The sequence below is a fragment of the Desmodus rotundus genome, chromosome 8, assembly GCF_022682495.2.
Source record: "Desmodus rotundus isolate HL8 chromosome 8, HLdesRot8A.1, whole genome shotgun sequence".
NCBI classification, from domain to species: Eukaryota; Metazoa; Chordata; class Mammalia; order Chiroptera; family Phyllostomidae; genus Desmodus; species Desmodus rotundus.
In genome coordinates this window covers 128,821,067-128,942,962 of record NC_071394.1, presented here as the reverse complement: position 1 = coordinate 128,942,962, position 121,896 = coordinate 128,821,067, and the positions used below count along the sequence as shown (strand labels likewise).

Genomic DNA, 121,896 nt, shown 5'->3' with positions numbered 1-121,896 from the left:
GCCCTGTGCCAGACGCTGGGGCTGCCCTTGGCTGGCACCTCCCTGGAAGTCTCCCTGGGCCACGCCTGCTGCACATTCTAATCTTAGTGGTTGTGGGGATTCGATGCCCATGGAGGTCAGGTTTCTGCCAGGGGCGTGGGGTGCTACCCTGGCAGGAGGATGGAAATCTTACAAATGGGGAAACCCGGGTTGTGATTAGGAGGGGCGTGTGAGGAGGAGGAAGAGAGGTGTCCAGGGAGACAGAAGCTCTTTGTCTCTGTGGGTTCTTTGTAAATTGGGCAACACTTGGCAACAAACTATGTTAGTTAATAAAGTCACCATTTTCCTGCCTGCCACGCTTCAGCTGAGCTCCATCCTGCGGGCACCCACCCACAGGCACACCCAAAGACTCTCCAGGACCTTTGGCTCTATGCAAGGAGCCCACTCAGGGCCAAGGGGAAGGCCTTGCTCTGGAAATCACGGCCACACCAGTGGCAAAGAGCAGGGTGCTCCCTCTGTCCATCTCTTCCTCGTTCTTTTTCATTCTCTGCTCTCTCTTCAGGGTGCAGCAAAGGAATGATCGGTAACAATAGGGGATCCCCGGGTAGGGGTCAGGGGTCAGGGGTCAGTGGCAAATCTAGAAATCTACAGGTCTGCCATGGACCCCACTGTGTGACTATGGACTAACTGCTTTGTCTTGGCCCCCTCACCTGGGAAGCAGGTGTACTCTGTGGGGTTTCCATGTGAACCAAAGCCACGGCTAATGTGGGGAAAGGTCTGGATGGTGCCTGGTCCGCAGAAGGGGTCCACTACTTGCCGAGATCAAGAGCAAAGGCTACCCAGGGGCCCCAGCCTGCCCTGAGCACTCAGAGAGCGCTGGGCCCTGTGGAAGAGAGCCCAGGCTGGGGGACACTCAGGGCCAGCCGCTTTGTCTCTGCAGCTCACTCACTGTGGGACTATGAGAAGCCTCCCCTTTACCTGGTTTTAGAGCAGAAACAGCGACTTTCTTAAGGCCCAGAGCCGTTAGAGTCACACAAGACGAGAGCACCGATAGCCCTCTCCAGAATGAAAAGTGCTGTCCCAGTGTTGGGGGTCATTACCTTGTCTCTCTCCTGGAAGCCCCCCCATCACCCCACACTAATATAGACACTGCATGCTTCCAAACCACACCAGACACAGGCAGTGGTGTGCTGTCAGCTGGCTCTCCAGAGGCAAAAATGCCCCGATTTATAGCCTCTGCTAATTTCCATGGTGTAAATACTCCCACTGTGAATGATTTTGACTACCAATGGCTTAACAACCCACGACAAAATCTTAAATATAGAACAGGTGGTGCTCTACCCAGCCAGTCACCTCACACCACTGACAGGGGCAGGAAACAGCTCAGGGTCCCCTGTTGGCCAGCCTGGAGCCCTGCGTAAGTGTCTGTCTTGGGAACTCTGTCTGCTTTGTTCCACCGGAAGCCGGTTCTGCCCAGAAGCCTCACTTCCTTCCCAATAGTCCTCTTGGGGTTGGAAGCTAGAAGTCCCCCTAGAAGGCAGGGGATGGGGTTTACTGCCTGTTGGTTGGGAGGGCTTAGCTTGGGACAGTCCTTGAGGTGATAAAGGGTCATTGTGGGACTTTGGGGGTGGAGAGGGACTAGGGGAAGAGAGTTAGCATCCCTCACTTGCCTGTTAACCAGCTCCTGCCAATTACAAGTTTGTTGATACCGTAGCCACCTTCTCCGCACTCCTTATAGTCACGTCATGCCACTGTCTCAGCATTTGGAAACCTGTGTCCTACCTCCCTGCAGGCTGCTCAAGGTCTCGTCCATCTCCTGCATGCACCCAGCTCTGGGTGGCTGGCTCAGCCAGCCCTGGCCTCACTGGTCTTCTGACTTGACTCGCTGTAAGCAGGAGCCTTCGCCCGCCTCCTGGCCCTCCTCCACCTCACTCATTCATTCATTCATTCATTCAACCAATATTGATCATCGAGGGCCTGTCACATGTCCAAGGCTAGCTGGCCAGAGGACTTGAGGATGACTCCAAGGCTCTTCATTTGAGGGTTCGGTGAAAAGGGGTAGGGATATGAGAGACGGGTAGGGATGGAGGAAGTGGGCAAGTTCTGTTTTCGATGCACTGGACTCGGGTGCTGCAGGACCCACAGGAGGAGCTGTGGGTCAAGAGGCAGACAGGCACCTGGTGTGGAGCTCAGGGTAGGGGAGATGATGTCGATCCTTCCAACAGGAGTTCCAGGCTGGAAAGCTCAGAGTGACCTTTTGTTGTCCCGCATGCCAGGATCAGCGGCCAGTCACTGGTCACTGAGTCCATGCTTCTAGGCCTTTGCTTGGCTGTTCCCTCTACCTGAATGGAATGGTCTCCCTGTAGAAACCCTACCCCTTCCTTCAGGTACCCAGGTCAAAGGCTCTTCTTCAAACTTTTCTGGAGCCTCCATGATGGGAACTGGCCTCTCTTTCCTCCTCTGGGTGCCACCTGCCTTGCTTTGCCCAGGTGGCCTGTATGATAGACGTGCTTGACTGTGCCCCCTGCCCCCAGTCCTGTTGTGCCATGAGCTCCTGATGGCCAGGATGGTCCCCTCTTCTCTGTGTCCCTCATGGCACCCACCAGTTCTTGTATGAACGAATGAATGAATGAATGCATGTTGATAATAGGTTGGTTGAACTTCATTTTCTGGGCAGGCCTCCATCAGCTTCCTCTGTAGATGGCCTTGGAGGGCTGTTCTGTGTGTGTCCAGCTAAGCACATGCCTGGCCTGCGGTCTGGTTGTGCCCTGTAGACACAACAGAAAACAGCCACCCTGCTGCTGACCCCAGCCCCGCCTCCAGGGCGCACCTTGAGTTCAGCCCCAGGTTCTCCATGTACCTGCCGATGCTGTGCCAGACACAAGGGGGTCTGGGAGCCTCTGACCTCCCATCCCATCCTTTTTCTGGTTTGCACCTGGAGATAGAGACAGGAGTTGTGATAGTTCTTAATTCTTTTCGAATCATGCAATGGCAACGCTGAGCTGCTCCTTTAGGGATAAAGGCGCTTCAGCACTCCCGAGTATTAGTCAACTTTGTATTTCTTCACTCTTTTTGAAAGAGCTTATTGCAATTATTGATGAAAGCCTCTTTTAATGTTGCGATACTGCATTTCTAAATAGTGAGGGACCCTGGCCCTGTCACCCAGAGCCCAGCTGGTGATGCCAGCACCAAGCCCTGGGTCCCCGGCCTGTGCTCAGACAGCAGGATCCCTGGTCAGACCCCAGCCCGAGCTGTGGCATGCTCCCTGCCCAGGGTGGAGGCCTGGGAGCTTCCATGAGAGCCTCAAAGACTCGGTGGGGTCTGTGTCTCCATGGCCGAGGGCCTGCTGAGTGCCCACCCTCAGCAGCCCTGCTTCTCCAGGGGTCGATGCCCATCTGCTCCAGGAAATGCAGAGCCAGGACCAGTTTTCAGGATCCCGCACTGGCCGGCCGACCGGTCAAGAGGGTGTGTTCAGGTGGCGCGTGATTTCCCTCCCTGTTAGTGCCTATGTCTTTACTTAGCATCTCTTGGAGCTAAGATCACACCAGTACCTCCAGGGTGGCCTGTCCTCGCTGGGGCCTCCAGTGTGTCCCACTGCGTGCACGGCACCACACGCCGTGTGACACCTCCCAGAGATGGACGTTTAGTGTGCTTCCAATTGGTTGACAACATGCAGGGTTGCCCTGGAGACCCTCATGTGTGAGCCGCCCGCCGTGCACCATGGGAGTGCATTTACAAGACGTACCTTGGGAGGCAGAATTCTAACTTTAGAATTTAAAAACAGCTTCCTGAAGTAGGGAAGGAGCTGGTCAGCTCATGTATTGAGGACTAAATAGGACATTTATCAAAATGAGGCTCCATTTCCTACCTCATTCTGTCACAGAACAAACAAAACATGGAGTGGAACATCCTTCTTTTTGGCAAAAAGGGGACAGGGAGACAGCCACTGGGCCCTGGGGGGTGACCCTCCCCTCTGAGACCTGTGACTCTGTTTTCTGGGAGCTGCACTGTGGTCTCAGTAGGGCTGGGAGGGTCCCCATGGGCAGCCTGGGTCAGTCTCTGGGCAGCCGCTGTCGTCTTGTCATCTCTGCAGTGATCCAGGCTGCTGCCGACCTCAGGTGAGGCAGTGGGTTCTCTGTGGAGCTCCGGGCTGGCTGCAGTGCTGGGGGAGGCGGCCCCACCTGCCCTAGCCAGCTCCCAGGCACTTTAGACCCAGACTGCTAAAGGACAGGTCAGGGTCACAGTCAGGATGATTCACACTCACCTTGGGGCCCCTGCTCTGTGTCCCTCCCTGGAGGAGGCGCCAAACTCAGGGCTGCAACTTTCCAGGGGCTTCCAGACTAGTTGGAGGGAAAGAAATGTCCCAAAGGGAGGCAGCCCCAGGGCAGACTTGCCAGGTGGCTGTGGGCTGGGTTTCCTCTGTCTCCAGGGGCTAAGCCCTGCCCAGGCACCTTTCCTTCCCCCACCCCCCATCCAGGGTTTGTTAGCCTCCAGGAACTAGTTGGGAGAAGGGGGGCAACAGGGGTGCCTATTGGGCCACGGGGCGGGGCCACCCCATTGAGGTCAGCAAGCCCTGGATAAAGGGAAGCGGAGCAGGCACAGGTGGCAGAGCCTTTCGCTGGCTGGAGTCTCCTTGGGACCTCAGACATGAAGCTCCTCTTCCTTGCACTACTGTCCCTCCTGGCCCTCGGTGAGTGCAGGTACCTGGGGGTGCACCCCCCTGAGTGGGCATCCTGGTCCCTGCACCCTGAGGGGTGGGGCCATCACTATGACCTGCCAGGTGGGTGATGCTGCCCCTGCTCCCTGCTGGGTTGGCACCGAGTGCCTGCAGTCACCCAGACACGGGGCAGCCCCACCCACCCACCTGGGAGGAGTCGGAGCCCACGCCTCTAAGCTGTTCCAGGTGAGCCTAGAGCTACTCCCAGCTTCCCAAAGGGCCTCAGCAGACCCTGCCCCATTGTGCCCTAGCAGGACCTTTGGCACCCATGGTGCTGTCACATGAGGTTTACGTGGGGGACAATGAGACTCAGAGCAGGGGAGTGACTTGCCCAAGTCCATGGCAGACCTGGGACTCAAGACCCCAGCTGCTGCCAGAGTCCTGCCGGCCTGGGCCTGATGGAGCCTTTCTGAGCCTGTTTCGAATTGAAAAGAATGGTCCAACATCTTCCCACACAGCTGTGTGGGCGGCAGCAGGGCGGCCCCTGCTCAGGGGTAGGCACGGTGCCCTCCCTTGCACCTCCCACCAGAGAGGGGCAGGGGGTGGTGCAGGCCTCCTGGTGAGACCCCTTTCTCAGAGGGGGAGAGAGAGAAATCGATTTCTGGTTTCAGATGGGCCCAGACTAGAAGGGACTCAACAATGGCTAGTTCTGTACCCAATATCTGAAGGAGTTTCTGGGGTGCCCCGCGGCACTCACCAGTGACAGACATTGGTGATGTAAATGCAGGAGCGCAGGGCATCCTCAGGGAAGGGCAGGGTCCCAGGCAGCAGCAGAAAGGGCTGTGACCCACAGCACTTGGGCAGAGAGCCCGGGGGTCAGGGTGAAAGCCTCCCCCCACCCCCTGCCCAGTTCCGCTCCAGCCCAGTACACCCCCTCCTATCTGCTGCAAGGGGTTGTTAGACAGCAGCCCTGAGCTTATGCTCCCAAACCTAGGGGCTACAGTGCCATCCCTGTCTGTCACTGCCTTCTGGTCCCCTTCTCCACATTCCTCTCCACGGGTGTTGGTCATCCCTCTCTTCTCTGAGGCAGCAGCTGGCCAGGCCAGGACTGACTTTCTTCTGCTCCCTGATGTGTGGCCTGCTGGGTGCACAGCACAGGGTGTGTCCACCTGGGAGGGGCTGAGAGGAGAGGATGTGGTCATGGGCCAGGGGCCAGGGCTCTGGCTCAGAGCTGCTTCCGTTTTCACCTGTGTCTGCTGCTGTCTTGGCCCCTGAGCCCTGGGAGCCACAGGTCTCCCCCTAACACCCTCCTGGAGTGCCTCTGACACCTTGGGGTTGACTGAGCAGGGGGTGGCCCATGAGCAGAGGAGACAGAGGGCTGAGTGTGACACCCCAAAGCACACGCCAAGGGGAAGGGGGCTTAGGCGACCGAAGGTTTTCGTGTTTTGTTTGTAACAGCTTTACTGGCGTGCATTTTACATCTCATGAAATTCACCTGTTTCAGTGATTGTTAGCAGTTTTTCCGAGGGGTGCGACGGCCCCCGTAAATCAGGTTTAGCACTTTCCGCCCCCTTGCTGTGATTCCTCACGACCAGGTACACTTCCTCTTCACCCCAGCCTCCGCAACCAGTCCTCTCCTGTCTGTGTCTATAAATTGGCCTCTGTGGACATTTCACACGAGGGGAATCACACCGTACGTGCTCTCCTGTGTCTGGAGCATGAAATATCAGGCTCACTGATATTGTAGAGCACACCAGCCATTCCTTCCTTTTCATGGCCGAAGGCTGTCCCATGGGAAGGACGTGCCGCTGACCAGTCGGGGGACATTCAGGCTGTTTCCGCGTTTTGTCTATTCTGAATAACGCTGCTGTGATTATTCACGCAGGAGTCTTCCTGCGGGCGTCTGCTTTTCTTTCTTTGGGGCAGATGTCTAGAAGTGGGATTGCTGGGCCATGCGGTACCGCTGTGTTTACTGCTTTGCCAGAGTGCAGACCGTTTTACATTCTCAGCAGCGCACGAGGGGTCCCCTCTGTCCACATCGTCACCAGCGTTTGCTTTCCTCTGTTTTAGTGGTGACCATTCCAGCGGGTGTGACTTGATTGGGCTTTTCGTTTGCATTTTCCTACTGACTGAAATGCTGAGCATTTTTTCATGTGCTGGGTAGCCGTTCACGTGTCTGCTCTGGGGAAATGTCCATTCATCTCTTTTGCCCACTTCTGATTGGGTTGTTTGTCTTCCTATCATCGAGTTGTCAAGAGGTCTTTGTAGATATCTTCTCCCAGCCTGTTGGGCATGTTTTTATTTTCTTTGCTGTCTTTTGAAGCACAAAAATTTTGAATTTGGATAGGTCTGATTTATTAATTTTTTAATTGATGGACTGTGCTTTTGGTGCCGTGCTGGTGAATCTTTGCCTAACCCAAGGCTGCAAAGGTTTTCTTTTGTATTTTCTTCTAAAAGTTTGCTTCGTCTCTTATAGTGAATTCTGTGATCCACTTCTGAGTTGGTTTTTGTGGATGGCGTAAGGGGGGACTCTGACTTCATCTTTTTGCATGTGGGCATCTAATTGTGTGAGCACCCTTTGTTAACAGACTACCCATTCTGCTATTTGCCTTAGCACCTTTGGAAAAAATCAATTGACTGTAAGTATAAGAATCTGCTTCTGGACTCTTAAATCTCTTTCATTGAAAGGTGTATGTCTATCTTTATGCTAAAACCAATCTGTTTTGATAGCTGTAGCTTTATAGTATGTTTTGAAATTAGGAAGTAAAATTCCTCCAACTTTGCTGTGTTTCAAAATTGTTTTTTGGCTTTCCTATATCTGTTATATAAATATTAATTATAAATTATATAACTTGGGGGATATTTGCTATAAATTAATTTATTTATTCTATATAAATTTTAGAACCTGCTTATCAATTTCTGCAAAAAAAAAAAAAGAAAAGAAAAAGAAAAAAAGAAAAGCCTGCTGGAATTTTTATAGGGATTGTGTTGAGTGTCTATATCAGTTCAGGAAGAATTACCATCTTAACAATATCAAGTCTTATAAAGCATGAGTATAAATGTCTCCCCATTTATTTAGGTAATTATTTCCTTTAGCCAAGTTTTACAATTTTCCTTGTACAAGCCTTGCATTTTTCTGTTAGATATTTTTCTGAGTATTATTCTTTTTGATGTTATTATGAATAGAATTATATTTTAAATTTTCTTTTTGGATTATGCAATGTGTTTATGCAAAAACATAATTAGTTTTTGTGTATTGACCTTGTACCCCATACCCCTGTTATACTTATTACTTCTAATAGTCTTTTGGGGACTCCTTAGGATTCTCTACACAGAGGATCATGGCATCTGCAAAGAAAGACCATTTACTTCTTTTCCTGCCTGGATTTTTTTTTTCTTGCCTTATTGTTGTGGCGAGGACCTCCAGTACTATGTTGAATAGAAGAAGTAAGAGTGGACACTCTTGCATTGTTCCTGATATTAGGGGGCAGAGCATTTAGTCGTCATAATTTTAATACAATGTCCACTGTAGATTCTTCATAGATACCCTTTACCAGGCACCCATGTGGTTTTTAAGAGCTCTGGGCCAATCTGGTTCGGCCCTCTCCCTAGCTGCGCAGATTCCAGCAACAAAGGCAGGCTTGGCAGGAGAACCCGTGTTTCTGATACAGAGGTGAATGGTGGTGACTCAGGCACTCGGACCCACTTGGTACACACCTTACTGCAGCTCCTGACAAGGAGTCAGATGTATTTTCCTTAGTTCCCTCGGCATCCCCTGGGGAGATGCTTGTAGACACAACCCTCTAGGGGGACCTGGGTTTTAGGTTAGACTTTGCCACTGCTGAGTAGCCAGCCACTCAGCTTCCTCAAGAGCCACTTTCCACATGAGGAGCAAAAATCCCTTTCCTGCCTACCTCCCAAGTTCAAGTGGGACAAGGCAGATGGAAGAACTCCATAAACTGATGCAAGGGATCATCATTTTTCTGGCGGTGGGAAGTGTGTCAGTCCCAGGAAAGAAAAGAACCCAGAGGTTCTGAACGTCTCCTCTAATTTACTGAGAATCATGGTCCTCTGGCCAGGACAGGGTACTTATTATTAGTTCAGCGAGATACCTCCAACTGAGGAGAGAGGCCTGACTTAGCTGCAGGCTGGAGAGGGCAGGGGAGGAGCAGAGAGAGATGGAGGAATGTGGAAAACGCCACCTGAGGGTTAGGTGGTTTCTTCCATGAGCAGCAGCGGTAGAAGCCTTATCCTTGGCTTTTCTCCCAGGGCCGAGTCTGGCTGCCCGCAGGAGAGGTGTTCGATGGTGCACCATATCAAAACCAGAGGCAGCAAAATGCTCTAAACTGCAACAGAATCTAAAACGAGTGCGTGGCCCCTCTCTCTCCTGCATAAGCAGAAAGTCCTACCTGGAATGTATCCAGGCCATCGCGGTAAGTCAGCGCCTTGTGTTGGGTAAGACCGAATAGAATGGAAGGCAAGTGAAGGGAGGGGAAGGGAAAGGCATGGAATAAAATTTTAAAAATCTGCTCTCCCCTCCTCCCTCTGCTTTTCTTCCTGGGTGCTTGTCAGTTGGGGACAGTCCTCTTTCATAAGATAGAAGGCTCTTGGGAATGAAGAAATTAACATTCAAAAGTGGGGAGACCACATGTGGGAGGAAATGAGGACCCCAGTATAAATTGTTGATAACAACTGTGCAACAAGGACACAGCAGCAGTTATACCAGATGAGTATGTAACCCTCAAGGTTACATCAAGGGCAAATGTCAAGGTTACCCTGCAAGGTAGAACCTCCAGAAGGCCATGACCTCTAAGCCCTGAGAGAAGTGAGCTCAGCCGGTCACAGTCACCACATCATGTTGTGGACAGGAGACACGGGCACGGGGCATGCGAAAGACATTTGTCCAAGACATTTTCAGAGAGAGAGAGACAAGAGAATCGTGACTTTTGGATGACTTCAGGTTCCTTTTTTTGGCTGGGATATAAGACCTACTGAAATAATTTTTACTGATTCACCCCACACATATGTCCTCTGTCCCGTGGTTGTACATATGGGGCTCCAGCACAGCTCGGGTAATGTGTGAAAAAGTTTTCAATAAGAACTAGGTTATCGGAACAGTCCTTAGGGGAAAGAATCTAGTTTGAGCAACGTTTTAGGATATAATTTTGTAACTATGGCCTGTGGACACGCAGCACCAGCCTTTCTTGCTGGTTTAAAATGCTGATTCTTGGGCTTTATTCTGACCGGTTCAACCCAAATCCCTGTGAATGAGGCCCAAAATCTGCCTTTTTTGCCAGCATCTGATTTGAAATCAGTTTTATATACCATAGATCAAACTAAAGTTGGGATCGATTAAATAATTAAAAAGAAAACATGCATTATTGAAAAACTAGAGGATTGATTAATTAGCAGCACCAGAGCAGAAAGTGACATCTCTTAGCTTTTAAGCAATAAATGGATGAAGTAAACTGACAGATTTTAAAATATAAAAATGTTAGTGCATAGCCAGTAGAATCATTTTTACAAAGATTTTAGAACGCATCAGCGGGAATATGTGCCCGCTCTAATAAGTGATCACAATTTGCATTCTGCAAAGAACGAATTCGAACAGGTAAGAAATGTAGGATCACGCGAGAAAAATGATATGAATGGAGTATTCCTAAGCGGAATTCATAGTTAATAAAAATACTTACAAAACATTTCCCTCGATAATCAGAGAAAAACAAGCCTTAGCAATTTGTTAGCACTTGCATTTTCTTTCTTTTTTAAAAAAATACTTATTTATTTTTAGAGAGAGGGGAAGGGAGGGAGAAAGAGGGAGAGAAACATCGATGGGGGAGAGGAACATTGCTTGGTTGCTTTTCACACATGCCCTGACTGGGGACCAAACCTGCAACCCGGGCAGGTACCCTGACTGGGAACTGAACCCACGACCCCTCACCCCTCACGATGCCCAACCCACTGAGCCACACCAGTCAGGGCCGCACTTGCGTTTTCTAAAGTAATAACGTACTGAGATGAAAGCCTGTCGTGTCAATGATTCTGCGGCGAAATGATCCTCACGCTTGGTGGCATTCTAAGCTGGCCTCACGAATCTTCTGGAAAGCCCAGGAAGATAAGCAGGCTCCTTGCCAGTGTGACTTCACCCTCAGATGCCTGTCATGTGGTGACAGGTCATCAGAAGGAAGGAAAAGCCAGCTATGAGGACAGAGCTATTCCCGCAGGCACCATTTCAATAGCAAACATGTCAGAAGTAACCCAAGGGGGGAACATTTGGGGGAGTTGTTTAATAAATTATAGAACAACCACATTATAATAAAACAGTACAAAGTCAATAAAATCAATAAAAGTCTTCACAGAGGTAAGAAAATGTATAGTTTTACATAGCTAAAGCAGTTGACAAAATATTACCCATACCAGATTGCAAATACAAGAAATATGGGAACATATGAGAAGTAATCAACCAAAGAGGATACACGTGGTTTGTTAGGCTCTCAAGGTATCTTAACAACTAAATCCCTTCGTCCATAAAAACCAGCTTGAAGGAGATGTGGAGCAAAAGCGGGGGAGAAAGTGTCCAGAGCAAAAACTGGAAATATAAGCCCCTGGGAAGGGCGTAGCAGAATTACACAGGGTGGGGCAAGAGGAGGTTTACAGTTGTTCGTATGGAAAGTAATTCAATAAATAACATAATAATACAAGAATAAATTTGCCTCACACACTCACAAGTATAAACCTGCTTTTGCCCCACCCCGTATAGGTGGGCAGGCACATGAACGAGTAGCATGCCCTCCTCAAGGGTTAAAGCAGCTGCGCTGGTGCTCGTTGTCCCAAAAGAGGGACCCTCGGCTTGTGCCCCCTGTCACGGGATGTGAGCAGATGTGATCCAAAGCTGACCCTTTAGAAGATGCTCCCAGCCACAGAACCTTCCGACGTCCTGAAGGCCACCTGCCTGGGGTAGGAGGGCTTCCTCCTGAAGCCGGTCTGGCCTCTTTGCTTTCAGGCGAAAAGGGCAGATGCCATGAGCCTTGACGCAGGTCTGGTGTACGAGGCAGGACAGGACCCGTACAGACTGCGGCCTGTGGCAGCAGAGGTCTACGGGACCGAGGGGGGTGAGTGCTCCCTGGGCACCCGGAGCTGGGGGGCTGTGGCCTTGGCCCTGGGCTCTGTGGAGTCAGAGCGGATGAGTCGCTGATGTGGGGTCTCAGTGGCATCACACTATGAAGGTACAGAGTCCCTGGTGGGCACTTTGGGGTGGAGGCCGACCCACTGGCAGAACACTGTGTGCCCCCTGGGGAACCAGGGCAGGCCCTGGGCAACTCTGTCCCTGAAGCACACGGGTCCCCTGCCCACCAGGGGCTGTTTTTCTCTCTGGGTTCCAGGCTGAGAGCATTTGCTTCTCTCTGCCCCTGTGCAGCACCGCGGACGCACTATTACGCTGTGGCCCTGGTGAAAAAGGACAGCAACTTGCAACTGAACCAGCTGCAAGGCGTGAGGTCCTGCCACACCGGCCTCAACAGGTCCGCCGGGTGGAAAATCCCTGTGGGCACGCTCCGTCCGTACCTGGGCTGGGCAGGGCCACCTGCACCCCTCCAGGAAGGTGAGCTGGCTGGGAGACTGTGGGCGGTCTCAGGCAGGGGTCTCCACTCCAGTTCACACACAGCCACTTTGGAATCACATAGGTGAATGTCCAGGTGACTCCAAGGGGGGTGGGGCGAGGTTAACCGGGTGGGTTCGCTGCACGAGCTGACCTTGGGAGCTGGTTTCTGAGCTCCGAATGTCACCACAGAGGTCACACATCTGGCAGGGGCGGAGGAAGGGGCTGCCACCTCCACCCCCACCAGGGGGAGTGCACACTGGGAGGCATGGCTGGCTGTGGCCAGGGCCGCCTCATGCTCGGTCCATTTCTCTGTGTCCCGCAGCTGTGGCCAACTTCTTCTCCGCTAGCTGTGTTCCCTGTGCAGATGGCAACCAGTACCCCAACCTGTGTCGCCTGTGTGCGGGGACAGGGGAAGATAAATGTGCCTGCTCCTCCAAGGAACCGTACTTTGGCTACTCCGGTGCCTTCAAGTGAGTGAGACAGTCCTCTTCTCTCCAGTGACCCGGGTACCACATGTCCTCAGGCCAGGAGACCTTTTCTCTGGCCCCCAGTAGCGCTCAGCCTGCTTGCAGGGATCAGAGAGGAGGTCCAGCCCCCACTGATGTGCAGACAGAGACCCAGTGCACCAGGAGGGCACCGACTCTGCCCAGTGCATGTCCCCTCACCTCTACTCTGGTGGCAGGGGCCCCCTCGGTCTCTCCAGAGGAGCCTGAGCCTGGCTTTGCCTTGTGTGCTCCGGGGTTCTGCCTGCTGACTGTCCTCTCCCTAACCACACGGGCGGGCTGAAGGGGCCTTGTCATGAGACAGCCAGTCCCAGGCTCCTGGCTTGGCAGGGTGCCAGGGAGTCTGGGCTGATAATTGTCGGCCCTATCTGGGCCTCCTCCCAGAGCTGGTGACAGTGAGCCCTGCCCAAGTGACAGCCCTGTGCCCTCTCTGCCCCCATGCAAAGGCTGATGCTGCTCCCCTGGCTCCCATTTGCCTCCTGGGCTCAGGCAGTTTTGCAGAGGGGGGCCTCCCTGCCTCTCTGCCGGCCAGGGCACATTTGCCCACCCAGTCCTGGGGGAAGGAACCATGTGGCCAAGGGTACTGAGACTTTGTCTTCTGGAATAGAGGCTCCAAAACTCTCTTTTACGTAGAAGGATAAAGTGTTGCCCTCTCAGCTCTCAAAGCAAAAGGTGGGGGCCTCTGGCCAGCAGCGGAGCCCTTCCTCCTCAGAACTCGCCTGGAGGTGGCCCCTGCCGCCTGCCCAGTAGGGCTGTCCCTAAGCCTCCGGGCCCTGCCCTGTGAGAAGCAGATGCCCACAGAAGACAAGCCCCTGTTCCCCAGGGAGGCTGCTCCAGGCTGACCCCCCTGTGCCTTCATTCACAGGTGTCTGAAAGATGGGGCTGGAGACGTGGCTTTTGTCAAGGACAGTACGGTGTTTGGTAAGAGCAGAGAGTAGAGCTGTGGGACAGCCTCCTTCTATTTTATTTTATCATAATTCTGCATATTGAGCTAATTAGACGGCTGGCACGCTACGTATCCAGGTTCCACACAGGGCGTGGCTCTGCTTTTTCCTCCCCCTGCCCTGCGCAGACACCAGGCCAGGGTTCTGGACACCCGTCCTTGAGCTATGTGTGGTCTTGTCGATGCTCCGTGCCGCCTGGGTTCCTGGGCTTGCGGAAGTTTTGCTGAGTGCTAGGAACCTCGGGACTGAGCATTAGCGACTGTGCCACTGCACGGGTTTCCCACCCAGCGTTTTGTTTCAGAGATTTCTCTGTGCTCTCGTACACTTGTCTAGTTCTGTGGCTCTGGCCACTGAGGGATGCTCCACGGAACGTGTCCACCAGAGTTTACTTACCCACCACCCTCAGGACGGCCTGGGTCACCCTGTCCTTCCCCTCACCACAGACAGCTCCGTGACTCATGCCTTTACGTGTGTCCTCTTACTGTCTGGCTAGAGAACGTCCCTGAAGGCCACACGCGGAAGCACAGTAGCTGGGTCTGCACAGGGACAGGGCTACTGTACTTTATCTATTTTTATTCTTTCTAGAGATGTGGGTAAGGCAGCACCCCCTGGCCACTCCCTGGGTTTGTCTCCATAAGGAGATGCTTTTCTAGGTGGGGTTGCCATGGAAACAGGTGGGGTTCAACATAGCTTCCTTGGCCCACCAGCGCTGGGGCAGCCCGTATAATCCAGTCACAGCATCACTGGGAGGGGCCCCAAGGCTTTCTGAGGCCTGTCTTTACCTTTCTCAGTGTTCTGGAAAAACTGGGGTGTCTTTCTTTCTGACACCCCAGTTTTATCCACTGGGCAAGACATCTCCTTGAGCTCAAGTTCCAAGGAGGAGGGGTCTCCAGCTCATGGCTGCTGCCTGGGGTAGGCTTATCTGGGTCCCCCAACCCCTCCTCTCTCCCTTCCCCAGAGAACCTGCCAAACAAGGCCGAGAGAGACCAGTATGAGCTGCTCTGCCCAGACAACACCCGAAAGCCGGTGGATGAGTTTGAGCAGTGCCATCTGGCCCGGGTCCCTTCTCATGCAGTTGTGGCCCGAAGCGTGGGTGGCAAGGAGGACTCGATCTGGAGGCTTCTCAGCAAGGCACAGGTACCCGCAGCCACAGTCTCCCCACCTGCTCAGGTTGCTGCTGGAGCTTCCTTCCTCCCCCAACTCCCTGCCTCTCTAGGCCTAGAGCTGTAACCACCCCTGCCCCACACAGCAGTGCCCAAATTCAGGAGGGTCCTCTGGACAGCAGACGCTACGAAGCCCTCTGGCGTTACTGACTGACAGCGTCTCGTGGGCTGGAGAGGAGCGAGGAGGACCATACGGCACTCTCGGGACTCTAAGGGGCTCGGACCCCAGCAACACTCTAAAGAGTGAGCCAGCACTGAGCGTGTCACAGAAATGGCCCGAGGCCCTCACAGGGGGAAGGCGGCCAAGGTTCCTGCTCTCAGAATCACCCCTGCGTTCCAGATGCTCTCTTTTAATGTTGCGTGTGTGTGCTTCCTTACTTACCACTGACACCGTCCATCCTCTTTCCCCTTCATTAGGAGAAGTTTGGAAAAGGCACGTCAGGGAGCTTCCAGCTCTTCAGCTCCCCTCCTGGGCAGAAGGACCTGCTTTTCAAAGATGGAGCCCAAGGGTTTTTGAGGATCCCCTCAAGGGTGGACGCTGAGCTGTACCTCGGTCCCAGCTACCTCACCGTCATCAAGAACCTGAAGGAATGTGAGTGAGGGCCCGAGGTGCGGGTGGTGAGGTGGCGAGCTGCCATTGACTCTCCTGGGGAGAGCACGGTCACAGCCCCTGCGGCGTGGGCAGCATGGTCCTGCCCCCTAGTGGTCACTTGCCCAAGTCCCAGCCGCTGGACGTCTTCGGGGTGGTTACATTCGATGCAGGTGCAAGTGCATTCTGGTGGCCAAGTAAAGGCACTTTAACACGTGGGAGCCTCTAAACGAATGTGTCAGCCACATGGTTAACGCTGCCACATGTCCCTGTGAACCTCAGGCTCCCAGCCCTGACCGAAAAAGCAATTTTCCTCCTATGATGTGAGAAATTGGAACAGGAGCCAAGAGAGCCGGGGCCCCTCTTGGGGTGAGGCCAGAGGCCTGGAGGCACACCGCCCTGTGCCTGGGCTGGGGTCTTGGCTCAGGGGACCACAGTGGGCCTGTGCAACCATGGCCCTTCCCCTTACAGGGGGCTTGGGGTGGAGTCTGGCGAACCCAGAGGCTGCACCGCAGCTGCTGGTGGTGACCGCCAGCTCTCAGGGAGGTCGGGGCTGGGCTCGGGGTGCCCTAGACCAACTCTTGGGGGCTGTCGCTGTCTCTGTTCTGGAGTTTTTGTCCTGTGGGACTGAGATATTGTCGTACTGAGGATGGACAGGTGGATTAGAAGCCAGGAGAAGAACAGGGCTGAGAAACAAAGGGGGCGGCCCTACCTGAGGAAGGAAGGAGGGCGGGAGAGAGGGGCGGGTGTGGAAGACTCTTCCATCTGGAAGCAGGGGACGTCAGGCAGGAAGGGCGCTCAGGGTGGAGCCCGGCCCCAGGGAGGTAAGCAGAGCTGGGCGTCCGGGACAGACGGGCAAGGTTCAGCCCCCTGCTGACCGTGGTGTCCCTGTGCAGCGGCAGCAGAGGTGGAGGCCCGGGGGGCCCGGGTTGTGTGGTGCGCGGTGGGCCCAGAGGAGCTGCGCAAGTGCCAGCAGTGGAGTGGCCAGAGCAATGGGACAGTGACGTGCACAACAGCCGCTGACACAGAGGACTGCATCGCCCTGGTCCTGGTAGGGGCCCACCCGTGGGGGAGCCTGCGCCGGGTGCGGGTGGGGCAGCGGGCTCTGAGCAAGACCCCAGGTCGTGGGCATCTGCTTAGAATCGTGGGCTTCTGCTTAGAAGTGACTGGGCTCTAAAGAGGCACTTTGCGGGGGGTTAGGCAGGGTGGGCCCCAGGAAGAGATCCCTGGGGTGGCGCACAGTGTGCCAACAGGCACAGCTTCCTGTTAAAGAGCCATTTCTTGTGGGCTTGCTGCTGCTCTGATGATAAGAACAGCTGACAGTGATTGCAGGTAATTCGGAAACCATAGAAAGGTGCGGCATAAAATAAATAATAGAAGCCAGTTGTGACCTCACACAGAGAGTCACCACAGCGGAAGTCTGGGTAATGTCCCACCCAGGATTTCCGGGGGCATCGGTGCCACATAGGCTGGCCACAGCACCGGTTAGGTGGGTTTTGAGTTCTTTTCACTGAACAGTGTATCCTGGCCATTTCCCCACGTGAATACAGAGTCTTTGAAAACACTTTTGAAACAATGATTTCAGGGTACCTTTCATGAGGGTGTGGCTTGGTTGTGACCCTGTTCCTCTTTGTCCCTTTCATTTGTCATTTTCGATAACCTTGCGATGTGCATCCTTGGCTAGAAATCTTCATGCACGTCTCCAGTTATTTGTTACTTGTACCACCTTTGTAAAAACATATCACTGGGCCCGAGGGGGAGTCTGGGACCCCGATAAGTCCATGCTCCCGTGCTGGAGCGTGGGCTCATTCATCCTGGCCGTGAGCCAGTTCAGTTAGAAATTTCTGCTTTGTCGACCAACTTCTGCATAGCCCTTTGAGTGTAGCCAGCTGGTCCCATCTGTCCCCTGAGCGCGGGAGGCCTGTCCAGGAGGGGGTCCCACGCGCGTGCAGAGTGCAGGAAGGGCTCTGTTCAGGGGACAGAGGGTTCGTGCGGCCTGGGTCTGGCCTTTCCAACGGAAGTGACAGCATCGAAGGCGCGCGGGGCTGGCCGAGGGCTGATAGCGCAGTTGGTGTGTCCTTTGGGTGCTTGAGACAGGTGGGACATGAGACGGCCTCCCCGTGGTGCTGAGACTTGCTCTGTCTTTGCAGAAAGGGGAGGCTGATGCCATGAGTCTGGACGGAGGGTTCATCTACATCGCCGGCAAATGTGGTTTGGCGCCTGTGCTGGCAGAGAGCCAAAGTAAGTGCGGGGAGTGTCCTCCCTGGTTCATTCGCCTGGGCCATGGGGTGGGGGCATGGAGCAGTCGCCCCCCGCAGCGGGGCCAGGGGGAGACACTGAGAAGGATGGACATGCGCAAACGGGAGAGTCAGGAAGAGTAAACAAGAGGGGCTGTGTCACCTGACAAAGCACACAGTGGCTTCCTCTCCTCCACTGTGTTTTATACTTTAATGTATTTTAATAGCAACTGACAGGAATAGCACAGAAGACAGACGACATTAAAAACACGAACTCGCCTGTAGGACAACGCAGAAAAGCATAGTAGTAAATGGATGGAATCTACTGTATGGTACAAATGCTGCAAACGCCATTTAGTTGCCATCAATAAGAAATTTACTTGTTTTTATTTTTTAAAATCCAAATGCTGGCATTGTCCACAAAAATTTTACCGGTTTATTTATAATTGTTACAAAGCCGAAGTGCTGAAAGGTGTTCACTGAGACATTTTGTCTTGCATTAATGCCTCATGTTGCCGCATTTCTATTTAAAAACGTCACACATGAATGAAAATGGAAACACTGCCAGTACCTGATTTCTGCCCCCTATTTTCCACTCGCCATATTAATTAGGTGCCTTAGACCCCATGGGAAGAGAATATCTAGTGTGCAGAGCTACCAGTGACAGGAAGGAGAGAAATTTTTTTTTTAAGAATGAAATGTCTCCCATCTTAGTGGATTCTTAAGCGTGCGCTCCACATATGGGGCCTACTGGCTGGATGTCTTTCGACAGCACAGCGGTTGGAACCTTCAGCAAGGTGCCCCACGTGCCTCCGGCAGGGCACCAGCAGCTGCGCTCTGGAAGCGCAGACCTGTTTTGAAGTCCTGAGCAACTTCTCGCACCAGGTGCTGGGAGGGCAATTTGCGAATCAGACAGTCAGTGGACTTCTGAAAGCGTCCGATTCACGGAGTGCCGCGGCACCAGGCCTGTAATGATGGAATGACGAGGTTTCTTCACCCCTCACGTGGAGGGTGCGGAATTTTAATAATTAGTTTAGGTGTGCCATGAGATGAAAAAGGTGGAAAATCGCTGGTACAGAGCCCTCTTTACGTATGTCCTCTCTCCTTCAGCTGGAGCTTGGTGGCGTGGTGGTGGCTACAAGCCCAGTGGCCCCTCTTCTTAGTTTCTGAAAAGACTTTAGTAAAGTATAACACACATACAGAAAAGGCACGTGAGTGCCTGACTCAATGGCACTCCACAAACTGGCGTGGCCCCAGGCAGTAGTGCCCAAATCAGGACACTGCCAGTTTCCCAAGTCCCCTCATATCCTCGCGTCCCCAGCCCTTGACTCCAGCACGGGTAACAACTCCTGGCTGCCACGGGCACAGATCAGTTCTGCCTGTTTTTGCACTTCATGTGAAGGGGGCTGCACACACGTGCTGTTGTGCGTCTCTTGCTCAGTGTTGTATTTGTGCTATTCCTCTGTGCAGTACGTAGTTGCGGAATATTCAGCCTTGCTGTGTAGCACTTGGCTGTGCGGCTCTACCGCTGTTCTTTACCCCTCTCCTGTGGATGGGCGTCTGAGTGATTTCCGGTGGGTGGCCGTTGTGAATAGTGCTGCGGTGGACATCTGTGTCTGCCGTTAGGTGAGCTGGTAGATGCGTGTCTGCTGCCTGGAACCACTGGGACACTTTCTTTGTGTTTGATTCTGCACTGTTGAGATTTCAAAGTGCGTGATTTCTCAATACATCTGATTGTTCAATGACCTTTTGCTTGTTTTTATACTTTCAGGATCCGAAGGAGGCAGTAACTTGGATTGTGTGAATAGACCACTGGAAGGTGAGTTGGAATCGGTCATGTTCAGGGTCAAGGGTAAGTTCTTGTTGCTGGAGGAAGAGGGGGCAGGAACTTAGTAAACCTCACAGAAAGAGATGCAGCCAAAGTTCTTTCAAAGATGCAAATGATTCATAGGTAATCATCATGGATGTTTACGTTGACCTTCACACTTGGCCACGTCCCGGCCACGTGGGAGGAGAGCTGCCGCATCCCCATCTCTATGGATGCGGGCACAGTGGCTCAGAGTGCCTCCCGACGTGCCCCGGACCAGAGATGATGACGCTGGGGCAGCCTCTGTCTCTCCTGCGAATCCCGCGCTCTGGTCCCAGCCCCACCTGCCCCCCTCCAGAGCTGGGGCTTGCTCGGCTTTGGAAGAGCTCCGCATCGCCCAGAGCGGGAGTCTGTCAGGTGCACTGGCAGGAGGGGGACAGCTGCCACACTGACCCCCCCACAGTGCAGGACTCCGCGCAGGGCGGTCCTGGAGACACACCCCTGCACCCACACAGCCCTTCACCTGGGGGCCACCACGGCTCTGGCCCGGTGCATGTTGCCATTGGGGATCTATGCACTATTGGGGTCACGCTAGATGCTCCGTGTTTGCTGCTTTAGTAGCTCACACCTAAGGGTGAATTTGTTGGTTTCTAACTCAGGGACAGTGTGTGGCTGGTCAAGGACAGTCCACAGAAATCACTTCAAGGATCAGCTTTTCTTACTGTCTCATTTCCCAGCCCAAGTTAATCTCACCTTAACATAGGACAGCAGCGTATGCCTCTGGTCTACCTAACAATGCATTACCTGGGGGCCGTTGCTGATGATGCTTCTTGACCTACTTTGGCCTGAGGTGCAGACAGATGCCCTAGAGCCCATATACCAGGCCCCCTGGAGATTAAGACTTGCTCTTCTGTCATCCAAGGGTATCGTGCTGTGGCGGTTGTCAGGAAATCAAGTGCTGGCCTCACCTGGAATTCCCTGAGGGGCACGAAGTCCTGCCACACCGCTGTGGGCAGGACAGCAGGCTGGAACATCCCCATGGGTCTGCTCTTCAACCAGACACGCTCCTGCAACTTTGGTGAGGAGCCCTGAGGAGGAGGGCGGGCATCCTGGGGGTGGGGGCCTCCTGGAAGGGAGGGCTGCTCTCAGTCCTGAGGCTCAGACTGGCTCTCTGCACAGCCGAGCGTGCCCTGTGCACCCCACTCCGAGGTGAAATGTCCGTTTCTCTGCACCGTAAAAACAGGTGCAGGCTCTGAGCAGTACAAGCGGTACGTTTTACCTCCTGGCGCTCCAGAGCTAAATTCCTCACGGGTGCTGGCTTCCTAATTTGGGAAAAGGCGCTGTCTGCCCCATGTGACTTCTGTTACTGAACAGACCCAGCATCTTAGTCCGCCCTGCAGCGGAAAGAGAATAGGACCTCAAGGCTTCTGGCTCAACTTGCTCAGGGGCCCTTCTCTCCCCACCACACCCCATGCCTAAGCCCCGCCCTAGCTACCGTGGGCCTGGTGACATGGAGGTGTGTGTCACCACTCGGGACAGTGACTGTGTTCTCTGTCTTGGGCAACAGAAGGAACCTGCACTGAGCTGCGTCCCCTGCTAGGTAGAGGCCGCACACGTTAACTCAGGTAGGAAGGGCTGACTTCCCATGCTCCCCCTGTACAGATGAATTCTTCAGTCAAAGCTGCGCCCCTGGAGCAGACCCGAACTCCAACCTCTGCGCCCTGTGTGTCGGCAATGAGCAGGGCCAGGACAAGTGCGCCCCCAACAGCAACGAGAGGTACTTCAGCTACGCTGGGGCTTTCAGGTGAGCTCTCCCGCCAGGCTCCCGCAGGGCAGGGCCTTGTGCCTCTGCGTGTCTGAGGGGCCAGATCTGGCCTGTCACAGTGAGCCAGGGGTTCCCTTGGGGGTCTGCAGCGCCAACGAGGGCTCCTCCTGCTATACTCACCGCCCCAGAAAGTGGAGGTGGGCCCTGGGCTGTCTGATCTTGGCTCTGCTGGGCTCCTCCCTGGCCCCTGGAGGCAAAGCCAACCTCAGTGGGCCGCAAGGTCCTCATCCCCAAATCAAACGGATAGAGCAGGCGGTATCTTAAGTCCTATCTACAACTCAGTCTTATGGGGCAAGAATTTTTCTCTTTTCCGTGGTCAGCATCCTCTCCCCTACTCTGTCACTGAGTTCCACATCCCACCTTTCTCTTTGGTTTTGGCCTTAGAGATGACAGAGAGGATGAGCAGTATTGCAGCGTTATTCTCTACGGGTCAAACGAAAAAGAACCAAAAAATAGGTTGTCAGAATTATTTGCAGTGACTCTCCACCACCCACGTTCTGTAACCCCATTCACTGGCACCTTGCTTCGCAGTGGCACTTACTGCGTTAGGCAGGGGTTTGAAGGACAGAGTCCTCTCCTGTCCCTTTTCTGCATGCTCTAAGAATACATTTCACCACCAGATGGCACCATGTGTCTGAGAGTGACGTGGGTCAGACTGTGGTCTTCCAACTTTCTCGTAGGAATTCAGTAGCCTTCTCTCCAGTGACCAGATGATATAAACGAGCTTTTACAACACCACACTCTCAGTGACTCAAAAAATATTTTGTGAATGTACAAACCTGTCTTTAAGGGACCAAGGATTTGCAAATGGAAACGCTGTGATGTGATTTTACTCAGAAATATCGAATAGACTCATCTCTGATAAAACCCAAAGGAATCATTTAAGGTCCCCCCTGCCCCCAAATCTATGGCAAGGTATTATTTCACTGGAAATACCTAGGCTTCAGTATTCCTGTTTATACTAGGGAAAAATGCTTTGCCTTTTTTTTTTTTTTTTGATTTTACTTTTTTATTATTTGGAAACTTCTCAGGCAGACAGTCTTCCTAATACTATATATTTTTTCACATTCACTAGTGTTTATTATATTATTAACTTAATAGAAAACTGGGGGACACTTCTTTGCCACTGAAATAACTTATGTAAAGTTCTCATTAAACACCATGCTTTGCCTTTGGTTCAAACTGAAAGCTGGAACCAGAAGTCCTGTTTACCTCTATGTTTCTAACGCCCTCATGTTGCCGGGTTTTCATTTTGAACTCTCAGCTGTTGCTGGGGACGTCCTCCTCAGGGAAAAGGAGATCTAGCCTCTCATTCCGTTCCTGCGCTTCTTCTGCCCACAGCCCCAGACTTCGCTCCCTTTTAGCTCCCAGCAAGATTATGGCATAGTCAGTGCTTACATTCTTGTGAATATGTAAATATTAGTTTCATAGTAACATGTGTTCTAATAAGATATTTCCCTTATTGGACAAAGGGTCTGTGTGTTCTGTACAAAGTTAACAGATGCCCCACAGTGAAATGCCACCAATCAGCTGCCCACGAGTGCGGCCCGTTCTTGCCAAGATGTGGCGACTGACGTAGCCCTAACAACGCCGGTGCCTCTCTCTGAACCGTGGACAAGCCCCCGGAGAGCACTGGCTATTGGGAGGAGTATCAGGAGGCACGGAAACCAAAGCAACGAGAGGCAGGGGGATACAGGGACAGTATAGGAGAGAGAATACAACTTTTTCATTTACGCTGCAGTTAACATCATTAAAGAGGCAAAAGGAGGATGCAGCGTTTACGAAACAGGAACGGGAAGATCTAAAAAGGAACAGCCAGACTACCAAAAGAGTTTTTAGGAAGTAAAAAGTAACCATAAAAATTCTTTAAAATGACATCATGATTAGACTGTGAAACTGAGCAAATACTTCAGACACTAAAAGGTAAAGAAGGGCAAATAATACAAAAATATAAATAGTTAGAAAATTATGTGGTGATTTAAGAAGTAAAGTTGAAAGAGAAATCAGAAAAAGACTATGGAAATTATCAAAGACATAATGAAGTAAGGGGTATAATTTGAGCTTCCTGGCTACATATTTTCACTCCGTTCCTCGATTTCGTGTGGGGGCTCTGCCCTCAGCCGTGTCTGCTTCTCTAGTCCACAGTGGTGTCCAGGTTCAGTCTTCCTGTGGACAAACCTCTGGTCCTGCCAGGTCGAGGGGGGCTGCGTGGGGTAGGAGGGCGCCTAAAGTCACCTGTGTAGGCTCCATCCAGTCCTCCTGTTCTCAGTCATTTTCAACAGTCTTCTAGTTACTGAGCTTTTCTGGGGTTCCACAGTGTTACAGCTTTTTATTGCTCTGCCGGGCCAATTACCGCTCATCCATTTGCTCTCTGACTTTGCTCTCATACATTGTTATTATTATCTTTTCTCTTTCTCTGCTTGCGCCGCTCACTCTCATGGGTTTATAGCTTTGAAAAAAAATCCCATAAATATCATTTTATTGGGACTTTAGAAAGAGGGAAGCCACAGACATGTGTTCAGGCTTCTATTTTAAACCCAAAGTTCCCGGAAATATTTGTCTTCATCTTTTCCGTGTTTACTTCAGTGTTGCAGATTTTGGAATGTCTATTGCAAACATTTGTGAAAACTCTCATCGTTTCTCTTCTCTGGCCCTGTGTTTATCTTTTGGAACATTTTAGGTGCCTGGTCGAGAATGCTGGAGACGTGGCCTTTGTGAAAGCTTCCACTGTCTTGGAGAACACGGATGGTAAGTGGGGATGTTTCCCTCCCCCTTCAGCACAGAGTCTTTGGCATCTCGGCCCCTCCCAGTAGTCATGTCCGAGGCGGGAGGAGGGCATACGGCTTTCCAGACCCTTAAGTTAGTCCCGAAATTCTTTACTTTGGTGTGGGACATGGTGATGTCTACAGTGTCACATCGATCCTGAAACAGTCCTCTCTCTCTCTCACACACACACACACACACACACACACACACACACACACACACACGCACACATCAGCAGTGCTCTAAAGCAAATGCCTCCTGGCTTTGTCTAGACAACCACAGAAACACATGTCTTCCTACCCCACCCAGCCCATGGGGGACTGAATGTGGATGATATTGAAAAAAAAGATCAAACTTATGCAAATAAAAATTTCCCTTTTAAAAAGGAAGTAGGGAACCTCCATTCAGTCCCATATGAGTCCCCGTCTGGAAAATCCTTGGGAGTAAATGGGGACAAGAATCACAGGCAGATGCAGATGATGGAAGATGAGCTACCAGCCCATGGTGAATAATCCCTCTCTCGGCATCTCTAGATGAAAACCACACTGACCAAATTCAAGACTCCCAACTGCACTCCTCCCGTTGGTCCCCCTCAGCCTCCCCTGCCCTCCTCCTCAGCAGGGGCCTTGCCATTGTGTCCCCTGAGAAAGAACTTTCTGCCTCCCTCCTTCAAAGATAGGAACAGTTACGGCTGCTCCTTCCTCCTCACGTCTTTAGGGCGAGGGATCGAGGCCAGACATGCAAATTTGGGGTGACCTCAGTATCGAATGGACAAAGCCAACAGAAAGGGTGGGGTGCTTTCTTGAGGGGAGATGGCAGGAGAGAAGCAGGGGCCCGCACAGCGAACCTGCATTTGCACGCACACAGACAAGCACGCAATTCCGTTTAGAATTTATGAACCATTCACCTGAGTGATCTCCTGGGATCAGACATCAAATTTAGTTTTAAACTTCTCTTGGATTTTACACCTGTACTTTATTGGAATTGACTAAATGTATTGGAGAAACCCAGAAAATTTCCTTCTTTTCTCTGGTCCCACTAAGAGCACTTGAATGGGAAAGGAAAGGAAATGATTTCTCCCTGAACATATACCAGCTGTTCTTTTTCTGAAACTCACTGAAAAAAAATATGGCACAGATGGAGGGCTTTCTTTTTAAAAGCTAAAAAATTTAACAGCTTTATCGAGACACAATTCACATACCATAAACCCACCCGTTCAGAGTGTACAACTCGGTGGTCTTCAGTACAACCACCACCACGGCCCAATTCTAGAACGCTTACGTACCTGCATAAAGGAACCCTGTTTCCACACAAGCACTCAGCCTGGCCAGCACCTTGATGTCAGCCTTGTAGATGCTCTGAGCAGAAAACACAGGCAGTCAGGAAGAAAGAAAAAAAAAAAGAAATGAAACCCTGTAGCTGTTGGGAGTCACTTCCCCACGCCCAGAGCCGGCAGCCATTCATCCGCTTTCCGTCTCCCTGGATTAGGCTGCTCTGGACGGTTCACATGAATGGAATCCTGCACTGCCTGGCCTTCTGTGGCTGGCTTGCTTCCCCGAGCATCACGCTTTCAAGGTTCACCCGTGTTGTAGCATGTGTGAGCACTTCACTCCTTTTTATGAATGAGTTCTCGTTCGCTGTGTGGATACAGCGCTAACGTTCAGTGTGTTAGAAGCTTGCACAGCTTGTGCGGAGCAGTGATTTCTTTTCTGTCCTTCACATCACTGAGACCCCAGGGCGGGCATTGCAGGAGACCAGTGGATGGTGGCACCCTTTGCCAGAAGGACCCTTTGCCTGATGCCACCTTCTTCTCTCCCCAGGAAGGGGCACCGAAGCATGGGCTAAGGATCTGAAGCTGGAGGACTTTGAGCTCTTGTGCCTTGATGGCACCCGGAAGCCTGTGTCTGAGTTTGAGACCTGCCACCTGGCCAGGGCCCCGAGTCACGGTGTGGTATCTCGGAAAGATAGGGTACAATACCTGGAGCAGGTGCTGCTGGACCAACAGGTGTGGACCACCAGGGCCTCCTGTCCTTTCTTAACTGCGTGGGTGTCTGTCAGCTGGGGCAGTCACAGAGCTGGGTCAGCCAGCCCATCCCAAGCCTTCCCTTCCAGTCCCTCTGCTTGAAGCTGGGGGTGACGGTATTTGTGTCATACTATGGGAGGATCCAGAGTCTCAGTGGGGACAACAGAGGCTTCTGTCCCAGGATTTCTGGGACTGACCTAACCTCCGCCCAGAGTCTCATGCCCCTGAACTTGTGTTCACTGCCCGGCTCAGACCCGGTTATTCTCCTTGTCATTTTTTTTGTTCTTCAAGCTAGTGAGGGTGACCACTGAGCCTTCCTCCTGCAGCCGGGTAGAGTGGCTTCCACAGCGAGCCCTGAGCTTGGCTGACTGACCAACGTTCTAGACAAGGCAGCCATGTTTGTCCTCCCTAAAGATGCCAAACCCAGAACTTCTGTCGCTTTAAGGCCTCCTATGAGAGGCGGTGTGAAGGAAATCCCACCTCTTCCTTCAAGTCTGTGATTCTCTACCGAAACTTCTAGTTTTGTATCAAAAGATCATGTCTCTGGGTGTGGTCTAAAGGCAGGGGCCCTGGAGTGGCACCGATAGGCACACTAAGTGGCATTTACGGAGCCTCTTGGGGGTGTGTGTGCTGGGGCTGCTGAGAGGTCGGCTGCCATGGAGGTGCTTGGTGTCCCAGCTCAGCCTGCAGGAGCTCTGGGCGTGGAGGAGGACCTGTGGCCAGGGGAGGCTAAGTGACCCGCCCAAGTGGCCTGATTGGTGGCAGAGGTGATTTCCAGTGCAGACTGCCTCTCTGGGAGAGCTGGCCAATTAGAATGCCTCTGGTGACCCACTTTGGGGGCAGGTCTCGAAAATCCTCAGCTGTCCACAGATTAAGAAGGAAGGAGAGATGGCGGGAGGGGAGATCAGAGAGGTTGAGAGCCCAGGTGCTGCCCAGGGTGGGTCTGCCGCCTGGGCCCCTGGGGCAGCAAGAGGACACGGGGCAGGGGACACCCGGCCAAGGGAGTGGGACAACTCCAGAACTCAGCTCTTTCCACCCATGTTTGTCCCAGAGTTGATCCTGGGGGTGGGGGAATGTCCTTGGCCTCTCGAATCCATGAACTTGCCTGCTTTCCCTGTTTCCTCACTTGCTGTCGGCCCCTTTGACACAGGGCAAGTTTGGAAGAAATGGCACCCTCTGCCCAGGCAAGTTCTGCTTGTTCCAGTCTGAAACCAAGAACCTCCTGTTCAATGACAACACCGAGTGTCTGGCCAAACTCCAGGGCAAAACAACGTATGAGAAATATTTGGGACCAGAGTATGTCACAGCGGTTGCTAATCTGAGGCAATGCTCCACCTCCCGTAAGTGCACCATAGGTAGCCTCTCTGAGAAGCCAGCACGGGTGAAGGTCAAGGTGGGAGGGCCAAGCGGTGTTCTAAGGATGAAGATGGGTATTAAAATGTTAAGGCAGTATGCTATCTCGATGCTTCAGGAAGTTGCAATCTCATTGATGAGGTGAAAGAATTAGAGAAAAAAATAAAGCAGCAGATAATATGCTAAATTTTATAATACTGATAGTCACTGTTATGGAGTTTTTAGAAAATGATCATTTTATTCAATAAAATGAAATGTGGGTGTATGCATGTAAACATGCATATACATAGGTATACATGCATATACACACATATACACACATACATGCATATAGACACATATGTATTAAGAAATGACAAATTCTGATTTCTAGACAGTTTCCATAAATACCATCTATAGAGAATACAAGTGCTCAAAAAACACTTTAGCCAGAAAAAATATACTGACAATAATCCAATCCTTCAAAAACATTTGGAAGACTCGGGAGCACTGTCAGGCTCTAGCTAGGCAATGATGCCAGATTCCAGCTGCACAGCCTTCTCTGTGTCAGGCCCCGCCCCTCGCTCCCACCCCACCAATCCAGAGTCAGAGTGCTGGATGGAGGGGGTGGTGGTCCAGGGATGGAGGCAAGGCCAAGAATCTATCAGTGGCTCTCAACTCAGGCGACTTTGCCCTCAAGGGGACACAGGGCAATGCCTGGAGATATTTTTGATTCTTGTATGTTAGGGGGGCTAAAGGAAGCACAGAACAGCTCTCCCAACAAAGATTTCCCGGGTTGCACCTGCGCTGCCAGGGTGGCGAAGCCTGCGCTCCACAGCCGCTGCAGGTGTTTCTAGGAATGCACTTGGAGAATCCCAGCTGTGGGCTGTTCGTGCCAGCAGCCAGCTCCCGTGGGCATGGACTGCGCACCCTGGAGGGCAGCACCTGTCTGTCCCAGCTGAACCCTCAGCTCTTAGCAGAGCAGTGACTCATTTGTGAGTGAAGGAGCCTGTGGACACTACTGCAAACAGATCTGCGTGAAGATGGCACATCAATTGCTCACATTCCAGAAGTTAGGGGACCGTCAGTGTCAGTTAGAGACGAGTTGGGGGCGGGGAGGTTGTCACCCAGGCCAGAGCAGGGAGTCAGCCATGCTGGCGGGGGCCAGAGCAGCCACGTGCTTCCTTGGGCGTGGGCAAGTGTGAGTGGAGCACTAGCCTATGGTGGTGGGGAAAGCGCAGAGGAAAGCCTCTGGTTTATTATCACCCTTGATTGACACATCGATTAAAATAGAAACCAGTTTCTGAAGCTCCTGCTCCGTTCTCTCCCACAGCACTTCTGGAAGCCTGCACCTTCCTGAGGAATTGAAACCAAGAAGGTGGCCCAGCCCCCTGCCACCCCCCACCACCCCAAAGCTGCAGCCGCCACTGCCCTGGCCCCATCCCCAGGCCCGCTGGGGCCTGCTGCTCCCTTCTCGGGGGGCAGCTTACTAGTCACACCTATTTTCACAATTCCCTGCTGTCATCTCAACAAGAAATAAAACCGCAAATGCCATTGATTTTCATTCCTTATCAAGCACCATTCACCTTTTCTAGAATTGCTTACTGAAACCTTGCGTCCGTGCACAGGGACAAAACCAAGTCCCTGCACAGCTGGACCTTTCCTGCCGGGTTTTTCGGTTCTAATGGCCTTCTTTCCCGTGGTCTGGGTGTGATGCTGGGTGGTGTGGGATCCAAGGACAGGCCGGGAACTGTTCTCCCCATGGACGTGTGGCTGGACACTGGCAAAGTCGTGCCCGTGTGTGGAGCTGCGCACGTGCATGCATTGTGTGAGTGTGCGTGTGAGTGTGTTTCCAGGGCAGGGGGAGGGACTAGAGGACAGGAGTCACGGGGTCAGCGAAGGACAATGGATGGCAGGAAGACTGGTGCAGCTGGCACAGTAAGTGCACAAGTATAGGCGTCACAGGAAAACTTCTGTGGAATACTTCTGTCCCTTGGCCTTACTGGCCCTCACCCTCTGGTTAAGCTCCAGTTGTTAGTTGCCCCTCCGCCCTCCTTTTCTCAGCCAAAGTCTGCGAACATGGTCTAAGTGGTCACCTTCGCTTATTCCAGCAGGTAGGGTGGTTGGGTCGCTCTTGCATTCTCCCCTCCCTCCCCCCTCCCTTGACCCTGATAATTTGATTCTAACTGTTCCCTCTGTTGTGTGGTCCTGGAAAAGGACGCCCCGCCCTCCCGAACTGCTAGGCCCAAGAGCCTTTTCAGATCTCTCCCTCTCGAGCGCTTGGCTGTTTCTAATCCTGTTGACCACACACTCCTGCTTGAAACCCTGCCCCCTCAGCTTCCATGCCTCCTCCTTTCTCACCTCCTTTGTCTGCCCTTTGGGGGTCCTTTGAGTGTATCCCCCATGGCTTTCTTCTCCAGAGTGCTGTTTCTGACCCCTGGCTCAGGATGTCATGAAAAGGAATTAAGGGAGAACCAAGTGGCTGGGTTCCAGCTATGAATGCACAGGCTCTGTCACTGAGGGAGTGGGGTCCGGTGCTGAGCAGGCACCTGCTCCCCAGGTGAGTCACCGGGGCAGTGGTCCACAGATAAACACCTGGGGCATGTTCACATGCCAGGGAGGCCTATGGAGAGGGGCTAGCGGCCCCCAGGGAGGAAAAGGAGGTAAAGATCAACGACAGGGGAGCAGCTGGGATGTGGGGGGGGAGACATCCAGCGGGCAGTGAGGCCCCAGAATCCACGCAGTTCTGAGAAAGACCCCGAGCCTTGTGCAGTGCGGGAGGTGGGTGCCAGAGGTTATTATTTGAATTTTAAAGGAGACCCTCACCCTGGAAAGTTGGAGGGTGTGCAGACTCTTGGGCAAGGCAGGTGTAGATGGAGAAAGAGGAAGGAAAAGCACACTTTCTCAGTTTCGGCTTTCCCGGGCGGCCCTCGAAGCTCTCTAGTCTCTGGAAGGAACCCACGTGTGGACTTGGTCTCAGCAAGAGAGGCGCCCCTCTCAAAGGCCGCTGAGAAGTAGGTCTCACAGCCTACGGCGGGGGGGGGGGGGATGAAACCCCAAACCCCATTCACAGGAAGTCCCTCAGACAGCCACGCTCACACCCTCCTGCAAAGGTCAGAAACAGGCGTGTGGAGCCCCTGCAGACACTCGGTGCCTCTCTTTCGGTCTGCTCTGTGGCCAGGCCACGTGCTTCAAACCCTGGACCCACAGCCAGAACTTTGGTCCCTGCAGGCGTTCCTTCTCACGCTGAATCCAGCGCGGGCTGTGCTCTCAGGTCTTCAAACCCCAAGTTCCTTCCCGCCCTCAAGGAGAGCTCGTGCCTCGCATTGCACACAGCCCCCAGTCTCGGAGCGTCCTTCTCTGCTTCTGTACCCCCAGCAGGGCCATAAGGATGTCACATAGTATCCTGTGTCTGTTGCCATGGACTCTGCCTTCCTCCCTGAAACTGCCTCTGCCCCTGAGCCTGGTCCCCGGGGAAGTCTGCCTCCTGCCCTTTGTCTGTTTCTCTTGGCGGAGAACGGCCTCCAGCAGATTCAGGAATGTGATCTGGCCTTCTTGTTGTCAGACCTGTGCCCTCAGAAACCCACAATGAGATGCGCTGTTGGCCTAGGGTTCTGCCCTAGGCCCCTTGTTTAAAAGGCTGCATTTCCTAGAGCTTGGTTGTGCTACTCCAACTGTAAAGTTCAACAACAAACAAAAACGAAATCCAAAAAACAGTCTTACCATTCTGATTCCTCCTCACTGAGTTGGGAGAGAGCCTGAGGGGGTCTTTTCCTGGTCATACCCCAGTATTTCAAATTATTAAACTTAAGATACCTCTTCTCCTCCACCCTCTACTGCCGGAGAAAGGGAGAGAGGAAGACAAGGCAGAGAGAGTATGACCGGCAGGGTGAGAAACTCTTGTCCCAGCAGGCCCGGCTCAAGGGATGAGAAGAAGCAAACACACTTCCCAGGCCGGGGCCAGAGAGATGCAGAGCGGACGAGCCTTTCCCGCCGCTGCCCTTCTTGCCACCTTCTGCCTCGGGGCTCGGCGACTCGGCCCTGCGTTACAGAGCTGAGGTGAAAGGCAAGGATGGTAGAGAGGCATGTCCTGTTTTGCTGAGCCTTGTCAGAGGAAGTCGCACCTTCCTCATGCTCCCTGACGTGGAATTCACCTTCTCTACATGTCAAGAGTCTTCAGCCAAACTGAACCGCGGAGAATCCCACAGGAGAGAACTGGGCACACGTGCGCCCACACAGGACGGGGCCGTGCGGGGCGCGGGGGAATACGTTAGAAGCAGCAGCTGCAAAGCATTTCATGGCGCCTGGTCTGGGAGCGGGCAGAGGATGGACTTGCCGGCCCATTAGGGCCTCTGGGCAAGATCCGAGGAAGGTGGCCCTGTCCTGGGGTATGTCTCTGGCAGAGATGGCACCCTGGTGAGCAGTGTGGGCTGAATTTCAGCCCCTGTGTGCCCGCTTATCTGAATGCCGTAGGAGGGCTTGACCTGCATGGCTGCTCCGGCCCCACAGAGGCAGAACATTGACCAGCGAGGAACCAGGTAGCCCTGAGTGGCCCCCTTCCCTCTCCCAATGACTTCCGCGCTCTCTCACAGTTTTGCTTGCAGTGATGCTACTTCCCCTGCAGGGAACCATAGGGTGGCTTCCAAGGTTGGGGCCCCTGCGGGGGAATCACTGGCGTTTCATCTCACTCCCTGCGGTCAGGCCCCTGCATGACCTTGTTGTGTCCCCAGTGACTCGCCCTGGCCCAGCAGTGACTCCCTTCCCCCGACTCCAGGCCACGTCTTTGGGACTGTTTTGGGTACATGTCTGTATCATTTTTATATCTGACTCGTGGGCACTCTAAATGGAATGGGTGTAGAAATTCTGAAATCTTTCATGTGCGTGTAGGATTGAGAAAATGGGTTAATGTGTTGGTGTTTGGGGACCTAGAGTAGCTGGGAAAGAAGGAAGATGGAAATAGCGGGCAGAACCTGTGGGCTGAACTGGGATGGGAAGTATCAGTGCAGACTGCTAATGTGGCTGCAATTGTTTTTGGGTTTTTTGTGTTTTTCTGTTTTTTTGTAATATGGGTCTACTAATGAGAAGAATGAAGTTCTTTTTGGGGGGATAAAATTTTGCCTCATTGGGGTTCAGAATTAGTATTCTTTATTGTTAAAATCGATTGCAATTGTTCATCGGTTAATACTGGTCTGTGGTGAAATTTTACATTAGTTCATTTTTGAGAATGTCTTTTCTGATAGGTGCTGCCAAATGCTGCTGTCGGTCTGCACGCACACGCTTTTAATTGTGCATGTTTACTGCTTGGAAGGAATGTATTGGTTGTGTTAGGTTCTTCTCTCCATGTTTGCCTTTGAGCGTGGCATGTCATTGAATTGCCCGCCACTTCCAACGGAAGATTGGAGCTTCCACTGCGCAAAGTGACTTTGAAACATGGAAGTCTCTTTTGTTCTTGCACTGAGGTCTGAATGACGCGTGGGCCAGCAGCTTGAGCTCAGAAAGTATGTCTAACACAAATTTGTACAAGAACGGAGATCTCCTTTGTCTGAACTTTTATTGTGCGGGCAATGTGGCTTCTTGTGGTTCAAACATTGGTTGTCATGTCACTTTTCTGCGGTATGTGTTTCATATGTAAGTGTGGTTTTGCCTTGTAATTCTAGGTTGAGTTTATGAAGAAACATAATTAATTTTGCAGAGCTTTTCAGTGTTTATAAGGTACATAGGGCAGCCCTTCTTTTCCAAAAAAAATTCAATCCTGGCCCTGACCTCAAAATACCGTGATAAAATGGCTTATCGTTGCTAAGCCTTCAAACTGCTATACGGTAGGGTGAATCAGGATATTAAACTTTTATTTCTGAAAAAAGAATTCACAGAGCTTGATGATGGTTAAATCCATAAGAGCAAATGAAGTTCACGTTGACACTGCTGGTTTAATCCACACCCTGAGTTAAATTATTTTCCACGAAGGACGACCGATGAGTTATCCCAGACTTGAAACACCTTCCATTCTCAAAAACACTTTGCAAATTTGTCCAACTAAGCCTTTTTTTTTTTTTTTGCTTAACACATATTTTAACCACCATCAGTTATAACACATCTTAGCAGATTTCCCTTCAGATTGTTCTGAATTAGTATTTTCTTTGACAATATTTTTGCCTGTAGTTATTCCACGCAGATTATCTACGGAGGCTAATTCTTCACTCACTTCAAACTCAGCACTGACTCCTCGGAAAACAATGGGCAGCATCTGTAACATCTGCCAACCCATCAAAAACGAAGGAAAACCATTGAAAATCATTTGTTTCATTAAAAAAAAAAAAAGACTATTGGTATTGTTCCCAATGTCCTCAACTGTTCCAGCAACCGTCATCAATGAAAAGCTAAACGACTTAAATGAGTTTATTTTCTCTGGACAATTTTCTTCTTTTTTTTTTTTACTGCTTCAGTCAAACATAATTCAATTAACTCAACATAGTTGAATGGCTTTCCTTGCTTGACTAACCAATGAGCCATTCAGAAACTTACTGTGCTTGCCGCCTGGTGCTGTGCAGAACGAGTTAGTAACAGAAGTACTTACATTATGAAAACGAGACTATTTACATCACCTTTAAAACCATGAAAAACAACACTGTGTTTTGCCTATGGGTACCTATGGTAAAAACAAAATAATGTGGTGGGAAGGGAGGAAGCAGATTCAAGAGGCCCTGGGTAGGTGCTTCTCCTGCTCAGAGATATGACAAGTGGGTCCCTCCGGAAGCAGCTCCTGGGCTAGGCCTCAGCCCTGGTCAGGGAGCGGCTAGCCCTTGGCATCCCCAAGCATTTGGTGGGATCTAAGGTCGAGAGTGCTCTCCCCTGGGGGTGTGTTGCTGGCCTTGCCAGCTGAAAAGAAACAGCTTCTGGTGGTCTTTACTGCTAGGATTAGAGAAAAACATTGTCACCTGCAGACCAGGTGCCAGGGTTGAAATGCTGAGTTGCCCTGGCATTGAAACTACATCTGAAACTGCTCTGCAGATGGAGTCCCCACCTGGTTAAGCTAATAGCGGTCCACGGGCATCCTCCAAGACCCACCTGGCTTCTGCACAGAGCAAGTCAGCCATTCCAATGGCGGCGAGCTCCCTCATCTTTCAGGTTGCTGCAGGAATCCCTCCAGACATGCAGTGTTGTTTCTGGTTAGCACTGTGGCAGGTAGAGGCCGTTCTATGGGCTTCTACTTGGCCTTGCCCATGATGACTGCCCTCGCTCCACGGTCCAGGGGATCCATGCGGGGATTCTGTCTGTGGCCAAGTGTGTCTATTCTGGAACTGGGAAAGTAACTAGTAGATGGGATCAGGGACCCTCTGGGCCCACAGTGGGACAGGCCTGGCTAACACTCCAACGACCCCCTTGATCTCCAGCAGCCCTGTAAAGGGAGAGTATTCCCCCAGTTGTCTAAGGCTCAGGGAGGTGGCCAGCTGGCTTGTGTTAGTTGTCACAGGAAGAGACAGACACCACTTCCCAGTCCCTCAAGAGCAATGGCCCCTGGGGAAGTGTCCCACCCTCCAGCTTATAGCTAAAGGCCAGACCTCAGAGCAACATCAAGGGGTTTAGAGTCTGAAATTGGGATCAAAGATTTTCTTCTGTTTGATGTGTCAGGGATAGCTCTTTGGAGAAGTTTGCTTTTCTCAGTGTCTATAAATGGACAGCCGAGGGAGGGGAGCAGCGATCACAGGACCTGCCTTCTCCCACTCCTTTGGACGGCTGTGAAGAATGCAGTGGGTGATGTACAGGAACCCACCCTGCCCTACAGGCGTGTGAGGAGGTCCTGGACGGAGCCAATGGGCAGGCACGGGAAAGAACATTGATGGCAGTAAGTGACAAGCTGGAATTATGATGTGGCAGCTGGGAGATTTAAACCTTGGTTTCTACTTTCCTAAAAATGAGGCTGACGAGACTCAGTTTTCTCTATAAGACTGTTAATATGGTGCAGAGAAGACATCTGTGGAGGCACTCTCTAAAGGATAAAGGTCTACTGAAGATTGGGCTCGGTGTGGGAGCCTGAGACCTCAGTATGTGAGCAGTTCCTAGGAGCGGAGATGACATGGGCTCACATGACTGCATCGCATTCGAAAAAACGGGAACAGACAAGATTATTTATTGGGCCAGGGAGATCCAAATTTAACTGGGCATCCTGTATTTTGTTTCAACTTCAAGTGTTACTGCCTTTTCATTCACTATATTAATCGTGTTTCCTATTTTCAAATGTGTTTCATTTGTGCCCACCAACAAGCAGAAATGAGGTGAGTAACAAATTGTTCATGGGATTTCAATTGTTCTCTCAAATGTCCCAAATCAGAAAACTTTGACTTGGTAGGAAAATTTTTGCATTAGGAAATAATTAACAGTCAAAGCAGAAACACGGTCAGTTTTTCTTGAATACATTAGCCCTTCTCTTTTCACGGGTTGTTAGTTTTCAAATGCAATCATTTGTAGAGAAGTATGTGTTATTTTTACCCTTAAGATAACTGTCTTCTTATTCTGCCACGGGAGGAAGACCTCGCTGAATTACTAACGTTCTCACTGTTTATGCCTGCGGCTGCTGCGGTGGGATTGTCCATCACGAACCATTCAGTAACCATTTCGCCCTCAGTCACTGTAAGAGTTCACAGATCCTCATTCTCTCTACACTCTATGTTTTCATTCTGAAAACTACAAAAGGATTTGTTCTTTGAGTTCACCGCTGCGTCTATAAACAGCGGCAAATGACGTCATTTCCTCTGAGATTCTGTCCCACGAGGGCTGGGGGAGGGGGACGGAGAGTCCAGACCCCCGTGTGTACATTTCTGAAAAACCTCTGTCCCTTCTCCTTCTCTTCTTGAACAACGAAACCCTCTTTTCACATCTGCTGGGATGCTTTCTCCTGAGGTCTCATTTTTGACATGTCATGGTGTTTTTATTTGCTATTTAATGTCATTCTGGATGGGTCTTGTCTTAGTCTGCTTGGGCTGCCATACAGAATACCATGGGTGGAGTGGCTTAAACCACAGAAATTTATTCCTCACAGTCCTGGAGGCTGGGGTCCGAGGTCAGAGTGCCGGCTATTGGTATTGGTATTGGTATTGGTATAGGGTCGGGTTCTGGGGGGAGCGCTCTTCCTGGCTTGCCGGTAGCCACCTTCTGACAGTGTCCTCGCGTGGTGGACAGAGAGAACGAGGAAGCTCTCTGGTGTCTCTTCCTAGGGGGGCACGAGTCCCACCACGAGGGCCCCATCCTCGCGAACTCCTCTAACCACAGTGCCCTCCCAAAGTCCTTATGCCCCAATAGCATCCCACTGGGGGTTAGGGCTTCCGCATATAAACTGGGGGACACAGTGGATCCTAGCCCCCACCAAGACATGAAGGAGCCAGTGCTTGCTACAGATTGTATTATGGGGTCTCCCCAGGGGTCACCTCCTCTGCCTCCCTCCTCAGTGATGAAGGTGACAGGTTGTGGTCCACGGACATCCTGTATGACCTCTGTCATCTCTACTCAGGACATGCAACAGAAACATGGGTGCTGGATTTCCCCGGGCAAACACTTGTGAGGTTTTATAGTCACAGGCTGCTGAGGCCTGAGGTTTACGTTAACTGACTAGGACAAAACATGTATCATGTCAAATATTTCTTAACCTAATTGCACACCTACTATGGTTAAATGGTGGAAAGAAGTACTAGAAACACGGGAAGCTCACAGGTTGGGGAGGGGCCGGGGGCTTGGGGGGTGTGGGGAACACATCACTTCCCTGTCTCTACCCGCAGCCTCCAGCTAGCCGGTTCTTTCCATGATGTGTAAGAAAATGTGCCTAAAAATTGTTTCTGTGTGGATGGGTCGCTTCTAATTTGAAAGGCGGTCCCATTCGTTTTAAAGGTACATATTAATTTCATGGGTTTTCTCACCCAATATTTGGAAGTCGGGCACGCTGGACACAGCGCAGGCTCCGGAGCGAATTGTCACCAGGCCTGCTGTCCCAGCCCTGCCAGTGTGTGCCATCTTAGACACCTTTCCAAGCCTCGGTTTCCTCCTCAGAGAAACGAGACTAACACCACCCATACCAGGACGAGAAGTGAGGCGTGAAGGGGCTCCGGTTGGACAGAGCCCAGCACAGCGCCCCAGGCAGATCAGTGCTTGGTGAGCATCTGCCTCCCCTCCCCCCTTCCCGTCTGCCTTCATATCCACACGTGTGAAACAATTACACAGAGCAGTGTGGCAAGACCACGCAGCAATGTTTATTGATCCTGCTTTGACGGAGGCTGGCTTACACGCTAGTGGACTGTTCGAGTCCTTCCCGTGGCCTGTCGTGTGCAGGGTCCTCAGGAGGTCTCCGTGCAGTGTCACCACCCAGGCGACAGCAGCAGCACAGGTGTCTCCGGAATGCCTCGTCCAGAAGCACGCAGAGGAGCGGGTTGACACAGCAGTGGGTGCTGGCGATGACTCTCGTCACCTGAACACTTCTGTCCAGGGCGGAGCTGCTCCTGCAGTCGCTCAGGGAGAAGAATTTCTTGAACGTAGACAGGAAAAGCGCAACATTGTAGGGTCCCCACATCAGAAGGAAGACAACCATTATGGCGAAAACAAGCTTGGCCAGGTCATACTTCCTGTCCCCGGACCCTAGCGTTTTTCTCGTTCGCAGGAAGATCACGAAGCAAACTGTAAAAACCAAAAGTGGGACAAGCAGTACCACAATGTTCGTCTTCACGGTCAGAGAATGCTCCCAGGAGGTGTCCTTGCCCGACAGGAAATGCGGCCTGCTCAAGAGGCATGGGTACTGCTGCGTTCCCACCCGAGATTTGTGAAACAGGAGTTCAGGCAAAGTGACCAGAATGGCCACCCCCCAGGCCAGGACACTCGTGATGATGCCACAGGGCACCTTCCTGGCAGCTGAGAAAAAGCTGCTCACGTGGAAAAGCACCAGGGAGCTCTGCAGAATCAGAAGGGCATTGAAAAGCGCCTCGCCGTGTAGGCCCACGGAGGACAGTGTCACGAGAATTATACACATGGGGTGGCCCAGAGTCCCCCCGTGGGAGGTGGCGTGAGCCCAGAATGGTAAGGTAAGCAAGAAACACAAATTAGAAATGGCCAAGTTTAGGAAATAGATGTTCTCCACGTGTCCGAGCCCCTTGTATTTCACCAGGATGAGCACGGCCCAGAAGTTGTCCAGGAGCCCGACCAGGAACACTGTGGTGTAGAGCTGCGGGACCACACGGGCCAGGAGGACTGTGGCGTCGTCGCGGGGGCACTGCTCCGTGCCGCTGTTATCCAGATCGCCCACGATGAGGACGTCATAATCTTCCTCTGGTGCCAGCGTGTGGTTAGCCATCTTCAGGCCGCCCTGCACAGAAACGAAAAATTATTATTATCATTGTTATTATTTAATCCTCACCCAAGGATATATTTATTGATCTTAGAGAGAGATGAAGGGAGAGAGAGAGAGAAATATATATGTGAGAGAGAAACACTGAACGGTTTCCTTCTGCTTGTGTCCTGACCAGGGATCGAACCGGCAACTTTTCAGTACCCAGGATGATGCTCCAACCAAATAAGGCACCCAGCCAGGGCAAAATAAAAAATTATTTGCCTGCATACAGCTGCGTGGTCCTGGAGGGAACAACAAAGAGAGGAGTGCCCACGTAGCCCTGTTTTCCCGCCTCTGGGGCTTCATTGTAGCCAGAGGAGTTCTACGGTTCAAAAGAGTAAAAATATACATCTCTGTAACACGCACCCCCTTCCCCAGGGCAGCTGCTGTACTGGGTCCGGTCACTCCGCACCCGGATGCTCAGGAGTGTGCTAATGCCACAGGCAAACCCAGGTAAGCAGGACACTTGTTCAAAGAACATCATTCTCTTGCTAGGAACAAGACGGCCCACTTGGAGACAATATGTAAGCAACACGCAACAAAAGAGAACCGAGGACCGGTTTCAAACAACTGGTGCCAGTCATAATTTCTACATGCTTAAAAAGTTTGCTCACCCCTGTAACAGCTTCCTGTGACAGGCTGAGAGGTCTGAGTTCTTCTCTCGAAGGGTATGAACAAATGTTTGCAAAAGCGAAACCATCCTAAGGTCCACACAGACATCGCTGGTTAAGGACAGAGGTGACTTACCACTTGACCGAGCTGCTGTGGGAACGGCCTGGGGCAGTGGAAAGACTGGCTTCCTTCCGAACACACTAGCCGGTCCTGACCCTTAGGGGCGAGAGAAACCACTGTTTGTCCCCGATCTCCTGCCCAGCAGTGAAAGGTCTCAGGGGCTAACTGAAATAAAGCCACTCAAAAGCTCCCCCAGACCCCCCGGCGGGTTTCTTAAGCCTCTGAGGGAAACCAGGAAGTTGTTTTCTCCTCCGCCTCCCCCTGTACCCCGCCTCTGATTTCCCGCGGCCTTTGCACGGGCCAGCGTCCTCCTGGCTGCCCAGATAAGGGAACTAAGTTATTCTGCTCCTTGCTGATACGGAGGGAGGACAGGAGGCACCACTTTTGACATGGATCACCGAGCAGGGGACAGCCAGCAGCAGAGAACAGCGTCACCCATCATATCTGCAGACCCCAGCGGCCTGGTGGTCTCCTGCAGCCTCTCATCATCAGCAGAAGCCCCTCCCTGAATCAACACGGGCTTCCAGAACTTGTAGGGAGAACCCCACTGGCCCGGCATGTGCCTGGGTTTTTATTGTCACTTTTGAGAGGCGGGTGTGCTTTGGCTGAGGGACAGGGTATTAAAGAGAGGATTTCACGGCAATGGCAGCCACAGAGTGATGTTGGCTGGGAAGGGCAGGGTGCAGGGAGCACCCTGGGTGCTCTGGGACGGCCAGGAGCCCCGACAGGAGACGCCAGGGAGTGAGTTAGGCGGCTGTTGGGCTAATCCTACTCCTAGAGGGGAAAGCCAGCGCAGGAAAATCCCATGGTGAGGACACAGGGGGCATCTTCAAGTCTTGGCTGCAGAGACTGTGAGGGGAACAAGTTGAACCGCAGGCAAGGCTGGGGTGGGGCGAGGCTGGTGGCCGGGGACAGGAAACTGAGACACGAGTCAGGATTTGGAGGGGTGGGAGAGTTGGGGGCGGGGGTTGGCGGGAGAGGGAGAAGGGGAAGGGACGGGGATGCTTTGGAGGAAAAATGAACTGAGAAGAGGAACTGGAAATAACTGAAGAATCTGGATGAACTCCCAAATCAGGCCTTCCTACCTGTGGCTGACCTGGGAGGGGCGGGGGGCGGAGGGCAGCCTTGCGGATTGGCTTAGCGTTCACATCGCTGGTTAAATGTCCATCTGCTAACGCCGAAGAGGTATTCGAGGGAGCCTTTGATGCAGAACGTGGACCTGTGAAAACAGAAATAGAAATAAGGAAACTAGAAAGAGAAGGGAAAAATAAACAGAGGAAGGGCCCAGACGAACATGGGATTGAGCATTAAATTTAACTCAAAGGGAAACAAATGCACGGCGTTAGGAGTTACTCCGCATGCAGGGGTTGGTGTTGGTGGGAACCGGTGCCGCGACCGATTCCCAGCGAGTCCTCCCCACCCCCACCCCAGGATGGGCTTCTGTGAGTGAGTGAGGGTCACTGTGCCCTGGGACGCTCTGTCCCCTGGTGGCAGCCTCAGCCTTGGGACCAGCAGGGGTGGGTCTTTCCGCCTGGGGCTCTACCTCCCTCAGCCGAGCTGTTTAGAGCCACGCCCCCCCCACCCCTCCCCCAGTCCCCAGCCCTCAGCCCTTCGGACCTGGGTGAGTAGGTGGAGGCTCCTGACGCTCTGTTGCCTGATGGCCACTGGTCAGTCCCAGGCCAGGGGATGAGAGTCAAGTCTAAAGGGGAGACTTGAAAAACCCCAGGAATACCCACCTTGCACAAGATGTGGTTAAGTGGGGGGGAAATACCAGGCAGAAATCACAAGAAATTTGAAGTTTCTCTAAGAAAAACACTGTTTTGTAAATTCAGGACCACCCTAACTTCCGGACATCAGCATGGATTTCACTTTCAGTATTCTCTTATTTTGGCTCGCTCCCCAGCGTTTTGCTTATCCACACACCAGCCACGAGACTCTTTTTTTAAAAACTGATACATAATTGCCATTGGACCGTGTGTATTAAGGTGTATGACCTGTTGGTCTGATACATGTATGTAGTAATATGACGGCCACCGCAGCGCTAGCAGCTCTGTCACTTCACATCCTTATTTGTTCTCGGGGTGGGGACAGCGAACATCTATTCCCTTATCGAGTTTCCTGTTTATAATGTCATTTTGTTGCCTGTGATCACTGCACTGTGTATTAACTCTCCCAGGCCACGGGGTTCTGGAAACTTCTAAAGTGGTAGGAAGGAATGGTTGAAAGGTCTGAAGTTGAGGCAGGAAGAAAGTCTTGTTTAGCATTTGAGCATCTAGGGCCATAAAAGGGTCGTTACTGTCCGTGAAAGGTCACCGCATTCTGTAGCTGTGGCCTGTGGCTCACAAACCTTATCCCGGGGCGCAAGTTCCTCCTCATCACTGTAGATTAATCCCAGTTTCAGTCCGAGAAGCTATTGTGTTACACGTAGGTCTCATTTCCTGGCACACATAGATCCCCATTTATGCGATTCATTTATTTAACAAGTATTTATAGAGTGCCTGGTGTGTGCCCAGCACTGTTCCAGGTACAGACAATATAGGCAAACAGCCAGTCCTTCGTGTGGCTTACATTGTACAGACAAAAGCAAAATAAACCAGTACATCGCAGGGTGGTAGCAGTCCTATGGAGAAAAACAAAGCAGGAAAGGAAGCCAGGGAGGGCCAGGGTGGTCCGGGGTTCGCGCTGCCCACAGGGTAGTCACAGATGCCTGGCTGGTGAGGAGTGCTGAAGCAGCCCATGATCAGGTCCCACGATTAATGCTCATTTTCTCATTCCTTCTTGTTACTAAGCTCTCGTATCAGGGAGGTTGGCTTCTCGTAGTGATATTTTGCTCCCTAGTTAAGGCTCTTGATTCCTTATAAAATATATTTTTTAAGATTTTATTTTTTTATTTTTAGATGCAGGGGAAGGGAAATAGAAAGAGGAAGCGAAACATCAATGTGCGGTTGCCTCTCGCACACCCCCTACCAGGGATCTGGCCCAAAACTTAGGCATGTGCCCTGACTGGGAATCGAACCGGCAACCCTTTGGTTTGTAGGCCGGTGCTCAATCCACTGAACCATGCCAACCAGGGCCCTTATAAAAATGCTAATCAAACCATGAATTAATTAAATCTTTCAGGTTTAATTGTGCTTTGTGAAGCTGCCGACTGTCTCATGGGGATCCATTTCCTGTGTGTTTGTAGTCTCCAGGGGAGTTCCTCTTTATTGGGGATTATTTTCTCTACAGCAGCTTCGTGTGGCCTGAGGGGGGCGCACTCCCTTTCGCGGGGGTTTTGCATTTGTTTCAGCCAGAAGCATGAGGGGCACCGATGGCCTGAGATGAGTTTTCTTGGTCTGGATTTGGGGGTCTCCTATTTTGAGGGTGTTATAAAATGGAACCTCATATTTGCATGAGGCACAGGTTTTGATTTCCAGAGATTTTCCCTCTACCACTTAGAGCCTCGGCAAAAACTTCCTTATTGTCCTCTGCCTGTGGGTGAATTTCTTGCAGTCTACCCTTTCCCCAAGCCAGCTTCTGCTGGGACCACGTACTTCCTGCTCCCCAGCTCACGTAGCCCAAGGCTTTGCTGTCCGCCCCATGTTGGAGTCACACTTAGTGGCCTTTTTATGTGTGTGGCCTTCGATTTGTCTACACCAGACTGTGACCAACATGATAAATATCCATTGAGTAGTGTTTCAGTAAAAAAGAGTCATTTATTTTTCCTTCTGTGTTCACTCTCCTCTACCCTGCTTTATGTCCAGGGAGACTTATCTTATTAATGGCAGATCCTTCCCCTACCCCTCTCACCCCTGCCTCTGATTTCCAGCTGGGTTTGACCAATGGGGAGTTTTAGGAAGGAGACTGGAGAGTGAAGTCAAGGGATTTAGCTCCCTAGTTCCTTCCTGGTGGGGTCTCAGAGATCTCCTTCGAGTCCCTTGACCCAGGGGGGGCTCTTGTCGGGCGGCGCCCTCCCATTGCCCCTAGTGGCGGGAATGGTGGCCCACTCTCACCGGCGCTAGGTGCAGCAGCACTAGGCGCTGAGCTTCCCGTGCCTCGTCTAAACCTTCGTGAAGAGCCCTCTTACCAACAGTTCCTTGTCTGCCCTGCTTGAGGGTGCCACGTGTCTTCTAGCAAAACTGCAAGACATACTCCCAAAGGTCGGGAACTTCACCCTGGGAGAACCAGGTGAGCCAAGGAGCCCCGTTCTCTGCCCTCATGGCATTGACCTTCTAGAGCAGTTGTCCCCAACCTTTTTGGCACCAGAAAAGTTTTCCACAGACTGGGGGTGGGGGGCGTGGGGCAATCAGGAGGCAGAGCGAAGCTTCGCCCACTCTCCCGCTGCTCACCTCCTGCGATGCGGCCCGGTTCCTAACAGGCCAAGGATCGCTGCCCGGGGGTTGGGGACCCCTGTTCTAGACGGAGATGGTCAGGTACGTAACTGATTATAATTCAGGGGGGCACGTGCCATGCCAGGGAAGCACGGGGAGCTAAGGGGCAGTCAGTAAGGGTACCTGGCCCAGCCCTGAGGACCCAGGTTCCCTCAGGGAAGGTGTCATCCAGGCTGAAAGCCTGATGGGAGTTAGCCTGGTGAGAAGTGCATGGGCCCTTGCTCCTCCCTTTTCCTCCCACTGTCTCCTTTTTTAGGCCCTGGAGGGACCCTTGATTTGTATGCTGGAAATGGGTCAAGGACAGAGAAAGTAACACAATTCAAGGGGAGACATTGTATTGCTTCCTGGCATCTGTGACTGAGTGCTGGTGGAAGAGAAAGTGGGAACCAGGAAGCAGGCTTTAGATTGCAGCCCTGGGAATGTGGAGTTCCCAGGCAGGGGGTTCCAGAGGTCTTGTTGGGGGGGGCTCCCAGGAGGCAGCCTGGAAGGGACCCAACTGACGCAAGCCCCAAGAAAGGGAGAAGCTGACTGCAAGGGAGCTTCAGCTGATCCCGCGAGGAGCCCCAGCACTGGGCTGGCCCTGCTGTGCTGTCCTACCCTGAGGGGAGGGGACCAGGCTTCTCCATCCAACATCAGCCAGTCACTGGCCTCAGCTGTCCCCTGGGAGGGGGCACAGTCTGGCAGGCAGGTCCCAGTAGCTGGGGGCGGTTCCCAGGATGGGGGCAGCCTCCCCATCCCAGCAGCAGGGAGGGTGGGAGCATCGACCCTGAAGAGGGCACCCAAGCAGAGCCCACCGTGCTCACTGCACACACTGAGTGTCCTGGGTTTCCTGCAAATGTCACTTACCCTAAAGACGAGAAATGGAAACTGAAATGCACAAAACCACTATGTCGTAAGACCATGAGTCCGTCGTGTGGTTGTGCAAGACGAGTCACATGAACAGTGCTCGCTCATTCCACGTGAGGGGCCAGTCCCTCAGCTGCCCACCCGTGGTCATCAGGACGTGAAGAGAAGAGTTGATGGAGAAGTGCCCCCCCGCCCCCTGCCACCCTTGGCTCCATCCTCCACTTTCCCCTTTTCCCCTTCCTCCTTCTTCATTGGACGGGCCATATGCCAGCCCTTGTAGGGTTGGGTGTGTTGGACAGTCACTGGCTCCACATTAACCATATTTTAAAGCGGTAAGACCTTTTCTTATGAACAGAGGTGAGAGGTAATAAACTAGGTAGCACCCTCCCTTTGGAGATATTCCCTTTAACAAAATGAAATCACGACAGATTTTAACTTTGCAAGACTGGGTTGGGCCCTGATCCTCAGCCTGGGCAGTAGCTCCGGGCCCTTTAGGGCCCAGGCCTGGGTGAGCCCCACACACGGGGACTGAAGGCTGTGCTCCCTCCCTGCCCTGTGCTCCCCCAGGGAGGGTCCCTGAGGCCCCTCCGAGGCTCTCCAGCCATTCCCATAGACTCCGAGGACTTGATCTGAGCCAGCTGCTCTGTGTGCTCCAGAGTCTGACATACACATCTTTTTCCACAAGAGGATTCGGCCACACCCTCTGGAAAGAGTCCTTGCAAAGGGCCCCTCCCTCTCCCAGCACATCAGGACCTTCAAACCACAAAGACTGGTGCTGTCCCCTCCCGAGAGACCAGAATTTGGGGACCAAATGCTTTCCTCGGGGGAGGGGGAAATAGGATTCTGTGCTCCTCCGCAGTGAGCCAGCACAGGCTGGAGCCAGGAGGTTGGCTTGTTTTTCTGATTGCATCGCAGACCCAGGGTATTTTTTCCGCCCTTATCTTGTTTGGCATGTCTGCAGCATCGGACATCACTGACATTTCCTCTCCCCCCCTGAGCTCTCTTCCCTGCCGTGGCTCCGCCTGTCCCTGCACGCCTTCCCCTCCTCTGGGGCTCCTTCATGTCTGTGTTCCTCAGGGTTCTGTCCTGAGCCTGGGTCCCCAAACAGATGCGGCTACAAATGAGGAAAGGCGTGTTTGGTTGTGACGTGGCTTCATTTGTGCTTTGAGCGGCTGTCCCCGCCCAGAAGCCAGCCTGACGTGCAGCACCGTGCTGGGAGCGGGCCTCACCCCACGCTGTCCCTGTCTGTTTACCTCCAGGTCCTGTCTTGAGACTCTTACATCACCCCTCAAATGCAGAAACAGGGGCCTGTGGCAACCCTAGCAACAACATACTAGCTTCTCAATACGTATCGGGTGTGTAAGTGATTAATTTAAAATGCAGCTCCCCTGAATTAACGACCCTTCCCACTTAATTACTCTGAGTGAAAGACAGGAGAGGAGGCAAAAGATGGGTAGGTGGGGGTGGGGGAGGCAAGAGTGACATTTTTTTTGGTAATTAATATGAGGCAATTTGCAAAAGGATAGGCGAACACCTTGCGGAAGAAAATGCCTGTGTCTTCTTCAGCACGGTCTGCTATAGCTGATTACAATAGTCCGGGTGGCTCAGACAACAGACATACATCCCTCCCAGGCCTGGAGCCTGGAGTCCAAGGTCGGGGTGCCAGCAGATCTTGTGTCTGGCGGGAGCCCCCTCCTGCTTTGCAGATGGCCGTCTTCTCCCAGTGTCCTTCACGGGCAGGGCAGACAGAGCAAGCTCTTGCGTCTCATTCATAAGGGCACTGATCCCACTCGTGAGGGCCCCACCCTCAGACCTAAGCACCTCCCAAAGGCCTCACCTCCTAACGCCATCACTTTGGGGGTCAGCATTTCAACATATGGGTTTTAGGGGTCACAAACATTCAGCCCACAACAGCCAGTGAACAAATAACCTGGACAAAGAAAGGGGCAGTTACAAGTGGAGAGGGGAGAAATGCTTCTCATGGAGTAGGTGGGAGACGTGGGGACTGGGCGCGTGCATTGGCGAAGGTGCTGTGGGTGCAAGTGGCAGTGGTGGACTCCAGCTCACCTGGCCATGAAGGGGGTGCTGTGAGATTCTCGCGGTCCGTCACAGGAGAGGAGGAGGGATGGCTGAGCACCTGGCCACACGAAGGACATGACCCAGGCCGGCTCTGTGTTGCGACATCTCCCCCAGGTGGTCCCGAGTCTTCTCCCCAGGGCACTGGCAGCCACTGTGGGGCCCCGTCCTGGACATGAGTTCTGACTGGCCTAGATTTCACGGTAGGCAGGTGGCCTCTCTGATTTGTGTCCCCGGCAGTGGCCCGTGAATGACCATCAGAGGCTGATGGGGACTCTGTAACTGATCTGACAGCCCCTGAACCTGCTGATCAGTGTTCACATTACAGCAACGGTGAGAGTGCTCCCACCCCCGCCAGGTGAGGTGGAGCAGTGGAAGCTCCCCCCCCAGAGGGGCGTTGCCAAGGAATCACACCTGCAGCCGATGAACATGAGCCACGTGATCAAAGAAAGCGCAGGGCATGGGGTTAGTGTCTGTGAGTTCGCTTCTGTGTTGTTGGTTCGTTTATTCCGAGTTTTGGACTCCACCTATGAGTGAGATCACAGGGCACTTGTCCTTCTCTGTCCCACCTGCTTCACCCAGCTCAACACCCTCTAGGTCCGCCCACGTTGTCACAGCTGTAGGACCCCATTCTTTTCTTACGGCTGAGTGATACTCTATTGCAAGTGTGTGCCTCATCTTCTTCCTCCATTCGGGGGGATCAGAGGGCTAGGTAAAGAGGGCGAAGGGACTCAGAAGTTCCAGTTGACACTTACACACCAGTGAAGGGGATATAAAGTACAACGCAGGGAATATAATCAATAATATTGTCATAACGATGTACGGGGTCAGAGGGCACTAGACTTATCTGGGGCGTCACTTCGGAAGTTATATAAATAAATGTGTAACCCCTACATGGTATACCTGAAAGGAATATAATACTGAATACTAACTGTAATTAAAAAATAAAAATTAACTGCAGAATTGTCGTTGCCTTGTTCAGGGCTGACACACACTTCCAGACTTTTCCAGCTCTTCAGGGAAAATGTTTTACTGGACAGAATCAAAGGGATGGTTTCCCGGAGAAAGGAGAAAGTGGTGGGGAGAGAATCCTTTCACCAACATAAGTGAGATCTGTATTCACTGGAAAAATATCCCCCACAGCACCCCCTCTTCTGCACGAGAGACGCCCTCTGGAATTTGAAGCCACAAGCTCAGCACGGGCGCCAGACACCCCACCTTTATTGACGGTTCACTTGGAATGAACGAGTCAAAGCATAATGCAGACCCAGCAACGAACGTGAAATACGTCGAGGCTCCAATACAGATATTTTATATCAACAATTCAGTCAGTTCATACGCTTTAAAAACCGGCTGGTGGGAAGACAGCGCTCACATTCTGTTGCGAACTTCGGGAGCGGAACCCAGACCCTCGCTGGACCTCACCTGCTTCCAGATGGGTCAGGTCTTCCTGGGACAGCAGGCCTGGCTCCCACATGCTCAGCAGGGAGGGGCTTGAAGCAGGAGTTTTCGGACCTGCTCCACTTAGAACCCCCAGGAACTTCTAAAAGTCAAAACCGCACAGGCCATATTGCAGAGGGATTCAATCAGAATCCCTGGGGTGGGGGGAGTCAGGTGTCACTGTTAGTAACCGCCCCCCCTACCCCGTGACTGCAGTGTGCAGCCTAGATTAAGCATGGCCCCCCCTGAATTCCAGACCTACCTGTCCTATGCAGGGGCTCCCCACTGGCTGCCCACGTGAGGTGGGGAAACAGCATGACCAAAACACAACATGTCACACCTGTTACACCAGCAGCTCTGGGGCTGGTGGGGGTGTGGTGGGGGGTGGGGGGGCCGGGCGGTTGCGGGGGCGGGGCGCTGCTCTTCCTCTGTAGAGTGAGTGGGTTGGGCTGGCTGGTCTTCGCAACTTTTCTGGTTTTAAATTGTATGATTCCGTAAGAGTGATCGAAAGGAGGTGATAACAGTGAGGGAGACAGGAGGGTGTGAATGAAAGCCAGCTACATCCCAATCATACTTGACGGCTTCAAGCACTTGGCACCTGCCAAGAGATACGTGGAAGGGGCTTGTGGCGCTTTAGGGACCATGAAAAAGCTGTCACCAGACTTTTTCTGACCATGTTGCAAGATGGTGAGTTCGGCGGTCTGCAGGGATTGTCGTGGGCAAGCCGGGACCTTTGTTTCACTGCAGGCACCCACTTTTGTCCTCCCCCAGGTTCCTCTGGTTCTTTAGAAACAACAGCAGTGCCCGCTGCAACAAATCTGAAACGGCTGCGCGGGAAAACCGCCCAGTCTTCATTCTCTGCGTCAAGCCCGTGGTGGTTTGCTAAAGCGGCCACAGGGAGGCAGTAGAGCCCTAAGTTCTTCAAGCCTTTGCAGGCCTTTCCATTATGAATCTCGTTTGTAAAAAAGACTTCTACACCTATACTTAAAAAAACTGGTTACCGCTCTCAGAAAAAGAAACAAAAATGAATTCCTGAAACACGACCAAATGACAATGACACGGAACTTAGAATCACATTAAAGTAGTAACAATACGGAGTCAAACAGAAGTTAAGACTTGTAAAAATGCTCCCTGGGGGAGAATTTGGCACAATTATGACATATATATAATCTAAAACATTAAAGTTTGACGATGTTTTGGAAAAATACAAGCAAGATTTTTTCGAAAGCAAATTTTAAAAGTGAATTTTACTTGAAAGCAAAGGAGCTGTGGACATGCAGTCCTGTTTCGGCCTTTTCTGTCCATCCTCACCCGATGGACGCTCCCCACTGGGCCTGTGAGAGGTTAGGTCAAACCAGTCGGGAGGGCAGTTAGAAGGTTCCCGTGTGCTCGGCTCTCATCCTTAGCTCCCGGGGAGCTGGTGAGTCATATGCTTCCTCAGAAAGGTTACCCCTTGAGTTGATGTTTGTGTTTGGGAGTCTGTCCTCCCCTCCGATGTAAAGAAATGACTTGGAAATGTAACCCTAACCACGGAAATGCATTTTAACGAACAGCTGTTTAAACTCAAGAGCCCTTAGAAGACAGTGTCAACGGCGTTCTAATTCATGACTTTGTGCCTTAGCCCCTCCCCGGCAAGGACAGTCACCCTTACTTTGACTTTATCTGTGGCCTGCACACAATGTCCTCCTTGGCAGGGGCCCCTGCGTTGAGAAGCAGGGCACGTTCCATGAGGAGATGGTGAAGGGAGTCAGAACTCCAGAGAGGAGTGGGCAGCAGAGGGTCCAGGCAAACCAGGAGTGAAAAAATGGGGAGGGTAGCTGGGGGTGGGGGGGTGGGCCTGGGTAGCTATTTCTTCATGTTAATTTGGGAGTCACTTATTATCAGCCCTAAAAATGGACACCTTCCAACCTCCTTCTGCAGCTGCCCTCGTTGTATGGGGCAGATCTCTCTTCTCCCTCAGCCCTTCCCTCTAACCCCTGCCCCCTCTCTGCTTTCCTTGGCTCATGCATCCTTTTGGCCTAGGAGATGGAAGGCAACCCTTTAATGTTGTTTGGGAGAAGTTATCTTAAGAGCCCACCCCAGCAGTCCTTACCTTCTGCCCATTTCATGGACCTCCAGGTAGGATGGTGGCTGGCTCTTCTGCCACCTGCTGGAAGGGGAGAGCACAGCAGGCTGAAAACCAGTGTGTTCCCAACTATGAATGCTCACAGTCGGTCACCTCCACCTGGAGCACCTGTTTGTCCTCTGTGAGGATAAGAGACGCATGCACAGAAATCCACACGGGAACCCTTGTCATCACTGCAGTGACGGCCAGGTTTGGGGAGGGATTTTAAAGGAAAGAAAAGCAACCTTTCTAGCAACCAGCCCCATCCTGCTGCATCGCATTGAGGCCATGGCACTATATGTTGTCCTCCTTCTCAAACACACACGGCTGCCGCATGCGTGAACCCACGTGGGTTTCCTTTTTCAAAAGCATGTGTCAATTCTTTTCCTGGCATCGTAGAATTAAATTCGAAATGTGAACATTTTTGGGTCAGTTGCTCAGCAACTCCATCCTGGGGCAGCATCTTCAAATACAAATTATTCTGGCCACTTGACCCAGGTACAGGGTCAACTTGTAAAAACATTTAAAAAGAGATACAATTCTCAAGATGTGTGTGACATTTTCCCAAACAGCTACTTACAAAATGCTCTTCTGATTTTATGTGCTATTCTGTAAATGTACACCTGACCGAAAGAACAGGAATACAATAGATTATTTTATTTTATTTTTTAAAAAGATTTTATTTATCTACATTTTTAGAGAGAGGGAAGGGAGGGAGAAAGAGAGGGAGAGAAACATCAATGTGAGAGAGAAAACATTAATTCATTGCCTCTCGCATGCCCCCCAAACTGGGGACCTGGCCCATAATCCAGGGATGTGCCCTGACTGGGAATTGAACCAGCAACCTTTCGGTTCCCAGGCCAGTACTCAGTCCACTGAGCCACACCAGCCAGAGCCAATCAATTATTTTAGAGGGTGGTTTTATTAGATGCACATTTTCTTCTAAGCAATTTGTAACTTCCTATATACATAAGAATGTCATATACACATGTATATATAGACAAAGAGATCAGCTGTCGGAACCCACCCGGAGGCTGGGGTCATATGATATTACGCCCTCTCACCATTCTCCAGAACAAAGGAACAGGCCCTGCCAGTCACTTGCAGTTGACAACCACAGCCCTCAAGGTTCAGCTTGCAGAGTCTGAGAAAGATCAGTAACACCTCCTGTTATTCTGACACCTTGATCTCCTGATTCTCACTCCTTCATGCTTCTTCACCTGATGTTTACTGCCATGGTTCCAGCTGCCCCAGTTTCAAAACATTCTCAGGCTTGTACAGAATAAGAAAAGTAGCAACTGCAGAAAGAAACAAAGCCCATAGCTCTCCCTTGGAACTGAATAGCTCCCTTAGTGTTTGGGTCCTGTTGGTCTGGAGGAGGCATCTGGAAAGAGTATCTAAAGGCCCCACACTCAGCCCGCAACACAGAGGTTGGTAATTGTGCTTTTGTGGTTTAGAAAGCTGGAGACAGCTTGTTTCCAAATGAGTGTGTCTCTTCTCTCTTTTGCCTATTGATATAATTATATCCGGAAGGCGATACTTAAAGTGATGTGTGTGTGTGGCAGGCAGACAATTAGTTATTTGGGTTTCCCTCACCTCTTGGCTCATGCCCATAAAGCTCTGGATTTTCATGAACTATGTCCTACCCGACCTGGAAGTGTTCCTGGACCCCAGGCATGTGCATTCCCAAATGTGTTGTTTCAAAGCTTCCGGGAGATGCCTTATGATCGAACTCGGTTGGAGGGTAGGGGAAGGCATTTCTGAGAGTGAGCCCATTGTGAACGCCTGCCTGTGCAGGGCTGCCTGCGAGCTCACAAAAGCGACCCACCCTCTCCACCTACCCTCCTGATTTCCACCTAAACCTCCCTCCCTTCCATGCATGAAGTCTCTTTTAGGGCATCTCCAATCTGCATGTTTGAAGTCCAGGGTCTCTCCGACTCCTCTGTGCCCCTCACCGCCCACCCAAATGGGCCCAGTTCTGTTGAGTCTTATCTCAAATACTGTGAGTGAACAACCCTCCTCCTCCGCTGCCTTCCCATGCCTCGACCCAAGTGGAGGTCTCCTCACCCTGACCTGCTTGTTGCTGGTCTCCCTGCCCCTCATGCTCACCTTTCCAGGTCATCCTTAGGGCATGGAGCGAGCCTCCTGCAACATCGGCCAAGGCCCCGGCTCTGCTCGCAGACTTGGGGGAGCAGTGCCGTCCATGTTCCTCATAATCCAGCCTACACCGTGCCCCCCCCCAGTCACATGTCTTTGCCGCCTGCAGCCTGAGCTCCGCTTCCCTCTCTTCCACCAACAGCCGAAGCCCCTGCAGTCCCCCCTTGCTGAAGAAGCTCTCCCTGAGCTCGGCGGGCCACAGGGCTCCACCTGGTCCCGAGCAGCTGTGGGACCACTGACCCGCCGGGGAGGGAGATCACATGAGGGACACGGCCTCTCACAACAGATCACGTACATGTCTCTTCTCCCCATGGCAAGGCACGGACCCATTTTAGACACATTTACCACCTGTGCGTTGCCCTGTGCAGGAAAAAACGATACAACATGTTTCTTGATTCTGTTGGTCGCTCCAAGCAGGGTAACTGAACTCAAGAATCAGCAGTTCCCTGGGGATTTTGTTTTCCTAATGAACTTTTGCAGTGAAGGGACGGTCCATCAATGGTTGATGTATGTGGAGGGGAGAGGACCAGGTTGCTGTTTCATCCATGTGCTTTGATTTGGCATTCTAGAATTGATGGGCTTGAAGTATTTACCATCCTTCCAGCAGAAAGATGGACTGATGTCTGACCCCCTGTGTCAGCAACTTCCTTTTTAAAATAACTGCGCCCACCCCCCAGTGTGTGTGTAAAAGCCAAGTTCGGGTCACAGGCCAGTAGAGAGCTCCTGATCCCCCGTGGATCGAGTGTAGACAGAGCTGCCGCGTTCGGGAGCCTCTCGCTGGAGGGTCAGACAGCGTTTGCAGAGGCGTCTGGCGATGTGCTTTCGGAACAAGAATGACAGGTGGTTTCTGAACTTCTCCCCGACGAAGGCGTAGATGATGGGGTTGATGCAGCAGTGCGTCATCCCCAGGGTCTCTGTCACCTGCATGGCTTGGTCCAGCCTATTGGAACTACTGCAAGTGTTCAGGCCAAAGGCGTTCTGGAAGGTGTTCAGAAGCAGGGTGACATTGTAGGGGGTCCAGAAAAGAAAGTAACCGATCATGATCACGAAGATGAGCCTCATCGCCTTGTGCCTCTTCTTCTCGTTTCGGCACCGAAGCAGGGTCTTTAGGATTCCCGAGTAGCAGATGACCATGACGAGCAGCGGCAGGACCAGGCCCAAGATGACCATCTTTAAGGTCTGGAAACTCTTCCAGAAATGATAATTATTGGTTGGGTAGTGAGGGCTGCAGGTAAGACGAGAACCCTCTTTCTGGGATCTGGTGAAGATGATTCCTGGGAGAGAGGCCAGCACAGTGACCACCCACGTGACCCCGCTTGTCACCAGCCCAAACGTGACCGTCCTGGCTTTTATAGCAAACACAGCATGGACGATCGCCAGGTACCTATCAATCGTCAAGAGGATGATGAAGAAGATTCCGGAGAAGAAGCCGATTAAATAGAACCCTGTCAAAAGCTGACACGCTCCGTTCCCGAAGACCCACTGGTCTGCTGCGTAGTAAGCCCAGAACGGGATGGTGAGGAGGAAAAGCAGGTCGGAGACGGCCAGGTTGAGCAGGTAGATATCGGTCATGCTCTTCAGCTTCTTGCAGTTTATCAGGGTGAGGACGACCAGCAGGTTGCCCACGAAACCAAAGATGAACACCAGCGTGTACAGCGGAGGCAGGAGCTTGGCTGCGATGGCCCTCACGTTGGTTTTGTGGCAGGGTGCCGACTGAGCGTAATCAATGTAATCGGCTGTAGTTGACATGACATAATCCATCTTGCTCAACCCTGCAAATAAGGAAACAGTGATCTCGTATGAAGTCCTAGAATGTGCGCAGCGGTCCACCGTGAATGCAGTGTAGACCATCTTACCCACGAATAGGTCCTCAACATTGATAGAGAGACTTCTACACGTAACTGAGCTCCTTTTTTTTTTTTTTTTTTGGCCTAACAATGGATTTTTGTAATAATGGAAAGGCTTGTGGCTAGCTTCCCTCACTCTGCCCGTGAAAGCCACGCAAGCAGCATCTCGCCAAATGAACTCTGGTGTTCCACAGCCTCATAGAGTAAATAAAGCTTGGATAACAATTCAGAGAAACTGAGTCAGGTGCCATCTGCTCAACACTGTCTTACAGCCTGTGCTGGAGCTGGCACACCCCTGGAGCGGGCTCATGTGAGCATCACCGCAGGTGTGCTCTGATAATTAGCAGTTCCCAAGGGCAAGGGGCATGCCAACCACTGTTCTAGGCTTCACATCCAGTTATTCAAGGTCACCCTGTGAGGCAGGTCACATTATTGTCCCCATTTTGCAGATAAGGACCTCAAAGCCCAGGGAGGGACCTACCCAGAAACACACAGCTGGGAAGCAATTGATTTTAAACACAGGCAGCCTACACTCACCCACCACGGCATCCTGGCTCTCACTCCCTGGTGAGAGAACGAAAGAGTGGGCCCAGCATCTGGGTGCCCCCATGTAGTCAGAAAGAAACAGGCAGAAGCCGGGTCCCCAAAGAAGGTCAGAAGAGCCAATAGCCACTTGTAAAAGCCACCCTGTTATCGCCCCTTTTCCTCTGCAGTTTGGGTTTGTAGTTCCTGAGATCTCAACATCCACAAGAAATGTCCAAGTGGAAAGTGTCCCACTGACCCCCACACGTTCTGGGTTAGCTCAGTGCCTCCAGAACCCACTGGCTTGTCCACTGAAGTTCTACTTCTGGACTCAAAATTCCCTCTAGTTAATCCCAGGCAGCTGGGAGAAGCACCCAGAAAATTCCCCCTTTAAATTCTGAACCAGAAAGAGCATCATGTGTTACCATGTGCTGTGGAACTCGTATAGTAAAGGGAGACTTGATTTCATATTTGTGATGATATTAATTTGGACAGTTTTTAGCCTTCCTCTTTTCTGGGAGACAAAACACCCGAAAGAACCAGAGTTGACACAACTTCGGGTCGGGGGCATATTCAAAGGGCATCCTGCCCGGAGGTTTTAGTTCTCCTTATCCAAAGACAATCTCTACTAAGATTGTGGCCAAGAATCACTTCTCTGGAAAATCTTTCTTCTGAAAGGTGAGGGCTTTTAAAGAGATGATATTGTTCCCTTCGATATCTTTCATTCATAATCACATTTTGGATCTTTGATGCTATCGCCATCTGAAACCCATTCTAAATTCTAACCCTTGTTTTAAAGATTACATTCTAAGATAGTTCTGCGAGCGCCTGTTGTTCGTTTAATGTCTCCTACGGGTTTCCTGTAAAGGAATGTGCTCATCACAGATGCTGAGCTAACTAATAATCAGAGTGGCTGGGAGGTGACTTACCGGGCAGTTTCTTGTGGGGAGAGCGGATGTCTCAGGTCCTCTGACCAGCTGAGCTGTGCAAATCGAACATATAGCAGCAGGCAAGTAGGAAATGCACAGTTTCTACTAAAAGAGGGGTGGAGTTTTAATGCCTACGTATGTTGCAGGGCAAAAAAAAAAAGTCATTAAATAGTTCTCCTTTTCTTTTTCTTTTTTTTTTACAATGTAGCTTTAAATAGACTGGAGAATAGTTCTCTGGTTGGGAAGCTTATTTGTGGGCTTCCCTGGTTACACTGTTTTCCTTTGGTTCTCTGTTGATTCAATGAGGCAGAATCTGTTAGGAAATAGAATTAAAGGAGATTAATTCACATGTATCTAGTCAAAAGACCCCATTTTACCAAAAACCCAAAAACCCAGAAGGCCCTGCTGTCCGAGAGGAAGATGATTTGTGGAAGACCACAGGGCTTATCGGTAGCGAGGCCAAAAGGGCGAGAGATTCTGATTCTCTTGCTATTTGTCATCAAAGAAAGCCACTGGAACAACTTCAACTCGAAAGGGGAGCACTGCCTATTCACCCCATGAATACCTTTCACCCCTTTTACCCACCCTTCTCCTGTCCCCCTTGCCTACACACCTCACACATTTGCTCACCACCCAGTGTGGTTTACAGAGGTAAACTAATACAACTGCTTGTCTAAGGCATTGTAACATTATAGTTCACCCGTGAGCTAACCACGCTGCCCACTTTTCTCTCAGATATCTGGTGGGACACATCATTACGAATTTTTTCTCCACCTAGTCGCTGTTTTGCAGCCCTCCAAACCAGCAGGCATTGATGGGTGCCTATATCGTACCAGGTATACAGACGGCAGAATTCTCACTCCAAGGTCTATCTGGATCTAGGAGAAATTTTCAACATGAAATGGGCAGCAAATGCCAGAAGAATAGGATTGTGTTCGGGATTATATAACAATATCATAGGCGGTTACATCAAGCTGTCTTGGTGGTTGGTGACTTACATAAAAACCTCAGTTGACGACAGAGCTGAGAACACAGCAGAGCCGCACATGAGCCTCAAGAGCATCCTCTATGGGCTTCCCTTCCCTCCGCTCTAGACTAAGAAGCTTGTGATCTGTGGGAAGGCCAGGGAGGCCCCAGGCCTGTGAGGGCACCTGCCACAGGGGCTGGCAGTAGTTGCTTCGTGGTTTTGTGTGGAGGGTTACATGAGGCGTCCATGTCCAGAATTCAGCACGTAATAGACACTCAGTAAACATCAAGCTCTTAGTCACTGAGTGGTCCTTTCTCAGAGAGGTTCGTTTGATGAAATGCTCACGAAACTGGCTCCCTGCGGTCCTTGTGTGCAGCTGCTCAGTATCAGCAAACGAGACGCCGCAAGGGGCGATGAAGCGCATGCCTGGTGCCTGGAGTGTAGGAGCAAACGACTTCGGGGAGGCCCGGAGCGCACAGAACTAGCCCGTGTAGGGACACATGTTTGTGTTACTGCAGAGCCCAACACCTGGTGACCCTCCCCAGGACAGTGACCATAAAGATGTTCAATTCATCCAGCTTGTGGAATTCAAGGGGCCGTGACTGAGAGCTGGACTCCGCGGTCATGCGGCTGGGTTTAAACCCCAGCTTCGCTGTTTGCTGTTTGATCTGGACAAGTGAGTGAAACTCTCCAGGCTTCGGTTTCTGTTTGTCTGTGAAATGGGGCAAAAAAACCAAACACACAAACCTACTTGATAGGTCTGTGGCCAAGATGAAATGATACCCAGACCCGTAGATTAGAGAAGAAGCTGATGGTTGCCAAAGGGGTGGGGGTGGGGGGTGCGAACGAAAAAAGGGAGGGAAAATTCTAGGGGTGGGGGTGGGGGGTGCGAACAAATAAAGGGAGGGAAAATTCTAGGTGGCCTGTAGTGTTTCCACAGAACTTAGAAAAAGAACGTTAACGTCTATCGCTTATATTGTACTTAACTATGTGCCAGGAAAAAAAATCAAATGAGGTAACGAGCGTAGAGCCTTTTGCAGACACCTGTCCCCTGTGGATTATTTAAGCAGTGAAGTGTGAAGTACGCTTTAGAAAGAGTTCACAAAATGGGTAGCAAATCAATTAATATAAAATGTCACGGAAAGTAGGTAACAGTTTTGGTTCTGGGAAGAGCAGGCTTGTGTTTGCTGGTAATACACCTGTGGAGAATGCTCGGATGCTGCCGGACAAAGGTGACTTTTCTGTATGAGACAGTGATTGTTTGCGACTTTCCCGGTGCAGACCTGGGCTTTGCCCAGTATCTCTGCCTGTGCCCATCCTTGGGTGGGCTGAGCGTGTGATGGCGCGCTCACCCCCAGAGGGCAGTGTGGAGCAATGGAGCAGGCTCACCACACTGCTGCCGGCGCCCCCTGTGCTCAGGACAAGATACTTTTCCTCTCTCAGTTCCCATTTCCTCCTCTGCCAAGTGATGTCGTAGGCCTGGGGGGTCCCGAAGGCAGCTCCCCCCTTAAATAGTAAACGACTCCATGGCCACCTTGGTTTGGAAAACACATACTGGGGGTGGGGGCCGATAGGACAAAGATGCACAGAGAGAAACAAGGAGTCACAGCTTTGCAGCGTGCCTGACCTCCCTCAGGTTTCGGGGTCCAGAGGAGAGCTGAGATCACCTCTTGGGGTAGGGATTCATCCCCAGGATGCACAAGGAAGTGGGAACCACGGGAACTTCTTCGGCATTTCATCAGTGAACAACGAAGGACACAACCAGAAAGACAACGCACTGGTGGTTTAGTGTGCTGGGGCTCAGTCCCCTGGTCCCTGCTTCTCTTTTAACTCTGCCCCTCCCTCTCCTCTGGGCTCTCGTTCTCAATTGTGTGGCATTCAGATGCTCCCCACCCCCACCCAGAAATGATCTTTTGACTGGTTCGTCATTCTCGACTTGATGTCTGTATTGGAGGATGTCTTATGCCAGCCCTTCTTTGGGGCGCTGGCCAGTTTTTAAACAGCTGCTGTCCTTGGGGTTATAGCCCCCAAGTTCCTCATCCATGCCAGCTCTGGACCATGCGCTCAGAGCAGCAGGGGGTGGGGGGAGAATATCCAGTCTTCTCCTCGGGTCCAAACAGCACCTGCATGAGCCCAGCCACCCAGCAGCTCCCACGGGCATCCCTGGGGCTCGAGCTGACTCTAGGTCGGTGCAGTCAGCAGTGACATAGGCTGTAAAAATCGCAAATGCCTCCTTTAGTTCTTAAGACAAATGTTGAATTATAAAACCAACACATGCTCATTGCGTGAAGTTAGGAAGAACAGGAAAATAGAAAGTGGGGGAAAAAATTAGGCATATTCTTACAGTCACAAAACAATCTCTCTTAACATAGGTGTGTTTTAACCCAGACCTTATCTGCTTTTTGATTCATTGCTCTCCTATGTATACCAGCTCTGTGCTGATCTTTTTCTTTTTATACCAAAGATTATATCCTAGGCATTTCTTCACATTACTAAGCATTTTCTCTGTTATTTTTACTGCGCTATAAATCACCTGTGGCAGAGCACACTAATCCTAGGGGGACAGCGTGGTGAGGTTTTGCCAAGCGTGTACCATGTCACCACCACGCAGGTCACGAGGATAGGGACTTGCCCTGTCACCCTGGAAGATGCCCTTGTGCCCACCCAGCGGCCAGGGCCACTCTGACTTCCATCGTTGTGGGTTCAATGTGCCTGTCCTTTAACTTCATGTAAGTAGTATCACAGGCCAGACTCTGCCTCCTTCGTGTCTGGCTTCTTCTGTTCAACAGAATGCTGTGATGCGTGCGAAAGAGCCCTGTTAGACAGCTGGGCTTCTTCCAGGGCGCGCTCACGAGGACACCGCATGCTGATGTGGACGCCGTGTGCTCACGTGGACAGCATGTTTTGAATCTGTCAGTGTTCTGATAACACCATCAAGGAAGAAGCTCCCAGTGTCCCCAAAGCCACCGTCACCAGGAGAGCCAGAGTCCCCAAGGTCCTTGAAGAAAAAGGAAGGAAACCTCCCCCTACTTCCCAACCAGGGCCACACTTTGTCACCCATGTGCCAGCAATGACGCTGGGGCCCTATGTCTCCCATCACCCTTCACCTTCTGCCTCAGACGCCTGTCATGATGAGCAGAGTTGGGAGGTCACTGTGCTGTCCTCTCTATTCCTGATGTCCTCTAGGCCCTTCCCAGGACAGCCCCTCTCCCCAGCCCACGCGCCAGGTCCCCATTGCCTGTTAAATCGTCAACCAAGCAGACACCTGCAGATCGTCCACCCCATACCTTGGTGGGAACTCCTTAACTCCCTGGAAAGTCTGCTCTCTGCCTTTTGCGTATTTCCCCCCCAAAATCACTGCCAGACATGGGGGCCGATACAACCCGCGGCTCGGTAACAGAAGTCTACTGGACCGATTAAAGCACACAGTAGGCTCGCGGTGCTCCTCGGTGGGTCAGATCACACCCGCCGCTCTACAGCCAACTCTGTGCATAACAGGATATTATGTGGGACTTTTCCTGTTGCCCCACAACTGGCGACCATAACCTGAGGCTGAGGGCAAAGAGGTGTTAAGTGCCTTGTGTTTCTACAGGAAACCACTGACACCGGGGGCAACACACCGTCCCCAGGGCTTACCGAGAGTGGCAGAATCAGCCCTGTGCCTCCATCTGTACTCAGCTCCTCCCACCCCTGTCTGCCCTGGGAAAGCTGTGTGGCCCTGTCTGGTTAGGAGATAATTGGGGGCAGAAAAGGTTGTAGGAGTGGGTGGGATTGATGGGGAGGAGTGTGGGGTGCCAAGGAAGGGGCTCAGCGAGACGTGTGTGAGGGATGGGGGCTTGCCAGAGGGGAGGCCAGTGCTATGACCCTGGGTGGGGCATCCACTAGGCAGCAGACCGGAGAGCAGGGGAAGAGGGCATTAGAGCAAGGAGACGGTGAAGACAGGGTGTGGCACCAAGGAGCAACCATGTCCCAAGGAGGTGAGAACACCCGGGGTCAAGGTCAAACATGCTGCCAAAGCAGCAAAGTCTGAAGAAGTTTCCAACCTCAGTCACTCACCACACCCAGGGCCGGGCCTCCCCTAAATTCACTCGCTGCCCTGCAGCGGTCAGCTTGCCTACCCAGGTGACTCTTCTCTCACAGCGCGTCTCCCCTTGGTGGCCCTAGACGACCTTTGCCTCTGGTTAATCACACCTGAGGCCATTGCAATTTGTGAGGGGAATTTTAATAGTGGGGTCCCTTCTGCTCACTTCCCATTGGCCCAGCCACCTGTGGATGGGGCGGGGGTGTCCCTCCTTTAGGTCACATGACAGTCACAGAGCGAGGACAGGCATGTGGAATCACACAGGGGAAGGAGTGAGAAGGTGTGATAGTCTATCACACCTCCGTGTAACAAAACGGGCAGCTTTTTCCAACTTTATTGTGGTCAGAACACAACAGGAGGGCTACACTCTAACAGATTTTGGAGCATACAACACAGCGCTGTATGTACAGGCACCACGTGGTACAGCAGAGATTTGGAGCTCGTGCATCTTGTCTGAGATCCTATGCGTGTTGACAAATGGATAAGGAGGATGTGATATAAACAGCGATGGAGTAGTATTTAGCCTCAGAGAAGAAGAAATCCTGTAACATGTGACAACATGGATGGACCTGGCAGACATCGTACTAAGTGAACACGTCAGTCACGGAGAGACCGGTACATCCTGATTCCACTGACGTGAGATATTGAAAACAGTCAGATGCACAGGTGAAGAGGACAGAAAGGTGGTTGCCAGAGTTGGGGGAGGGGGAAATGGGGAGTTTTTTATTAACAGGTTAAAAAAAATACAGTTAGGGAGCACTGATTCATTTTCCAAGTCACAGCGATCATTAGAACAAAACCTGATGCATTTGTTGGCATAACACGACTACCAGAGGTGAAGCGTGCCCTCCTCTGCTCCCAACTCTGTGCTTCTTCATGAACCTTCTGTGGCCACGCAGCAAGAATGTACAACCATGGTAACGTCCCCCTCCCGAGTGCCAGGTGCCAAAAGCCCCGTGTTTCTCACTTGCGTCAGATCCCACACGCACTGGGGAACATGAGTGAACATTCTTGACGAGGTGGAAGTCTTGGCTTAGTGAGGTCGACCAGATCCCACTCTTTACAACAGGATCTAAAAGCTTTGATTAGGGGTCAGCTTGGTTTAGGTATTCCCACGGGCTGAATGGGACAACTCAGCATCAATAAGGGTATCTACAAAGCAATGAAGTATTCAAATTGACTATATCCATGAGTTCATAGATTTAAAGATGCGAAAAAAAAAAAAGATTTCTGGCAGCAAGTCTGAGAGAATAAAGACAAATTGAGATGACAGGTGTGTGCTGTGACCCAAATGATATTATTTAGATGCTGTGTCACCCTAAGCTTGCAAGCCCAGAGATGGCAGACCTCCAGCTCCCTGGTCAACGAGTATTTGTGTTGAGCTGGCTGTCTCCCAAACATGCTCCAAAATTTTAAGCTCAGAACCAGAATTGTCTTTATGACTGATATAGCACTTTTAGGCTTGGCACAGGGATAACTCTAAAAATGATACATTAGCATGCTCACGTGATACAGTTTTTAGCTTTAACATTATTTTTAGGGTTTTTTTTCCTTTTTAAAATTTTAATATCTGAATTCTACCTCTGTATCCAAACATGAAGCTCCGGAAAGTAGTTGGGAAAACAGTTTTATCCAACCCACCCCTAGTCTTCTTCGTCTAGGCCCACCCTGCCTGGCGACTTGGAGACATAGACTCACCGGCTGAGGTAGGAGGTGCAGTGCAGGCCTCTGTCCGGGGCCCAGGCCCCTTCTCTGTCCCAAGGACACCCCCCCAGGGCCCCCACCCATTGTATTCCCACTTCCAGGCCCACTGAGGGGTTCTTGCTGTACAGTTTCCGTCACGTCCTCCCCAGGTTTACCGTCCTGGACCTCCACAAACTGGACGTGGAAGTCGGTTAATCCCACGGGCAGGAGTTATGGGATAAAGGCTTTGGGGCAACAGGTGGGTGAGGGCAGCGGGAAGGCGGCCAGGAAGCCATGCCATCAGACCTGAGACCTGGCTTGTCCCTTAGCTGATTCTGGCAACATTCCTGGGGCCTGGGGTGGTCTCACTCTTTTTTTAAAAAAGATTTTATTTATTTATTTTTAGAGAGAGGGGATGGGAGGGAGACAGAGAGGGAGAGAAACATTGATGTGCGAGAGAAACATCGATTAGTTGCCCCTTGCAAGCCCCCAGCCAGGGACCTGGCTCGCAGCCCAGGCGTGTGCCCTGATTGGGAACCACAGCCTTTCCCTTGGAGGAACAACACCCAACCCGCCGAGCCAGGGCTGCTCTCACTCCTGCTACGGCCCTGAACCCCTGATGGGGGGACTCACCATCTCCACCCCTTCTCCTAATCACTACCTCCAACCCTCCCCTTTCCCTGGAAAAACAACACAAGGGATTTTTTTCCCCTCTCATTACAGATTATGCCTATTTTATAAACAAACATTTGTGCACATTTTTGTACGGGGGTTGGCTGGAGAAACATGGGAACAGTGGGAATCTCCTGGTTTGCAACGGTAGGGTGTGTGGTTGGCATAGATAAAGCAGAATAAACCGAAAATGAAGGTACGGAGAAGAGGATCATGGGCCTCAAGCAAAGCTGTCAGAAAGTGATTACAGTTCCCCTCCTCGCCCCCCCCAGCTCTCCAGGGCCTGGGGCAGCCTCAGTCAATACGGGGCGGGAGATGGGGCCAAGTACCGGTGCTTGCCAGGCTGAACGAGCAAACCCCTGACTTTCACACTCATCCAGGCTCAGCCATGCTCATGCCCTCCTCCTCTCTGCACGCGCTGGCCCCATTCACCCTCATTCCCTTCACCCACCGCTGTCTCACTGGGCACTTGGTTAAAGAGACTACTGGAATCAGAGAGTGAGCAAAGACACGGTGAAGACTGGGGGAAGAGCATAAACACAGGCTATTGAGGCATTGTCCGGGAACCTGACGAGCTTGCTGCAGAGTCCAAGTCTCTGCCCACAGTCGTTCTGGAATATTCTCTGAGGATGCATTGGCTGTACAAGGGGTGACGTGAGTCTGTCTCGGTACATGCCATGCTGAGGTTCCTGGGTACTTGCTTTAGAGACTTGCAGACCCGTGTACTTCAACAAACCCTTGAGGCATACTATCATATAGAGATTGCTAGGTCCCTTTAAAAATAACAAGCCAATTGCCGCTCATCTACAAACCAACAGAGACCTCCTGCTCTCCAGTGGAAGGGGTGTGTCCTGAGCTCACTCGATCAACTGTCTCCCGATAGAAAACTGGGCATTGTTTGCAGAGGTGTTTGGCGATGTGCTTTCGGACAAACACGGAGACGTACCGCCTGAACTTCTCACCGACGAAGGCGTAGATGATGGGGTTGATACAGCAGTGCGTCATCCCCAGGGTCTCCGTCACATGGATGGCCTTGTCCAGCTGGCTGGCGGTCTCACAGCTACTCACGGCAAAGAACACCTGGAAGGTGTCCAGGATGAGAGTGACGTTGTAGGGGGTCCAGAAAAGAAAGTAACCGATCATGATCACGAAGATGAGCCTCACTGCCTTGTGCCTCTTCTTCTCATTTCGACACCGAAGCAGGGTCTTTAGGATTCCCGAGTAGCAGATGACCATGACGAGCAGCGGCAGGACCAGGCCCAAGACGGTCCTCATTATCGAATAAAAATTCTTCCATTCTACTGGAAAATAAGGGCCGCAGAAGTAAGCACCCTCTTCAAGTTTGGCTTCGGTGAAGATGATTCCTGGGAGAGAGGCAAACACGGCCACCACCCACGTGACCCCACTTGTCATCACCCCAAATGTGACCGTCCTGGCTTTTAAAGCAAACACAGCATGGACAATCGCCAGGTACCTATCAATCGTCAAGAGGATGATGAAGAAGATTCCTCCAAAATAGCCAATCTGATATATCCCTGTGATTACTTTACACATGACACCCCCCAAGACCCACTCATTGGTGACAGAATGAATCCACACTGGCAAAGTCAGAAGGAGAAGCAGGTCGGAGACGGCCAGGTTGAGCAGGTAGATATCGGTCATGCTCTTCAGCTTCTTGCAGTTTATCAGGGTGAGGACGACCAGCAGGTTGCCCACGAAGCCAACGATGAACACCAGCGTGTACAGCAGAGGCAGGAGCCAGGCGGAGATACGTTTCACGTCAACTTTTTTGCAGGGCTCACTTTCCCCGTAGTCAAAAGCGGAGGTGGTGTCCTCGTCATACCCCTTGACATTCGTCATAAGCAGAGAATGAGCCGTGTACAGCATGTTGGGGCTGAACTGGGTCAACGTGTCTTTATTATCATCAGCCATCTCCCTGCGTCCTGCAAACAGAAAACAAGATGCAAACGTACAATGTAACTGCTGCAGTGCCAGGTCTTAAAAATATTCTTGTCCCCCTTAAGTAGTGCCCGGTCTTTGTCTTTGCCTCGCAGTCACCCCCTTGAAAACACGCGTGCTAGTTCATCACTTCCCTTTATTCCTACTAGCAGAAGTCCGTCATCTCCCCATCCGCCATTTGCCAACACCCTTGACCTTCCCACAGAGCCCAGCTCTCATTACAGGTGAACATGCTGAACACTTGCTTTCTCTACCTCTCTGCAGATGACCCGTTCCTGGATGGTAATCAGAAGGAGACTCTGGCCGGGGGCTTCTGGGAGCACTCCTCTCTGATAAGAGAGATGCAAGACCCTTTCTCTCTTGCGGCTTGTGTTGTGAGGACTTGGTGCCTGGGACCGTGACTGAGGGACCCGGAGAAGTGGAGCAAATCTAAGCAGAGTCCAAATATCCCTCAGTCCCACGCCCACCCTCGTGCTCTGAGAAAAGTCACCCTTGTGGTTAAGCCAAGATGAGGTGTGTTTTCTGTGATTTGCAGCCAAAAGCCTTCTGACACTCTTCTCGACTTTCTGCCTTCATCATTTTGCCAAAATTCTCTTGCCCAGGTTGCAATGACAACCCAATTTTTATTTAAAAAAAAAGATTTTATGTATTTTTTAGAGAGAGAAGAAGGGAGGAAGAAAGAGAGGGAGAGAAACATTGATGTGTAACATTGATCACCCAACCAGGGACCCAGCCTGCAACCCAGGCATGTGCCCTGAGTGGGAATCAAACCAGTGACCTTTCAGTTCCCAGGCCAGCAGTCAACCCACTGAGCCACAGCATCCAGGGCCACAACCCCGTTTATAAATGCCCTGGCTTCACTTCAGATACATCCTTATTGAGCCTTTGAGCCTTCTGATAACTTCTTCCATATAAAACTCTTGGTTTCCAGGAGGTTAGTTCCTGCCTTACCACTTCCTATGAATTTTCTTCATTGGTCCCTTCTTCCCTTGCCCAGGCACCATCCTTGGCTCCCATCTCTTTACCTTTTTCCTTTTTATTCTTGCTCCAGAGTTCTTCCTGGGACATATCAACTAATCTCAGGGTTGTAAGTCCCCTGAATACTAATGCTTTCCGAAGCTCTGTCTTCTGGTCCCATCTTTCGACTTCTACACCTCAGAGTGGAATTCTCCATTGCCTACTGCATATCTCCCCTTGGATTTACTCATTTAATCAATATTTATTGAGCACCTACTAGGAGCCATGCTCTGTTTTAGGCACTAGCGCTACAACAGTGAACAAAGTGGGTGTTATACAGGTACTTTGTATTTTGTCCAATTCAACTTATCCTGTCGGAACAGCCCCGGAAACTTGCTTCAACCTGTGGATTCCCAATCTTGGCTGTTGTCTTTTACTCCATCACCCAAGAAGCAGAATTTAGCATTATCCTGATTCCCTCCTCTTTAGATTAGAAACCAGGTCATGGGAGCCAAACAGATCTAGATTTGAATCCTGCTTCCAATTTATAAGTTGCGTCATTTGGGGCCAATTACTTCTTCATCTATCAGTTTCTTTATGTATAAGAGATTAACTATGCTGAGCTGCCATGAAGATTACTGGAGCCAAAGACTTACTCCAGCACCTGGTGTGGAGATGCTCTGCATTGTTATTATGATGTCATCCAAATTCTAATTCACAAACACCTCTGAGATTGATCCCCTCTGAAAGTCTTTCAACTGCTACTTCCTTGCCATGTCTGCCTTTCACTTCTGGCTTTGTTGTGGTCTCTCCTTTGCTTAAAGCCTATTCCTGGCCATGCTCCCTTTCACCCCGCCCTCTTTACAGCTGAAATCGGAGCGTGCACTTCTTGGCCAAAACCCTCCAGGAGCTCCGTGATGTGTATGCAATGGGACTTCAAAGGCAAAGCCCGGATGACTCATCATGCCTTTTCTAAGCTCTCATCTCATCAGCTGCACGTCTGACCAGTTCTCAAGTCCCAGACCCTGGGCTCCAGACACAGCCATCTCCCCTCTATTCCCCCCAAACTCACCATTTACCTTGTGCATCGATGGCTTTGCGTGTGTTTGCCCCTCTGCCTGGAATGGCCGGTGAGCTCCTCCTCCTCCCGCTACCTCAGGGTCAAATTCCCCTTCTCTGCTGAGCCTCCTCTATCTAGTCACTCGTATCATCTCATGACACGGGCAAACCCCTTAATCAGCACTTATCACCGTATCTGCTACTCTGTGTGCTCCTTGAAGTCAAGAACTAGGTTGCAATTCTGTCTTCAGCTCTTACAGTGTCACCTGGCTAACATGGGCACCAATGAAAATATGACATCTAACATCATTCGGTTTGATTCTCAAGAATATTCATTTTTCTCTGGTAGTGGCTATGAGTTTGTTTTTATCTACGTATACATCTTATCTTTTTATATATGTATACATTCTTCAGTTTCTCCTGTGATTGATATATTTCCCAGAGCTCGCATTTCATGTCACTGAGCCAGATTTCTTGAGATCTGTAGTTCTAAACAAGACCTCTGATCAGGCTTGGAAAACAAATGTATCCACCTGAAGAATTACAACTATAATTATTAAATGACCTCTTCTTAGGTTCCAGGTGCTATGCTGCATACTTTGCATGCATTAAATCATTTAATCATTGCAATAAATGTGTGAGATAACTATGCATTTTACAAGTGAAGAAATGCAAGCATGAATGGATTAAATGACTCCCAGATGCACAAAGCAAGTAATGGCTGAGCTGGAATGGAAACCTGGGCTATTCAATTTTTGAAAGCCCCCAGGAGCTCCCATCTCCAGGATCTGAGAGCAGAGATAGGTGCAGAAGAACAGTAATGGATTTTCTAGGTATTCTTCCGTGCCTAAGAATCCACACTCATCCACATGAGCATGCTCCACCCATGCATGTACAAGGGCACGTGTGTGCATGTGCAAGTGCGTGCACACACACAACACTTCCACGAGAACATAAGCTCCGTGGGGGCAGAGATCTTTGGCTTTGCAATGAGGCATCACAGTGCCCCAGAACTCAACCCAGCACATGGTGGCTACTAAATAAACATCCGCCGAGTAACTGGACAACAGAGAACTAGCAGGCTGCAAGTGGCTGGGAAACAGAATGCCCCGCTGTGGGCTAGACTCGCAGGTAACCCAGTGGGATGCACACATGAATGTACTGGGGATCCTAGCACACAGCCCCTTAACTGCAGCAAGCTCTTGGGCCGTGTTTAGTCAGGGTTTAGTCTCCTTTGTACGGGAGAGAGTGGACTGCAGTGGTGGCACTCGATGCTGGGTTTCAGTACCACCCAGGAAGTCTGTGAGAAACACACAGCCCTGCACCTCGCTCTGATGATTCAGGTGGGAGCTGACGGGTACGACGGGGCAAAGTGCCCCAGAGCCTCCCACCATGTGTTCTCTGTGCTCTATCACTGACCTGCTCCGGCCTCTGAGATGCCAGCCACCTCCTCTTTACTACCTCTGTCGCTCCAGCCCACGCGGCTCCTGCCACAGCAGGCACTTAGCAAGGGGGCTGAAATGCATCAGTCTAGGGGTTGCTTTCAGGTTTCAGGACACATCATCAAGAATCAATTAAATGCTGCCTCTCAGAAAAATAAGTCCCTCCCTTTAGCCTCTGTGGATCTCCTGAATCGAGGCAAGAGGCACATTTTGGTTGGGAGCATGGACTGTCACACATAAGGACTAGAGGGGGAGAAAATTCTGGGGAGAAAGTTCCAGCCCTTTAAAGCCCTTGGGGGCTGGGAGGGACAGAGTGAGAGGAGCAGTTGTTGAAATACCTGGTTGTCCTCACTTTCTTGATTCTTCCATTTCAGCAGGCTCTCTGCTATCATCTGAGCCCCGAAGGTGGTCTCACCCTGCTTTGCACTTCCTCATTCTCATCAGGGTCCCTCTTAACAATTCTGCTGAAGACACCATCCTCCAGCCCTTTCTCCCCAAGTTCCTGGGCTATACAGACTCCCAGAGTTCTCCCAGTCTCTGCATCCCCAGAGTTGAGATGCTTTGAGCCTATGATTCCTAAAGTGATGGAAAAAGCACCCACAACTCACCAGGGGATGGCTTCTTCCTAGTGGCACTGGTTTGTCAGGCTTCTCAGCAACAGAACCAAGCAGATCTGGAGGTAGGAACTGGGTGTGCAGAAATAGGAAATAAAGTTTCCTGCAGAAGGAGAAGGCGGGGATACAAGAGTAAGGGTAAAGGTTTGAAAAAAAAACAAAAAAGAATGATACAGTTCTTCTTTTCCAGCCAGGAACTTTGTACACTAGGTCGAGGTCTCCAGAGTAGGATTAATTTTGAAATCTTGCTTATGCAACCTTCAGAGTCAGCCAGGCACACCCTGTAATCTGCCCCTGAGTCTAACGGCTCTGGGCTTCTTTACCTTGTGGGTCTCTATATCTAGAAATCTACTCTCCTCTGCTCGTGATAATTTGCATGAAAGTAGCGCAAGAGAACTTCATTTCCTAGAGGATACATGCTAAGGGAGGCTGTTGGTGACAGCAGGGGGAACGTGATAAAGTTTTTATGTGACCATGTGCCCTGGTCTCAGTGGCATCATGGATTTCGGATCGGGTTAGAAATTTCACTAAAGTGAGCATTTTAATGAAAGGGAATGCTAAATGGTCTTTTGGGTCACAGGTGTCCTTGGTAAGAAGGGCGTCAGTCATTATAGATCCTACTTCTCAGAAAGATGTTTTCTTAAAACACCACTGAGAACATGGTGGTGTAGGAGTTACCAGGAATCTCTCTCCCTGCCTAAACCAACAATTTTACTGGGAGAATCAGTCCGATTTAACTATTTTGGAATTCTTGAGTCTATTGAAGGCTTATACCTTTCAGGGGTAGGCTTGCATAATTAACTGCAGTTAACTTTGGTCAATTCAGCTTTTAATACAATATCAGTGGCCCATTTCCCACACCCCACCCTTAGGCAACCTGGCACAGGTGCCTGGAGCAGCTGGCCCACAGCTTGCAGGAGCCAGGGTGGGCAAATGCCAGGGTGTGCTCTGATCACTGGGTCCTGCCTCTGATCTCAGAGGTGCAGACAAAGAGGCAGACAGCCATGCTGTTGCATTTCCCCCCATTGCTGCCAGCCCCTCCCCCTCTGGCTGAAGTGACTTTCAGGAGACTTAAAGGGCCAGTGCCCTTTCTTTTTCTCTCCATTTTCTCTTTTCCCCCCTTTTGGCAGCCAGACCTTAAAGACTAGGGCATTTAAAAGCAACTGCATTTCTGGGGAAACTTAGAAAGTGACCACACATACCCAGGGAAAGGCACAGGCTCAGAAAAGACCCAAGATGACCTTAATTTCACACCTGAGGCTGATCCTTTTTTTTTAAATATATTTATTGATTATGCTATTACAGTTGTCCCATTTCCCCCCCCACTCCACTCCATCCTGCCCACCCCCCTCCCTCCCACATTCCCCCCCCATAGTTCATGTCCATGGGTCATACTTATAAGTTCTTTGGCTTCTACATTTCCTACACTATTTTTGCCCTCCCCCTGTCTACACTATTTTTGCCCTCCCCCTGTTGATCCTTGACATAGACATAACTTATAACAATAAAAAATGTGACAGAACCCATCCAACCCTGGAGAAGAGGGAGCATCCAATTTCCAGAATTATCACATTATTGGATTCAAATATCCAGTTTTCAATAACAACAACATAATCACAAGGTGTACAAAGAAACAGGAAAGTATGGCCCATTCAAAGGAAAAGAAATAAATTAACAGAAACCATTCCTGAAAAAGATGTGATGGCAAATTTCCTAGACACAGACTTCAAAAGAAATGTCCTAAAGATGTTCGAAGAACTAAAGGAAGATGTGGAGTAAGTCAAGAAAACTGCGTGGAAAAATGGAAATATCAGTAAAGAGGTAGAAAACTTAACAAGAAACCAGAAAGAAATTCTAGAGCTGAAAAAATAGTAACAAATAAAAATTTACTGCAGGGACTCAAAAGCACATTTGAGCAGGTAGAAGAATCAACCAACTTCTACATAGGACAATGGAAATTATTGTGTTTGAGGAACAGATAAAAAGGTTGAAGAAAAGTGATCAGAGCTTGAGGAACCTGTGAGAGTCCCAGGAGAAAAGAGAGAGAGAAAAGGGCAAAGAGAATATTTGGAGGAATAATGGCTGAATACTTTTCAAACTGGAAGAAAGACATAAATATAAATATTCAAGAAGTTTAATGAGCCCTGGCTGGTGTAGCTCAGTGGACTGAGCATGGGCCTGTGAATCAAAGGGTCACTGGTTCAATTCCCAGTCAGGGCACATGACTGGGTTGCGGGTCAGGTCCCCAAGTAGGGGGCGTGTGAGAGGCAACCACACATTGATGTTTCTCTCCCTCTCTCCCTTCCTTGCCCTCTCTCTAAAAATAAACAAATAAAAATTAAAAAAAAGAAGTTTAATGAACTCCAAATGAGATAAATTTAAAGAGACTCATACCAAAACACATCGTAATCAAACATGTGAGAGACGAAGACACACAGATAACCTCGAAGATGCAATGGAGAAACAACTCATCACATACAGGGGATCCTCATCACCATCAGCGGCAGATTTCTCATCAGGACCTTTGGTTGCCTGAAGACAATAGGCTGGTATATGTAAAGTGCTAAAAGAAACAAACTGTCAGCTGAGAATCCTAAATCTGGCAGACCTGTCCAAGAGTGTGGGAGAAATTAAGACATTCCCAGGGAAACAAAGGCTGGGGAAATTTCTCACCACTAAGCCTGCCCAGAAAAACATTCTCAAGGTAGTGAGGTGCCCAGCGAGTAGCAGAAGTGGGAGCTTTTAGCCCTATGCTTGAAGGGTTATAGAATCCACAATACCACCTGAGCCCTGAGAGCTGCAGTTGAGAGGTGAAGGCCACAGGATGCAGCCGCTCCTAGAACATTAGCGATGAAAGAGCAGAGCAGGAGCAGACAGTCCCAACTTTCAGCTCCCACTCTGATCTCCTGCCTGCAAGTGACTGAACTCAACGGGCAGAGGAGCAGCGTGGAGTCTAGGTGATGTATCCCATTGATGTCACTTCCCGGGGCTCAGAGTGGATCTCGGGGAGAAGGGCAAATAACCACACAGCTATTGGGCGAGCCTTTTTTTTTTTTTTTTAATTTGTTCTCATGTGGTCCATGTAGATAGTCAGAAAATTGGGAACCAGGGTAAAGACACCTAAGGATCCTTTATACAGATCGAAAGAGTTACGAAAGAAGCTTTTCCTGAAGCTTGAGACTCCCACATCCACCTGTGGCACTGGGTTCATGGTTTCTGAAAATCTCAGTCTGCAAGAGGAGGATAGCCCTTGGCGCAGACTTGGGGGAGAGCGTGTCCCCAGCCCCCTATCTCTGGTGTGCCCGCTGGCCAAGCAGGATCACATAAACCTCGCGGCAGCATTCAATTCAAGGTGACCTGGCTCAGTGATGAGGAAACACTGAGTTCTTCCATAGACCAAGGAGTTCACGTGCCGGCCGTGGGAAGATTAAGACTCTCGTCGTTTGTACTTGGACGGCCAGCAGCAGAGTTGGGGGTTAGGCCTCGCAGCTGAAAGCTGGGTTTGCTCCAAGGACCTCTTGGTGCCTCCATGGATGGCAACACTCACCCAACTGAAAACATGGGAAAGAGCGTGGCTGGGGAGAATTGCTGCCCAGGCGGGAGCCGGGCATGGTTCACCCACAGCCTGGGGCTGCTTCGATGTCCCTTGTCACTTCTTTACTTTTCTGTGATGGGTTTGTTCAGATGACACTTGAGAAGATAAATTCTTGCTTTTTTTTCAGTACAGACATGTTTGGTGACTGTGGTTTCTACGGCTTGCATGCTTCCTGTGACCTACTAAAATAGATGAGTGAGTTCTAGGATTTTACATCTTCAGGTTACAGACAATGATCTGGACTAAGACGCCCATAGAAAAAGCACAGTTATGGAAAAGCTTGCCTTCCTGATGAAAACAACACAAACTATTACCACTGGTCTTGTTGCATGTCACAATGTAACACAATAGGGCATAAAGTCACAGCAAAAAAGCTTAGAAACTGCAAATAATTTTTTGAAAGGTAAGTGTTAAGTAACGGAGGTCAGGTATCAGTGTCTCCCTCATCCTCCAAGTTCTTGACCATCTCCAAGTGAACAAGAATATGTAATGAAAAACAGAAATAAAAATGTCGTCAACGATGGCAATTTATATCTTTGTTAGAGTGTAGAGGCAGCAGATGGAGAGTTTTTACAACTTCAGGCCTACTAAACTTTGGGGAAATAGAGGTGAAGCCAGGATCTTTAATACATCCTCTCGCCGAAAAGCTCTCTCAAGTGACTTAGGGGATGCCCTTTGAACCCTGTAGTAGGAAGATACTCTTGTGTTCTTTCAACAGCTTAGGTGCTTTAAACTACTCTGGGACTGGACTTCGATTTAGTTTGAATGTCTCAGAGATGGTCTGCTCTGGGACAGAATGCTTGCCTGGGGTAGATCAGGACAGAGTACTTATGAGGCATGTTTAGATACCTCCAGGACATGGCAGCCATGGGCTGGGGCTGTTCTGGGGGCTGAGAAGCTGGAATTCACTACCATGATTACCTGCCAGCCCCTCCCATCCCTCACCGCAGGCGGGGTGAGTAGGAGGAGGAGGGGGTGAGTGCCTGCCGGATGCGGTTTCATATGGGGCACAAGGGACATAAATACTCCTCTCCCACCTCTGACATCACTTACCATTCGAGTGTGGCTTCCGAGGTATCCCAGGGAGGGGCACGATGCTGTAGCCAACAGCAAGCCACCCAAGTCGTGCTCTCTGTTTGGGTACAGGTGGCACGAGAAGAAACCCACAAAGCTGGATGTGGCAGAGATTTTAATTGGAGGACATGCCTGAGTGAGCAGTGGGTGGTGGAAGATAGTGGGAGAGACCTGAGCCAAGTGTGGCTAGTTGGAGACGCACACAACTGCTGTTGGCTTGGCAGAAACCATGAATATTTGGTGGTGAGGGAAGGGCAAGCCAAGGAGAAAGTTTGTAATGCAACTCAGGCTCATATATACATATGTATGCTAAAGCAACAAAATTCTAAGAGAAAATTAGAGGTAAAGTTTTGATTTGAAATGAATTCTTAGATGTGACGCCAAAAGCACAAGAAAAAAAGAGAGAAATTGGGCGTCATCAAAATGAAAAACCTGTGTGCATCCAAAGACATTATCAGTAAAGTGAGAAGAAAAGCTTTTTAGCTCATGTAACTGTTGAGGGTCTAGTGTCCAGACGATGCAAGGAATGCCTATTTCTCAACAGCAAAAAGGCAAACAGCTCAGTTTAAAAAATGGGCAAAGCCCTTGAAGACGGCACATGAATGACCAACCAGCGCCTAAAAAGGTGCTCAACGTCGTTAGTCATTCGGGGAAACACACATCAAAACCACACTGAGGTACCACTTCATACCCACCAGGATGGCTAGAAATTTTTTTTTAAAGGAAGTAATGTGTTGACAAGGATGTGGAGACGTTGGAACTCTCTTATTTAAAAAAATTTTTTTTGTTCAATTACAGTTGTCCCCGTTTTTCCCCCATTACTCTCCCCTGCCCTACCCCGCCCCCCACATTCAAACCTTTGTCTGTGGGTCCTTTATACATGTTCCTTGACGCTTCCCCTTCTTTCCCCCATTATCCCCTCACCCCCCCCGCCCCGTCACTGTCAGTGTGGTCTTCATTTCCACATCTCTGGTTCTATTTTGCTCGCTTGTTTGTTCTGTTGATTAGGGAAATCGGAACTCTCATGTTGCTGCTGGGAATAGATAAGGGCGCATCAGATTTGAAAACCAGTTTGACAGCTCCTTAAAATAAAAGAAACATAGAATCATCCTATGACCTTGTAGGTCCAGTCCCAGATATGTAACCCCCCTGCCCCCACTACCACCACCACCACACACACACACACACACACACACTGAAAGCAGATAATCAAATACTGCTACACTAATGTTTAGAACAACCCTATTGGCAGCAGCCAAAACAACCCACATGTTCATCAGTGGACGAGCGCATAAACAAATTTTGGTCTATGCGTATAATTATTCACAAAAAGAAGTGAAGAACTGATACATACTGCAGCGTGGGTCAGCCTCAACAACGTCACGCTGAGTGAAGGCAAGCAGACGCACAGAGCCGCACATGCTGTGACTCTATGTATGGAATACCCAGGGCGGGTAAACCTACACAGTCAGCAAGCAAACTGGTGGCTGCTGCGGTCGGGGAGGGGTCACGGGGGCGGGGTAGCTCACTGGGGTGGGGTTTTATTGTGGGGCGATGAAAATGTTTTGAAAGTTGATGGAGGTGGTGGTCGCGCAATGTTGTGAAGGTACAGCTCCCCTATTTTCCCTCCATTTGTAGGTTTGTTCTTTGTCGCTACAGTTGATATGGTGTTGAGGTCATAGCGTATGTGTATATATAATTTTGTACCTTTTAGTCTTGCCACCAAACTAGACAATTTTTTCCATGTTGCAAATTCTTCATAAACATAATTTTAATAGCTAGCTGCCTATTGGTTAAATGATAAATGGTTTATGTATTTATTTGTTCATTCTACAGATGAATACCCAGAATCTGTGCCGGTTTACACGGGACAATGGGTATAAAAAGTTAAATAAAACATACCCAGCCTTGGCCCTCAAGAAACTTCCACATTCAAATGTAGTAGAGGAATATTAAACAAATCAAACCACATATTAATATGTAAGTACCAATTTTAATACATGCGTGGACAAAAAATGACAGGATCCTATAACTCTAATTTATATTGAAGAGTCAGGGTAAACTTCTTTGAAATATGAAGGTCAAATAGAAGTTGACTAGACAAAGAGATTTAACAATGACGGCGGTGATAATGGAGATCGTGAAGGTAGAATCAGTGGTCCCCAACCTCCTGGCCACGGACCAGCACCGGTCTGGACCTGTTAGGAACTGGGCTGCATAGCAGGAGGTGAGCTTGAATGCAATGCATTTGAATCATCCCGAAACCGTCCCCGTCCCCCACCCTAGTCCGTGGAAAAATTGTCTTGCATAAAATCGGTCCCTGGTGCCAGAGGCTTCCATCTGGTGAAATGAAACACCAGTCACCTCACGCAGGGTTTCATTGCGTGAATAAGCACCACAATTTAAAAATCTTTCTCCCGAGAATGGGTATATTCATTGACCCCAGCTTTTCGCTGTTTAAACAATGCAACCACAAACTCTCTTTAGATGTGTAGCAGAATTTCTCCAGGCTGTCTGCCTATTAATGCCAGTGGAGCCCCTGGGGATCAGGCAAGAATGCTAGGTTCGCTCATGGAAGTCAAGGGCGACCTTGGGTGCTAAGTTCAGGAGTTGCAGGCAATGTGGAGGAAAAGATTTTTAATCCCAAACCTGCCTTAAGTGAATTGGTGCTTTGATAAGGTAAATCTGATGGATGGGGGAGGGATAGACTGAGGTCAAAGAGACCTACTCGGTGGATGAGCTGCTGGGAGGCCATTAGGAGAGTTACCTGGTGTGAGGTAGCTGAAGGGGAGGCAATGGAGGGCAAAGGAGGGGTGGATGTGGATGAGAGTGCTAAAGGGAAAGTGTGTGTGTGTGTGTGTGTGTGTGTGTGTGTGTGTGTGATTAGTTGGGAGTGGCAGTGAAGACATTAGTTCAGAACTTGGGTTCTTATTCATTTGCCACATCAGCTTGATCAGTTTTCAAAGTAGGGTTGCTTAGAACCTCGCTACTCAAAGTGTGGTCCACAGCCTGACAGCGTTGGCACCCCTTGGGAGTTTGTTGGAAAACCACTGATTTAGAGAGGGGTTTTCTGTAACAGAAAGGGCACTAGATATGCAGTGGAGAACATAGAGTACAGGTCAGTGCTGCCCCCTAATGATCTGGATGACCAAATACAATCTGTGCAGCTTTCCCCAGCAGGCAGGCTCTGGAGATAGGCAGCGCAGGTTCTGATTCCAGCTCTTCCAGGCCCACCTGGTGAGATCCTCCATAAGGCCTCAGAACATGGGAGCTCCTACTATTATTTCCTCATCTGTACAATGACACCCTGGACCTAGCATTCGATGCTTCTAAAAATGCTCTGAAAGGCCGGCCGGGTTGACACCACTTTGTCCAGAAGTGCGAGGTGCTAGGTTTTATCTAGGGGTAACTACGCTGATTTTCAAGGTAGAAGACTCATTTGCAGTTTTGGCCCTTTTCTTTCTAGACCTGCCATTCCAGCAATCGGTTACCTTCCTTGAATCTCATCCTGGAGGCCATAAAATAGGTATATCAATACCTGACTTTCAGAGACCTGGAGAGAACCCCCTCCTTCCCCCACCAATTAAAAAAAATGCAGTTTAAAAGCTTTTTTGTGAATCATGACGTACGTTAACTATTATTCTCCTCTTATAATGAATGAAAAAGATATTACTTCTTGCACTAGTGAATGTCAAACCTTAGTTCATCAGAATATTCTCTGTCGGGCTTGTTAAGACTGGCCTCTACCCCTAGAGTTTCTGATTCCATAGGTCTGGGATGGGGCATCGAATGTGCATTTCTGACAAGTTGCCAGGTGATGCTGATGCCTGGGGACCTCGCTCTGAGAACCACGGACTTAGATGTAAACCCGGTACTAGGGAACCTCAAAGGAGAGATGCCAATTCAATGCAATGAATACATCGTGTTGACATGGAGGTCCACTGCAAAGAGCACAGGACAGAGGTCAGAAAATGATTTTCTAGCCTGGCTCTGCCCCTAGTTACCTCTGCAACCCTGAGAGAGCTCCAGAAGCCTCTCAGCCTCAGTTTTGCTCCTGAGATGGGAGGGATGGTTATTTCTGAGAGAAGTCCCTTCTGCTCTAACATACCTTTACTCAAGAAACTGCCAAACTTTTTAGTTCAGATTGTTAGAATTCTCAACTGCAACAGTGTAGACACTTATTTTTCTCAGAGCTGTTTCCCATCGACTATTGTTTTTCCTGTTTTTTTTTTTTTTTTTTTTTTTTTTTTTTTTTTTTTTTTTTTTTGATGGAGTAGTCAGGGAAGAGGAGGAAGCTTCTGGACTTTCTTTGTAAAAAAAAAAAAATCAATTTCCATTCCTCTTTTTTCCTAACTAAAATTTTATCTTCCTCTTTTTGTTTCTTGGTCCTGAGCCTTGCCTTTTCTGACATGTTTCAGTTCCCTCTCTTGTATTTTTAGACCAATCTTCCATCTTTTAACAAATGTGCAAGGGGACAGTTTTGCATAGCTCTCCGGGGGCAAGGACCCTACAGGAAGACCCTTTCTGGAACAGACATGGAGTGGGTCCCCAAAACCCTCTCTTCATTTCTTTAAGGTTTCTGGTTTTAAGTGTTTTTGTTTGTTTGTTTGTTTGTTCGTTTTGTATTTAGTTTCCACTCAAAGCTGGAGGGCTAGAGTCTCCTGAGAAGTCTTTCATGGGAGTAAAGGCAATATTTTATTCAGTGATGCTCAGTCACTGATTAAGTCTGATTAAGACTGATTAAGACTTTTTGCCTCTCCTATTAACTTACTTCATTTTTCACTCTTTTGTGATCTGTTGAAAACCTATGGAAATATATAAATATATGCAGCATAATACATTATGCTCACCAGATACTTCTCTCTCTCTCTCTCTCTCTCTCCTGAGCTCTCAGTATCATTGCTAATTAAGTTAATAAAATAGACTCTTATTTAGCAATCATCTAAAGTTTGGGGTTTTTTAGAGAAAGGGGAAAAAATTTTGGAATGAGGGGAGAGGGGGGAGAGAAAGAGGGAGAGAAACATCAGTGTGTGAGAGAGATATCAATTGGTTGCTTCCTGCATGCCCCCAATCGGAGTCCTGGCCCACAACCCAGACATGTGCCCTGACCAGGAATTGAACCAACAACCTTTCAGTCCACAGTCTGGCACTCAATCCACTGAGCCACACCAGCCAGTGCACCACCTAAAGTTCTTTAACCCCAAAAATAGATTAAAAAGTATTTCAGACCATGAAAATCTGAAAGCTTTTCCTCTAAGGTTAGGAAAAGATGAGGGTGCCTGATTTCACCACTGTATTCAACATAGTACTGGAAGTGATAGCCAGAGAAATTAAGCAAGAAAAAGAACTAGGACATTAAAACTAGAAAGAAAGAAGTAAAATTATCTCTGTTGCAAATGACTTGATATGGTATGTAGAAAACCCTAAGGATTTCACAAAAAAACCTGTTAGAACTAATAAATAAATTCAGCAAAGTGGCAGGATACAAAGTTAATACACAAAAATTAATTGCATTTCTGTACAGTAAATGAGCAAATCAAAAAAGAAAATTAAAAAAAACCAATTTTATTTATAGTAGCATAAACAAAAGTAAGATACTTAGGAATAAGCTTAACCAAGGAGGTGAGACTTATACACTGTAAGTGCAAAACTCTTAAGGAAGGCAAAAATAAATAGAAAGGCATTCTGTGTTCATGGATTGAAAGACTTAATATTGTATTAAGATGTTAATACTAACTAAAGTGGTTTACAGAGTCAGTTCAATCCTCATCAATAGTCCCAATAAATGTTTTGGGTTTTTTTGCAAAAATAGAAAAATCCACCCTAAAATTTATGTGGACTTTCAAAGGACCCTAAGTGGCCAAAATAATCTTGGAAGAGGACAAAATTGGAGGTCTCACATTTCCTAATTTCCAACTTATACAAAGCTACAAAAACCAAAACCGTGGTCCTAACATAAAGACAGACATATAATCAATGGAACAGAACAGAGAGCTCAGAGATAAACCCTTGCATATGTGGTCAAACAACTTTTGACAAGGGCACCAAGACCACTCGATAGGGAAAGGACAGTATTTTTAACACAGTGTTGGAAAAACTGAATATCCACATGCAAAGGAATAAAATTGAACCATTACCTCATATCATGTAAAAAATTAATTCAAAATGGATTAAAGACCTAAATGCAAGAGCTAATACCATAAAACTCTTAGCAGAAGAAAAGATAGGAGAAAAACTTTATGGTAATTGGATTTGGGCAATGACTTTTTGCATCTGACACTAAGGCAAAGGAAACAAAAGACAAAAATAGACAAATTGGACTTCAGAATTAAAATGTTTGTCCATCAAAGGACACTATCAACAAAATGAGAAGGCAATCCACTGAATGGAAAAAATTATAAATCATATATCTGACAAGACATTAGTATCCAAAATATATAATGAACTCCTACAACTCAGCAACAAAAACCCAAACAACCTGATTTGAAAATGGGCAAATGACTTCAGTAGATAAAGCTCCAAAAAAAGAAAGAAAGAAAATGGCCAGTAAGCCCATGAAAAGCTGTTCTAAATCACCAATCACTCGAGAAATGAAAATCAAAATGCAGATACCACCCCTCTGCCCATTTGAATGATATTATAAATTAAAAAAAAAATAACAAGTATCGATGAAGATTTGAAGACACTGGAAGCTTTGCTTTGCTGGTGGGAATGTAAAACGCTGCAGCCATTGTGGAAAACAGTATGATAGTTCCTCAAAAAGTTAAGTAGAAATTACCGTGTGATCCAGCAATTTCACTTCAAGAATTGAAAGCAGAACACCCCCCCCCCCAACATGTTGTGCATCACATTTGTAGCAGCCTTATTCACAACAGTCAGAGGTAGGAGCCACCCAAGTGTCCATCAACAGGTGAATGGAGAAGCGAAATGTGATCTGGCCACACAATGGAATATTATTCAGCCTTAAAAAGGGAGGAGATTCTGATACAGCCTACAACCTGGATGAGCCTTGGAGACATGCTCAGTGAAACAAGCCAGTCACAAAAGGACACATATGTGATTCCACGTTTACGAGGTTCATGGAGTAGGTCAAGTTCATAGGTAGAGAAAGTAGCGTGAGAGCTGCCAGGGACTGGGGGAGGGGGAAGGGGGAGTTAGTGTTTCACGGGGATGGAGTTTCAGCTGGGGAAGATCAAAAAGTTCTGGAGGTAAATGGTGGTGCTGGCTGCACAGCAAAGCGCATGTACTTATGCCACTGAACTGTACTTAAAAGTGGTCAAAATGATAAACTTTGTGTTATGTATATTTACCATAATTTTTTTTAAAAAGGCTTTTGGACTGAATTTCATCCCATGGGCTTGTGGAGCTGGGACTGACCTATCTGGCTATCAGGGCAACACGTCCCCCCCCACCCCCCACATCACAGTTGAAGAGACGGAGGCCCTGAGACACGGCGTGATTCCATGGAGGCTGCGCAGTCACGACGTGGCCGTGCCACATCACGACGGCCTTCTTTCTGTTGCACTGCACTTGACTCCCAAGGGGCAGCTCCAACTAGCTACCTTGCCCTTGACTCTCCTGCCCCCCGTTCCACCCCCATCTTATCATACATCGCCTGCAAAACCTCCAGGCTGCTCATGTGAGATTAAAGTGCAGATGAGTATTTCCCCTGATTAATATCTTCGATACCGCAACCCTGAGCCCTCTGATGAAATAAGATCAAACCCTCTAGTGGGGCACAGCACTTGTTCTGAGATCTGGCCCTTGGTCTCCCCACCCTCTCTTCCTGCTGCCACCCCTTGCCCCCCATGAACTCCGTCCCCAGCAATCTCATTCTAGTTCTCTGAAGGTATCAACCCGCTTCACACAGTGTCTCCTGCCTGGGTGCCTTTCCTCCTCTCAGCCCCACAAGACACTGTGTCAAGCGACCTCTCCTCCAGGCAGCCCTCCCGGATGCTCTGTTCAGGATCAGAACCACCCATGGCAACACTGTACTGAATAACACTCCGCCCTCCGCCCACTGTCCTTGCCTTCGTAGCCTGCACTGCGGGACCGGGAGTGTGTCCAGAGAACAGGGCTCAGTTCTCTGATCTTGTGAACAAGCAGTTCTCCATGATGGCTGTGCCCCGGCCCCAGTCAGGGAATGTACAACAGTGCAGGTGCTCAGGCCTCTCGCTAGAGCTGCTGCATCAGATTCCAGCAGCAAAGTGAGCGGCACGTTTGGGGGACAGTGAGTGACCAACTGCAGGGGTTGGTAGGTTTATATAGGAAAGTGGGAGGTGGGCCTGAAAAGGAAGAAGGTTGGCACGACGATGGGAGGGGCTGGTCCGAGGAGTGCCACAGGAAATGCGCGCTGGAGGGTGAGTCTGGCGCGGTATGCAGCATGGACTGGCAGGAGAAGAGGCTGTGGGCAGAGGGTGGGGTGAGGGTCATAACCGTTGTTTCGTACTGGTATTTCTGGTGCCGAATGTGGGGCCTGGTCTGAAATAGATGCTCGAGAAGCGAATGAGCGCATCGACGAGGGTCGTGACGGCAGAAACGGAGTGGAAAACCTGGTCCTGGATTTAACCTCCACTGCAGGCAGTGAGCTCGAGAGTCAGTGCAAAATTTTCCTTGGCATCTTTTAGAATTGCGACATTTCCCCCCTAACACTGAACACCGTGCGCATTCCACTCTGGCTCTGCGGTGCTGACAGGAATGAGACACGTGCGTGCCCGTGCACACACACACACACCCCAGTGTGAATAGTGATTGCAGCTGAGCTCAGCACTTTTCTGCTTCACTTCCCCTGCTTGTCTGAGTCAGCTCCAGGGGCCAGGAGACATGCCCTTTCCTGGACATACATACATTTTCTGTAGGTCAGAGGGCAGTTGGAGATTCAAGGTTGGGGGTGTTGAGACCAGTGCTCGGCAGTCTTCAATGTGCCCATGGATCCTCTGTTAGCTGACCCTGCTTCTGTGGCTCTGGGCAGGGCCTGAGATTTGCCTTTGCAAGCAGCTCGTGGTTGAGGCTGTAGGTGCCGGTCCCCAGAATGCCGTGTGAGCATCAAGGTTCTGCAGAGCCTTCCAAGTGGGGTTGCCAGTGCATGACAAGATCGCAGGTGGGCCAAGAGGCTGAGTCCCCGGGCTGTCCGGAGCTTCACTTGTTGACTCCCATGTACTAAGTTAGTATCGTTTTCTATGGTGGTACAACATGAACAAGGTTGAGACGCACTGCACAGAAGCATTGGTTCTCCAGTTTGGGTAGGTATTTGGGGAACATGGTAAATCTACAAAGGCCCACCTACATCAAAGAACCTGGTCTTCGAGATGATTCTGACGCACAGCAAAGTGGGACAACCACTGCATTAGTAGTAACTTTAGATTCCCTAGACGATAAGGTCTAGACGGCAGGAAAAGAGCAAAGCAACTGAGCTGCTGGTCAGAAATAGGGAGACTCACTTTCCCCCCAGCTTTATTGAGGAATGACTGGCAAATAGAAGCTAGGGAGGCTCATTTTAGCTCATTCATTCCGTTATGCATTCGGTCACTCACCAAATGTATTGAGTTAGGCATGGTTTTGAACGTAGGGAACACAGATAAGTCAGACGAATTTTAACCTCAAGAAGTTTACAGATTAGCGGGGAGACAGATCACCCGAATACCATCATCGGTACCTAGAGCTCACACTCTGGAAAAAGTAGAATAAGACATGCATTTATAATTCAACAAATCTTCATGAAACAGCTATTCTGGGCCAGTTGCTAGGTTACAAAGATGAATAAAACAGAGCCCTGTTCCCTAGAAGCTCCTAGGCTGGTGGCAAAAAAGGAATCGGAAAATGTTAGTGTGTTGGAATCCCTTGGAATCCTGGATCGTAACTCAGAGAAGACAAGGGCTGTTCTGTCTCACGGATTCTTGAAATCGATACCTAGTGGGTCACCATGGACACTGATGGGTTCTCATTCAAAGAAGCTAGCTCTCACAAATATTTCCATGTGCCTAACTGATCATATTTTCTCCTTCTCCATCCCAGTTATGCCCCATCCACGATCATAATCCATATCCCGCAGGAAACTGGAGGAGAGTAGCGTTTTGATGTTTAACAGGGTTTCACCCTCTTTTGACACTTCCGTGGCCAACGACAGCACCAGTGTTGTCTGCAACTACCCCAGCTCCAATGCTCGATGTATCAGATCCACGCGGGAGACACAGACTTTACACACCAGAGAACGGAGGTGCGAGTCTTGCTTTTCCCCATTAGCAGCCTGCAACTCCCATCGAGCAGAAATGGGTCACTTCCTCTGGTTTGAAGTGAAGGTCCAGAACTACATGGCCAAAGTCAGGATCTCAAGGAAAGTTCGGCTGGTAGGCTCAGGTGCCTACAGCTGCAACTGCTGTTGTAACCAGCCCAGTAGTGAGGTCGTGCACCTAAAGTAGACTGTGTTTAAATCTCTTTGCATGTTTTCACCAAATATAATTAAGTCAAAAGAGGAAATTGTCATCTCTCAACCTCAGGAATGAGGAACCGGTGTATATTACAACTGCAATAAAGCATTACCACCAAACATTGGGATCGTTGTCATTTTCAAAACAGAATGAAACCATTGCATTTGTCAGTGCCAAGGACACTGTTTCACACTCTTTATTGTCACATTCCTAATTTCCCCTGGCCCTATCTGTGCAAAACACATAAGGACTTCCTCTCTCTTCTCCCATACAAAATCCCCCATTTCTCCTCTTGCTTTTTCTCTCAAATAATTCATGCAATTATCCACTGTTTTGGTGATGGGTCAGCAAGTGCTGAGGACTGAGGGAGGTGCTGTGAGGAGAGAAACATTGATGCTACCTGTCCTCAAGAAGGGTGCTTTCTGATGAAAGAGGCAAGATTTAACAACCAGGCAAGGGCAGCCCAAATGTTGCTTACTTTCTAGAAATGAAGTCCCAGTTTATGCATGGGGTTGAATTGCATTTTATTTATGTTCATGAATGATATTGATCTATTGTTTTCTTATACTGTCTTTGTATGATTTTGGTGTCTGAGTATGATAGAATGAATTGGGAAGTATTCCCTCCTCTCAATTTTATGGAAGAGTTTAAGAGCTTGTATTATTTCTTCTTCAAATGTCTAGTAGAATCGAAGCCATCTGGGTCTAGAGTTTTCTTTGTGGAAGGGTTTCTGTTTCCCTTACAATTTAAATTCCTTTATTAGCTATAGGGCTATTCAGTTTATTTCTTTTGGGGTGAGGTTTGGTTATTTGCATCTTTCGAGTAATTTGTTTTATCTAAGGTGTCTAATTTATTGGTATAAAATTGTTCGTGGTACTTCCATACTATCTGTAGGGTCTGTAGCGATGTTACCTCTCTCATCCTTGATCTTGGTAATTTGTGTCTTTTTTTTTCTGGCTAGAGTTTTATAAATTTAAAAAAAATTTTCTCACAGAACTAGATTTTCCTTGATCTTTCTTTATATTTTTGTTTGTCTTTTTATTGCATTGATTTATGCTTTTATCTTTATTATTTTTGCTCTTCTGTTTACTTTGGGTTTAGTTTGTCCAAACTTTTCTAGTTTCTTAAGGTGTAGACTAATATCGTTGATTCGAGACCTTTTTATTCTAATGCAGGAATTTAGTGTTATCAATTTCTTTCTAAACTGAAAAACAGATCACTTACTAGATTACCAGTTAGTGTGAAAAGATACAGCAGCCAGATGAAAGAGATGCACAGGGCAAGGTATGGGGCAGGGGTGTGACAATTCCATGCCCTCTCCGGTTGTGCCACCGTCCCAGCACCTCAGGGCGGTCACCAATCTGTAAGTCCTCTGAACCCCTTTAGGTGAGGGGATTTTTGGAGGCTGATTATGTAGGCACGATTGATTAAATCATTGGCCACTGGCGCACTCAATCTCCAGTCCCCCTCCCTTCCCTAGGGGTGCATGGGGAGGGCAGAAAGGAGATACGTGGAGGGGTGGGACAGAAAGTTCCAACCTTTTAATCCAGGGAACCATGTTGGTTCCTTGATAAACATCACCCCATCCTTAGAGGCCTCCCCAGATCACCCCATCAACACAAACCCAGGTGTGGCTGAAAGGCACATGTTGTAAATAATGAAACATGCTCCTTCCCCCTTTAGTGCTCTTGAGCTATTTCAAGAATTGTAGACCGAAAAAAAAAAACACAAAACTGTAACAAACGATGCTCCCTTTACTCTTATCAGCTGGGAAATTACAAGGGTTTTAGGATCTCTGGCCAGGAGCTGGGAAGAAGACCAAATATATTTGTTCTTATTATATCGCAATATCACAGAAGACCAACAGTCAGATGGAAATCTGTCAGTAAATATAACACAGTCTTTCAGGACCTTGAGAGTATTTGTGTGGCTGGGGTACTTCTGGAGGCTGAGATGCAGCCCGAACTCTCTGCCCGTCAAGCTGAACGCCAGCTGTGGCTCCTTGGAAGGAACACGTTTTTCTAATCTGAGTGAAGGTGCCCTATAGCCGCTCTGCCAGTGTTTCCCCTCACGGTCAGAACAGCCCCCTGCTTTTTAGTTTGGCTTCAGATGAAGTAGTTGGCTTGCTTTGAGGAACTTGTGGGACTAAGTAAAAAGGTATGTTTATGTTGAGGTGCTGTTTTCATGTGATGCCGGGTAGCAATCCTTGGCCTGTTAAGTGTGGTAAATATTTTCTTCTGCTTTGTTGCCTGTCTTTCAACTTGGCTTCTTGTGTCTGATTGTCTTCCTTTGTTGCTATGATTTTGTGTTTTTACTTAGTAAAGCCTTCCTTATTCCAAAGGAATAAAAATATTCTTCTAGTATTTATAGAGTTTTATTTTTTAACATTTATATATTTAACCCATCTGGAATTTAGTTTTTGTATATGGTATGAAGAGTTTAATTTTATTTCTTCCCAAAGTACATCCAGTTCAGAACAAATCTCCAAGAATGGAGTTACTATGTCAAATAGAAAAAAATAGTTTATGACCATTGAAACAATTGCCCAATTACTTGCCAACAATATTGTGACAATTTATAAAATATGAATGGATCATGTTCACTATAAACTTAAAAACATCTGCTATTATCATCATTTAGCATTTTTGAGATATAGTTTTTATGCATCTAAAAGTATGACTTATTATTTATTTCTATTAAATTTTATTTCTCAGTTTTTAAAGTATATTTTATTGATTATGGTATTACAGTTGTCCCAATTTTTTCCCCTTTATCCCAGCTCCACCCTGCACCCCTCAACCCTCCAGCATTCCCCTTTCCTTAGTTCATGTCCATGGGTTGTACATATAAGTTCTTTGACTTCTCTGTTTCCTATACCATTCTTTATCTCTACTCATCTATTTTACGCCTGCCAATTATGCTTTTCTTCCCTGTACCTTTCCCCTCCGTTCTTCCCCTCCCTCTCCCCACTGAAAACCCTCCATGTGATCTCCATTTCTCTGATTCTGTTCCTGTTCTAGTTGTTTGCTCAGTTTTTGTTTTCATTATTTTAGGTTCAGTTGTTGATAATTGCGAGTTTGTTGTCATTTTACTGTTCATGGTTTCAATCTTCTTCTTTTTCTTAGATAAGTTCCTTTAACATTTCATATAATAAGGGCTTGGTAATGATGAATTCCTTTAACTTGACCTTATTTGGGAAGCACTTTATCTGCCCTTCCATTCTAAATGGTAGTTTTGCTGGATAGAGGAATTGTGGAATGTACATCCTTGCCGTTCATGACTTCGAATACTTCTTTTCAGCCCCTTCTTGCCTGTAAGGTTTCTTTGGAGAAATTAGCTGACAGTCTTATGGGAACTCCTTTGTAGGTAACTGTCTCTTTTTATCTTGCTGCTTTTAAGATTCTCTCTTTATCTTTAATCTTGGGTAACTTAATGATGATGTGCCTTGGTGTGTTCCTCCTTGGGTCCAATTTCTTTGGGACTTTCTGAGCTTCCTGGACTTCCTGTAAGTCTATTTCCTTGGCCAGATTGGGGAAGTTTTCCTTCATTATTTGTTCAAATAAGTTTTCAACTTCCTACTCTTGTTCTTCTCCTTCTGGCACTCCTATAATTCTGATGTTAGAGCATTTAAAGTTGTCCTGGAGGTTCCTAAAGCCTCTCCTCATTTTTCTGAATTCTTGTTTCTTCATTCTGTTCCAGTTGGATGTTTATTTATTCCTTTTGTTCCAATCGTTAATATGAGTCCTGTTTTCCTTCCCTTCACTGTTGGTTCCCTGTATATTTTGCTTCATTTCACTCTGGGTAGCCTGCATTTGTTCCTTTATTTTGCAACCACACTCATTGAGTTCTGCGAGCATCCTGATGACCAGCGTTTCGTACCCTGTATCACATCGATTGGCTGTCTCCTCATTGCTTGGCTCTTTTTCTGGAGTTTTGATCTGTTCTTTCATTTGGGCCATATTTCTTTGTCTCGGTGGACCTGTTATGTTGTAAGGGGGAGGGGCTTTAGGTATTCGCCAGGGTGGGGCAACCCACATTGCTGTGTTGGGGTGCTGTCTGTGGGGGAGAGGTCAGAGAGGGAACAATGCAGCTCACTTGCTCCAGTCTATCCCCACTTTCCCAAGAACTCTCTTGTGAGATACTGGGAGTTTCTCCTCAGTAACCCCCACAGTAGTTCACAGCTAGCTTTGAGTCTTTAGTTTCCTGTTCAGCCAGCCCCACCTTACCGTGGGGTCTGCCTCCTTGTCAGGTGTCCTTTCCCCTCAGCTGCCCATCTCTGTCCCACCTCCCGGTCTTGGTGAATGTTTAACTCCTTGGTTGTAGGAGTTCCATGCAGTTTGATTTTCTGGCACTTCTGGTTGTTTATTGTTTTTAGATTGATTGTTATCCTTCTTTTAGTTGTGCGAGGAAGCAAAGCATTTCTACCTACGCCTCCATCTTGGCTGGAACCTAGATTCCTATTTCTTAGTTTTAACTAGTTATTTTAGGGTGTCCAGATGTTTTTGAAGTCTGATTCTGTTATTTAACTCATTAGCTGTCGCTCTCAAATTTGCACTAATGCACATTCTGATAAGTCATAGCTTAGTGTCCCCATTCAAATAACTGACAAACCACTGACTGGAAAGGGTTCAATGTGGTGCATTTTAGCATTCCCTAATACGAACCCATTAATCAGTCATTGCTAGATACCATTGCTGAAACTGTCTTCATTTCTCCTTTAACTAAATGTCCCATGGATCTCCATTCAATCCGATCCAATCCAAACTGATCCAATTACATTTATTTGAGTTCCAAATGCTAAGATATGTACTGGGCAGCAGAGAGGGTGCCGAATTTCTTGTTTTTAATGAGCTTCCTCAGGCATCCCTGGATTTACCGATTGAGTAACTTTGTTAAAAAAGGGAAATGTGCTCGGTATGGCCCAAATTGTTGAGTGGACTTATGTCTTCCTATAGTGGAAGGCTTGGCGGCTCTGTCAGGGGATTGGGTGGCACAAGGCCAAGGGATTAAGCAACAACAAAACTAGGAGTGGGCAAGTGAGGTGGAACTGAGAAGTCATTGCTTAAGCAACGTGAAGGGGGATTAACCAGAAGTTCTGAGCGTACTGAACTAATTGCAGGGAAATTTAGGTCAGAGATGGGGGTTGGAAATAAAAGAGTGACATTCAAGAAGTTCATGAACTTTGGACATTGAGTTTACCAGAGTTAGTGTGTAAGTATTTGTTTCGTAAATCCCCCACGTGTCTGGGGCCCACCTGCCCACCTGCCCCTTGGCAGGGCTCGTCCCTCATGATTATGCCTTTTAACATTCATACACTAGCATTTCGTTATTCTGTCCAGCATTGTGAAGGTTCAGCAACAATTTCACTAAGCTACTTCTCCAGAATTTCTCTTTTTATGTGACTGAAGCGAGAATACTTCCTCAATTCCAATCTTCTCCAAATATCATGGGCAACAATTTTCCCATCACACCTGCAAATCCTTCCATGACCTCTAATGCGATTTGTTTGAGTCTGAAGAATAAAGCTCTTTCGGAAACAATAGCTGCTTTCAATATAGTTTCATCTTTCCTGGGCTGTCATTGCTTCTATTAAAAAGTTTGTTTCTTTCATTATAAAGGTGATACATACTCATTTTGGAAAGTTGATTAATATATAGAGGAGGGAGGGAAAATCTATAATTCTACCATCAAAAACCTATCTGCACCGTAGAGATTTAGTTGTATTTCCTTTCAGTGTTTTTCTCTTCGTGCAGTTATTACTGAATGGCCTCAGTCAGCTGGGCACTGTACCAGTTCCTGGAGTTGCTCTGGGAAGCATAACAGACATGGCTCTTATGCTCTAGCTGTGGGGGAGGGACATGAAAGCAGACGAAGAGAAACTCCCAGGAAGATGGAGTAAACGTACTTTTTTTATTCCTCCCGTTAGTATGATCAAACCCCCTGATCATCACATGTAAAACAAACGCCAGACAACTGTGGAAGGTGGAGAGAACAGGGCAAACCAGCTAGAGACCTCGGGAGCTGAGGGACAGCAGGGTAGTAAGTCACCTGGAGTTTCTTTGTGTCTCCCACACCCCAGACTGGGTGCTGGAGAAGCCAAGAACCTGGAAATGACAACAGGCACAGACAACAAATAGCTCCAACAAAAGCCTGTTCTCCCCAGCTGAAGGATGAGAAGGACAGAAAACTTTCAGACGTGAAATGCTCTACTCCAGTGAAACCCCTCAGGGAGAACTGTGGCCCCAACCCTCCCCACCCCCACCCTGGGGCTATCAAAGTGGGAAGCACAGAGTTTCACCCTCAATGATCTGTAAGAGAGGGCCCACCCTTCTCCCCTCCCTCCCTGGTAGTAAGGTTTCTGAGAAGCCCAGGTAGAGAGCCAGGGCCTTCATCCCACCAGGTGGTGATGAGGTTTGTCCCCACCTCCCTGTGGTGTCAGTAGAGACAATGAGAAGAGCCTGGACTTCACCTGTCACCCAGTAGTAAAAAATTAACCCTCTCACTCCCCACTGGGGTGGGGTGAGAAGAAAGCTGGTGGTAATGGAGTACTTTCAGTACTGCCTGTGAGAACCAGGTTCAGCGGTAATGCGGTATCAGTGGAAGCCACATAGCGGAACGGTAATGAGGCACTTCCATCCCCCCTAGCCAGGATGGTATTAGCAGAAACCTAGTGAGGATGCCCACTTTCACCCGGCAGTAACAAGAGCCCCTGCTCCACCCTGGGTGTCCACAGAGACCAAGTAGAAAAATCTGGACTTCTACCCCTACGTGGATTTAACAAGGCGAACCAGCTAAAACAGAGGGTATCAATAAAATCCAGGTTTTTTATCATGCTCCTCAAAATGTCCAGGTTTCAGTAGAAAGTCACGTGTCATATGAAGAACCTGTAACATCTTAACGTGAATGAAGACCATCGATAGCTTCTAACGCCGAGATGACAGAGATGTTATAATTACAAATAGTTTTAAAGCAGCCAAAGTACAAAGGCTTTCGCGAGCAATTACGAGCACACTTGAAACATACGAGTGAATTGAACAGCTCAGCAAAGAAATAGTTGCAGCAAGGAAATAGAAGATATAAAGAAGAACCATGTGAAAATTATAGAACTGAAAAATACAAAAACAAAAAAATTGCTAGATGGGCTCAGTTGTGGAATGGACAGAGAAAAAAAAATCAGTGAGCTTGAAGAATGAAAATGGAAATGACCTATACTTAGCAGCAGAGAGAAAAAACTGGAAAAAAAAAAAAAGAGAGAACCTCTGGGACTAACCAAAAAAATCTAACATTCACACTGTGAATGTTTTCCAGAAGGAAAGGAGGAAGAGAATGAGGCTTAAAAAATTACTCAATAATAGGGAAAAGCTTTATAAACTTGGCAAAAGATATAAACCTACGGATTAAAGAAACTGAGAAAATTCCCATAAAGATAAACTCAAAGAAATCCACACCAAGACACATTATTGTCAAGCTTCTGAAAACTAAAGACAAAAAAAAAAAACAACAACCCTTTGTTTTGAAACACATTATCTATTGGGGGCAGTTAGCATGACAGTGAATTTCTTATCAGGAACCTCAAGGACCCAAAGTCAGCAGCACAACATTTTCAAGTGCTGAAAAAAAGAACTATTAGTCCAGGGTCCTGTATCCACTGTATTCAAAGAGAGAGAATTTGTCACCAGCAGACCACCAGAAGAGAACAGGTAAAGGCTATTCCCTAAACAAACAAACAAAAAGACAAAATAAGAAATCGGAGAACAATAGGAAAGAGGAAAAATATGGGCAAGAACAATCCACTTTCTTTTTTATCTTGAGTTTCCTCAATGATGTTTGCTGCTTGAAGCAGAAATTATAACACTGATGCGGTTTAAAATAAAGTAGAGGAAATATTTAATACAACTAAAATACAAATGGGGAAGGATAAAGAGAAGTAAAAGGAGGTAAGGTTTCTATATGTCATTTGAACTGGTGACATGTCAACACAGTCACGCGCCACATAACGATGTTTTGGTCAGTGACAGAAGGTGGTTGCAGAAGATCATCATGGAGCTGAAAAATTCCCAGCCCCTAGTGAATCGTAGCCATCCTAAAGTCAAGTGCGTCGCTCACAGGTTGGTGGCGAGGCTGGTGTAAGCAAACCTTCCGCTCTGCCAGTCATATAAAACTATAGCAATCCACTGTGTACGGCGCCTAACACTTGGTAATGATAAGAAACGACTGGGTGTTGGGTTGCATATTTGCTATGCTATAATGTTTAACGTTGTTTTAGAGTGTGCTTGCCCCCTGTAAAAGAGGTGCGCTGCAAAGCAGTGAGCCGTGGGATGAAGGGCCCGGCCTCATGCATCTCATGCACTTTAACTGCATCCTCTGCCCGCATCGCTCTCTGCTGTGCTCGATTTAGTCCCCTGTTGTTTTGGTCCTCACGGCCCCGAAGTGTACAAAACCCACTGCTCGTGTTGCCGGTAAGAGGCCTGGAAATAGAATTAAAAGTGGCTAAGAACCATGAGTTTGGAAAATCAGTGATGGCTATTGCCCGCCAGCCAGGCAACAAATTTAAGAGTCGAAAATACAGAGTGTGTTTGCAGACCACAGTGGAATCAAAATAGAAAATGATTATGTGAAGATAACAGGAAAATTTTTTAAAAATTGGAAATTAAGCAAGAAGCAATATACCACTAAGTCCATATATCAAAAATTAAGTCTCAAGGGAGATAAAAAATACATTGAACTCAATGAAAAAGAAAATGCAATGTATCAAAGTCTACAGGCACAGAGAGAAATTTATAGCACTCAATGCTTACATTAGAAAAGAGGAAGATCTCATATCTAAGCTGATCTAAGCTCTTGCTGCAGGAAGGTAGAAAAAAAAACACCTAAATAAACCCAAAGGAAGAAGATATAAGAAAATAATGATAATAAAAGAAAACAAGAGCAGAAATCAATGAAACTGAAAAGAGAAAGACAAGCAAACAAAATCCTTGACACAAAAGCTAGTTCTCCTAAAAGATCAAAAGCATTATTTACTGAGACTAACAAAGAGGAAAAGTAGTTCAGACAATAGGACAAACATACATTTCACAACTTAGGTAAAATGGACTGATTTCTTCAAAAGCACAAACTACTACAACTCATCCAATACAGGGTGGGGCCAAAGTAGGTTTGCAGTTGTGAATTTAATAGGCTGATGCATCAAAATGAGCATATGGGGAATTTGGAATTATCCTTTGGTCTGCTTTACCATTTTACTTTCATCTTGGGCCTGGCTGGCGCTAATGGGGCTTTTGTTATTTGTTCCCCTGACTGCTCTGTCCTTGGGTTTAGCTGGCACAAATGGCATTAATTGGGTCTCTATTCTCTATCTCGGCAGACCAGGGAGATTTAAGCTACATATTATCTGGTTAGGAGCAGAGGTGTAAACCATTTGCTCCTGTGTTCCTAGCCGGCTGTAGGTTGTTCAAAATGTTGGTTCTTGTTTAATTTTCTTGTCTCGGTTTCCCCATTTCACTTGCCCAGGACTTTTCCTAGCTTCTTGCTGTCCTGTCACAATGGAATTAAAAAAAAAAAAAAAGCTGTGAGCATAAAAACGGATAAAATGACTCGGTAAATTTAACTGCTGATGGAAGAAAACTTTGCTGTTGTTGCTGAAAATGTAAAAACAAAACCAAAACAAACCACAAGGCAGTAATGACTGGATGTAGGGAGGTGATATTTGATAGGTAAAGTGTGCAAAAATCCAGTCGTGTTTAGGAGGAAAATACAAATAGTTAATAACTTCAGAATCTGTTAGAAAAATGTGTTTTTCAATATGCATGCTAAAAGAGAAAGAGTAACTGCCAAGAGAATTGACTGTGATTTATAGCTTCCAAAATAGTGGCTGGGTGGGGGTGGGGGAGAGGGTGGGGGGCAGAACTAAAGACAGGGAAAGACATGTAAGGAGGAAAAAAGATGGCAAATAGAAAAAGCAGGATGGCTCAAGTCAGTCTGATTGTATCACCAATCACAAAAAAGGTAAAATGTAGATGGATCGATGCCGTTTGTTAAAAGACAAAGCACTGTGTGCTGCTTACGCAAGAACTTCTATACGAAAGCCACATGGATTGAAAACAGAGAGACGGAAAAACAGGCATTCTGGGAAAAAAGCTCACTGAGCGAATACTGAGGTATAATATCAAAGTAGACTTTAAGGCAAAAAAACCGTTAACTTGGGAATGAGAAAAACTATATAATATTAAAGGAATCATCTATTAAGAAAGTAACTTTCATTTTGCTGATATTATAGTTATAATAAGAAAGGTAAAATTGGCAATGTTATAAATATCACATACTGACTTTTTAATGCATTTTACAAATAAAGTATTTTCCCATTTTTAAAGGAGAAATGAGGTTGCAACCATGGATATCAACTTTTATCATATGTAATGCTGGAAATTGCTGGGCACATTTCAGATCAAGATTTTCATGGGAATCATTTCAAATTCTTGATAATCAGCACCAATAAGAAACTTTAGTCACATACGTAGGTGGTAAAAATTAAAGCAAAATGTATACAGCCACACAAAACCTTGCAACAGTTGGAATTATATTTGAAGAATCTAGTAGCTCTTCTTTCTCTTTCATTAACAAATATAATATTGACATTTCTTGTCATATCAAAACACAAAGGGATATCAAAGGCAATCAAATGTTTTATTTTAAGTTTAAAAAATGACATAGCTCTACAAATCACACACACGTTGTTAGAACAGTTGCCCCTGAAGCTGGTGCAGATGCCACCAGAAGGCCGCATCAGCCACAAATGGACAGAAGGGACCAAACTATGTAAAGCAGAGAGCAGCTGAGCCTCCCTGGCCCCCAACCTCTACCAGAGCCCTTGGCCGGGCTCCATTCTGTGGGCACCTGGAACCTGAACAAACTCTTTCTGCAGTGCCACAGACCCCTTGGCCTGAGGGGCAGCCGGGATATCTGCAGCTGGCTGGTGATGTCGGCGTTCAAGAGGCACCTCCGCAGCTATGCGTGGGGCATTAGCACAGACACAGGGCTGGATGTAAGCCACGTGACCGCTGCCCACAGGGGCTGCAAGGTGTGCTATCTGAGTGAGCGGCTGCCCTCTAGAAAGTTCGTGAGGTTCCCCCTGATATGGCCCTGCACAGCTGTCCTGGGGGCTGAGCAGATCAATATGTTACAACACACCCAAGCCCGTTTGGGGCTGGGTCACCCGCTGAGAAGTTCTAAAACCGAGACTAGAGAGGGAACTTTGAGAAAAGCTGAGAACCGGGGAGGGGGGTAGGGCAGGGGAGAGCAACGGGAAAAAGGTGGGGCAATTGTAACTGAACAACAATAAAAATAAAATGAAATGAAAATGAAAAGAAATAAACTACTATATTGTATAGTAAAAAAAAAAGCTGACATGTCCAAGTTCATAATAATTAGCAAAATGAAAGAAATGGTATCACACAGACCACATCCTCTGACCATAATTTATCAAATTGAATATGATTTTTATATATATTAGAAAAAACAAAAAAGTTTTTGAAACTGAAATATTGCCAAATGCCTGAGTTAAAAATGAAAGCAGAACAAAAATTACAAAGCAATTAGATCTGGATGAAAACAAAGTAATAAATCCATCACCTAATGTCCAAATTTGGAAATCCAGAAGACTCTGAAAATGAAAAATTTTCTTCATAATTCACTTGGTGGCAAAACCTGGTGAAAGGCTGCTAGTAGTCTTGACTATTTCACCTCTAGTCAGATGGATGAAGGAAAAACTAAAAAGGCACAAATAAACAGGAACAGTAATAGCAACAGGAAAAGACAATAACTAAATAGTACAGAGGATAATTGCACATTTGGAAATTTGAATAAAATGGACAATTTTCTAGAAAATTATACATTACCAAAATTAACTCTTAAAAATGGAAAAACAATAAGGCTTTTAAGAAATTGAATTATTAAAATATCCTCTCCCCCCAGCAGATTTCCAGAATAAGAAATACAAATGGCCAATAAACACAAAATTTGCTAAATTTTCATCACATTCAAGAAAATGTAAACGGAAACAGTATTGGGATAACGTTTCCCACGATCCAATTAGTAAAGATGAAAAAGCCTGGCAACCTCAAGTGTTGCTAAGGAGGCAGGAAACAGCCCCTCTCACAACCGGGGTAGGGACAGAATTCAGCAAACCCATTTGTAGCGTCGTTTGGCAATATCTACAAAATGTACAGATGCTCTGATTTAGCAGTTCTGCTTTCAGGGATCCATGTGGCCTGGAGAAATTTCAATACTTGTGTACAAAGGAACAGCAAGGTGGGTAGAGGCACAGGAACAGAAGGAGTGAGGGGGAGTGAGGTGGGACCCACAGTGGGGGCTAGTGGGGAGCCTTGTCCCGTGGGGCCTGGCAGGCCTTCAGCAGGGCTTTGCCCTTGTACTGGGCACACCCACCAGGGAGCTATTGGAGGGCTCTGGGTAGGCAAGGGACTCATGTTTTAACAGGATCCCTCTGGCAGCTGCACAGAACATAACTGTTAAGACAGATAGAAGCAGAGAAAGAAGGAAGGCAGAAGCCCCGCCCCCGGCAGGGCGTTGGCAGGGACAGCAGCAGGGAGGTGGGGGTGAGCATCAGATCCTGGAAGGAGCCCGGGGCCACCCGGACTGATGCTAAACCACGCGGCATGTTCCTCACTGCCGCAGGCCATCTGGCTGTGCAGGTTAGAAACTTTCCAACAGCCATCAAGTCAACTCCCTTCGGTTTGTCCTCGGTGCTGTTTCCTGTCGACCAGGCAGCACTTCTTTCCTGTTCCTTTGGAAGCGGGGAGGCCGCTGCTGCTTCTGGTGGTGTCACAGCAATGGCCATGTGAAGAGCTGAGGCTTGGGGAGGGCTTCCAAAGTGAAGAGCAGTGACCATTTCTGGCCACCTGGAGCGTGGAGATGTCGTAGGAGGGAGTTGGAAAGCAAATCCCCAAATAAGCATCATCAAAATCCCGAAGATCTTGAGAAAAGTATTTGCAGACACAAACAAAATGAAACTTAAGAAATAATAAGGGGAGTTAGACTGGCCCCAGAGGTAGAATAGGCCTGCACTGTCGTTGGTGCCTCTTCATAAGGGGGCAGAGCGGGGGATTGAGGGGGTCTCCCTACTTAAGCTGTTCTTGCTTTGCTCTGCCCAGACACCAAGGCACTGTCTCTAATCGGCTGGTTGGATCTCCAGAGTCTGGGACTCTATAGAGAAAATAAAGGAGCTATTTGAAAAGAACCCAAGTCATTCTTTGAAATGTGTGGGTTGCCAAGTAGTTATTTTGAATGCACGGACATCCATGGCAACTCTGAAAAGGCAACCCCGCCTGCACGATGCTGTCCTTGGGCTTTGTGAGGTTAGGAAAAGGCGCCACTGGCACACCAGGTGGATTTCAGTCGCCACCTGTCCCGTGGGCAGGAGCAGCGCCCTTGTTTAGGGCACGACCTGCATAGCTGCCCCTGCCCTCTTTGCCTCCAAGGCACATGTTGGTAACACCCAGAGCTAAGCGCCATCAAAGATTTCTTTGTTTTGGTTCACCCTGGTTCCTCTTTTTACAAGTCCTTGCTAACTTTTTTTCGTCTGTTCACCTTTTTCTGCATCCCACACCAACCGCATTTCTCCACCCCAGTTCAGGCTGGACTTGCTGCTTCCTTTTCCTAAGACTGGCACTTTAACTGCCAAGAGCATTTTGCTTTTGGTAGTTACACAAGGTTCAGACCCTACAGTACATCATTTTCGCAACTCCCTGTGCAGTGTTTCAGCTATTTCCCCCTGTTGGACACTTCAGGAATCCATTTAAACATAAAAACTCAGGAGCTATAGTTTTGTTTTGCTGTGACTCTATACAATGTCTCATCTTCGTCCTCTCCTGCTCCCCCTCCCCATTCTTATTAAAGCCTTATAAATATTCTAATTCTCATTAGCAGTGGGTTTAGCCTTGCTTGGTTTGTGGTGCCTGAACAGCTCTAATGACAATGGTGGAATCTGAAGCTTGACAATGAATGTCGGGTTCGATGACTTTGATTGGTGACTCCACAAGAAGACACTGTAGATGCAACCAACCCTCGTGTCGCCTAACTCCGCTAGCTGGTTCTGAGCTGGTCTCAATTCTTCACACGGCTCTCACATGGCTTCATTTTGCACTTCTTTTCTCAGTTACGTTTCTACTTGACCTAGAAAAGTTCCACTTTTTATCATGATAGCTTGAAGGCAGGAGGCCTCAGCTTTGGTCCTGACTCTTTCAATGAATGGGAGACACTGCACATGGCTTGTTACCTGCTCAGGGCCTCAGTTTCCCCAAAGTAAAGAGGGAGGCTGGGGCTCTGTCCCAGCTCTAACAGTTGTGGAATGGGATGTTGTCTCTTGCTGTGTACTCCGTGTTAAAGAAAGAAAAGCAGAGGGGCAGCCACCAGCCACCCTGAGTGTGCTTCTTCCGGTGCCTCTTCTGCCTACCTATTTCATTATGACTCTACGGAAGTGGAGGGCAGGCAGACGAGGTCATGGAAATGATCGTCTCTCTCATTATGTGGGGTTTTGCACTGTCTCTGAGTCCTCCCTGAGGGTGGTTCTCCAACTAGCCCTGGCTAATGCAGATTGATGAGCCCTCCCAGAGAGTTTCTGGTTGAGTAGGTCTGGGTGGGTGAGGGTGGGTGGGGTCGAGTGGGGCCCAAGATGGCTTTTGTATCAACATGTTGCCAGTACTGCTGGCCTAGGGATCACGGTTTGAGAACCACGGCTCCATGGGACTGGCTCAAAGCGTGTAGCTCCTAAATGCCGTACTCTCACTTGACCTCTTTCCCTTGTGCCTGGCTGGCATTCCAAGCCTAGGAGGCCCCGTCGAATCAGCACGTTGCCTCCATGCACTTGGGGCAGGGGGAGGACACCTGTGGTCAGACTAGGAGCCTCAGCCCCCAAAGCACCATTAATTGGTCCCGGTGTGGGCACCTGACTCCAGCTGGGCCGATGAACTGCTTCCCGGAGAACCTGAGACTAAGAGACTTCAGCCTCCGGGTCTGGCAGCTCTCTATGGCAGCAAACTTCCACCTAGAAACAAAGGAAGCTCATTTGCAGCCACAGGAAGAGAAAGGCAGAGAGAAGGAAGACGAGTGAAGGAGAGTGGAGACTCCCATTCCCCCACCCCCACCCTCCTGCACTCATCTCTGTCCGCTGCCCATTTTTCAGGCCCTGCTGCACCTCTGTCTTCAGATTTTCCGAAAAGCCTTTGTATCCTTAAAGCAAATTCCTGGGTTGGCTTAAATGAGCAGTTCTCAAGTTTTAATGGACCTCAGCTTCCCCTGGAGGGCTTGCTAAGGTACATTGCTGGGTGTCATTCAGAATTTCTGATTTGGTAGATCTGGTGTGGGGCCCAGAGAATCTGCATCTTTAACAAGTTCCCAGTTAATTGGGGGCTGCTGGGAGCCTAACTTTGAGAACCACTGGCCAACCCAGCAGCCTCCTCCATGTTTCTGCTTGCGCCCTAACAACTGGAATCTTGGTTCAGCCTCATGCTCTTCCACATGTCTCTGCAGTGGTCTGCATAGTTGCACTCCTTGATCCCTACATGGCCCTTTGGGGAAAGGGATGTGTAATTACTAGTTTATAGAAAAGAAAGCCGTGGTTGTGAGAGGTGAGTAACATGCCTGGTGTCCCTCTCTCAGAGTGGGCACAGCTGGGAGTCGAGCCCAGTCCATCTGATTTGGAAGCACATGGTCTTAACTGGTACTTTAATTTCACTTCCCATTCTGGCCAGACCAATCTGTTGCCCCCCTCTGGCCAGGGCCCACACTCTAGCCTTCTGTGCCTTTGCTTATGCTGGCCCTGTCTGGGGTGCTTCTCTGCCATGGGCTCTGCTCCGTCATCCTCAGAGGCCATTTCAAAGGCTCCCCCTCCCATGAAGCTGCTCTGGATTTCCTGCTGTTGTCTCCCTGTTTCGAGTCTAGACCGTTGATTACGCCTTCCCCTTGGAGCATTCGTTGCACGTTGTATCTTAGTCACTCACTTCCCCATCCCCGTTGCACATCCCCTGTGAACTCCTCGAAGGTTGGGACTGGTGCTTGTCTGTGTTTGTATCACCTGCCCCTCCACCCAGCACGGGCTTGGAGCTCAGGCACACAAGCCTTCAGCAGAAGTCTGTTAGGTTCAACTTGGTGCAGGCTGTGTGCCTCGGAAGTGAGCCCATGGTGTTGTTTGAGAGTGTCTAGGGAGAACGCTGGTGGGACAGATGGACAGCAAGTAGGGGTGGACCAGGAAGAGGGAGGAGCTGGGCTGCTGTGTAATCTCAACAAAGTCCACCGGGAGCTCTGAGCTGGGAAGGCAGATTTCTAAAGAGATGAGACAATGACGAAGGCTGTCCTGGAAAGGGGGTGTGACTTTGGGCAAGGTGACTCTTGTTAGCTAAAGTGATTCCCCAAAAAGGCTGACAGCTGAGGCTTCGTGGGCAGCACTCCCTGCACCAGGTAGAATGGAAACTTCCGCTCTGAAGGGGACCCTAATATGCAGCGCAGTGACTACTGCATCCCCTTAGATGCTTCTGCCCTTCCTCTCAGTCCTGGGGCTCCCCTTCCAGTCCCTGCTGCCCACTTTCTGCATCTTGTACTCAATGCAGGCACTTGGGGTGGTCCTGCCTGCCAGATCCCACCAGCTGACTGCCCACGGCCATCTCCCCTCCTTCCTCGCTAATTGCGATTGTGTTGAGGACAGCCGCTCTTGCAGCTAGAGGAGGCCATGAGGCACCATTCCAGCTGATAAGACCAATGGGAATGTCTGCTGGGGGTTCCTGGGAAATTTTTCTTTCCTCATATTGTTGCTGCCCCTTTCTCCTCTTAGTTGATTTCTCCTTTTTGCTTCCTGTTTAGAAAGAATGGAAGTAAGAAGCTGGCAGTGGACCAGTCATTTGGGGCTCACGTGGCAACCAGGGGGACAAAAGCTTCACCTCAGGATAACAGAGCCGAGAGCCGGATGTAGCAGCTGGGTACTGGTGTGGGCAAGACAAGGCCATAATTAGTCAAGCCACCCCTGTGGCTGAGTTTCTGTTGTGTGCAGGTGGGGGAGACTCAGCTGGAAGACAACGGGACGGCCACCCTGTTACTCTGCTGGCGTCTGTGCGCACTGCTCCGTGCACTGTGGTTGTCTGGAAATACATGGGCTGGAGCCGCGAGTCATAGATTATGGGTCTTGGGCTTGGGGAGCTGATGAAGAGTCTTAGAAAATAGGAAAGGGGCTCTAAAGGGTGGGTCCGGCGGAGGCGAGGCAGCAAGGAACAAGCACAGGGAGAGGGAAAGATTAAGTCAAACCACTGTTGTTTGATAATGGTTGTTTCCTGCCAACCCTCTGTGTCACCCACACCCCCAGGACTTTCATGGGCCTCATACAGGACTAGGGTGGTGGCCTGGGAGAGCCTAGGCCTCAAAGATGGGCAGGAGTGGGTATGAATCTTGGATTCCTCACTGATAAGCTGTGTGACCTTGGGCAAGTCACTTGGCCTCTCTGAGTTTTTCTTTGGGAAAAGATGTATTGTGACTTACCAGTAGAGACATACCAAGAAAGATACCAAATAAATTGATGACGAAACGGAGGGAAACCGGTGGGCACAGTGGGTTGGGCCACAGAGGGTGTGCGCCACCATTCCGCACACTTGCTGGGGGCCCTCCAGCGATTCGGCTCTCAGCCCAGCAGCCAATAAAAAGAGCAAAACACATGTAGCTCTGGATTCTCAGAACTCACAAAATGAAGCAACACAGTTCCCCACCGGACCCACTGCCCTTCTCAGTGGAGAATGGATTCAAGGAGAGACACAGACGTGGTGAAGCCTATTCTGAAGTATTTTGCACAAGACTGCCTTGAAAAAGGGGTTAAGTAAGTTGGAAAGTCCCATCGATCAGACTTCTTCTTGGAGAGTCCCCCATCGATGCCAAGACCCCGTGAGGCTCCCAGTAAACAAACAAGCATCCAGAGCTCCTGGAGCACAGAAGAGTACCTTCAGCTTCTTCCTCCTCTTGTTCCTGTTTCTCTGTGGCAGCTGTTAACCAGCATATCCTGGAGCACACCGACGTCCTCCACAACACCCATGCAGTGGTTACAGCGGTGCACTTGGAAGAGTCATTTTAAGATGAAACACCCCTCCATGTAGGTCTGTGATGATATGCCAAAGCACAATTCAGGAAGGGGTGTTCTCAGTGGGGGGCGGGGGGAATAGAGGGAGTGTCTGCCTCTCACTGGGCATTCGATAAGTGTGCACAGGGTACACCTGAAACTAGTACAAAAAGGTGTTCAAAGCAGACTGTACTCAAAAAGTAAAACTAAAAGAAAATAAGTGTGCATAGATTAACCTTTCCAGATTTCTGGACCTAGAAAACAGTCCCTTGCTGAAGGATTAGGGCCATTCTTAGTGAATGAGTTACTCCTTTCTTTGTGGATTACATGAGTTGAAATTTCCCTTTTATGGGTTTCTAAAAAGCAATAGTAACAGTCCTGGACACCTTAATGGAGAGGAAGTGTGTTACAAGGAACTAAACACGTTTTCCCCAAGAGGAAGATCACGTGGGTAAGGGCAAGAAAGGCCTGGAGTGGCCAGGTCATTCCTGTGGCCTTTGGCAGGAACCCTGGGCTCACTTCTGGAGTAAAGCCAGAGGAATGGTAGTCTGAGCCTTGACCTTGGCTGCCCAGGCCAGTTTCTTTGAACAGGTCAGGGTAGTAACTTCCATAGAACAAAAGGCTGTTTCTGCTCGCTAAACCACTGTCCTTCTGGGCCTGTGATAGATTCTTCTTCAATCTCTGGAGCGTAAGGAGGGGTGGAAGTCACGTGGCTCTCTGGGAGGAGAGAAGTGGGAGGTGGGATGCCCACTCTCATCAAGACCTGGAGCAGTGTTGCCTGAAGGTAGGAAACTCCTGGGGTCCTGGGGAAAAGCCTGGATATCCAGGCTGCACCCCAAACCTCTCTGAATCTGGATTTTCGGGGGCAGAGCCTGGGACCCAGTATTTTAACAAGTCCCTGGTGAGCCTTACGACTGAACAGGCCTGGGGGCTTGAAATCCAGTTCCTCGTCTCTGCTGTGAAGAAGCTCCCCAGGTGGCTTCGTGCCCGCTCGCCAGAGCCATGTCCTGGCTTGGGCCATCTAGGGAAGTTTGCTGGGTAGAGGGCAGGCGGACGGTTGTGTCCTCCTGATTTCCTGTATGGGAAGCATTTGAAATGGGCCTCAGCAGCTTCCGCCTGGTCTTCCATCCCAGCACTTCTCCTAAATTTGCTCAGCATCCATATTCATTTGTCCAAGCCCCAGCGTGTCCGTGAAGCTTTCAGCAGCGACCCAGCTCCACATGGTGGCCACCTTCTGCCCTGTTCCCTTTCACTTTAGTGCCTTTGTCTTGCCTGGGGGTCTTGCTCAAAGGGCAGATCTGGGCTCAGTAGATCTGGCGTGGGGCTTGGTATTTGGCCTTTCCGATAGGCAAGCAGGTGATGTGGACGTTGCTGGCCCACCGACCTCACGTTGCCCAGCGAGGCCCCATGTCAGACCGGTTAGCACTGTTGCTTCCTGCGGAGACTCGGTCTTACATTTCCCCAGGTACATCCCATAATGCTTTCTTCCTCAGTACAGCCTCCATGGGCACTGCTTTCTAAATGTGCGGGGGGCACCATGGGAGCCATCAGAAAGCCACAAAAACCAACCTGATCCTCAGAGGTTCATGGGTCAGAGCCGGGATCATGGGTAATTCGAGGGAAGAACACGCCTTCACCCATCTCACAGGCCCCCACCCCCTCAGTTTCGATTCCCGCGTTGAAATCCCCCCTCCTCACCTGTTCTTTCACCTTTTTGTCAAAGCTGCTGCAGAAGGACTGAAACTAACAACCTTTGAGTTTAAGTCCTTAGAGTAATTCCCTTTTTACAGGTTTTGAATTATCGGCATGAGTCATCTTGCCCCTGCTTTTTGAAAGTCTGCGTTTCCCTGGTCCCTGCCTCACCCTCAAGCCCACTCACTCCTGGGATGTGTCAGAGCTGCTTTGTCAGTGTCCCTGAGAGACTCCCCTGCTCTGTCATATTAACCTCCTTTCTGGGGCAGAGAGACTGGCTGGGGCCTCCCCCGTCCACACCTTCCCAGGCTCTTGTCAGTCATTTCCATGCGTGGCCTCCGCTGTCGCTCCTGAGTTGGGCTTCTTGCTGGAGACCCACACACCCTCCAGGAGAAAGGGGATGACTTGTGGGTCATGGAGGCTACACGTATGTACATGGGCTGGGACCATGACAAAGCTCGGAAACTGGTGGACTCATCATTTTATGCCTGGTCACCTCATCCCACGTCACCAGGTGACGCCCAAGTCATCATAACTAACACATGCAGACCAGCTGGGAACAGGAGAAACTGGGGACTGGCCTGGACTAGGGGCAGGGACGTGGCTGGGCTGCAGAATTACACCTGAAGGGAGTTGGTGTCATATGTAGCATCTTACCCAGGGCCCTGACCCAGGGTCCCAATTCCATTCAAACAGTTCAGTCCATTGAATGGGGCCTGGTGGTACAAGGACAAATGTCATCTGAAATGCAAAATCCAGCTGCTCTGTCCTCTAGGGGCCACACTGCAGGTTGGGGAGGCTGAGGATCCAGGACAAGGGGACAGCCTCTTCTGCAGCTGGGCAGGATGCCAGAGCCCCACATAGGTGAACTAGAATCTGCAGGTCCCTCTCTCCTCCCTAAAGAGGCAGCCTGTTGCGAAGTATGAGCTAGACTCTTGGGATGTGCTCTTTTAGGTGGCAGGGTTTGGAAGGAGGTACCTACGCTTTCCCCGTTATATTTTTACGTTTCAAAGTGCGCTCAAAGCAGTCTTGTAATCTGGCTGTTAATCTAGAACAGCTCGCTTTGCTAGAAACAGCCATTTTGAGGGGAAACCTGCTACTTGTGGTATGAAGCCTGGTTCCTTATCTCATCAAGGTGTGACTTGCAACGTGTTATATTGGGTTTGTTTTTGGTCTATTTTGTTCTGTAAAATTTTGAAAAATCCATGTAAACAAGTATGCTCATCTTTTATAGCTTCTGGATTCTTGGGTCGTGGTTGTTAGTATAAGGAAAAGCTATTGATATTTGTGTGTTCCAGAAGTTGATTTTCCTCTTGGGTTTTCAAGACATATGAACTTGCAAAGTCTTACCAATCTTTTCTGGTTGTGTGCACTGTACTTGTTGGGCCTTAGACCCTTGTTAAGGTGATGTTTAGTTATAATGGTGATGGCGGGCATCTGTATATGGCTCCTGAAATTAATTGGCTTAGTTTTAATATTTTATCATTTGGGGTAATATTTTTAGAGGGGTTTGGCGGCACATTTCATTACAAATTATTCTACAGTTTCCCCTGTTTTAGAAGTAATTGCTGCTATTTTATCAAATAATTTTTCAGTAGCTGATCTGACAAAAAAAAGGTATAATTTTGACTTATTCATACAGGATGTCTATTGTTGTGTTGGCTGTTGTCATTTTTTAAATTTGACTATCTACGGGAAAAGAGGTCCATGTGCCTGACTGAACAGTCAGGTATTGTATGTTTAAAAAAAATTTTGTAGCGCATTGGTTGAAAATCGCTGATGTAACGCATTAAGAGAAAAGAGCTCCTATTGTGGACCGCCTTTTTACGTCCAGATAATGGAACTTGACCATAGTGTATTATTATTGTGAGGTAGTGCTGGATTTTATTTCCTGATGTTTTGACTTCTAGTTATGAATTCATAAGTAAGATTGACTTATACTTCAATTCTATCTTTAAAATAGACTGCCCTCACAAACTTCAATGGGACATTTTCCATCTTTTTCTATGAGCTGCATTGATTGAAATACCATCGAAATTGCCTACTCTTTAAAGGTAAGGTAGAACTTCACGATGAAAACATTTGGTTCTGTATGTTTTTTTAAAGTATTTATTAGTTTAACTTTCTAATTTTTCTCTGTTAATTAGTCTATTCATAGTTCCACTTCTTCTTGGGTGAATTTTGATAATTTAACATTTCCTAGGAGATCTGCCATTTCCACAAGGTTTTCAAATGTGTTGTCCCAGTGCCGTAGAATTCACCTACACTTGTTCACCCTTCTGCAGGTGTGTGTCCCCCGTCTTATCCCTGGCAAATGCACAGTTCACAGGAGAACAAATCTGAATGGTTAAAAAGCACGCAAACGTGCACAAACACGCAAATCCCCTGAGCAGTGAGGTATCACCCGGCGCCTGTGTACGAACCCCAGTGGAAGAGTGAAGAGCTGGTGAAGGGCAGGAGAAGTGAGAATTGTCCTCATCCACCATCTGCGAAAAAGAAATTATTGGTCAGTATTGTTTCAGAGGCCAGCCTGGCAGGGTCTTTCAAACTTAAAGCCTATACTTGTGCCCACTCCTAAGAATCAATGCCATGGAATAAAAGTACCAGTGACTAGCACTGATATTTTTTAAAAAAACCTTGGAAAGGGATTAATCTTAAATACTGGAAAGGTTCGGTAAATTATGACCCATCCACACCCTACAATATTATTTTGCTGTTAAAAAGAAGGAACAAGTGCTAAACCAGCTGATTTGGAAAGTATTGTTGGATGAAAAAGTAAGATGCACAGAACAGTGTATTGTGTGCTTTGAACAATGGCCAAACCCTCCAAAACTCTGCATATGGTGCGTTCAGACAGGGACATAGGTCAGTTGTGACCCTTGGAGGTTATCAGATATAGAGGGCCGAGAAGGAGTGGACCGACTGGTAGAGAAAAAAAAAAGAGAGCAACAAAAACCATACTGAAAAGAAAAATTTACCCTCAGACGTGCATGTATAATTTGACCCCACAAATGCAAAATTACATATGCAAATGTGTATTTTTGCATAAAGAAACAGGGAAGAAAGATGGAGAGTTGAGTATTGAATGGAGGGATGTCTATAATTTACAATAAAGCAAAAAATCGGCAAATTGAAGTGAAATAAGTACCATGCAATGATATATCAGTGACAGTGAGCGAAGAAACCTATGTCTGTGTGGATCTGCTTGGACTTCTTTTTGCATGAGCAGAGGAGGGGGAGGGAAGATGATGACATTTGCTTTTATAAACCTTTATTAAGAGTTTGCTTGCTACAACTCTACATGTATTATTTTTGTAATCAAAAACCATCAAAAAAGGAAAAGGAAACCACAAAGGACAAAGCAAAATGAATCAGTTAATTATTATTAACACGTGAAAATACATGCTTCGGGTCTTTTTTCTGTCAAAGCCTTTCATAAACTAATTGAGAGTAATTGGTTGTCCCTCCTCCTATGACACAGGCAGCCACAGGTGAGTGTCTCAGGGATGCATCACTCCATTAGGGGTTAAAAAGTGACGATATGACCATTCTATCATTTTTTCTTTGTTTATTAGCTGGTGACATCTATGAAAGGAAATTTTCTCTCCTCTATTATTTGATTGCAATAATAACTTTAAGGACTATGCTGGTTAGAAATTCTTGCTGCAGCAAAACTCAACATCTAGTCTTTACACACACACTCACATGTACATGGTGGTAGGTTAGAGATGGCTGTAGATTCTCTGACATTTCGCCCATTGAGAGATGAGATCTATGTCCCCTCCAGTGAATCTGAGTGGGCTCTGTCACTGCTTGGACCACTAGACTGTGGCGGAAGTGACGCTATGCCATTGCCAGGTCCAGGCCTTCAGAGACTGGAGGCTTATCTCTTGGAAGGTTTGCTCTCAAAGCTAAGGGCGGTTAGGTAAGAAGTCTGGCTACCTTGTTGGAGATACAATGTGCAGCAGGCCTGAGACCACCTGGATAGAGAAAGAAGCCCAGCCAGGCCTTGCCTCTCAGCCATCCCCACTCAGGGGATGTGATGCAGGTGTCTGGCCTCCAGACCAGGTGGCCACCAGCTGAAACCCCAGTCAATGCTCATGGAGAAGAATGGCTCAGCCAAGCCCTTTCCAAGTGCATGACCCACAAAATTGTGAGACACAATATGGAGTTTGTCGTCTTAACCCACCGAGTTTGGGGGTCGCTTGCTATGCAGCCCTGAAACGCAACACCCAGACACACACACCATTTAACACTTGTTCCTTAGAGAGGTTTGAATCTTGAACCAACTCTTGTCTGAGCAGCATGCTTGACCAAATCCTCATGACCTATCTCAACATAGTTGTTAACTAGCTTCTCTGAATCTCCTGTCGCAGGTTCAATCCTCTGTGTCCCCTGCTCCCAAATCAAACTTCCTAAAACAGCCCTACTCTTATGTCCGTATCAGTTAAGCTTCTTCAGAAAGATACTAACAATGATGCTAATGCTCTGAATGGGTTTGTGGGAAGGATGCAGAGGAAGCTCCTGGGCTGAAGGATAAGCAGGGCAGCCTGACATTGGGAAGAACAGGGATGTGGAGACTCTGGGGACTTCAGGAGTGGGCTTCATGGACCTGCTAGCTAGAGACCTGCTTTGAGATAACTCAGTTCTACCTACACTTGGTTCCAGATCGTTTTCATTGAAAAGCTCAAAATCATTTTATTTGAAAATTTGAAATCTAATCGTGCAGTGTGGGTCAGGCCCAAGGCCAGGGAGCAGAGTGGGTAAGCGTGGTCCCTGGGGGCATTTCTGTGAGCTGATGGACAGCTCTCTGGGTGTTTATCACAGTCCACCCCTTGGCTACATGTAAACACACACTTGACCTTCTTACCCTGATTATCAAAAGGTGACCCAGGAAAGCAGGATAAATACAGAAGTACTCAGCCCCTCCTTGGGGGTCATGGGGGGACCAGCTTGAAGTCATCACCCACTGCTGCACCTAGAAATAAGTTCTCAAGTTCACTGTTGTCCATCACTCCCAGTAATGGAAATTTAAAAAAAAATTATTGATTTGAGGGAGAGAGGAAGGGAGAAAGAGACATCAATTTGTTGTTTCACTTATTTATGCATTTATTGGTTGATTCTTGTATGTGCCCTGACTGGGGATTGAACCTGCAACTTTGGTGTATTGAGGTGATGCTCTAACCAACTGAGCTACCTGGCCAGGGCCTGATGATGTTTCAGCTCCTGATGATGGAGTTTCACTCCAATGAGCCCATATTGATAATCTGCAACCTATGAACCAATGTTAAATTGAACTATAACCAGCATAACTTAGATATAATAACAGGAGAAGTAAAGATGAAAGAAAATCACACAGAAATAATAATCCTTATTTTGCAACTGGTATTTAAGACCCATCCTCCACTCCTGTTTCATGCTGCCTTTTCTCTTAGCCACCACCTCCATGGGTGGAGTCCTCTGAGTTGACCCGATCTGTCACTCCTCAGTCACCTGAGACAGTCATAGGCCCGTCTGCATAGGAGGGCAGAAGTTTCTGTTCAACTCCTACTTTGGGGTAGAGTAGTGCAAGGAGATGCCTAACAAGTTTTCCTACATTCACACATGTTATATATTCTTGTGAAAAATATATCTTTTCTTTTCTTTTTTTTTTTTTTTTTTGCCATTTCTCGATTTGAGTAAGGAAATAACAGTGTGGTCAGGTGGTACTGTCAGTTTCCAATTAAGGAGAACTTTGGGGGGTACCCTGGGCACTACAACCTCAAGACCAGAGGAGCTTAGAGGTGTGAGGACAGGAAGTAACATTTATGTGAGGAGGGAAGAGCTTAAACTGTGCCACCACCTGCTGCCGCTCTCCACCCACCTCCACCTGTGGCTCCTGCAGCTGAGCGCTTGGGCTCGATCATCTTCAGAGGCTGAATCACCTCAGACTTCCAGAAGTTTGTCTCAGCTGCTAGCTTAGCTAAATGCTTCCATAATTTAAAAAAATCGATTGACTTTCAGGCACAGTAAAAAAAAAAGCAGTACATTGTTGCATCCTTAGGCTTCTTCTAAGACTTCCTGAAAGATCTATAGTTCTTGAAATAACCACACGAATGCTGCTCTCTTCTTTACAGTTTTAAGTCTTATGAGTCATCTGACAAAAATAGCACATAGATTTTTAACAAGTACCCAATAGAGGTAAAATTTATGTAAGAGTTCAATGCTATTTGGAGAATGGGGTTGAGGTCATAGGGGACAGGTAAAAAAAATATATAGTTAAAAGAATCTACCTTGGGCTTCAGCTTTGACTTTAGTCACCAGAAAGGCAAAAAAGCTAGATTCTGGCAACAATGTCATTTCTGGGATTTCTGAACTTATGCATGATGGTCCTGTGATCACATATGTCCCCATCGTTTCAGTGTATGTAACACAAGCACAAGTTTATTGTAAATAACTGAACACTCAGTTATTTACATGTAGATGTAACTTAGAGGGAAAAAAAACCTCCTTATGTGTTTTATGTGTTGAAATTCTATCAACCAATTGAAACATAAATGTACATTAAATATTGTAAGAGTGAAATGCTGCAACTAATGATAGTATCAGCTGTCAATTTTATGTACAAAAATTAAGATGCTTCAAATGGTTAAATAAATAAAAATAGAATGGAGTTAAAACAAGAAATAAGAGAAGGGGGTGTTATTTGGACACTATGGGAAGCACATTATGTCAGAGTTGGGCCAAGAGATGTTTATAAACATATAAATAACATTAAAAGGTAGACTAGAAAGAATAGAGGTTATGGAGATTTAATTGTATTATTTTCATCTTTGTAGTTGTTTGACTTACTAGATTTATTTATAAAATTAAACAAAGTGACCTTTAGGAGCTATAATTAGGACTTCTGGTCAAGATGGCTTCACAGGCAGACATGGCTCACCTCTTCACAAAACCACATCAAAATCACAACTAAATATAGAACAACCATCACTCAGGAACATCAGAAATCAAGCTGAATGGAAGTCTGACAACTGTGGAATTAAAGAAACCACATCCATCCAGACTGGCGAGAGGTACACAGATGCAGAATGGGCTGTTCCCAAATCCGCATGTGGTGGATACAAATTCAGGAGGGATTTCTTGGGATCAAGGAGTCCCAGCCCCACACCAGGTCCCCCAGCCCAGGGTTCCAGTGCCAGGAAGATAAGTTCACGCTTATGGATGTAAAAACCAGTGGGGATTGAGTCAGTGGAAGAAACTTCTGGAGCCCCTTCCTCCTAAAGAATTCACACACAGACTCATTTTCTCAGACTCACTCCCTCTGAGCTCCAGCACCAGGGTGGCAGCTTGAAAAGCACCAGTGGCACACAGGGAGGAAATAAAGTGTCTGGCATCAAGGCAAGCAGATGCCATTGTCCCTTTTCTAAACAGAGCCAGCAAGCTGGTGCCATATCTGAGACTCCATCAACCTGGCTAACACAGTTTGACCCACCTTGGAAATCCCCAGAGACTCTGCCCCACCCAACTTCTTTTCCATATGAATGGCTGCTTTTAGCTGTTGCTTCACAACTTTCTAAATCCTATCAAACAAGGAACAACTGGCCTTTGAGCCCCAGGTATGGCACTAGCAGCAGCCAGCCTAGATTCTCAGCTTGGCTTCGCCTGGGAGTCTCCAAGCCCAGCTCAAGTAGCAGCCTTTATAGCTCAGGAAGGGTGGCCCTGGGCAAAACACAGGTGGGGGCTGACCTTGGCCTGCACCACCCGGAAACTCCAGAGCCAGCACACCCAGTGGACAGCTGCAAGCCACATCAGAGCACCACCACCCTGTCCCTGCACAGCTGATCCTCCATGGAGGGTGGAGGTTGGTGGTCAGTGGTCACAGCCAGTCCTTGCAGCTGAATGCCTGGGTAAATCTCCTTCATTGATCTGCCAACAGCAACCAAGGCTCAACTACAAGTGGAGGGTACACTCAGCCCACACAAAGGTTATTTATCTAAATAGAAATAAATAAATAATTGAATTGAAAATTATAAAAAGCCTTGGCTGGTGTGGCTCAGTGGATTGAACACTGGCTTGTGAACCAAAGGGTCGCCAGTTTGATTCCCAGTCAGGGCACGTGCCTGGGTTGCAGGCCAGGGGATGCTCAAGAAGCAAACCACACATTGATATTTCTCTCCTCTTTTACCATCCCTTCTCCCCTCTAAAAAAAGAATAAATAAAATATTTTTAAAAATTAAAATGAAAGATTTTGTTTCCCTAAAAGTTTGGGTCAAAAACATGGGTGTGCATTATACATGGCAAAATGTGGTATTTAAGAAAAAGAAGAAGGTCAAAACTATGAACAATAAAATGGCAATAAATACAAATCTATAAACAATAAATTCTAAAACACAAACTAAGCAAAGAAGAGGAACAGAGAAAGAGTCATGGGTACAGAGAGCATTTTGATGGTTGCCAGATGGGATGGGGGTGTGGGGAATGGGAGAAGAGGTGAGGGGATTAAGAAGTACAAATAGGTGGTTACGGAATAGCCACGGGGATGTGAAGTACAGCATAGGAAGTGGAGAAGCCAAAGAACTTACATGCATGACCCGTGGACATAAACAGTGGTGGGGGGATTGCCTGAGGGAGTGAGGGGTGCTGAGTGGAGGTGGGAACAAAGGGGGAAAAAATCAGGTTATGCTGTAATAGCATAACCAATAAAATATAATTTAAAGAATCAATTAAAAAAAGAACTGTAATTAATTTTTAGTTTAGTCGATTCAGTTTTAGCCAGGAATCTTTCCAGAAAGTTTTCTATTTGAAAATTCTTCTCACCTAGTGAGAACAAATCAAAAGCAGAATGATAAGAATCCCACCTCAAAATTTCCCAAAAGGACTCCAGAAGAATGTACGAGAATATCCATGATAAACCTCCTTTGATCCAGACATAAGAAAGAATATAAGGCAGAAAGAAGAAAAAAATGTTGAGGAAAAGGGAAACCCCAAACCATATATTATTTCCCTGATCAAACTTTGAAACTATCGACATCACAAGAATATTTTAGAAAGACACAGCCTTCATTTTCAAAAGACAATGAAAACATCGAGGCTAAAATTTAAACAAAAACCTTGTGAAAGCGATTGCTAGAGGTTGCCAACCCTTTCCAGGGGTTGAAGGAATTTGAGATTTGTCCAGGCTGTGAGGTCTAGATGCAAAGATCCTTCGAGAAGCCACTTGACGGCTGCGGTTCCGTGTCTGAGTGCTCCTGCCCGCAGTGCGGCCCTTGAGTCTGGCCCACCTGGTGTTTGGACATGCAGACACGGCCAGCGATCTCTATTTTTAAACCTCTGAGAGCACAGAGGAGTCACACCAAAATATATTAGGCCCTTACTTATTTGCTTGTCAAGATTTCTGGGTCTCAAACAGGTAGCCACGGAGTGAATCTAGAGGAAAACATATGTATTGAACAGAAAATCAATGAAGCAAAAATGTTTGCGACTGTCATTGAAAATGGAAAACACATGTTGAGCGATGACTGATTCGGGGATCACAAGCTTGCAATGTTTTGTTCACACCTTTTGGTGGGGCTTTCAGAAAGCACCTGCCGTGGGGCACAATCGAGCAGAATTGCCGGCCACCAGCAAAGAGGTGGAAGATCACGCGTAGTACTCGGTCTTTAGCTAAAGGGTAGCTGTATGAGACATAAAGCAGATAGTGAAACTGCTTTAATACAATTTTATCCCGAAGGCTGAAATGAAATGATGCGTTTGAAAGGCTGTTTGGTGAAAAGAAGGGGTAACAACACTTTGCAGATAACAGGACAGGTGTAGTAGAACTGGCTAACAACCAATTGTTGTGAAAAAAATAGCTGGTTTACTGGAATCCACTGAAGAAGTCACGTTGAAAGCACCGTCCTGCCAACTCAGTACTGCAGTCCTCCCATCCAGAGCGGGGCCTGCCTGAGAGCTGAGATGTAACCTGAGACCATCTCTAAAAACCTTTATCGCCCCTCACATCGCTCCACAGCACCTTCCTGGATTCAAGGTTTAAGAACAAACTCTTCTCAAGTGCTGGTATGGAAGTCCAAGGGCATGGAAAAATGTGAGAAAGGAGAGCAATGAAAGTAATGGCAATAATCATTACCCCGTGTCCTGCTTGCATTCCTCAGAAGGCAGAGGCCAAGGTCAAGACTCATGTGCCAGACAGAACTTCATGTGGGCATGTGATCTCAGGCAGCAGGTGTGGGGGACAGGGTAGGAAGCAGGGAAGGAGAAAGGACCAGGACAAGGATACAATGTGGCCACTGCCACAGGTGCCAGAAGCTATGAGACCCTTCTCAACACTGTCCATCTGGGGGACAGAGGTGGACACCTTTCTCCATCAGCTCCCTTCTCCCACTGGACATCAAGTCCCCTGTACTTCCGGTTTGCATGTGTGGGTGCTGAGTGTCAAAGCAGGAGTCCTGGGGTGAGTGTGAGGCATGACTCCAGCCCAGACCAGGTGCCATCAGGCTGTGCCTGTGTGAGGGGACCGGGGTCCATGGCGGAAAGGGCTGCGGGGATTGGAAGTGGCTCCTAAGAGGTGTCCACGTAGTCAGCTGCTGAGAACGCTGGTCCTGAGGTGCCTTCTTCGAGCAGCACGCAATGAAATTGCCTTGTCACCAGTGATGATATCTTTAATTCCAGTTGAAGAAGAGATAAATTGTCACCTTCATCGATTGCCAGGAGAGATAAGGAAAGGCAAGCTTAGTGACTCAGTGACAACATCATCACCGCCAGCACTTTCCCATACCGGCGCAGTAAACACAAAACCACTCCTCCACGACCTCGGCTGGAAAAAAGGAACTAGGCAGTAGTGACCACAGGAGCCACCAAATGCTGACAGTGCTGAGAAGTGACTGTCTCTGCACCATGATGTCACACTTTAAGAATTAGAGCACTCACTTTTAATAACCCAGCTGCAATTATAATTACACGTATAAGTAAGATTTCAGATTGTTCTGAAATCCCAGCAATTTTTTTTTTTGTGCTGGTGACCAGTTTTGGCCTAAGATGCGGCCAGGAACCGAGTTTTAGCTGCCACGGGACCATTCAGCGTTTACCTCACACGTGCAGCTGGGTGGCCTCTAATCTGATATTGTTCGACTGACCTACTGACCTGTAGTGACCTATTGGACAGTGTCCTATTGAACAGTGTTTGCTCTTTGTTGGGGTCACTCAGAAGCACACGGTCAAGTTTGTGCTTCCTTCTTTCAATCGCCAGGGCCTCGGAGTATGTGATAAGGAACTCTGTTTATGGTTCAATCTTACTCTCCTGTTCTTATTTTCTTTATGCTCTTTTTTTCTCATCTAATAACATCACATTTTTAAAGTTACTCTCTATGAAAGTTGTAATAGAGCATAGTAAGAAATTAGAAGTAGCGTCTCCTGCCCCACCCCTGCCCACCCCTCTGAGGTGACCACTTTCATTTCTATTGGCCGTTTCTCCTGGGGCTGACCTCTGTGTCGTTAAGTAATACGCTTACCTTGCAACCTCACGGTGTATCCATTTTTGACATTATCTGCTGATTTCCTGCTCTTGGTTTCCTACCTACTCATCTTTACCTTTCAAAGCTTCTGTTAACTTTGCTTTAAAAATTTCTGATCTTATAACAGGGTCCGGCACAAACAATGCCCCTTTTTTATTACAAAACCTTTTATTGCAAAATCATAAGCACATAATTCTGTAACATAACAATATCACACTCAAGCACACTATATGACATTTTAGGTGAAATGTTCAAGTTAAGACTATAAATTATTACCCCCATATTATTACCTTACCAACCACACTCAAGCAGGTGTTACTTCTGCCGGACCCTGTATTTTTAATTTCCAAAAGTGTTTTCCTGCTTTCTGACGGTTCCCATTGCGCCCTGACTGGATCCCTGACCCGGAAATAATACAGGACTGTAATGACTTGCTTCAGCAAGGGAACCCATCATAGAAGAACACACACAATTGAAGTCACTATCTGGTTTAGTTGTAATACCCTACTGTTATTCTCCAAGACCCAGCAGTTTTTTGTGTTGGCCAACTGGAGAATTAGAGGGAACTGCTAGGTCTGCGTCTCTTATCTGTGCAGGGACACTAATTTCTGCTATTTGCCTTGGGGGATAGTGTGTTGGTTTTGATTGGCAGGGCAGATGGCCTCCACTTGGATCTTCCTCCCCCAGTAACCTTCCTGTACTGTCTGAAATCCACCGTGGCAATTGGGAACTCCCCCCACCCCCCATACACCCCTGTCTTTGCTGAGTGTATCTATCCTTTCACTGTGCTTGGGAACTGGTAAAAAAGTCCCAAGGGGGCTCAGCGCCCTATTCAGCCCATAATGACACAAAGTCACATTGAAACTCGCCCTGGCTGGTGTGGCTCAGTGGATTGAGCACTGGCCTGCAAACCAAAGGGTTGACAGTTTGATTCCCCGTCAGGGCACATGCCTGGGTTGCGGGCAAGGTCGCCAGTAGGGGGTGCACAAGAGGCAGCCACACATTGATGTTTCTCTTCCTCTCTTCTCCGTCTCCGTCCCTTCCCCTATCTACAGATAAATAAATAAAACCTTAAGAGAAAAAGAAAGAAACTATCCAGGCTCCCAGGAACACCTACCCTGAGGCCAGCTGACCCCATACTGCCTGGGTTTTTGGAATTATTGTAATTTACAACTGGCACCCAATGACACCTACCGAGTTCGAATGTTGCTTTCCCCAATACATGCTATTCCAGCAAAAGTGGCTGCAGGCCCATTGGGGAACGGCTCGGGTGAAGGCCTCACAAGGGCAATATTGCAAAGCTCTTCCTCAAAGATGGGTGGTTTCCTCATCGCCAAGAGGCCCTGGTTCTGTGAGTTGACTCACTTCTGAGAATTTGGAGAGAGGCTACGTTCTCTTTCAAACAACTCAAGACAGGCCTGGTTTTTGCCATATGAAAAATTTTTTGAGTAAGACATGACCTAACTCCTGGCGTCCCCACGGTGAGTGAACACAGGAGGGGTTCCTGGGCATCGGATCACTCCACGCCGCTGACCACAGTCCTTTTTCGGTTGGTTTTTGTAACCGGCCACACCCGTGGTGTTTCTGGCAGGTAGAACATCCACACTTCAGGATGCTCCCCAACTCACTGAGGCCAGGATGGTACTTCAACTACGGCTCCTCCCACCACTGCTCCAGATGAGCTTCCTCACCGACCGTGTCTTCCTGACAAAGGAGAGGAGGGTCTTCCCCACTCTGGAGAGAAGAGAGTTGGGTGGACTGGTCAGAACCCACACAATAGGGTGATAAGATGCTCCAGTCGTCTTCTAGTTTATCCCAAGGCGTCCCTGGCCTTTCACACTCACCTTGCATGGACCAGTATTTGGTCCACGTCTGAAATAAATAGCCCAATCAGAAAATTCTTAGAAGCTTAGCCTTTGAGTTCAGTATTTCTGATGAGTGCACATGCCAATAAATTCAGCCCCATCCAAAATTCTGTTCTGCCCTCGCATTAAGCACTCTCGAAATCCAAGCTCAGAGTTTTGAAACCACATATGATACCATTTCTGTAATTCCTTATGGAATCTTGCTCCCTACTCTGATTCTGCATTTTACCTTCTGGGCCACATTGAATTCAAATCCTGTTTACTAGGCAAGCAGCCATGAAGAGCGGCAGGTGGGATGAACCATTACCGTTAGCGGGCTAAGGAAGACGGCTCCTTTGGGAATGGAGGTGTAGATGACAGGGTGTCAGAGAGCACAGGAGGGTCAGGCTTTTGCAGGTCCCCTGCATCCTTCCAGATATTCTCATCTGGTTTTCTGCAAACGTGTTAATGCAATTTCTGTGATAACTAAGATATGTGCCAAGTCAGGCTCTGCATTCATTTCCAAAAGTCTTAACCTGGCAGCTTCAAGTAATAAAGAGTTTGTTTGCTTTTTTTTTTTTTTTTCCATCATGGTCACAGAAAGGCTCTAAGTTTCAGTTTAACTTAAAGACGAAACTTGCAGTATTTGAGGTTTCCATTGTTGCTCTTTTGTTTTGATTTAAGTTGCTCAGTGCCTTCAGAAGCAACCACTCTACCTCTGCTTCCAACCTCCCTCACTTTCCTCAGTAGCTCAGAGGACAGCAGCGTCTTCCAGCCACCCCCCACCTCCACGCCCGACCAGGCTTTGTCCTCAGTGGGCACACAGTCCAAGGTGACAACTGGACTGATGGTCTCTGTCACGTGGGCCGCCGTTTTTCCATTCTTGATGTGATGTGAGTCTCACCTCCTGGAAGTCCGGTGTCTGCAAGCTGCTCTCCAGCCCCCTCTCCCCCATGTATAGCCCCCTCCTTGATGTATAAACAGCCCCAGCTGCAGCTTGGAATGACTCTAGGGGCACAGTTAGGACAGTGCGCAATGTGGAAGGAGGAAGGACCAGCACGCCCTGGGGAGGGGGTGGACGTGGAGTCTCTCTCTAGGTCACAGCCACAGGACCAACCCGTTCTACCCATCTCTACGTGTCTTCATTTGAGTTTTCAAATTCCAATTGGCCTTGCTCAGGTGAGGCGAGGATCAGTCACTCGTGGGTCAAACAAGTTGAAGGGGACCTGGGAGGAGCCTGGTGAGGGTCACTGTAGGAATCACTGTGAGCTGAACAACCCCCCCCCCCCCCAGTTTGTGTCTATAGCAGAGTCACCCCTGTTGCCAACAGGATGCGTTCAGACCCTTGGCATTTCAGGTCCTTCACGCAGGTGTCAGTGCCTTTGCTTCCAGGCCTCTCTCTCCTGGCCTGCCGGCGTCTCCCTCCCACGCTGACCTCTAGTCTCTGTGTTCCGAACTTCCTCTGCTCGTCCCCAGCTCTGCATTTCCCTAACCCCTTCCCACAGCTCTCTTGAGAGGTATCGTTTCCTGCTTTTAGGATCCAGGCTAGTGCCTCCTCCTTCAGGAAGTCTTCCTTGAACACTTCCTTGACACTTTCCATATATTTTCTTTTATTGCCAACTTGTTTTCCTGTGCTATATATTGTCTCCTTGTGTTGCTCAGGGTCCAGGCAGGAAATGACACACTCAAATTGGGCCATTCGAGGAGAGTTTAATAAAGGGACTATTTACCTGAGTGACCGCGGGGTGAAGGGAGAATGTTGTCCGCTGAGATAACTAAGAGCCGGATGACCAGCCCTAGGTCTGAAGGGCTGAGGGGTGGAAGACGCTGTGTGGAGAGGTCCCAAGCTAGGCTATGAGACCAGCTGTTGGGGGGTTTGGCCACTCCTCTGCTAGTGCTGCTGCATACAGGTGGAGGCTGGGGGACGAAACACTCTGACCTTCCTGCCCTCCTTTCTTCCCACCTCCTGCAGGTTCCCCCCCAAGGGCCTAATCCAGAGAGCAAAGACAATATGACGTGGTCTGTACAGCGCAGCTTCTCAGGCACACAGCAGAGGAGAGAAAGGCAGAGTGTGCATCTGGGTTGGGAGGGACCACGGCGTATCCCACACAACTCATTCAATATAAATTACAATCCCCAGGGATATAAATGGCATCCCTAGAGTTTTGCAACTCAACTGGACAAGATCAGACATAGGCATTCCTGAGTTTCTTTCTGTAATATCATCCAAACCTCGCCTTCCTCTGAGCAAAGGGGCATCTTCTTCTCGGGACCTGATGACTGCCCAGGGCCTGCCAGGGCTCTGGCAGTGGCGCAGGCCCCCTAGTGTTCGCATTCCCCACTGCAACTGTAACTGAAGCCCAGGTCAGCAAGTAAGGACCATTTGCAGTTTGGGGCCGACTTGCCTGGACCACAAACTCAGCGGGGAAGCCTCTTGTCCCATCTGGAAATTGAGATTTCAAGAGGCAGCCCTTCTTCTGATGGCCTAGGTTCATATCTATATGTGTATTCAATATTACTGCTTTTTTTCTCCTCTGCCTTATTTCTCAGCCAGGATTTGGGTCTCTAACATCTTTTTAAATTCCTGCAGGATATTGTCCTGGAAGTTTATTATGTAAGCTCTACGTGGACCTGACAGGGCTGAAATTTGGGGGCTTTGAATGTGCTAACAGTATGTTGAACCTATGGGGCTCGTGTAGCATAAACAGAAAGAATCTTTATGGTGTGTCTCTCGTCCCTTGAAGTTGAACGAGAGGGTGAGTTCCAGCCTCGGTGAAGACTTGGGCTTTGTCGTCCCACCTAGGTACAGAAAAGTCCCCTTGCCACTTGAGGTCACAAAAGGACAGAGTTTTAATTCAGAGATGGAAGAGTTGGTCCCCACATAAATATCAAATCAAATATCTTGATTTGACATTTAAATCTTACTGCCCCCACCACCCCAGGTTGGCTAAGGAATGAACCACTGGCAGGTAAGCGCCATCCTACTTACCTCTCTCCCTCCCTGGCGTTCCCCTCCCCTGCAGCTCTCTCAGCCTGGTGCCCAGTCCTTCGATGGGGTGGGCACTGGGAAGGAAAAGGAAGTTGGGGTTAGGAAAGTTTCTGGCTCTGTCATAAGATGATGTCACCCCTGGGGACTGGTGGGTGTTCAAAAGTTGATTCTCTCGTGGCTGTTTTCGTCGTCACTGGAGACATGCCTGGGGACACCTAACATAATCTCTGGGACCAGACACAGCGCATTTTCCCTGGCTGACAACTTCCCAGTAGCCTCTGCTATTTGGCAGTGCCCTGTGCACCCATCTGCTCAGGGAGGGGGAGCCCCTCAGACCCCCCCGCCAGTCAGTCTTCTTGGGCGAGATTAGAAACCCTCCGGTCAGTGCTCTCTCATCTGGTCCATGGAAAGAAGCCCACAAAATCAACTCTGAAAGTGTAGATGAACCCCCAAATGGTCGCAGTTTTTCTCTACTTCACCCCCAAAGCAGCTGGCGGGCCTGTCCCTTGCCCTCTGACTTCCAGCGAGGTTGATCTTAGTGCCCAGTGCTTCTTTAAACATGGGGACCAACACTGGGCTCATATGACAACTCTGTCCTTGGTGACATGAGACAAGCACCCGCCCTGCCCTCCTCTCTTCCCATCCAGTGTAGATGGCACCCGCAGCCTTCAAAAAACCAAAAAACAAACAAACAACCCACCCCAAAAAAACAAAAACAAAGAAACAAACAAAAATAAAACCCCAAAACAAAAACCCTCCCCAATTCTCACCACTCTAATCTGTTTGTCCCCAGTATCAGATAAGGGGTCTCAAGAGTCAGGACACCTGTTCTTACCATTGCTTTGTAAATTCTTCAGTGAAAACGTCCGACGTGCTATTTGGTGCACACTGTGAGGGTTTGGCATTAGTGAGCAACATTCGCCTGCTTCACGATTTAACCCTATTTACCTGGGTTTGAGCTGTGCCCAGCACCCAGGGAGAGCGACCCCGGGGACTTAAGCAGCTTGTCTACAGACCTCACATTCTGAGCTTTCCCCCACAGCCCGGTCTCCCTCGTCGAGGTATGACTGTCAGAGCCCTGACCTGTGGGGTGCGGATTATCGGGGTCGGGAAACTTCTTCTGTAGAGGACAAGAAAGTAAATGTTTTAGAACCTGCGGGCCCCACAGTCTGTGCCACAAGACTCACCTCTGTAGCGGGGCAAAAGCCACTTCAGACAATTCGTGAACAGCTGAGCGTGGCCGCTCGGGGAAGCATGGAGGGGGGTGGGCAGGCTGCGGCGGGCCCTGGGTCGCATTTCACCAGCCCCTGGATTAGGTCAGTGAACGGAGAAAGAGAGTGGCGACCCTAACTCTGCTGCGGATTTTCCTGGGGGCAGCAATGGGTTTTCACAGGAAACCCCAGTGAAGTGGTCGACAGCCCACAGGCTGT

The 121,896-nt window shown here is 48.8% G+C and overlaps 4 protein-coding genes across 9 annotated transcripts; 1 reads left to right on the top strand and 3 right to left on the bottom strand.

The window, feature by feature from the left end:
* The first annotated feature begins 4,531 nt into the window (after positions 1–4,531).
* Positions 4,532–28,979, top strand: LTF (lactotransferrin). The gene is made up of 17 exons (XM_024565782.3): positions 4,532–4,669; positions 8,906–9,069; positions 11,640–11,748; positions 12,054–12,236; positions 12,559–12,706; positions 13,605–13,660; positions 14,642–14,820; positions 15,264–15,438; positions 16,332–16,486; positions 17,586–17,676; positions 19,444–19,491; positions 20,402–20,557; positions 21,142–21,283; positions 23,985–24,052; positions 25,891–26,075; positions 27,244–27,433; positions 28,759–28,979. Exons 1-17 carry the CDS (start codon positions 4,627–4,629, stop codon positions 28,791–28,793), a joined length of 2,127 nt encoding a protein of 708 aa, XP_024421550.2. The 5' UTR covers positions 4,532–4,626; the 3' UTR covers positions 28,794–28,979.
* Positions 28,980–37,621: 8,642 nt separating this feature from the next.
* On the bottom strand, positions 37,622–41,355 carry CCRL2 (C-C motif chemokine receptor like 2). Of its 4 annotated transcripts, none has more exons than XM_045199883.2 (4): positions 41,259–41,355; positions 40,608–40,741; positions 39,538–39,618; positions 37,622–38,766 (listed from the first exon to the last, which is right to left on the bottom strand). In XM_045199883.2, the coding sequence occupies exon 4, from the start codon at positions 38,752–38,754 to the stop codon at positions 37,693–37,695; it is 1,062 nt and encodes a 353-aa protein (XP_045055818.2). In that variant the 5' UTR covers positions 38,755–38,766; positions 39,538–39,618; positions 40,608–40,741; positions 41,259–41,355; the 3' UTR covers positions 37,622–37,692. The 4 variants fall into 4 exon arrangements, with proteins under 4 accessions (XP_045055818.2, XP_045055819.2, XP_045055817.2 ...); XM_045199884.2 differs by lacking the exon at positions 41,259–41,355 and adding an exon at positions 41,140–41,214; XM_045199882.3 differs by lacking the exon at positions 41,259–41,355 and adding an exon at positions 40,876–40,961.
* Positions 41,356–51,055: 9,700 nt separating this feature from the next.
* LOC112309611 (C-C chemokine receptor type 5-like) lies at positions 51,056–55,888 on the bottom strand. The gene is made up of 2 exons (XM_045199921.2): positions 55,814–55,888; positions 51,056–54,287 (listed from the first exon to the last, which is right to left on the bottom strand). The coding sequence occupies exon 2, from the start codon at positions 54,274–54,276 to the stop codon at positions 53,218–53,220; it is 1,059 nt and encodes a 352-aa protein (XP_045055856.2). The 5' UTR covers positions 54,277–54,287; positions 55,814–55,888; the 3' UTR covers positions 51,056–53,217.
* A 5,299-nt stretch (positions 55,889–61,187) lies between these two features.
* Positions 61,188–69,644, bottom strand: CCR2 (C-C motif chemokine receptor 2). Of its 3 annotated transcripts, none has more exons than XM_045199919.3 (2): positions 69,242–69,644; positions 61,188–65,159 (listed from the first exon to the last, which is right to left on the bottom strand). In XM_045199919.3, exon 2 carries the CDS (start codon positions 65,146–65,148, stop codon positions 64,021–64,023), a length of 1,128 nt encoding a protein of 375 aa, XP_045055854.2. In that variant the 5' UTR covers positions 65,149–65,159; positions 69,242–69,644; the 3' UTR covers positions 61,188–64,020. The 3 variants fall into 3 exon arrangements, with proteins under 3 accessions (XP_045055854.2, XP_045055853.2, XP_045055855.2); XM_045199918.3 differs by lacking the exon at positions 69,242–69,644 and adding an exon at positions 67,205–67,309; XM_045199920.3 differs by lacking the exon at positions 69,242–69,644 and adding an exon at positions 67,212–67,309.
* Between the last annotated feature and the right edge of the window lie 52,252 nt (positions 69,645–121,896).

Coding starts and splice junctions, on each gene's coding strand:
- LTF (XM_024565782.3), top strand. CDS start 4,627: ATGAAGCTCCTCTTCCTTGCACTACTGTCCCTCCTGGCCCTCG. Junction 4,670..8,905: donor ACTGTCCCTCCTGGCCCTCG/GTGAGTGCAGGT, acceptor CTTTTCTCCCAG/GGCCGAGTCTGGCTGCCCGC. Junction 19,492..20,401: donor TGTGAATAGACCACTGGAAG/GTGAGTTGGAAT, acceptor CTGTCATCCAAG/GGTATCGTGCTGTGGCGGTT.
- CCRL2 (XM_045199882.3), bottom strand. Junction 39,619..40,607: donor CCCTCCCAGGTCAGCCACAG/GTAGGAAGGCCT, acceptor CTCGCCCCTAAG/GGTCAGGACCGGCTAGTGTG. Junction 38,767..39,537: donor CACAGCAGCTCGGTCAAGTG/GTAAGTCACCTC, acceptor GTTTCTGTGCAG/GGCGGCCTGAAGATGGCTAA.
- LOC112309611 (XM_045199921.2), bottom strand. CDS start 54,276: ATGGATTATGTCATGTCAACTACAGCCGATTACATTGATTACGCTCAG.